Below are 121,896 nucleotides of genomic sequence, written 5' to 3' on the forward strand. Positions count from 1 at the left end.
GCAAGTTTTTTCTAGAAAATCTATTACAAGATCTGATAGTTAAAAGACAGGGTGAACTTTCGCAAATAGATCTTGGAAGACCAATGACTATTTGGTTGAAGTATTTTTCATAAATTTCAGGAAAGACCATAAAAGCTAAAAGACCGTTTGGTAATGTGATGAAAATATGTGTAATATATATATATGAATGTCTTGTGTGTGGGCCAATAAACCTTTCATTTAACACGTGGGACTGACATACATTTTCTAAGGTGGGCTCCATATACCATTGGTGGACATGTATGTGGGTCCCACATACATTTTACAAGGTGGGCCCGACATACCATTGGTGGGCATGCATGTGGGGTCCATGTGTGGAAATGTATGTGGGGCCTACATGCATTTTTCTAGGTGGGCCCCACACACTATTAGTGGACATGTATGTGGGGCCCACGTACATTTTACAAGGTAGGCCCAACATACCATTGGTGGACATGCATATGGAGTCTATGTGTAGACATGTATGTGGGGCCCACGTACCATTAGTGGACATGTAGGTGAGCCCCACATATCATTGGTGGACATGTATGTGGGGTCCATGAGTGGGTATGTGGGGCCCATGTACAGTTTACAAGGTGGGCTCGACATACCATTAGTGGACATGCATGTGGGGTCCATGTGTGGACACGTATGTGGGACCCACATACATTTTTCAAGGTAGGCTCCACATTCCATTGGTGGACATGCTTGTGGGTCCATGTGTGGACATGTATGTGGGCCCCACATACATTTTCCAAGGTGGGCCCCACATGCCCTTGGTGGACATGCATGTGAGCCCATGTGTGTGGACATGTATGTGGGCCCTACATACATTTTTTAAGGTGGGCTCCACATACTTCCCACTTACACATTCAAATATTTTTTTTTTGTGAAAAGATAACCCATTTTCTCCCAAGTGTGTGCATCATGGCACACGTTCTAAGAAGACGGGCCGCTAAAAGATTGTAAAAGTTTCATTTGAATCTTCTTGGAAAAGCCCAAATTCGAGTTGTTGGCATTTTTTATGAGTGGGAGCTTTTCCCCAATAGACCTTTCCATTGCCAAACGGGAAAAACTCAGAATCCAGGCTTCCGGACTTCTAAATAACCTGAAGCCCACACGAAAAGACTTGCCAAACGTGGCCTAAATTTTTGGTTATTTTAGACTTATGTAAGCTCTTTAAGACATAGGTCCCTTAATGTTTTTCATTTTTCAACACAGAAAAACTTTGTTTTTTTGGTAGGAACGCAGAAAAACCTTGAAAGACCGGAAAAACCACAAAAAAAAACTTGCTACGATAAAATTTTCTTTTTTACTTTATTTTGTGTAATTATAAAATTATACATTAAAGGGTGGGGACAGATCCAGATGTAAGTGTGCAGTACATGTGAGGTTCACTGACCTTTACCACAGGAGAGCATGCAATTAGACGAATTTGATTCCATGCATCCATATATAAAGTGCTGACGTGGTCATATCAGCATACGTAGATGATTTGAACTTTAAGTAATTCCGTCGCCATTTTATATCGATATGCAGGAGGGATGTTAACAAAGAGGAAGCAATGGAACCTTCGGCCGTACAAGCTTGACAATTACTTCAGCCTAAGGTCTAACTTTCTTATCACCATCCAAAAGATTTAGAAATCCTGTGATTTTTGCGTGACTATAGAAGAAATAAATGTACAATATTGATATGATATCTATCTTTATCTTTATTTAATGATTAAAGTATTGGTATCGGATATCATATCGGATAAATTGGATAGGGATACAAATATGTTTTGAAAACATATGGACACTACGAGAAAAATTGTCTAAATCGGCAGTTTGATACGCTTTAAAAACATATGAATATGAATGAAAGATATAAAAACGCTTGGATGTGCTAGTGAAATGCATACAAACCACATAAATACATTAATAATATTAAACCAAAAGCTGGATTATCTATGAATAAGATATAAAGACATGAAAAAAGCATACGTCAATAGGTTAAATGAAGAAAAATATTACAATAAATAATACTAGGACTCTAGAACATTCAAACATTGTACAATAATTATCATTCTTTCAATTCTATAATTATAATTTTCAATTTTTATTAATTTTTGAGAATATTTTTTAGTTTAATATTTTATTTAAATAACAACTATTTTTTAAATAGTAAATATGTTTTTCTTTTTAACATATAATATTTTTATTTTACACATAATTGTAAAATAAAACAAATAAATCATTTAAGGTAGATAAAATAAATTATATTTAATTTTCAGTTTTTATTAAATCTTTTGGGAAAATTAAATCTTAAATTATTTGTTTCAATTTTTATAATTATATTTTTTTATTTTCCATTAATTTTGTTGGGAAAAATCTATTTATTTAGTATTTTTTATATAATAACTATGTTTTCATTTCTAACATAATTATGTCTAAAATAAAATATATAAATCATCTAAGGAAGATGAAATATATTATTTTTATAATTTTTAGCTTTATTAATTCTTTTCAAAAAATTAAATCTTAAATTATTTATTTCATTTTTCATAATACTATTTTTAGCTTGTACTAAAGACGAAAAACAATCTAAAAGTACTTAATATACAATTTTATCAAAGTAGGCACGTATATACCTCCATATCGGTGTACTGATACGTACGAATCATGGGATACATATACAGTCATAGCATATCTTATATCTATGATCATGGATACGAATACGATACACCCTATATTGGGAATATTGTATTGATACCTTAATCCTTATCTTTACTTAATTGTATTTAATTGTTTTATTATATAAACGCTCAATTTTCTTCGTTTCTGAGATGATGAATTCAATTGTCTAATGAATTTAGACGTTCGGTCTTCATTGCCTAAAACTTGCCGTACCTTCGTTCTACCTTTACGTGGAATTCGGCTTTCGCAGGGTAAATCCATTCCAACAACCTTTACAGTTTTGCATGGAGAATATCTCGTTATGTACTTTATTTTATGGAGAGACATTCTCAATACCAAATTGCAAAAGGCTGTTGGAACGTTGTGGCCTGTTCCAACGAAAGTTGATCGCTGATCTGCTACGTACAGTGGTTTGCCGATCTGTATCAATGTTTTAAAAATTGATTCGAATTTGAAACCGCTTTGGCCACCGGTATTCAAGTTAGTGGTTTAATCGTCCGGTCTAAATCGATAATTCATTATAATGTATAAGAAAAAATGGCCAATATTCAAGTCGAATGAATTAACGATGGCTGGAAAACCATGCTTTGCATCTTTCATTCAATCTGCAATTTCAACTTTTTAGGTTTCTTGAACATCTAAGGTTTAATGTAAAATTCAGGTAATCTGCTGAACGTCGTGGTAACTTGTCTATGAAGTTGTTTCTCTAAATCCCTAAATTTGGCAGCATTTTGGCCATGAACTTAAATCTGTTGAACCTTGTTGCCAAACAGAACACACGGCCATGAAGGAAGATAGATGTTTTTGTTATCGTTCCAACCTTCAAGACTAAAGATAGTTCTTTTTTTTTTGTAATTTGATTAAAAATCCACCTAATTCAACTTTCAGCTGGGGTATAATTGTCTTTTTCACTCATAAATTAAATAATACATCTGACAAGAGAGGTCATTTTTTAAAAGAGAGGGGAGGTTTAAGTAATTTAGAATTATAGTACTTTTTATCCATATAGTATTCACATGTGCGTGCTCTTCCCAAGTCGGTGACTTTTACTTTTTTTCTTTTTTATAAAAAAGTGGATGCCTAACTAAGTTAGGTAAGAGGTTTCAATCAATACAACAAAGGATAGAAACCTCTTTTATCTGTGGTGTAGCTTCATTCTAATAAGCTCATCCTCTTATCTACTTCCTTATCTTCAATCTTGTCGTGATGCGATAATCATGACTAGCATAGGGGCATGTTTTACGGAGAATAAGAAATTGTATATGTGTAGTTAGTTAATGCTTGGAAGTACTGACTTGGAATTTCAAAAAAAAAATGTAAAATTCCTATAAGGACTATAGAAATAAGAGTGCAACATTAACATAAAAAACAGTTGTCAATGTCAAATAGTGAATAATGTTAAAATAGATTAATGTAGGAAGGTAAATTGTGTTAAAGTCCAAGCTAAGTTACTAAGATGCAGTTGTGTTTTGTATCATTTTCACTTCCATTTGCAGCATTTTATGTTGGTTAATACAAATTTTTAAGAAATTGTCTTGTCACATCACACCATGACCATATAACTACTTCCACTAAAAAATTATAAGCTTTGGATTGAGTGTTGTCATTTATAATAAAACCACTCAATTTGATGTTTGATGAAGAAACAATAATGGTACCAAATATGGTATTGATAAATCAAAGTATTTGTGGTAGAAAAAAATATATATTTTCATAAAATTTGTATTGACCAACCAAAAATGTTGCAAGTAGAAATGGCACTAGTACCAAACGCAACCTCATTTGTTGTGAAGTTGCTTTCACAATGGAGGAGAGATTTTATAGTACATACGCAGAAAAAGTTGTGTTTAAATTTAGGTTTGAGATTGTAACATATATAGCTATGTTGTGAATATGTTGATACCTTGATTTGATTCTTCTTTTGACAAGATAGGCAAATTGGTAGTGATGTAGGCACATGTGGCAAGCCTCGGATTGCGACACATGGCATCGACTGAATGAGATCCTGGCCGTCCATCTCTAACTGCCTCCAACCACTCCATGGCAAGGTCAGTTATAAAAGGGGGTGCCTAGCTCAACGTAAATCCATCTTGCTCACTCTTGCTCTCTTGCATTCAATACCTCAAGAGACCTCTTCTGAGCTCTTAAGGGCTAAGCTCTGAGCCTTTATCTAAAGCCTGGTCCGACACCTCTTAAGCACCTGACTAATTTGACCATCGGAGTCTCCACCCTGGGATCACACCCAGGGCATCTAACGTGTGCTCTTCTCCTGCTCACAGGTTGGACCCATTGGTTTCGGACATCAGTGAAGTTACCTTGTTGCCCTCTGCCCCATCTTTGGTAGCAATAATTGGTGTCGTCTATTGGAACGTTTCTTAAGGCTTCCCTCTAAGAAAAAACTTAATCAACTAAGCTTTTGACATAGTTGATAAAAAACAAGACAACAATCAAAACGCTTAGAACGTGGTCACTATGGAACAATTTAAGTTGGTCCTCGACAGGCTAGACAACAAAGCCCAAAGACTGGACAAGGTGGGGAACTCAACAAGAGGCCGCCCGCATGATGGTCACCCCGTTGAAAGACAAGGGAAATACAGTGGGTGCTCCACTCACAAGCTGCTGGCCCAATGCCCGATTGGCCTCGGAAAGGTCGAACCCTCAACGTCCAATAGCAGCAACCGACGAGCCAAAAATCCCACGTTGAAGACCTCTTGCTTCCCAGCTGAAGGGGTGATCCAGTAGGGTCCCACGACAATCGTCGAGACCACAACCGCCACCACCACGCAGAGAGCAATCAGGACGATGGCGGGCGCTCTGGCCACTACAGTCCTTCTCTTACGGCTGGAGGCCAACGCTGTGCCTCTCCCCCACAAGTATCAGATCTCTACGATCTCCTCAACAATCATCGATCCCGTAAGGGTTAGGATGTACTAGAATCTGAGCACACAAGGAACAGGGTCAACCCATTCCATGTAAGAGAGAACCAAGACGAGGCCCAAGCCCTCATCGACCAACACCATGGCGATCTCCAGGCGCAGATAAGCACCATCCAAGACCAAATCCGACAGGTAAAGGAGGGCCGAGGTGATGTCTCCACCAGTTAGAACCACTTGTTCACCTGGATGGACACCTTCACTGACTCCATCACCTCAAAACCGCTCTTGCCTCACTTCAAGGCTCCCACTCTGGAGACTTATTGTGGGAGTACTAATCTAGACGACCACATGGAGAGCTTCAGGGCACTCATGCTCCTCTATAGGTACTCCAATGCCCTGATGTGTCGAGCTTTCCAAGCCACCTTTAAGGGAGCAACGCACAGATGGTTCTCAATGCTCCCTCCTCGGTCCATCAACACCTGGGACTAGTTTGCCAACCTCTTCCTCGCCCACTTCATCAGTAGCCGATGGTTCTAGAAGATCATTATGTCTCTTATGTCGATTAAGAAGAAGCATGGAGAAAGCCTTCGAGCTTACATCAATTGATTCAAGCGGGAAGAGTTCGAATTCAGAGACCTCAACCTCCTGCTCGGACCCCTCAAATGGTCCATCTCCCAGACCTCACCCAAGAACAAGCAAGAGTTCTTGAAGAAGGCACAAAAGTACAATGTTGTCAAAGAAGCCAAGGCCAGTGAGACCTTTCATGAGCCAGAAGCAGACCTCATTCAAAGGGTAACTAACAATAAGAGGAAGGAAAGGGAAGGTTGCAACCACAACCATACCAACAAAGACAATGAAAACAAACCACTGGCCCCTTCCTTCGATGACTACACTCCACCGAGCTTCACCCAAACGCACATACTTATGCAAGTAGAAAAGGAGGAATACATGAAGTGATTGGCCAAGACGAATAGGAATCCCAAGAGGGGAAACACAAAGAAGTACTGCAAGTACCACCACGACACTGAGGGCTGCTACGAACTCCAAGATGAGATCAAATCCCTCATCCGCTATGGGTACCTAAAAGACTACGTCAGGGGCGACGTCGCCACCTCGCCTTCGTAGCAGCCGCAACAAGCCAGCCCCCAGGCTCATCACCCCTTAGTTAGAGTAATTGACATTATCGCTCGGGGCTCAACCTCAACCCAGAAGGCATATACTAGGCAGTTCAACATCCAATGCCTAACACCAAAGAAACTAAGGCCAGAAGACACCATCACCTTCATCAATGACAACTTTCTAGAGGTCTCATTGCCCCATGACGACGCGTTGGTAATATCTTTCATCATCGCTAACCATGTGGTAAAGAGAGTCCTTGTAGACAATGGCTCCTTAGTCAACATCTTGTTTTATGGCGCTTATGAGAAGATGCAACTAATGTCGGATTGGCTCCAACCTGCAGACATGCCACTAGTTGGATTCTCCGAAACAGTCACCAAGCCCGAGGGGAAGATATCCCTACCTGTCACTATAAGGCAAAGCCTTGGAAAATCACCAAGATGACCGAGCTCTTGGTCATGAAGAAAGACTTCCCATATAATGCAATGATAGGGAGGTCGACCCTTCATGCACTCAAGGCAGCCATCTCGTCCTATCACCTTGTCATAAAGTTCCCCTCCGAGCATGGCATTGGAATAGTCAGGGAAGGCCAACAAGTCGGTAGATAGTTCTATGCCACAACGCTAGAAAGTAGGAAGTGAGGAGCCTTACAACAGACTCACTGCTCGAAGACATCTGCGGCCCTCCTCGTCCTTGTGAATAGAAGCCTCGGCCTTCTTACATTTTGCTTATGAATAGAAGACCTATGCCTTGCACCGAAAGCTCCAATGACATCTGAATGTATAGTCAAATATGTAAATATGTCTAGTGGAAATTTTGTGAATAAAGTGTGCAAGTTCTTCTCCCCTCGGCTCGAATCTTTGGGGTATACATTCTCGTCTCGACCGAATGACCATCCACAACACACAACCTTCCCCAAGGTTATACGCTCAGACTAGACGTCGGCCCAAGGCACATAACCCTCGAAGGTCAATAGGTCATACGCCTAGTCGTCAGGTCCCCTTGGCCGAACGACTAGCCATAGTACACAACCTTCACCAAGGTTATACACTCAGACTAGACGTTAGCCCAAGGCACACAACCCTTAGAAGGTCAAACGCCTATTCGCCATTTCTAGCTAAGGCAAGAGCTTACAGGACCTCGACCACTGTTAATGAAGTGGCCTTTGACATCGGCCTTGGCCTAAAAGACCCTCAAAAGAAGTGAGTCCCTATGTAAGACAAATAGCTGACATCAACCCATCACTTAACACAAATCACGATGAACAAACACACTAAACAAATGCTACCTCGCTAAGGAAAAGGCACTCTGCGACCTCGGTCGTGCACCATTTGTTGGGCCTCCGCTACGCGCGAGTCTGTTCTCTAAGTCCCTAAGGAAGAATAATCCAGGCAGGCTAAGGCAATCGCCTCCCTTCCCTTCTCGCTAAGGAGGGGGACCCCGAGACCTCAGGGGCAAAGGTCGGCCTCAACTTAACTACATTAACAGGAAAGCCTTCGCAAGTAGCTAAGTAAAAGATACAAAGTTTTTTTGCAACTCATGCCTCTTCAAAGGGGACCATTGGCCCCTTGCACAAAAAGAAAAAGAGGAAAAGGACAAAGAAAAAGAAAGAATGCATGAATTTTGCAAAAACTTGGTGTATTTTCCATTAAGATTTCTTTGCCCTTTGCACATTACAAAAAATCAGCCTCTGACGAGGGAGGCTGATCCCCTTACAAAAAGATTAAAAAAAAAATGAGTTGTACGAAGAGAAGAAAAGACAAAAGGCTATACAAAGGAAGCCCTGGCCCTACACGAGCGACTTCACACCTCGATGTCCATGCGCTCGTCAGCTGCCCCTAGCTGGGCAGGCTACTCGCCACTGACTTGGCCCTCGGCTAGCTCCACTACCTCAGTAGGTCCCGTCGCCTCGGTCGCCTGATTGCTCAAAGGTTGGATCCCTAGCTGGCTGACGTCAAAGTTCAGAAGAAGCGCCTACACTTGAGCCTTAGTATCTTCGATGCCCTCCAAGTATGAAGTGACACTGAATTGGGTCATCTCATCCTTGTAGGCCTCAGAGGCCTTGAATTCCTCTACAACTCGAATTGAGGCCTCCTGTGCTTTCTACTCTACCACCTTGAGCTTCTCCTCCACCTATTCTAGGGAGACTCTAGCAGCCCTCAACTGCTCCCTCTTCACCGAGAACTTGGCCTCTAGCCTCTTTTGGCAGTCATGCTCCTCACGAGCCGCCTCGACAAAGGCCACTTGGCTGGCCTATGCCTCAGCCAACTAACTCTTCAATTGCTCGACCACCTCCTAAGAAGTCCAAAGCTGCTGAAGGAGTACCTCCACCTTGTCGCATAGGGCGATAGTGCAAGAAGATGTTTGCAAAGAACAAACCTCCATCAGATAAGAAAACAAAGTAAAGAAGAGAAAATGCCAAGTACAAGGAAGGACTCTTACCTTGGCCAAATGGTCTAGCAAGGTGTCCCGAACCCCCTGGACAGACACTTAGGTCCAAGATTGTTGATCCCTCGACGGGAGCATTCTCGCCACTAGAGTTCGGTCGGTGCCAGGGTTGTTAAGGGTGTCGCCCTCTCTGATGCTCCAGTTCGGGCAAAAGACTCTATGAGTCAATAACGGCATGTTGTCACGGGGGTCGGACGAGTGAGGCCCAAACTGTCGCAAGCGTCCAATAGTTTCCTATGCCAGACGGTCCCTCACTACCAGCCTCTTGGTCCTCTAAGCTTTAGGGGCCTCGGCTGGTCATATGGGTGTGGCCTCCCTCCTCCTCTCGGCCTTGGTTTCCGCCTTCAACCGAGGAATGGCCTCTTCTATGGCCCCTTAGCCGAGACCTTCTTGGTTGACTACACCAGTTGCATGAGTCGGTCCTTCATGCCACCGTCCATTTCTGCAACAAACAAGGAACTCGTCAGAAGATAGACAAAACAAGCAGAGAAGACGACATAACTAGCCAATAGTAGGAGTGCCCATGGGCGGGGCTGAGACCAGCCCACACCAAGGCTTCCTTCGCTACTAGGGGCTCGACGTGAATTATCCATGTCATCTGTATCTAGGCCATCGCAGTTGACTCCTCATTATTGTATGGCCAAATCCTCTCAGCCAAAGAATCAGGCTTCCCCCAATCAAACTTGAAGGACCATCCCTTCGGATAAGAGACGAAGAAATACTTCTTCTTCTAGTTGTGAATGGACGATGGGTTGTCCACTACCCTACCCCTCGGCCCTAGAAGTACCACAAGCTGGTCCTAGTGGGATGCCTCCTCAAGGCGAACAGACCCCGAAAGATGTTCAAGGTCACAGACACCCATTAGAGGCGAGACATTATCAACACAGCAACTATGGTCCTGACCAAATTCAGAGCTAGTTGACTAAGGGAGATATTGTAATAATTAAGGATTCCTGGGATGAGAGGATGTAAAGGGAAACAGAGGCCGAAGTGGAGGTAGTGCTCGCTCACACACACCTCCCCCTTGGCTGGCTGCCATGGCTTATCGCCAACACTGGGGACTCTAACCCTATAGTCCTTGAGTATATGGTACATCTAGGAAAGAGCGTTCACTTGTTCCTTACCAAGCTCACTATCCAGATCGGAGCGTGGGAAACATATCAGCGCCACACCTCTGCCTTCGGCCTCGGCAAGCTCCTCAGGAGTAGGATCTCTAGCTTCCTCCGGTTCCACCACTTCGGTATGCGCTAAGGCATTCCCCACAGTGTCGCCCCTGAGCCTCATGGAGCCAGTACTTTCATCGAGAGATTCCCTGCCCCGTTGGTCGCACTTGGTGCCTCTAGGGTCGGTCCTTTCCCTCAATACTTGAACACCAAGTGCCCGAGGGGAGCTCTCGGATTCACTTCAAGTACTTCCACTGTTGGACGACGTGGAAGAAGGACTACTAGTGTCACTCATGTCAGGAAGATTGCAACACTTAGGTCTAGAGTCTGAATACGACATGGTTCGAGGAAAAGTCCTTTACCTAATGCCTGAGTGTGAAGAACAAGATTAAGGGATCAGTTGGATTAGTGGTCGATGTCTTTGGGATCACAAGAAGAAGCGAGCGAATGGTGGGAACCACCTCAACCAATGCCCTTTTTAAAGGAAAATGTATGGCTCAGATCGCTTTGATCCAATGGCTATAGAGTTGCCAACCTAACAGCCCAAACCAACGCATCACACGTGGCATCAACCTCGGGAAGACGAAACGATGCCAATCAAATAAGCAAGTTCACATGCAAACTCCGGGTCAGGAGAAATCCACAATACCATCTCACGTGTGGCCACAACCGATCAACATCGGCGCCTATCCCGCACACGAATTCACAATGACACCCATATGGAGCACGACTGATGAACACGAACACCTCACACTCATACCAGACATGGTTCTGCACTCTCGGCCCACCATGATCACCAAGAAGTAAACAAGGAAGCAGTCGCCACACAATCACCAAGAAGAGCTCTTAGCAACCAAGGTCGACACCTCCATGCCACTATATGACGCTTTCTTCAACCGAAGACAAGACCTCTGCCCAGCACGCCATCCAACGCCTCAAAAAAGCAATATAATACTCTCTCCGGCCGATGCCGAGGTCTCCACTCAACACGCCACTCGACCTTAGTCACTATGGCCTCGAGAGCGGGGGGGCAAGTGATTTAGGCACATGTGGCAGGCCTTAGATTGTGCCACGTGGCATCGGCCGGATGGGATTCTGGCCATCCATCTCTAACTGCCTCCAACCACTCCATGGCAAGGTCATCTATAAAAGGGGGTGCCCAGCTCAAGGTAAATCCATCTTTCTCACTCTTGACCTCTTGCATACAATACCTCGAGATACCTCTTCTAAGCTCTTAAGGACTAAGCTCTAAGCCCTCATCTCAAGCCTGGTCCGACCTCTCTTAAGCACCTAATTAACTTGACCGTCAGAGTCTCCACCCCTAGGATAACACCCGGGGCCTCTAACGTGTGCTCTTCTCCTGCTCATAGGTTGGACCCATTGACCTCAGACATTAGTGAAGTTACCTTGTTGCCCTCTGCCCCATCTTTGGCAGCAATAGGTAGTATTCATCTAAATTTTTTTTTGGCTCCATTATGAACTTTCCCTCAATTGGAAAGTGCACCCTTCATAATGTAACTATAAAGTAATGGACAATAAAATAATGAATGGGGAATTATGCAATGGTAAAGTCACAATCCTAAATATCTTGGTTCCTTCAACACAATATTCTTTCTTTGCCATTATTAAATTCAATGATTCACCTATATAATAATAAAATAATAAGTGAATATGATGTCCTTAACAAGGTTCAAAGTATCAAAAATGAAATTCTAATAGACGTATTGAGATACACTTTTGATACGCATGAATATGGTTGAAAAATTAAGATATGCATGGATACATTAGAAGCCTCAAATAAATCCTAAAAATATATTAATAACAAGAAATATGAGTTTTATATGACTATAAATAAGTTATTTAAACATACAAAACTACACTAATGGTTATATAAAGTGTGAGTTATTGAGATATAATTGGTAAACATTGAAAAATGATGGAAAAACTACAATGCATAATTATATATACCTTAACTTTTAGAAAATAAATATATTTTGTTTGTGTTAATATTTATTAATTTATAAATTTATAAATTTATAAATTTTAATAATCAGTTTTAATTAGCATTTATTGACAACCATTCATTAAGAGGAGAAAAGTTACTTAAGAATCAAAATGTGTATTATTATGATAATAAATTATGGTATGGCATAGTGGTTAACTTATGGTCATTATAAGGTAATGACTAGGGTTAGAACCGTATTACCCTTTTATTTGTGATTTTAAATTGCTATTTTAGTGGCATGACAAATTCAAATATTGCTTTATTGGTTATAGAGAGAGGGGTAGGGACATAAAATTTGAATTTAAAAGTATAAAAAATCAAATTGTAGTAGTTGATACATACATTGTATCAAGCCTGTATCAACAGGTACATACCCAATATAGGCCAATACGAGCCCATATCGACCTAATACAAAGTCATTTCTACAAGTTCCATGCATTGGGTCCCCACAAAAACAATACATATTGGCCGATACGGCTTGATACATTACGAAATTTTAAACCTTGGTCCTCAATATAGCAGAATTTAGGCTAGATTTATAAGGCTAAGAGTTCTTCTACCTCATTTCAACCTTCAATTGGTAGCATTGGGAAGTCCAATTGTGTGTCTATAAAGTGAAAAGAAAAAAATAAATGGACTATGATCAACTATTACACATATATAAATAAATTATTGCATAAAAAATGAGGTTTAAAACAAAAGGAAGAAAGAAAGAACAAAATGATTTTGCCATTTGATTACCCAAGCATGCATTATTTGATGTTACTAGTTGGTTGTTATATTAAAGAAATAATTATAACTATTACTATGAATATACATTGATAATTGTATGAGTAATTAAGTTAATGTCTATAGAGATTGATTATTTCACACATGATGTGGTTGGCACTTATTCAACTTCAACTGATAACTTGGAACTTTCTTCTTGCCATTAAATATTTGTTATAAAGACAATTATTGGAGAATATTGTCTCGAATGCTTGACAACAACTGTGTAAGGTCTCCAAACAATGAACTAATTAATTCATTTAGTTTCTTACTAGAAGATTCCTATGAACATATACATTATTTTTTTAAATAAATAAAAGAAGTCCTTGTTTTTTTGTAGTAGAAGGTCAATAAAGAATATTCATGTAGTAAATATCTCAAAAAGAATTCACTTACATTTGAAAGGGTCTTCCCATGTAGGTATTATGGTTGCCTAACTAAAGTAGTGAATGTTCTTCTGGCATTTGCATCCTAAAACTACGGATATCTTGTACCAATGGTCTATATTAAAAATCAATATTGTTATATAGGAATCTAAATTGATGAGCATCACCTTGGTATAAGAGGAGCAACTTGCAATCTACAATATGGGCAAGCAAAGCTATTTTCGAGTGGAACTGCTTTTCTCTTGCAAGTTGAGCAGGCTTCATACCAAAGCCCTTGATCAATGTTGGATTTTAATCTCATTGGAGATTAAATCTATAGAGATATGAAGTAGTAGCTATTAATGATGTGGTCCCACTTTATGTTATCTTTATTTTTATGTTATTTGTGGTAGTTATGTTAGTTATGATAGCTCAGATTTTTACTTTTCTTTTCTTATGTAGCCGACAAGGATAGTTATGGAACTACACCTGTATTTTAAATTACAAACTTATAAATAGATGAGTGAAGTAGCAAGTCTAATCAAGCCAACACTCTTTACTATTTTCCTCCTCCTCCTTCTTCTTCTTCTTCTTATTGAATTTATATCAAAAGGTGGACTATTTATAGTCCTTATCAGTCAAGTTGGTGTCAAATCCAACCTAAGGTTGGTTAGGGTTCTCATGTGTGACTGATCTAGTTCGCATAAGAACTTCCAAAGGCTAGAAATTTAGTAGCACGCTTGATTCTTGAAGGTTATTGGAGAGTTTATTAAATTCCCAAGGGTTTGTAGAGCCTTGGAGTGCCTAGTGACTAAGAAGAATCGAAGAACAAGAAATCCAAGATTAGGGTTTAATTTAAGGATTGGAAGTGGCGGTCAAAATTTTTTGGGTGATTTTTCTCTTCCTTTGAGATCAACGGAGGTTAGAAACTATTTAGGCTTACCTGGAAGGAGCGGCTAATAGATCTTTGTTTTCTCAGAATTTCTTCTAGGGTATTCCTAACCCTACGATTTGTTTTTAGTTTCAACCCTAGTATTTTGACTAATAGAGAGTTCAGAATTGATTATTAATAATTTCTAGGTGGTTATTATACATATTTTAGCATAGGATTACTTATAAACACTTTTCAGATTACTACTAAATGGATATGCATAGAATTGAGTTAGACTTAAGGAGAAGGTATTTTGGGGACTGAAAACACTTTTTAGATTACTACTGTTAGATTTGATGATTTTAATTACTTGGAATGGGCTCAACAAACTATGATGCCATTAGGGTAGAGGAAAATTAGGGTATGTGACTACTAAATGGACATGCCTAGAATTGAGATAAAGACAAGGGGAAGGTATTTTGGGGACTGAAAACACTTTTCAAATTACTACTATTATTAGATTTGATGGTTCTAATTACTTAAAATGGGCTCAACAAACTATGATGCCATTAGGGTAGAGGAAAATTAGGGTATGTGACGAGGGATATAAAGAATGTAGCTAAGTAAAGCCTATCATATGCCAAATGGGTTCAGGAGAACTATTTAGTTATAACTTGGTTGTATAATTTTGTGCAACCTCACATTAGTCAAAATTATTTGTGGGTAAAAACAACTAAGGAAATTTGGGAAACTATGAAAGAAACCTACTCCTAGCCTCTTAATGTTGCTAGGGTCTATAAACTGAAGTAGGGAAAGAAACCGGTCTCAGTTTACTTTTCTACTTTGAAATCTCGATGGCATAAAATTGATCACCTAGAAACAAGTGGGAAAGTCAAAGGGATGCAACAACATATAGAAAATTGGTTGAAACCAATAGGGTTTTTGAATTCCTAACTGGTTTGAATTCAAAATATGATATTATGAGGCAACAACTTCTCACCAAAGAGATGTAACTTTGTCTCAATCCTATTAAATAGGAGAAAAGTTACATTACAATTTCAACCTATGGAATCAACTTTAACAGCAATAAAACCAAAGTTTAGGGGTGACAAGAAAAATGATACAAAGAAGGAATTTAAGAGGGAGATAGTTTATGATCATTGTAAGAAGTTGAAGCGTACTAGGGACACTTATTAGAAGTTATACCCTCATCTAATTCAAGTATGGCTAAAAAATAAAAAAGGGGATGCTAATGTGTCCTTTACTACTAATGGTACATTCTCAAGACTTAAATCCCTAGATACTTTAGTTGTTACCCCATCTACTCTCAATCAGGTACAAGGGCTTCAGTATATCAAGCTTTAGCCCTAGGTAACACTAGACCTTGTTAGGTTATAAAATCAAGTGCTTCTGACCACATGATTGGTTTATCTTCTTTGTTTACCACTTATTGTTTATCCTCTGTTAGGTACAAAGTGTCCATTATTGATGGCTTTGTTGTTCCTATTTCTAGCAAATGAGACATTATATTGTCTGATTCCATCTTCTTGTCCTTAGTTTTGCATGTTCTTAAACTTAGTGCTAACCTACTTTTAATTAGTAGTATTACTAAAAATTAAAATTATTCAGTGATTTTTTTTCCTGATCGGTATATTTTTCGAGATCTAGAGACAAGGAAGGTGATAATTGGTCATGAGACAAATAGAGTCTACCTACTTGGGCATCTAGATGAGAAGGATAAAAAAGTTGGAAAGTTGTTTGTTTCTCAATCTATGAGTCAGATTATGCTTTGGCATAACCAGTTAGGTCATTTATCTTTTAGGCCTTTGAAGAGTTTGTTTCTTAATTTGTTTGGTTCAATCCAAGTATCTAATTTAATATGTAAGAGTTCTGAGCTTGCAAAGCATTGTAGGTCAACCTATTGTTTAAGCAATAAAGAAGCATTGTTCCTTTTAAAATTGCGCATATTGATGTTTGGGAACTATATGACATTATTCATATGGGGCGATACAAATATATTTTGTTGTTTGTTGATGATTATACTTGTTTCTAATGAGTTTATCTTATGCATTCTCGATATGAGGTCCCTACCCTGACTCAAGCATTTCACTAAATGGTTTTAACCCAATTTGAAATTAGAATTAAAATTATCAAGTCCGATAATACCAAGGAGTATTTCACAAAACCCATGGCTTCATATTTCCTTAACTATGGTATCATCCATTAGAGTGCATATCCTTGTACACCTCAGTAAATTGGGATTGCTAAGAGAGAGAATAGGCATATTCTAGAGGTAACAAAAAGCACTATGCTAAACTCCAATGTTCCCATACGTTTCTATGGAATGGTATTCATATAACCATATATCTCATCAACAAAGTTGCTTCACGAATTTTGGGCTTGAAAACTCCCTTTAACCTACTATATCCCAATAAAGATTTATTTACTATTCCCCTTAAAACCTTTGCATGTACTTGTTTTTCTCAAATTCTTGGGCCTCATCACTTCAAATTTGATCCCAAAGTTGTCAAGTGTTTCTTGGATATGCACAAAATTAAAAGGTATATTGCTACTATGACCCTATTTCCGAGAAACAACTTGTGCCCATGGATGTTACTTTTTTAGGATGTACCTTACTATCATAGGGTTTCTTCCCAGGAGGAAAATAGTGAGATTGGTGGTTTAGCCTAAGAATTTTCATTGCCTATTCCAATCACTAGAGGTGAGTGTGGTGAAGAGGGTTGTTATGATCATCTCTCACCATCCTATAAGTCTTTTTTGGCATCCATTGCAGCTATCTCTATCCCTAGGACAATGCAATAAGCCTTGTTGGTACCTGAGTGGAAAGATGTAATGAAGGTAGAAATGGATTCTCTCATTAAAAATAATGCATGCAATCTAGTTGACCATCCTGAAGAGAAGAAATCAGTTGATGTAGATTGGTGTTTACAGTGAAACACAATGTCAATGGATCTATTCAAAGATATAAGGCCGGATTGGTTGTAAAGGGATTTACACAGACTTGTGGCATAGATTATTTGGAAAGTTTTACACTAGTAGCCAAGATTAACACTATCAGAGTCTTGTTGTCTATTATAATAAATTTCTCATGGCCATTGTTCCAGATGGATGTTAAGAATGCCTTCCTCAATGGTGATTTGCAAGAGGAGGTGTACATGGAATTACCTCTTGGATTCTATAGTACATAAGCAGGTAAGAAAGTTTGCCATCTGAAGAAGTCTTTATGTGGATTTAAACAATCTCCAAGAGCATGTTTCAACAGATTTAGACTGATTTTAGAAAATTTTGGCTATATGCAACCCCAATCAGATCACACTCTCTTCATTAAGAAAATTGACTCCTCCTTAACTCTTCTTGTTGTATATATTGACAATATTGTGGTGACAATGAGTGATACCAATGAGATTGACTCTCTTAAGTAACCATTTCAAAATGAATTTAAAGTGAATGACTTGAGAGAACTACATTATTTATTGGGTATTAAGGTAGTGCAATCTAAACATGGAATTTTTATCTCTCAAAGAAAATATGTCATTAACGTATTGAAAGAAATTCAGAAGCTAGGAGCCTCTTAAGGATACACCTATTAAACAGAGTCACAAGTATAGAAGATGGAGAGCCTCTTGAGGATAAAGTTATGTTTCAACAGTTGGTTGGGAAACTTCTTTATCTTGGCCTAACAGAACCAAATATTTCTCATGTTGTCAGGTTGTCAGTGCCATTAGCCAATATACGCATTCCCCTAAAACCACTAATCTTCTTGTAGTTGAGAGGATACTTGCAGATGTCTAGGTAGAGGTATTCTCCTCAGAAATAATGGTCACATGAAGATAGAAGTTTACATAGATGTTGATTGGGTAGGGTGTGTTTATGATCGGAGATCTACCTCTGGGTATTTGTGCTTTTGTAAGGGGAAACCTTGTTTCTTTAAGGAATAAGAAATAAAATGTTGTTGTTCCAATGATGAAGCGAAGTACAAATCCATGGCTAACGGTGTGGGTGAAATGTTATGGTTAAGATCCTTATTTAAGGAATTGGGTTTTGCATATAAGAAGCCTTTAATGTTGTATTGTGACAATTAAGCCACCATTAACATTGCCCATAATTCAATACAACATGACAAAACTAAATATATTGAAGTGGATCGACATTTTATCAGAGAGAGTTGCTTCTAAAGAAGTATGTATTCTATACATTGCCTCTAATATGCAGTTCGTTGACCTCTTCACTAAGGCAATTACAAATATCAAGTTGGAAATAGATTTATCGAGTTGGAAAACTTTAGGAGCGTAGAGATGTGGTAGTTATGTTAGTCCCACTTTATGTTATTTGTGGTAGTTATGTTAATTATGACAATTCAGATTTTTACTTTTCTTTTCTTATGTAGGCGGTAGGGGTAGTTATGGAACTATACCTATATTTTAAATGAGTGGGACGACAAGTCTAGCCAACCCAGCACTCTTTTCTATTCTCTTTCTCCTTCATTTCTTCTTCTTCTTATTGAATTCATGTTAGAAGGTGGACTGTTCACAGCCCTTGTCAGTCAAGCAAATCTGATGAGTGTTTGTTTGACCAATTACATAGTAGAGCACACCTACACATGCACATTGGTAAATGGTTTTAAAGTTCCCTTCAAAACCTTTGTTTTGTCTTGTTTTCTCTCTTTTAAGTCTTGTCCGGCCCACATTAGAAATTACAAAGCTATCTTTAGACTTTTAAGTAGGATGTGACTTATACTCCTTAAAAATATGAAAGGAAAGTATAGAGACTTGCTATCATGCAACGTGTATGTGCATGTGTGTGCATGTGCAGTACAATGAGGTGCTTTAGAGTTGCATTTTGCTCACATTCGTGTGGTTCTAGATAAAAGAGTTATATTTTAGTAGCATAGAGGTGCTGAAGCGACATGCAAAGATGTGTAATGTGATGACACATGGTACAATGAGATGCATAGCGCACAAAAATCAATAATCGTATTTGCAAAACCGAAAATTGCAATTTCAAGTTGCAAATCACAAATTGTGACATGCGATTCGCAAATAGAAATTCGTGAACATCGCATATAATCTGAACCACACATAAGGATGAGTTCAAACTTTTAGGAGGTTGAAGCATAATTGTTGATGTTTTACGTTAGTCCAACAGTCATAACTTGATTAGGTGTGATCAAGAGACACTATTCAAACATTAATAATCATTAACTATTAACTAACTGGGAATAATCACCGAATTTGAATTTGTTGTTGTATGAAGAGCCTCTTCAAATAAACATGCTCCTTTTCAATGTGACTTTCTAGAATCTATAAAAAGGTGTAAGTCAAGCTGGTTTTTTACACAAGTTTCGCTCAATTTTCACTACATAAACACTCTTGTCTCTCTCGATCAAAACTGTTGTTGTCTCACATCATCCATTGGTGGATTCCAAACCAACTTATACTTCACACTTGAAAACGATAAACCCTCATGAAAATATATAGTAGGGATGGCAATGGGGTGGATTTAGGGAAGGTTTTGTAAATTCCAAACCCTACCCTCCTCCCTAAACCAACCCATACATGCCTCAAAACCCATAGCGGGTTGGATTTTGAGAATCCAAGCCTCCCTAAACATGAAAATGCAAAACCCTCCATGACCTTACTCTCTCCGCATTCAAGGGTAGGGTGTGTTCGGTTTAGAACCCACGTCTAATTTTCTATTATTTATTGTTATATATAAGCAATAAATAAGTAAAATCACACAAACAACCAATAGCATTTCCAAGATTAAAACATGTAAAAAACACATAAACTATCAAATATGCTTCACATAAAATTGAAAATATTATTAAATTCAACACCTAATACATCAAGTTTATATGATTTTCAACAAAATGTTGGTCGGGATATGTGTGCATGCTGGGCCACATAGACCAAATACTCCACCGACTATGTGGTTATTCTTGTTGGCCTACGAATAGTCCTACACATCGAGGATGATATCAAGGGCCATAGGCCACCCGATCTAACAATAATTAGATGTCACAATCCGAAGATTATTTAATGAATAAACCCTTCATTATCATGCATCCTCACCTCCTCACTTGCTATCCCTACATTGATTTCAACCTTGTCTTTAATGCCCTCCTCAATGAAGCTAGAATTCTGTTTAACAACATCCACAGCTCCTCACCTATCCATTCAATACCACTGCTTTGTTGCAGATGTTTGCCCTCTGCATCTTTTTTCCCTACGAAATTGTTTCTTTAAATCCCTAAATTTGACAACATTTTGAGCTAATTAAAGTTCTAAGGGAGAGGTCCCTTCAACCCCAAGTGTTGAACCAAAATTTCGGAAAGCTTTTTGCCAAATAGAACACATGTGGCTACAAAGGACTACAAAAGAACATACTCAATTATTCAATATTAGTGTTTGGATAGAAGAAAAACACACCTTGAAGAGCTCCACCGATAGAGGTGAGCATTATTCGGTCGATTGATTCGGTTTTTGGAAATTTCGATTAATCGGAAAAACTGAATTAATCAAAATTCATTATATAATATGTAATATATAATATATACTATGCTATATATTTATATAGTAATATATTATATATAGCATATTATAATGAAATTCAGTTTCATAATATATATTAATATATATTATACATTATAATATACAATATTTTATGTATGTTAATGAAATTCGGTTTTAACTAAAATAACTGAACCAAACCGAAAATTTTGGTTTTGGTTCAGTTTATTTTTTTATTTCAATTTATTCGGTTTGATTTTTAACCGAATGCTCACCCCTATCCACCAGTGATATTTGGTTGTAGACGTGATATGAACAATGGAAAAACTTGTTATTGTTCCACTGAAGGCTAATATAAAATGATTTTTTCTGTAATTTGATTAAAAAGCCATCTAATTCAGCATTTAACTCATAAGAATATTGTCTTTCTCACTCGTATGTTACATCCCATTTGTTTTCAAGTCACTTATCTGGGTAAGCGAGATTTCTCGAGCCAAAGTTACCGGAATAAGTTTTGATGAGGGGTAATTTGGCCCTCCGATTATGGACTGCCACTGCCACATGGCAGGCACGAATCATTTTATGACATCTCAACGTCACATGTAGTCGGACCTCGTCTGAACAGATCAGTTTCTGCCACCCTCCTTGAATCCGACCTGCTTGACAGTAGACCAATAGGACGCTTAACGGCTGTTCGGAATACACCACCTCGGGGGTATGAGCCAAAGAGTCCGACGACCAACCTACCATTCCAACATGGGCAACTAATGACTAGCCGACCTCGGGGACACCGGCCTACGTAGCACGTCTTCCCTTATCTGCCTGCATCACTTAGCACCTCCGAAACGCACGGCGATACACCGCCCATCTGGCAGTGATAAGCCTAGTTCCCTCCAGTTCGCAGGGAACCAGATAAGGGTCAACAAAATGCTGTGTGGGCGCACTCCGCAAGTAACAGACAAATAAGGTCCACTAATCCCAAACGTGCCAGACACGCTTTGACCAGACTCCGCAAACCACAGTCTATATAAGGGAGATTCCTCGCCCTCCAACGATACATTGACACTCTCTAACTCTCTGTTCTGAATTCCTGCCTACCAGCTCTCAATCTTCTCACAGTTAGATATTAACTTGACCATCAGCGTCCCCTACCCCGGAAAGGGAGAGGCACGAGGGGATTAGCGTTTTTGGTGGGCGGGTCTAGAAGGGTACGGTGATTGATACTCTCCAAAAAAAATCTGATGTGAGACTCACTAAAACGGCATAAGAATGTGGGGATTGTGGTGAATTATTCAGTGGACCAACTTATCCCTCCCCCATCAGATAACAGGCCCAAAGTATTAATCATTTATATTTTTTAAAAAAAAAATTATCTATTTCATTTATCTATAACATATAAATAATGGTCATTTTTTTAAAAGAATGAGAGGAGAGGTTTTAGTATTTCTAAAAAACGTGGAGGTTTTTTTTCATCCATATGCCCTTCCACTAGTTATTTATAAATTTGATGCCTAAGCTTTATTTTTTTGATAAAAAAGAGGATGCCTAAGTTAGATAAGAGGTTTTATTACCAAAAAGACAAAGATAGGTAAGAGGTTTCAATCAATGCAGCAAAGGCAAAAAGAGAAATTAACTTCTTTTATTTGTAATGTAGCTCCATTCCAATAAGCTCATCTTCTTATCTCCTTAGGTATCTCCAATCTTGTCCTGATGCGATCATGATGACTTTGATGGAGCTTTTTTTTTTTTTTTGCAATAAAATTGAAGCTTCTTTTTTCTTTCTTTTGACACGGTGAATAACAAATATTGTTTTTATTAGTAAATGGTTAAACTAACACAGTAGAAAACAGTAGAAAGTTTATAAATATACTTTCTTGAAGCAGATTATAGGATAAGTACTTGTTACTAAAGTGCTTATCCTATCGAGTGCTTAAGTGTTTGGTGAAAAAAAAAAATGCTTCTTTTATATATTTGAGTTTATTTTTTGTGATTCAACATTCTTATATATTTGCTTCAGGACAATTGTTTCATATAGTTGTTCTTTGCGGCCTTAGTTTTTGATTTGTTAGCTTAGATAGTTTTCTTGCTTTCTTAGTATATGTTTGGCATCAATGCTGCAACACAGCATCATTTTCTCAGAAAATGTATTGCTGATGTGTGGGTTGGAAGCATCGTTTTCTGAGAAAATGGTGTCTTTTTTTTGTTTGGAATCGTTGCTACCAGGTAGGATGTTTTCTGGAGCAACAGCAACTTTTTTGTTTGGCACCAATACTCCAGAAAACTTTTTCAGCACTGGTACCTCACATCCCAGTTGATAGTAACGAGCTGTAGCTCCAGGAAATGCCAAATCCGGCGTTACTCCAGGCCATGCCTTCCTGATTTCCAAAGTGTGGCTTAGAACACTATTTTTTATGAAAAAATAATTCTAAACATTGAACACCATGGTGCTGATGTGGTGCCGTTTTCTATATAAGCCTTATCTCAATTATTTGAGGTCGGCTATCCATGACCATAACAGTTTGGCAACGTTTCAATCATTCAGTGTCAACTGCCAACTATATCAGGATCATTATCTACTGAATATAAGGCACACTAAAAACTATGAATCCTATAGTCTCTGCCCTCCTTTCATAGTAATATTTTACAAAGGGCTCCCTTATCATAATAGCAATGAGGTCTCCTCCTAATTAAGCTTCCATGCGTTAAAAGTTTAAAGATTGGGGCCCACCATTGGATAGGTCTCACTCTAGAAAACAATAACTAGAGAAAAAATCAGCACAATGATCAATTGATACATATATATTTCCAACTAAATTTGACAGTCATATAGCTTAAATGAGTGAGGGACCAAACAAACAAAAACAATACAAAGAACCATGTATCTAGCCCGATATTCTCACATGGGTAGGGGGCTGTTGTTGTCAAGGATGGGTCGAGGGTAACAATGTAATTGTACTTTCGTAGACGAGGGCAGGCTGAGTCTGAGGGCTGATAGAGCTGAGGGCTTCAAGGTCCAACCTATGAGCAAAGGAAAACATCAAGGCCCCTGGGTGTTATCCCAGGGGCGGAGACTCTAATGGTCAAGTTAGCAAGGGCATAGTGAGGGATCGGACGAGGCCTAAGTAGAAATAACTCAGACAAGGTCACCAGAGAGCTAAAAAGCTTAGAGCAGTAGAAGCCAAGAAAACCTACCTAGCGGACGCCAGGATGTGATCTGGCCCCTACCACATGTCGCCATCCTAGGCCTGTCATGTGCACCTATGTCATTGGGTTTGCCATGTGCACCTACATCAGGGGCCATTTCAGTTTTGGTTGGCTTTTAAGACAAAACCCTTGCATCATGGACCAGAAAGGGATGCAGACATCCTTTCCATGTGTGGCAGCAGAATGTGTGGTGCTGACACTGCAAGGGTTAGATAAGCAATCCAACTCAACAACTACCCAAGTTATTAAGGGAATATCTTGGATCTAGAAATACAGGGCCTAAGCTAGATGCATATTGGGCTGCCCCATGTGATTAGAAGCCAGATTCACCACCAAATGAATAGTATTATGAATTTGACAAGCCAAGAAAAGCCCAGTAGAACATATGAAGGCAATATTGATCTTTGTTAGAGTAATTATTTTGCTACATGTGATGGGACTTTGACCTCCACAGGGATGGGGTGTCATATGTTAGACCCAATTAGTGGGTAAGTGGGTTAATGGTGGCCAAGGTACATGTTCAAACCCATTAGCATTCACTACGTAAAGAGCATGCACATCATCTGTTGGTTTGAACTTCGCCTCCTCAAAGGGAGGGATGTTGAGTGACCATATGAACAACTGGGTCATTGCTCTTTGTAAGAGCACTTAGAATGATGACCAAAGGGGATTTACACCTGGCCCCATATAGTTGGAAACTTGGAAAAGGCTTTGTTGAATTGATCAGTAGTAAAGAAGTTCCTTAGGCCTCATTTATTTAAAGTTAGATGCAATTTTTTCACCAGATTCAAATTCACATGCCTTTGTTTGTAAAGTATGCATTTTTTTGCCTCATTTGCACCTATTGGTAGTACAAATTTTTCAAACTAATGAAAGATTTTAACCACATTCTCTCTCATATAAATTGGGTGCAATATCATTTTACTTTCCATATGACTCCTTAAAAAAAAACATTCCTCTTACTTTGATTTTATTTGAAACAAAGCCTGCCTTATCATATTACTTTCAATTTTGCCATTCCCTAACAAACGAAAAATGTAAAACCTGAGACAAAAGAAACTAGAATTTGTACTCAGCCTATTTGCACTACCATACATGATTTATATTGCATAGTTAATAATTAATATCTCCAAAATTGTGACCTCTAACTTGTTTTCTATTATTTTCTTATAAGTTGAATATTGTAAAGGAGGATACTTCACGTGTGGATGGAGACAAATTTGAAAAAAAAAAAATTACACATCAATTTTTTTTGTTGAATTGCATGTATTCAAGAACCTTGAATTTGTAACAGATTTTAAAGACATTGATGTATTAAAGCACCTTGAGCTATAATTCATTTTTTATTATATAATCTTTTAACAGAATGTTACATTCAAGTTCAATCTTGTATTATGAATGAAATAAGTTGTGTTTGTATTCGATACAGGAAAAAAAATGCTTAAAAAATAATGAAAAAAAATTCAAGATCTAGCTATAAACCAAATAGTATTTATAGGTTTTTTTTTACTTACAGTCAACTTAAACCGTAGTTATAGGTCACTTTTACTACTGACTACTTAAATCGTAGCTACAGGTTTCTTGTTTTTGTTACAAGTAACCTAAAGCTGTAATCATAGATTCATATTTTTAGCTACAAATATCTCAAGACTGTAGCTATAAATCCAAATTCTGTAACTACAGACATCTCAAAACTGTAGCTACAAAGTGAGATTTACCTATGGTTATAAAAAAGTCGTAGCTACAAAACCAAATTTGTAGCTATGGATAACTTAAAAATCGTATCACATATAATTATTACATTAGGGTTTAGCCACGGGCATAAACCTTAACAATAAGTTGGTTTTAGCTATGGATACTATCATCCATAGCGATTTCCTATAGCCGCCGCAACTGTATCTACTGTATATTTTTTTTGCATTTATAGCTATGATTTTCTTGTACTCTCTCTCTCCCCCCCTACCTAGTGAATTGTAGCAAAGACGGTAATAGCACACCTTGAATTCTCAGACCAACAACGACAAACCAAAGAAATAGCATTTCAGTCGCAAGGGTCATGGATAAATTCCATGACATGGTCAAAAACCAATTCTAAATTGAAACATAGTAATATCCAAGTTTCAATTCATCATGTATAAAATCTTTTTTTTGATTTTGATGAATTCTGAAATGCACTACACACAACGTGGGGTAGTACATACCCAAAAGTCAACAAAACAAATGAGGAGGAGGGAAGAGATGAGATGCTAAAATCTAGAATTGAAGAAGAGGAAGAAAGACCTCCACGAGCAAGCCATTGTGCCGCCTGATTTGCCTCTCTATAAACATGTTGATACTTGAGACCTCCTTTGATTAGATTTCTCCTTGAAGACAGCTAGAGATGATACTTTTCAGCTTCCAGAAACAACCACCTTTCTGTTGATGCAAGAGATGAATCTTCTTCAATGATAGGAGGCTCCCTAAAATTTGTAGCATGGACATGGGCTTCCCATGCGGCCCAACCTTTAGCTTAATTTATGGAACAGGTGCCAAGTTTATAGGCTTTAATCACAAGTACCCACCCAAGATGGTTACGGGCAATACTGGTCACATAACACTTCCCTTCGCTATTGCGTGATGCATCGAAATTTATTTTGATGTATCCGTGTACTTTGGAGCTGACCATACGATTACAAATTTTGTGAGTTGGGACATGGGTACTACTTTGATCTCCATCAATAGTTTCCAAGCACATACATGTTAAGAGTTGTTTTAATTTACTACTTTGATCTCAATTTACAAAAATAGTTGTTTTAAATTTTTAATGGTGTTTTTGACAAAATTTATTTCAACTCCTACAAAACTCTTCCACAACTAGAAGGAAAGAGAATAGTTTTGGCAAATAAAAACATTAAATTAATTAATAAAACCTGTGTGTAACCTTCAAGTTACTGTACAATCTGCTTAGAACCAAAAAACAAGATATTCCAATAGGGAAATCAACCAGATCATCTGTCAAAATTGAATTAACAGATCTTTCAAATTTTTACTCAAAAGTACAGAAGCTGATTAGATCCAAGAATCTGTCGTCAATGCGAGAGGGAAGCATTGAAAAGATATGCTTTTTTTTGTTTCTCAAATTTTTAGGTTAATTGTGATTTTATATAATAGAAATATTCAAAAAAATTTCCAAGACCAACAAGATTGTGATTCTGTATCGTGGAAGAAGCCACCAAGTTGCAGGTGATGTCTCAAGGTAGAAGATAATCCCGTTTCACGTTTCGACAAAAAGCAAGATTTTTTTTTTATCAAATTGTCAAAAATAATGGTGAGAATGTATATTTAAGTCTAATTAAAAAACTGAGGGTATGTTTAAGTCAATTTATTAAAACTTAAGGTATGTTTAAGTCTTTTACCCAAAATGTAATGAGCCATATAATTTTCCCACACAGGTGAGCTAGAGGAAGTCTGAATCTGCTCTCTCAGAGCACTCCTCACACCGATTTCACAGCATATTCTGACTGCATATGATAACATCTCCCATATTTATATTTATTATCATTCGAGATATTTTCAATACATGTATATAGTCTAGTTTTTTTCTTTTCTGTAAAATATTAGATGAATTAAATTCCACCCAATTGCCACAGGACAGTAATGGAAATCAAGTATACAAGATTCCGTAATGGTCATCTATCATGATATATTATATCATCAAAAAGGATTCAGTTACTCCCTAAAAAATACTCTTTTTGCCATACCTATTAAATTGGAGCCCAGGCCCAGATGGAGATTGGCTGGGCCAGAAAAATCAATATTAAAGTACGATCCAAATGTGGTTCTTTCGCCGCAAATATTTTGGACTATAGGAACCACAGCCATTTGATCATGCTGGTTTTTCATTTTTCTTTCTTGCGGGACCCATCCAGTGGAAGGTCTCCTGGTGTCCATTCAAAAGTGGGGCCTGCTACAGTGTTACATCTGCTCTGATTTTACATCTCATTAATAACGCTGTTCATCTTAAATTATTAATTAATTAGTGGGACCTGTGTAATATACGGGATTTTAAATGAAAGCTAAATAATAGAAACATATAAGAGTATATAATTTTTTTATATTATTTTAAATATTTAATAATTATTTATACTTTATATACTATTTTTAATCATTTTTTTACAATACAAAAATAATAATAATTAATTTCAGCTAGGGTTGCTTATCAAACTGATGAAATCGACCAAATCGATCAATTCAACCTGAGTTGATCGGTTTTCTATTATTTTCGGTTGGTTTTGGTTCAATAATTTTCTAATCGACCAAATTGGATCAATTTCGCTTTGGCCATTTGTAAACCAACTAAAACCAAATGACCCAACTGTAGATATATATTAATATTTTATATTTTAAATATATTTTTTAATACAGAAAAGTAGAAAAATTCCAATATTTCTTAGGCTAAAATAGTTTATATCATTAATTTAATTTTTAATAATGCCATTGTAATTTTTAAAAATTAAACTTAATGTTTAAATTTAAATTTTTAAGTTTATATCATTTGAACAAACCGACAAACCGAAAATTAACCCAAACCAATATAACCTGAGTGGCGAACCCCCCAACTTGACCAGGTCGATTTGGTTGGCCAAACAACTTACAACTAAACCAAACCAACCCATGAACAATAGTTTAATCTCCAATAATTATTAAAAATTTATAGTGATAATACACAATAAATTAAATTTAAAAAGATAAATAATAATAGTTTAAAATCCAATAATTATTGAAAATTTTCTATTAAATAAAAAAACAAAAATAGATTTATACATAATTATTGAAAATATATTTATCACAAAAAACAATAAATAATTACTGAAATATAATAAATATTAATTTTAGTATAAATAAATATATAATAAATAAAGATTAAGATTTTATAATTATTATTAATAAACAATATTTTTTTGAAATTTATTTTCTAGAATTATTATTTGGTATAAATGAAATTAGTTATTTACAATGTTATTTATTTATTGAAATAATATCATTATTTTAATTTTAAAATATTAAATACTTGTTGAATTTAATGACCCATAAAATTATATATAGTACTATTAATACATAATTTTATTATTTTAACTATTTAAAATCTAGTTATGTTAAACATTTTGTTATTTAAAATATTTAGTTATTTAACTAAGTATTTAAAATCTTAATCTATTTATTGTAATTGAAAGTTATTCAGTAACTATTTAAAATATATTATTAATTGATTTTAAGATATTAATTTTAATATTTTTTATTTAAGATATTTAGTTATTGAGATATTTAAATAATATTTCTTTTTAATGTTAGATTTTTATTATTTTAATAACATTTAGATTGAATAATCCAAAAAAATCTTAATTTATATTGTTTGAACATAATTTCTTGATGAATTTTGTAAAAGTATATAATTATTAGTAATACATTAATAATATGAATATTATTAAATTTATTATAATTATTTTTGTCTTTTTAATAAATATTTTATAGTTATTATATAATTTTGTTAGAATATTTAAATAATTATTAATTCTTTTTAATTCAAACTTTCTTTAGATAGATGTAGATAAAAAGTGGGGGGGAAGATAAGTAAGAATCACAGATAATTTAGGAGAAAAACTCTCTACTAAATTAGAGATAACTTAGGAGAAAGCTAGGGGAGGTTGTTTAGGATAAATTTTAGGATATTATATTATTTAGGTTATTAGAACGTGTGTTTCGAGAGAGAGAGAGAGAGAGAGAGAGAGAGAATTGGTAGAATTATAATTTAGGTTATTGAATCGTGATGCATTTTGTAAATATATAAAATTATTAATAATATGAATATTATTAAATCTATTAGAATTATTATTTTGTGTTTTTAATAAATATTTTAAAGTTATTATATAATTTTATTATAATATTTAAATAATTCTTGAATTTTGTAATTCAAAATTCCATTAAATAGATATATACATAAAAAGTGGGGGAGAGGATAAATAGGGATTAGAGATAATTTAGGAGAAAGTGGGGAATAGTTGAGGCAATAGTTTAGGAGAAATTTTAGGAGAGGAGATTATTTAGGTTATTTGGAATGTATGTATGTGTGTGTGTTGATAGAGAGAGAGAGAGATTTTAGATAATTTTTTATGGGAAAGGAGAGAGAGATTATTTAGGTTATTGGGAATGTGTGTGTGTGTGTGTGTGTTGATAGAGCATTTCATTGATTGTTTACAAAATGACAAGAAATTAAAAAAATAAAAAGTTCAAAAAAAGGAGAAAATTTTATCAGTGGACAGTTTCTAGACAGTTATAAGTGAATAGTTTCTAGACAGTTAAAAGATTAGCTGCATTGCAAATAATGTTCCATGTCAGTAATGAATTCATGGAGCCCACTGCATTTTTTATGGCATGGAACATTATCATTGGTTCACTGCCAACTAAACTGCCATTGCATTGAGCTAATCCGAATTCAGTCATGTTGATGTTGATATCAGCTTTTTAATCCAATATTAATGGAGTAACCAGTACTGATTGTTGAGGGTTGTGTAATTCAATCTATGAGACAACCTTTGTAATTTATATAAAATAAGAGTCTGTTTGCTTGACGATCAAGATCGTAATTAGAATTCGAATTGGATTTCTATTGTTATTGTTTGATTCATTTGGAATCAGAATTAGAATTGATCGAAAATTTTTAATTTATTATTAGTTTATTTATATTTTATTATTTTTTATATTATTGTTTGATTAGTATATAATAACCAACATCTTAGTATTTTATTATTAATTTATTAATATTTTATGGTTATATAATTATTATTTTATTAGCACTTTGTTATGATTTTATTACTATTTCATTAATAATTTATAATTTTATTATTATTTTCTTATTAGTTGATTAATACTTTATTTTTTATTATTTTGATATTAATTTACTATTATTTAATGGGTAAATCTCTTAAAACTACCCCTATTGTTCACAAAATTGACAAACCATGCTCTTACTGTTTATATATTGTCTTAAGCTACCCTTAAGTTTTTTTGACAATTGACATGTCGTTAAACACTAATGATAAAAAAATGAAACATCAAATTTGCCCTTCATTATTCATCAAATTTTCAAAATAAAACCCAACTGACCATGTAGACCAATTCATTTATGCATGAGTGCCAAAAATACTACCCAATCCATTTGAATCGTATTAAGCAGGAAATCCAGTTCCATCCTCGATCTCTTGATGTTTGAATTCCGGGTTCTGAGCTATGGTGTTCTCTCAAACCTAAGAGAAAGGTGAATAAATTAAGTGGATTATGGATAGAAAAAATACACCTATTCCTAGCTACCATCCATCTTCGACTCCCGATTCAATGCTAGGTCCCATCATACAACACAATTGGCTACAACCACCAAATTTGGTTCAATATCTGAAGATTTAAATATGTGATCCACATTGGGTCCGCGTTCTGTGCACCCATGGGTGCACTCGACGAGTGAACTCACCAATCGGATTCGACCACGTCGACCATTCAAATGTTAACAATCAAATGCGCTGTTAACTTGGATTCAACGGTTCAACTGGATACGAACTAGAGCCAAACCCATACTGCAAGATTTTTGAGTGATTTACCCTGGAGCTTTCCTCCTTCCACCGAAACCTTCAAGTGGCCGATGCAGTAAAGAGTAAACCCTGTTTGCTTTTCCCCTGTATTCTCTGGCAGCCATCGACGGCGACAAGGAGAACTCCGACGATTTTTGTTGTGCTCAATTCAGAGTTCAGACTCAAATGATACTCTTCCTGTCCCTCACACAGCGCTCCTTTGTGAGAATCTGATCTGGACTCCTCCCTGAGACCCTGACCATGCCTTCGTCTCTTTTTATCACCTCAAATCAAATTCCAAAGCAAGTATTTGATTTGGTACCGTGATACCCTGATCATCTCTATTAAATATTCACCGAAGCCCCCAGCTCTTCACAGTTCTTTGGCCCATTTATTTGCTCGTCCATTGATAATTCTTCGGTTCTGTTCTTCAAATTCTGATAAAGCATCAGAGGCGGCGATGGGATGAACTCGAATCCACCACCAAAAACCGACTTATTCATTGGCAACAACACGGGTTCAACATCTTTTTGAATCTTCCGCTTAGTTCCACGGGTTCAAGTGCTCTTCTGATTCTCCTTTGCATAGTCCAAAATCAGGATACCTTCCATCTCTTCTTTGCATGTTCAATCATCTTGAATCTTTCAAAATATTTTATTATCTCTAACCAAGTGACCAAACTATTTATTAGAGACCTGAACTCAAAGAACTCCAGTTGAATTGATTCGGTGTTGTGTATATGGCAAAAGCTAAACTCAAGCCCGGCCATGAAGAGGTCTACTGTCAATATAAATAAATGCGCACTCAAAACCAGAGTATCTGATGAAGAAGAAGAGAAGAAGAGGAAGAGAGAAGCGGACCATTGGAGCTCTCGCCATTGCCGGCGTCGGCCACTGTTCGAGTCACAGTGTGGGTAGGGTTCTGTCTCCGGGGGAAAAATATAAAGGGAAAAGTCAAAAATGAGGCTTGTCATGGTTTTGATCTCTATGTTGTCATTTTGCGGCTGGTTGGACCGCTAAACCCGACTAACGGCACTTGAAACGTTAACGGTATGTGTTCTTTTTCCTGGTTGACGTGGAGGACTCTGATTGGCGGGTTCACTCGTCGAATGCACCCATGGGTGCACAAAACGCGGGCTCGTCCACATTAGCTTTGGGGCCGCCTGATCAGCACATAGTTGTTATGCCATGTGTCACTATCGATGATGCATGCTTACCATCCAGAGGGTCCCACATAATGTCCTAAATAAACCTTTGTATGCAAAACAAACGTTTCATTCTCTGTGACTCATTTTAAGATTGGCCCACTGAATCTGAATTATTCCTCTAACTCCAGCGGTAACATGAAGTGGAGCTCATCGGAACTAAAGTTGGAGGAGTTTTTGAGGCGGATAATGGCGCTAAAGACCGGCGAGAACGAGAACAGGAGCACGACAGAGGAGAGAGCTGGAGAAGTTAACATCCCGAAAGCGAGAAAATCTGGCAAAACCGACGGCTTCTCCAAAGCCATGCTCTCCATGCCAGAAGCGATAGAGACAGGGAGTGATCGTTGTGCTGGAAGCGACAGAAACAGGGCTGTGCGGGCTGAGCCCGTTACCAGTTTGGGAGGCTCAGCTTCCCACCAAACTTTTGCCATTAGGAAGTTGGAGCAGCCGCCGTCGCTTGCGACAAGGATACCAAAATCACCGCGATGCTGCTGCAATAGCGTAATGTAATGACACATGTGAACGGAGTGTGACGGAAAATTAATATTAATGGAGGTTTTAGACAATCGTCAGTAGGTTAAAGACAATATGTAAACAGTAAGGATACAGGTTGTCAATTTCGTAAAGAGTAGGGGTAGTTTAAAAGATTTACCCTTATTTAATCATTAATATCTTTATTTTTATTATAATACTATTATTTTATTAGTATATAATTATAAATATATTATTGTTTTATTATAATTTTAATAATATTTTATTACTTAATTATTAATTATTATTAGTTTTAAGAATAGTTTATTAATATCGTATTACTATTATTATTATTTAATAATTAATATCTTTGTTTGTTATTATTAATAATTAATATTTTGTTATCATATTATTATCTTATTACTATTTTACTAATATTTTATTAATAGTTTAGTAATATCTTATTACTAAACTATTAATAAAATATTAGTAAAATAGTAATATCTTATTAATAATAAAATATTTTATTATTATTATCTTATTACTAATTTAATAATATCTTATTATTATTCTTGATGGACTCTAAAATGGGAATCCCATTCCTAGGGGGGGGGGGGGGGGGTGGAATGGCTATTCCTCTATACGAGGGAATCCCACTCCACAAAGAATAGGAATTGGAATCCCATTTCGACCAAACAAATGGTTGGAATTAGAATGGCCCAATTTTGATTTCAAACATCTATTCCTAGGAACCAAATAGACCATAAGATGATCAAGCATAAATAACACTTCAAGGATGTGAGCAATGGTTTTTTAGAACATTAGGAGGTGTGATATTTAAGATCACCTTTGTCATTCTCGAATTCAAAGTGTGATAAACTCTATGCTTATCGCACTTTGAATAATGACATTCTAAGAATGGTGGCATAGGTTCTTAGGTGGCGTTTGTGTTGGACAGTTTTGTATGCCCTTAGCTTCAATCATTTTGATGTACTTTTGTTATTTAGTGGAAATAAATAAAGTGCATGTTTGATTCATGTTGTTTGGTTTAATTCTGTGTAAAACCCTAAAACTGGACATTTGTAGAGACTCATGTTAGTTTTAAATGTTCACAGCCGTTGGATAAGTCTGGGGAGATTTATCCTGTCAAGGCTGATACTGGTGTGCCACCAAGTGTTGGGATGGCCTGTCTCAGCCATCAGGGTAAGACCCGAGGCACATACAGCATGGGATTACTTGAATCCTTGAACCGGACCAGATTTCCAGTCTTGCCCTGGACCTTGGAGATAGATGGGCAAAACTGGAAAGTTACACCTGACCCCTAGACTCGATTATGACACTTCACTAGGTGCTGGATCAGGCTGCCTTTGATATGCCAATCAGTGAGATCCTTAGTGGGGATCAAAACCTGGGTATGTTGGGGCAGTTTGAGAATTCATCTGAGTGGGTGGTCATAGTGACAGAATCAGCCACTTTGTCGGACAAAGGGTAATGATCGGGAATGCACTCTCTCTGATGGAAACCAAACTGCCGGCAGTTGATTTCAATCGTTGGAATTTTGTTTTTGCAAAATTAATATATTTACATATATATGTACGGTTTCAAAATGTTTGCAAATGGTTTTAATTCCCGGGATCCATGTGAGAGGAGAGTGCGGCACTGTTCCTTGCAGCCGAGGGAGAGGTCCTCTCTTGTCGGGCAGTGCTTGATCATTAAGGGCTGAGAGGTTAAGTGTAAGACCATTTAGGATAATACCTGATGGGCTAATCTTGCACCTGCCCACAGTCCTTGGGTTTTTATAAGATGGCTTGGCCTAGGGACCACTTAATGTAAGTGTTGGGCCCATAGGGTTCATACGATGGACTCAAGGGGTTCATTGAGATTTTCAGTGAATTTGGCTGGGCCTTGTATTAAAGGCTGGGCCGAACCCATGTGGCTGGTGTGTAGATCAATGCTTGGGTCCCACGCCATACAAAGAAGCCCAACTGGGCAGCAGATTGGAAACTAATTAAACACTGAATACTTAATGGGCCAAAAGCCCATTTCGAAGTGGGCTGATATGATCACCCATCAATGGGGCGAATTTGAGATTGCAGTTAGCAAAAAGGATTGGGCTCTTAGCCTTATCCACTCTTAGAGACCAAATTCAAATCAGATTTGAATCTGGTAACCTCCTGATAAGATCAGGAGTAAGCTAACTCTATCTGGGAAAGGGATTAAGATTATCCCCTATCCAAATACTGATTTGGATTGGGATAACTCCTAATTAGGAGATTTTCTTAATCAAGAAGAAAAGAGAGGAGATTTCGAATTAACCAAGAGAGGGAAATCAGATTTCTATCAAAGAGGTTCTGGTAAGCAAGAAAGGTTCCTGCGAATTGAGATTAGATCTCATTCTCTCCAGAAAAGAAAACAGTTCAGCTTTTTTCGTTTCTGGAAATCTCCTCCTGCCGCCCCCATCTGCATTGTTGCAAGATTTGATCTTTGCAGAAAAGAAAGTCAAGAAACCAGTTCTTGACATCAGTCTTGCAAGAAAGACTGAAAGAATTCAGTGTTTAGTACATCCAGGGGATTCTTGTGAAGGATCCAGTGTGTAGGACGCACCCTGCTGGTTCTGTTCCATCTACAGCTGTGTCATCTTCAGCAGGGACAGATCTTGGAGCATTCTTTGGGCGTGAACACCAACTTTGGGAGATACTGCTTCTCCGGATCAGGTATAATCCTCCCATTTATCTTTTGGTACAGATCTGGTTTGATTAGGGTTCAAGTAGATCCTTGAATATTGTATTCTAAATTCAGGGAATATGATTCCCAGTTGGGAGAAGGTAGGAAATTTTTGAAATTCGCCCCACCCATTCCGCAACCTTTATGGCGTCCATTAGATGGATCCTACCATTCTTTCAGTGGTATCAGAGCCACAGGTTCGAATCTTGAACCAAAAGAAAATCAGATCTGACCCTGCGCAGATGGATAGAAGGTGTTCTTTCAAGATTTGCGCAGATTGTTTTCCTTTTTTCAAGAAACTGTTTCTTGTTAAGGGCGATTGATCTGAAATTAATTTCTATTAAATCCAAAATTTATTTGGAATTGTTCTTTATTTATTTTGATTTAATGGACTGTTCAAACCTGGAGATCGCAGTGCAGTTTTAGCGCAGATGGTCTGCGCACCCTTTTTCTTTTCTATTTATTTCATTCAATTCGGTCTGTAAATAATTTTTTTTATTTTTTAGACTGAATGTATAGGATTTGATCAAGAATGTAATTAATAGAAATAGGATTTCTGTTATTTTTCTTGATTAAAGAAGATGGAAGAAGATGGCGGCGCAGGAGATTTGCAGATGGAGAAATCGTATTCTGCGATTTGCAGTTTATGAAACTGCAACCCTTGTGATTAACCTCTGTTTTGCAGGTGGTGCGAACAGTCCATAATTGTTTTGTGTTTGCTAGAAATCAAAACTATTAATTTCAGATCATTCAATAATTAATTCTTGAATTGAAAATCAGTTTTGGACCATTTCGGACTAGATTGGACCAAAACTGTTTGGACCGAATCTAGGTTTCGAAAGGGGCTGTTCTCAGTCCAATTGTCTCACACTTTCGTTCCAAATCTGATGTTCAATTACAGGGATTAATTCGGCCCACCTGTAAAGCCCAGTTTTAAAGGGTTAAAACTGCAAAAGCCCATTATTGTGAGATAAGCTGTATGGGCCGAACTGCTATCTGCGATTCAGCCCATACACCTAGTGGACATTAATCGTTAATGACTTGGTTTTTAAATGGGCCGTTGAATGGGCTTTACAGCAATTAATTGATTGGATCAATTCCTCCTTTACATGTGATGTTTGGATGTTTGATGTGCTGCGACCATGGGCCATAAGTACTTGGCCCGTGATGACTCGTTAGTGGCTCTTGCGCACACCATGGCTGAATGCACATCATTGCCATGGTGTCCCTGAAGGTCATTGGATGACCCCCTCTTTGCCTGGTGGGCCCCACAACCCTGAAAAGGGATGCGTACGGAACCCCTAGCCGATTAAGGCCCACCAGAAATCTGACTTTATGAAAGTCAGTGGGAGCCACTTTGGTTTGACCTAAATTAGAACTAGGCCGTGATTTTGTTCCCTCCAGCAAATATGAATGCAAGTGATAGGGAGATCCATATGATGGACTCTCTAAAGGCCTTCCGTCATTAGCACAATGATGGGTCCATCAGTAATGAGGAAACGCACCATAAAATTGGGCTATCCATTTGCTGTTGGATCTGTTAGAGTGTTTCATAAGATGATAGGGGCGTCATAGACCGATGTGGGAGAGGCTTCACCAGAAAATGGGAACTCTCTCACGGTACCTTGGCGTAACCTGAATATGATGGGTGTGCACTCACTGACAGAAGGGTTTACCTGAAAACGGCTCTGAACCTTGTCTGACAGAGGCCAAAGGGAAACTCATTTGATGAGTGGATATGATCCGTCACAGAAAGGTGGTGGGGTTATGCAGCTGAAACAGTTGGCTTCACGCACCCCATGTGATTTCCCACATTTCCAGAGACATTTCGTCGTCTCCGTCACTGAGATAGGAGGGAAATCTCAGAGATGAACAAATGGGAATGGAACATAGATTAAAAGCCATATCTATGTAGGTAAACATGAATCAAACTAAGGTTGTGGACTAATGATTTTGCTGTTTTATCAGAAAATGGCAAACGGTCAATTTGCAAAGCTTCTAGACGATAACAAGCTTAAGGGCCCAAACTATGCCGACTGGTACAGAAATCTTATGCTGGTCCTAACTTCTGAAAAGTTAGACAAGGTAGTGAAAAATCCTGCCCCGGAACGTCCGGGTGATAGGGCTTCTGAGGCCCGTAGGAGGGACTACCAAGATTGGGAGGATAAGAACTCCCTAGCCCGCTGCTTTGTCATTGCCTCATTAGACAACTCAATACAGAGGCAGTTCGATCAGATCGAACTTGCCAAGGACATATTGGACAGTCTAAGGACAATGTATGAGGAGCAGAACCGTTCTACTCGACAGAAGGTCCTGAAATTGTTCATGACCGCGCAGATGACCAAAGGGCAGAAAGTTCATGACCATTGTCTTCGGATGATGGGATACATCAACGAACTTGAAGCTCTTGGATCCGGGCTAGATCTTGGCACGCAAGTGGATGCCATCCTAAATTCTTTGCCCTCTTCCTTCAATGCGTTCACTATGAACTACAATATGAATAAGCTGAATGTCAGCGTCCAGGAACTCAGCAATATGTTGCAGAGGGCCGAGGATTTACTCAAGAAGGATGAGCCTGTGGTTATGCTTGCTGAAGCTAACAAATCGGGCAAGAGAAAGAGAAAGGCAAAGAAGCCCCAGAAGAAGACTACCAAACCCAAGAAGCAGAAGAAGAACAAGGCATCTGATGTCTGTCACTTCTGCAAGCAGACCGGCCATTGGAAGAGGAACTGTCCTACCTACCTGGAATCTAAGAAAGGTAATATCGAAACTTGTGTCATAGAAACTAATATGTTAGTTACTTCTGTGTCCTGGTGTGTTGACTCCGGGGCTTCAACTCATGCGTGTAACTCACTGCAGGGGTTCAAAGTTAGCAGAAGGCTGAGTGAAGGTGAAGTGACACTGTTCTTGGGAACAACTGCAAGTGTTGCAGCTGCGGCAATAGGAACCGTAGAATTAGTTTTTAAAGAAGGAGTCCTTGTACTTAAAGATTGTCTTTATGTACAGAACTTGAGAAGGAATTTAATTTCTGTTTCAAAATTGTGTGCTGATGGATATACTGTTTACTTTAGTAATATGATTACTGTTAAACGGAATAATAAATTCATCGCATGCGGGGAGCTAGAGAACGGTCTCTATGTTCTGCATCCTTCTTTGGAAACTAACTTAACCGAAACTACGTCGGTCGAAAATCCCAAGAAAAGGACTCGTGATACAGTAAATCTCACGTGCCTCTGGCATTACCGACTTGGCCACATCGGTGTCGACCGAATCACAAGACTGGTAAAGGATGGTCCTTTGGATTTTCTAACCGTAGAAAATCTTCCCACTTGTGAACCTTGCCTCCAAGGTAAGATGACTAAGCGGCCATTTGACGGTAAGCCTGAAAGATGTGCAGGCACACTTGACCTAATACATACTGATGTATGTGGTCCCCTGAGTGTTAGGACACGGAATCAACACGTGTACTTCATCACCTTTACAGATGATTTTTCACGATATGGTTACGTGTACCTAATGAGACATAAGTCTGAATCATTTGAAAAGTTCAAAGAGTTCAGACAGGAAGTCGAGAAACAGTTAGGGAGAGAAATTAAGGCCCTTCGATCAGATCGAGGTGGCGAGTATCTCTCTGACGAATTCAGGGACTACTTAAAGGCCAATGGGATAGTGTCACAACTAGCTCCTCCTGCTACACCTCAACTCAACGGTGTTTCAGAGAGGAGAAATAGGACCTTGTTGGACATGGTCCGGTCACTTCTCGTACGCTCAGAATTACCCACATCCTTTTGGGGATACGCATTAGAGACTGCTATCTACGTGCTGAATAGGGTTCCAACCAAATCAGTTCCGAAAACTCCATATGAGCTTTGGACCGGAAGGAAGCCAAGTGTGAGACACTTGAAGATTTGGGGTTGTCCTGCACACGTTAAAAGAACAAGTGCGGACAAGTTGGAATCTAAAACCAGCCGTTGCCTGTTTATAGGCTACCCAAAGGATTCGGTGGGTTATCTATTCTATGACCCAAGTGAGCAGAAAGTGTTCTGCAGTCGAAACGCCCGATTCTTAGAATCCGATTACATCCTGGACACCCATCGTCAGGAAATAGTTCTTGATGAGGAGAGCTCAGGAGCAGTGGGAGATGACCCACAAGTTCCAGGTAATGACCAACCTAGAAGGTCCACCCGGGTATCCAGACCACCAATCCGATATGGTTATGACCAGGATAGTTACCTGGTGGAAGCCTTGACTAGTGAAGAGGATCCCGTGTCTTACGCGGAAGCTATGTTAGACATAGACTCCCAGAAGTGGGTGGAGGCCATGAGAGCCGAGATGGACTCAATGGAGACCAATGGAGTGTGGACTCTAGTGGATCCGCCCTCCGGGGTAAAAGCAATTGGTTGCAAATGGATCTACAAGAGGAAGAAGGGCCCCGATGGCAGGATTGAGACCTTTAAAGCTCGATTGGTGGCGAAAGGGTATACTCAGAAAGAAGGCATCGACTATGAGGAAACCTTTTCACCGGTGGCCATGATTAAATCCATTAGGATCCTGCTAGCTGTAGCAGCGTACCATGATTACGAGATTTGGCAAATGGATGTCAAAACAGCGTTCCTGAATGGAGATCTTAGTGAAGATATCTACATGCAGCAGCCGCAAGGCTTCATTGCTGCTGGTCAGGAACACATGGTATGTAAACTTAATAGATCCATATATGGACTTAAGCAGGCTTCTAGGAGTTGGAACATCCGTTTTGATTCTGCAGTCAAAACGTTTGACTTTGAGCAGAATCCGGATGAGCCCTGTGTTTACAGGAAATCCAGTGGGGATAAGATCACCTTTTTAGTCTTGTATGTGGACGATATCCTACTCATTGGGAATGATGTAGGAATGTTGACTTCGGTCAAGGTATGGCTATCACAGCAGTTCTCCATGAAAGATCTTGGAGAAGCTTCATACATACTGGGTCTTCGACTCTATAGAGATAGATCGAAGAGGATAATTGGATTATCCCAGGCTGCTTACATTGACAAAATTGTCAAAAGATACAGCATGGAAAACTCCAAGAAAGGAAACGTTCCTTTCAGGCACGGAGTCACTCTCTCCAAGAAGATGTCTCCCAAGACTTCTGAGGAGATTGAGAGCATGAGAGACGTTCCCTATGCCTTAGCTGTGGGGAGCATCATGTATGCCATGTTGTGCACTCGCCCGGACATAGCTCAGGCGGTGAGTGTGGTAAGCAGATTCCAGGCAAACCCAGGACAGGAGCATTGGACTGCTGTGAAGAACATACTCAAATACCTTCGAAGGACGAAAGAGTTTTGTCTGGTATTCGATGGTAGTTCACTGCAAGTTCTAGGGTATACCGATGCCGATTTCCAGTCGGATCCAGATGATAGAAAGTCTACATCTGGGTATGTTTTCACGATAGGATCGTGTGCTGTTTGCTGGAAAAGCAGCAAATAGGGGTCCACTGCAGACTCCACAACCGAGGCCGAGTACATTGCCGCAAGTGAAGCTGCCAAGGAAGCCGTGTGGATGAAGAAATTCATACACGAATTGGGAGCGATTCCATCCAGCACATCACCCATCCCGTTGTTGTGTGACAACAATGGAGCGATCGCCCAGGCTAAAGAGCCTCGGGCCCACTCGAAGTCAAAGCACATCGAGAGGAAGTACCATGTACTGCGGGAGATCGTTGGTAGAGGGGACGTCCTAATTCAAAAGGTAGCATCAGCGGATAATGTGGCAGACCCATTGACTAAGCCACTGACACAGAAGGTGTTTGAGAAACACGTGGAAAGTATGGGACTCCGGCTTGTACCAGATTGGACCTAAGTGCAAGTGGGAGCTGTTGGACAGTTTTGTATGCCCTTAGCTTCAATCATTTTGATGTACTTTTGTTATTTAGTGGAAATAAATAAAGTGCATGTTTGATTCATGTTGTTTGGTTTAATTCTGTGTAAAACCCTAAAACTGGACATTTGTAGAGACTCATGTTAGTTTTAAATGTTCACAGCCGTTGGATAAGTCTGGGGAGATTTATCCTGTCAAGGCTGATACTGGTGTGCCACCAAGTGTTGGGATGGCCTGTCTCAGCCATCAGGGTAAGACCCGAGGCACATACAGCATGGGATTACTTGAATCCTTGAACCGGACCAGATTTCCAGTCTTGCCCTGGACCTTGGAGATAGATGGGCAAAACTGGAAAGTTACACCTGACCCCTAGACTCGATTATGACACTTCACTAGGTGCTGGATCAGGCTGCCTTTGATATGCCAATCAGTGAGATCCTTAGTGGGGATCAAAACCTGGGTATGTTGGGGCAGTTTGAGAATTCATCTGAGTGGGTGGTCATAGTGACAGAATCAGCCACTTTGTCGGACAAAGGGTAATGATCGGGAATGCACTCTCTCTGATGGAAACCAAACTGCCGGCAGTTGATTTCAATCGTTGGAATTTTGTTTTTGCAAAATTAATATATTTACATATATATGTACGGTTTCAAAATGTTTGCAAATGGTTTTAATTCCCGGGATCTATGTGAGAGGAGAGTGCGGCACTGTTCCTTGCAGCCGAGGGAGAGGTCCTCTCTTGTCGGGCAGTGCTTGATCATTAAGGGCTGAGAGGTTAAGTGTAAGACCATTTAGGATAATACCTGATGGGCTAATCTTGCACCTGCCCACAGTCCCTGGGTTTTTATAAGATGGCTTGGCCTAGGGACCACTTAATGTAAGTGTTGGGCCCATAGGGTTCATACGATGGACTCAAGGGGTTCATTGAGATTTTCAGTGAATTTGGCTGGGCCTTGTATTAAAGGCTGGGCCGAACCCATGTGGCTGGTGTGTAGATCAATGCTTGGGTCCCACGCCATACAAAGAAGCCCAACTGGGCAGCAGATTGGAAACTAATTAAACACTGAATACTTAATGGGCCAAAAGCCCATTTCGAAGTGGGCTGATATGATCACCCATCAATGGGGCGAATTTGAGATTGCAGTTAGCAAAAAGGATTGGGCTCTTAGCCTTATCCACTCTTAGAGACCAAATTCAAATCAGATTTGAATCTGGTAACCTCCTGATAAGATCAGGAGTAAGCTAACTCTATCTGGGAAAGGGATTAAGATTATCCCCTATCCAAATACTGATTTGGATTGGGATAACTCCTAATTAGGAGATTTTCTTAATCAAGAAGAAAAGAGAGGAGATTTCGAATTAACCAAGAGAGGGAAATCAGATTTCTATCAAAGAGGTTCTGGTAAGCAAGAAAGGTTCCTGCGAATTGAGATTAGATCTCATTCTCTCCAGAAAAGAAAACAGTTCAGCTTTTTTCGTTTCTGGAAATCTCCTCCTGCCGCCCCCATCTGCATTGTTGCAAGATTTGATCTTTGCAGAAAAGAAAGTCAAGAAACCAGTTCTTGACATCAGTCTTGCAAGAAAGACTGAAAGAATTCAGTGTTTAGTACATCCAGGGGATTCTTGTGAAGGATCCAGTGTGTAGGACGCACCCTGCTGGTTCTGTTCCATCCACAGCTGTGTCATCTTCAGCAGGGACAGATCTTGGAGCATTCTTTGGGCGTGAACACCAACTTTGGGAGATACTGCTTCTCCGGATCAGGTATAATCCTCCCATTTATCTTTTGGTACAGATCTGGTTTGATTAGGGTTCAAGTAGATCCTTGAATATTGTATTCTAAATTCAGGGAATATGATTCCCAGTTGGGAGAAGGTAGGAAATTTTTGAAATTCGCCCCACCCATTCCGCAACCTTTATGGCGTCCATTAGATGGATCCTACCATTCTTTCAGTTTGATTGCACTTTTCAAATGTCTGAATCTGAAAAATTTGCTTTTCAGACGCCACCAAGCGTTTGGTATGCCCTCTTACTAGAGATCTGAAATTGGATTTCAGATCTTAATTTCTAAGAGATAGAACGGTTGCTTAATGGTTCAGATGTAAATTAGAGGTATATAAAAGACATAAATGCCCTTAAAAAATTAATATTACATGTTTTATCCTTCGTGTAACGAATCAAACCTGCACTCTCTCTGTCTCTCTCTCTCCCTCTCTCCTGCTCTCTCACTGCAAGTTTGCAACCTAACGAAGCTCCATCGCCTCTGCACTCTCTCTGTCTCTCTGTCTCTCTCTCTCCTGTATTCCCGCCACCACCGCTGCAAGTTGCAGCAGCGGCGGTTCCTTCTCTCTCACTCTCGCTCTCATTCTCTCTCTCCCCCTTGTCTTCCCGTCACCATCGCTGCAAGTTGCAGTGGCGACGGTTCCTTCTCTCTCGCTATCGCTTTCTCTCTCTCTACCTTGTCTTCCTGTCACCACCTGCTACAATTGCAATGACGACAGTTCATTGTCTCTCTCTCTCTCTCTCTCTCTCCTCTATTATTAAATTCCCTTTCTCTTGGTAACGTTCTCATCCCTAACTCGGTCTCTCCCGCTGATGCAACAAATTGCAGCAGTAGCCATCGCTTAGATCTGTACTTTTCTCAGTCTTCAGCGAAACCTACACCCAAAGGATTGTGTCTTATCTCTCAGCTCTCGGTTGCAATCGTTAAACACCATTGTCGCTCAAAGAAGTCATTCTCTGAACACAAATAATCAAAGCAGATTGAGCTCTTCCCTACAATAATGAATGAATGAATTTAGGCCTAAATCTCTTCAGAACGGTTGGAACCTAAGGGAGACAGAGAGCCGACAAAGCATCAACCAGCTTCTATGAATTCCCACCGTCAATCCATGTCTGTAAACATTTCTTTGTTGGTTATTTAGAAACCAAATAGGCCTTTCCTGGTTTTAACAATTGTCATCTTTCATGGTTTTCTTGATTTTACTATTCATTTTGTTTATTCTTTTTTATTGAAGTTTAAAATTAGTAGAATAGAAAGGTTAGAAAGTTTTGAATTCTCTGCATATCACTCTCCTTCTGTCAGAGAGCCTCCCGTTTGCGGGAGTTTGCCTACTATGAATGGTCTGATTACCGAGTTTGGATGAGGGGGCAAAGTGGTCCAATTAATAATTAATTATTTCATTAATTATTAATTATTTTAATATTTTTATAGTCATTAATTTTTTTATAATTTTAATCGTTTCATTTAATAATTAGTAATTTTTAATTATTAATTTATTATTTTTATTTGTATTATTTCAATATTATTTTGAGGTTGAAAAATATTTTTTACGAGATAATACAAATTGAATTCAACATTTTTAAATAGTATGTTTTAAGGGTAAAATAGTAAAATTAGTGAATTTCATATGGTAAAGGGTTGATTGAATACAAACAAACTTATAGATTCAGAGCCTCTAAAAAGTAGAAAAGCATCTACGCCTCTTTTCAGATTTCAGACACTTTTAATATTTTTTTAATTTTTCAGACTTCAGATTTCAAATTTATCAAACGCCACCTTAATTTGTGTACTACTCAATTTGTGATTTTCCTTAGACTACGTTTGGAAATGATGTAAATCTTGGTTCAATGCATTATTGCACCCTGGTCCATAATTGCATGCATTTGGAAAATGTTGTTAAAACACCCCTAAAATCGATGTAAAAATTGCAAACATGTTTGGATTTACATCGATCTTAGGGTGAAAAACTACTTCCATTTTTTCGGAGCAAAAAACCACGCTCTTCTTTCATCAAGGGAAATAAGCTAGGAATTTACCCTCATCCACCATAATGTTGCAGCAGGTGATTGTTGTAGTTGGCTATGCACAAGGAAGGAATCCTTCTTCTTTCTTATAAAAATGAGATGACTCCCTTGACTTCGCTAAGCACAAAAAGAAAACTTTCCTTCAAAATTGCCTCTGTATTTGTCTTAGTCCAGACTCATTAACCCTTAAATCAATGGCGCATAAACATCGTCGTCGTCTCTCTGCTTTGTTCTTACATTCTTAACTCTTTTAGTTCTCGCTCTGGTTGCAAGGTCGAGTGCCGATGGAATAGCCATCTGGCTATGTTTGGTTTAAAGGAAAAAGCAGGGAAAGAAAAGAAAAGGTAAGGAAACCTTTACAAACTTTGTATAAATTTTCATACATTTTCTTTCCTTTCCCTACCTTTTCCTTCAAACCAAACATAGCCTTATAGAAATGTGTATGACCGGTAGGTATGCGTACGTAAACATAGCTTTGCTCAACATATTTGGCAACGGCCAGACACCGGAGATCAACCTCACCTGTCACTACAACCCATCCATCCATTGGGGGTTGCAAAAGAGTCAGCAATGGCAGGCATCAAGGTGATGCTCTCTTTAGGCGATGGCATCGACAGCTACTCACTCTCCTTGTCAGACGACTCCAGAAAAGTAACAAAACTTGTGGAATAACTTCATACTGGGTCAATTGGCTTCCCATCCGCTCGGTGATGTTGTGTTCGATGGCATAGATTTCGACATCAAGGCCCTGTTCGATAATGCTGAACGCTTACCTCTTATCACTCACCGTACGCGTTCAGCGATTAAAGGCTTATTGCTGAAAGTTACAGGGCATTAAATACTGTGTACAATCCATACGGTCAGCGAATTCACTTGCCGTTTGACGATTTTGCCCTAACTTTAAAAGTGGATGAACGTTGGACCGTATAATTAATAATTAACAATAATGTTATATTTAAAAATTAATCATATTAGAAAATAATAAAAAATAATAATTCATTACTTAAATAAAAACAATAATACTAATAACTAATTCATAATAATATTAAAATTAATTAATACAAATATTAGTAATCTATATTCAATAATAAATAATTAAGAATAATAATAATAATTAATTAATGAATAATTAATACAAAATAATTCCAAAAAATAATTTTAGGATTAATTCATTAATGATTTTTCATTTAATCAATGTTATTAATATTATTAATAATTAATAATACTATTATACAGTTATTAATAATATTAATAATTAGTAAATCATAATTATTATTAGTGACAAACAATTACTAATAATATTACTTAATATTAATTATTTTAAATATAAATTAATAATAATCAATTATTCATTAATTGTAAGTATTTAATTATAATTGGAATAATTTATTAATAAAAATAATTAAGTAATGAATTAATTAATAGCAATAATATTATTAATTAATTAACAATGAATTAATAATTAATACTTAACATTTTTTAATTAGTATTAATCATTAATGAATAATGAATTATTAAGTAATACCTAATATTTAATTAAAAGTAATATGAATAATACTAATCATTGATCTTAATTAGTAATACTATTAATAATATTAATTATTATGTAATTCATAATTAATCATAATTATTAAGAATTAATAATATCAGTAATCAATGACGACGACGACGACGACGATGATGATAACAATAATAATAATAATATGTAATTAATAATAACTACCTAAGAATTATATTATTAATAACGCATAATAACAATATTAATATCAATTCAGTAATGACTAATTAGTACTTAATATTATTAACAATTAATAATCAATACTATTATATAGTTTAAATTAAAAATAATTGAAATTAATAAATAATAATAATAATTTATTAATAATAATTAAAATAATTAATTAATTAAGTAATAACAATGATACAAATATTTACTAACAATGATTTAATAATTCATAACAAATTGAATATGAATTAATAATAATTATTAATAAAAATTAATTAGTAATAATAACAATAATAGTTAATAAAATAATTACTAAATTCTAATTATTAATTATTAATTATTAATTACTAATTAGTAGTAGTAAGCAATAATAATAATTGTTACTTACGAATAATAGTAATAATAATGAATTAATAAGATGTATTATTATTAATTATTAATTAATTAGTAATTTTTAATTACTAATTAGTGATAATATTTAATATTAATTAATAATAATTCTTATTATTAATTAATAGTAATTAAAAATACTAATAATTACTAATAATAGTAATTATTAATAATATTAATTATTAATTAATAGTAATTATTAATATTAATAATTATTAGTGTATTTAATTACTATTACTTAATAATAATTACTATTATCACTAATTATTACTAATTAATAATTAATTATTATTATTAATTGTTATAATTAATAGTAATTATTAATTGTTAATAATTAGTAATAATAATGAAATAATAATAATAATTATTATTATTAATGATTAATTAGTGATAATGAATTATTAATAATAATCATTATTAATTATTAATTATTAATAATGAGTAATGATAATTATTTAATAATAATTAATTATTAAATGAATTACAAAAAAATATTAATGATTTATTAATAATTAATAATTATTATTTGTTAATTAATTATTAACTTATATTAATTATTAATTAATCTTATTAATTAGCAATAATTATTTATGAATAATTATTAGTCGTTATACTAATTTTTAATATTATTTTCATTGAATTACATAAAATACAAAAAGTTCTCAGATATATGGTTAAAATGGACATTTGACAATTTTCAGAGTTCAGAACAACGTTCTCAGTATTCAGAGTTAAGAGGAAAGCAAGGTTCACCAATACCAATATGCCTCTAAATGCAATTGTTGCACTTTCAGATGTCAAACTTCAGAGCAAACAAACAGGCCCCAAGAGAGGAAAGACTGAACACTGGGATGATCTGGCTAGGTACTAAATACCTATTTGTGTACAGTGATCAAGGGAGGAAGAAATATCTAACAACTATTCTCAGTGCAGTCCATGTGAGTAAATGGTCAAAACTCAAAAGGCACCTTAACCTGGTATGATAACTGTCAAAACACCTGAGCAACCGTTCAATACTTTTTTTACATTGATGTAAGTTTCCAAATGATAGCAAAAGTCCCCTAATCGATTTACATAGAGGTGTAAAACGGACCATGCCGGGCCGGCATGGCACAGCCTGCAGGCGGCTTGTGTAGGTTGTCTCGGGCCGTGCCGCCCTCCCCTAGGATAACTTGGGGGTTGGCCTAGCATGGCCCATGGCCCAAGCCTGTGCAGGCCCGTGCCGTGCTGTGTTGCGGGCCAGACTGACCCGTGGGCCAAGTCTTGGGCTAGGTCGGGTCGTGAATCGGGCCAAAGCTATTTATTTAAAAAAAAGTTGAAAAAAACTTAAAATTTTCATTTTATATGAATTTTGATGTATACAATTGCTTATATGTACAATAATTAAATAAATTAGTATAAAAAATTTGAAAATAATTGTTTATTTTATTAATATATTATATACTATATTATTATATAATTATAATTTATAAAATATTATATATATAAATAATATATATGGGCCATGCTGGGTCAGGCTACGAGCGGCACGGCTTGCTCGGTCATGGCGGAAGGGCCTGGCCCGCGGACCTAAAACCCTAGGCCCAGTATGGCCCACACGATTGTGTCAGGCTTAACACGGCCAGAGTGCCGTCGTGTCGTCATGCCGAGCCGGTTCAATGTTGGGTCGGGCTGTGCCAGGCCATGGGTAGCACGGCCCGATTTACACCTCTAGATTTATATCGTTGGTGTCAAACGATAAGAGAGTAAATCAAACATAAAAAATGAACCGATTTATATTTAATAAAACCAGCAGAATGTCAATTTACATTTATGTTGTTTTCAAACGTAGCCTTAGGCTCAATTTGGAAAGAGTAAAAATGCAAATATGTACAATACAAATTATATAAAATAATACAAAATACAAAGTTTTATATATATGATACAAATTCATACAAAATAATATAAAATATAAGGTTTTGCACTTTACATATTTGTATTTGTATTTCTTCCAAATTGAGCCTTAGAGATGATATTAGAGAGACTTGTTTAGAGGCCTAAGATATTCACATCCTAATACATATCTTGCTTATCTTCCACTAATTCAGATCACTTAAAGACCAAATAAACTAATGATGTCCCATAACATTTAAGGGTTTGTTTGGTTTGAGAGAATAGAACCTTGGAATCGGAATCGGAATGAGTCATTCCATTTCCAGATGTTTGGTCGACCAGAATGGGAATGAGTAGGCAGAATGCGACCCCCTCCCCCGGAATGGGAATCAGATTCCTATGATTACATAATAGAGGCTAAGATCCTGGGAGTTTGAATTTCGAACTTATGTCAATGCGATTTTGGTTTTTTTTTTTTGGGAGGGGGGGTGGTCACACTTGCGAATTCCTTAAAAATCAAGATTGCTCACTAGGGGTGAGCAAAAAAACCAAAAAAATGAACCGATCGAAAAAACCAATCAAAATCGAACCGAAAAATTGGTTAATCGAACCGGCCAGCTCAGTTTCAGTTCGATGTTTTTAAAAAACCAAAGGTACCGGTTTGGTTTCGATTAACCAATATAAAAAACCGACAGTTAACCGAACCAACCAGTATACATGTTTTTCTATATATTTTATATATTTATGTATATTATATATATTTTATATATTTATGTATATTATATATATTTTATATATTATAAATTAATAATTATGCATTATATATATAAATATATATATTTATAATATATTATTTATTATTTATTATTTAAAATATAATATTTTATATATACTTATAATTTTTTATTATATATTATAAAAACTAAAAAACCAAAAAACCAGTGAACCAAACTGAAAGTTAACCGATTGGTTTTGGTTCGGTTCCGGTTACCAATTTTCTAAAAACTGATACTACTGGTTCAGTTCAAAAAAGGCCCACGGTTCGGGTGAGCACCCCTATAATGCTCACCACCTAATGTGTACACATTGTATTTGACACACAGACCGATTCCAACCTCTTAATCAACCAATAACATCAATCGGAATCTGACAATTAACCGATTGGTTTTGGTTCAGTTCCGGTTACCGGTTTTCTAAAAACTGATACTACTAGTTTGGTTCAAAAAAAGGCCCACGGTTCGGTTACCCGAACCGTAAGCACTCCTACAATGCTCACCACCTAATGTGTACACATTGTATTTGACACAAACCGATTCCAACCTCTTAATCAACCAAACAACATCAATCGGAATCCGATTCCGATTCCTGTCTGAACCAAACAGATAGGGGGAATAGATCATTCTGATTCCGATTCCAAGAGATTCCCATTCCGATTCCGATCATGAACCTAACAGACCCTTAGTTCATTAGCTATTTTTCCAGATTCTTAACCTCAGAACTTTGGAATGGTCCAAACTTGGACTCTACATGGATCCAATGTTTGATAACGTAGAAGCTACTTGACTATAGATAGACAAAATCATTTCAACTGCAAAATTAATCACCAATTCTTCGGGATTTGCCTTTTGCCCAAAAATTCATTCCTCTCCTCCATGTGGCTCAAAGAACTACCAAAGGTAAAGCTACCTAACAGCCCCAAAGGGCTGGCTTCCTCTCTGTCCATCTGGCCTAAAGCATTGCCAAAGACAAAGTTACCTAACAGCCCCAAATTCACGGCTATCATCCTTTCATTTGTCAACTCTAAGGTGTTCTCTAATAACTTCCTAATTAATTACATTGTTTTTGGCTGATTAAATAAACACCAGAAAAAGAACCAAAGCATGCATGGAGCAAGAATTCGCTTATGACAGAAATTATAGTAAGCCATAAACCCTTGCAGTGAATACAAAGAAGAACAATGATTCAAATAACAAACAAAAACCAAGTATATACGAAACAAATAAATTACATGTTGGAAAAAAAAAAACTAGAATTAGACAAATTGATCAATACAAGAAAATAGAGAAGAAACACTAAAACTAGATTCTCGAATAAAAAATAAAGAGATGATACCAAAGAAAAGAGAATATCAACCCTGTGTGTGAATTGTAGTGACAAGTTGCTAACTTCTCAAAAGAAATGTGACCACCTTCTAACAGTAAGCTATGTTTAATTGAAGACATCTGTAAAATAAACTCTATAGTAAATATAACACATCAACACATAACTCTTAATTGAAAGCCAGACATCTATAATTTAAATTTAAGTGCAAGAAAATAAAATACCAACACAAATTAATTTGCTTTACAACAAGAAACGAAACACTTAATATTTCTATGAACCATATGCCATGTACCTTGACTGAAGAAAGGAGAAAAGAAAGAGAATCCCTAATAGAAATTCCACTTTGCATCTACTAAAGATAGACCAAACATTGCATTCACATGGCAATCTATATATACATTCTTGAAAGTGCATCCCTATTGGGATCTAGCTATTGATCCCGCCCAACAAATCTAGAGTGGTTTCATTGGAGATTGTAAGGAAATGTTGCGACCATGATCCAAGACAAGGCAAGAATTAGCAGGCAAACTTCTATCCAGAAAAATTGAAGAAAAGAGAAAAGAAAGAAAGAGTATGAAACACCAATTCAAGTTGGGTGATGACCCCATCCAACATAAGCAACTTGAGACCCATTTTTCTTTCGAGTTCAAATCAGCCCCCCACAACGTCCCACAACACATCCTCTCCATGTATTAGGAACATCTCCCGATGATAATCCCAAAAATGTTGATGTCATCATCGGGAGATGTTCCCAATACACGGCGGGGATGTCCTGTGGGACGTTGTGGGGGGCAATCTTGTGAGGGGCTAATTTGGTCTCTTTTCTTTCGTGAATATCTAAGGTTTACATGAACCAATAATGCATGCCTTGAGTAATAGAAGTCGAATCTTCCCCCATTTTAAAGTCTTCTTTCTTTTTTGGTCAATTCTCGTTCTCTCTCATTACTCTACAGATTCTATTCTCTTTTTCTCTTCATAATAATTGAGAAATGGAGGAATTGGTTCTTCTTTACTCATATGCATTTTAGGCAAGGTTTGGATATCTTGTTTTGTTTTGTTAAAACTAGCAGGAATGCATAGGGCTGAATAGAAATTTGGTTAGGTTTAGATTGACAAATGTAGGTTTTAATATCATTTTGGTTCCAAGCCAATGTCCATGTCCAAGGTTGGTCTAGGGTTAATAAAGGTGCAACTTAGGCAACCTTGGGTAGAACTTTCATAAAAATTTGAATGGGCCTAGCCCGAAGCAATGTAAAATGTTAACTTGGGCCATCTCGATTTACAACCCTAAGGGATGGCCCTTAACCCCACCCAATCCATTTAATTTACACCCATGTTTTGAATTTTCATTAGAGGATTTGGATTAGCTTAATGCCGCACGTTGTTGAGTGGGTTGTGGGGCATTTAGAAGAGAGGACATAAGTCCTACATGAGAAGAGCCATCCCCATGTGCGAGTGGGGGAGTAATGGGAGTGGGTTTTAATTTTTCCATTTTACTCTTCCTCTTTCCTTTCTCTCATGCCTCAATCCTTGCTCTCCCCACTAGTCACTATCAACTTTCACCACTAGTGGTCCCCTTCCTCTTTCTTAAAAGCTCTCACGTCATGAGTTACGATTCACAAATATAGGGTTTTTTTCTTTTTCTCTTTCTTCTTCTTAGGTAAACGTGTTCTTTAAAATTTTAATTTATTCCTTTGAGTTCAATCTGGGTTTTCTCTTGTTTATGTTATTAATGTCACTTTTTAACTCATTTTTGCCTTGTGCCTATCATGACCCAATCCAAAGTCCAAACCATGGCAACAGTTTTGAGGATTCATATCTCTAGGTTAAGCTTAGCTAGAGGTCCTTTTGGAACCTCATAATGAGAGTTGCCACAATTGTCGCCCCCAATGTATATTTAGTTCTTCTTATGAAATTTTTATTGACTTGGTTGCTTGGAATTCACAACACAATACCTTTCTTGTTTTTTAGGTGTATTGAATCAAAGTTTGTTTGGTTGTAATGGGTCACTTTGTAGGATTTATTCGATGCCATACATTGAAGTAAGGAGTCATTATTCCATTTGACTGAATTAACAACTACATAGATAGGTTGATTGATTCTTGAGGAAAACATAAAAGTTTCTGTTGGATTTTAATCTCATTTGAGATTAAATCCAATGGGGTTTGATTGATCAATTATATAAAAAAGACCTACACACATGTCTTGGAAAATAGTTTTTTCTCTTATTAAAACCAGTTTTAAACATGTCTCACATTGGGAAATTATAAAACTTCTTTTGAGTTTTTAAATAAAAGCTTATTTACACTCCTAAGAAATAAAGGGGAGAGTATGGAGACTTGCTACAGCGCAAAGTGTATGTGTACGGCGCAATGAGGCGCTTTAAAGGTGCGCACCCATTGATGTTTCAACAGTTGCGATTCGATCAAGTATGATCAAGAAGCATTATTCAAAGTTAACAGTCATTAATTGTTAACTACCTTTTTAACATTGTGACTGTTCAAGGAGCCTTTTCTGAACCAGCACATTCCTCTGTTCCATGACTCTTCATAAATAATTTAAGGAGCGTGAATTAAGCAAATGCACACACAATATTTTTGAAAATCACTCTTGTATCTATCTATTCGATCTACTACTGTCTCATAGAAGGTTTCTTTAGAGAGTCCTCAACTTTGCTGGTTGCAGACTCTCGCCCAAGGCTCTTTGTATCCTGGGAACGAATTTTCCTATAACCCAACAACAAACTCAATAAATCTAAGTAGGGGCAAATAGCATTCTAAAGATAGTGTCTTTAGGCACGCCTCAAAGCTTCTCCTCCAAGTTTTCATGACCCAATTTTTCCAACAATTTTAAAACGTTATTCTGCAATGGAGGCAGAAACAAGCATGACTTCGATCAAATGATGAATCAAGACCTTGTTCGACTTGACCAATTTGGTGGAGCAAATTTCAGTTGATGGCAAGACACGATGATCTTCTTTTTAACCACAATAAAACTATACTATCTCCAGGATCCGAATCTGTAACAACTTTCTGAACCCACCAGCAAAGACACTGAAAAGCTAAAGAAGAGAATAGAAAAACAAGAAGATGATTCACTTTTGTGTTGAGGACGTATACTGAATGACTTATTAGACTGACTCTACAACTTCTACAAGAAACTCTCATCTCCAAAAGAAATCTGAAAGGCTTTAGAATTCATATACAAGGTGCAAGAAGTAGGTACTAATAAGTATTTTATCGCAAAATACTTTGACTTCACCATGAACAACCATAAGTCCATATTGGAGCAAGTTCACAAACTACAGGTGATAATCAATAGAATTCGATCCCTTGATATCATCTTTCCTGAATCTTTCCAAGTGGAAGCAATAATTGCCAAACATCCACCATCTTGGAAGGATTATAAGAAGAAGCTTCTGCATAAGGCAGAAGAATTTACCTTGGAGCAAATTCAGCAACACATTCATATTGAAGAAGAGTCTCGAACTAGAGACAATAGGGATAAGACCCTGGACTGTATGCTAAATTCTAAGTTTAATTTTGTGGAAAACAGATCGAAGAAGACTGGCCATGCATTACAAGTAAAGAAGATGGACGAGAACTTCAAAAAGAGCAACAATAAGAAAAGATCCTGCTATATTTGTGGAAAGAAGGGGAACTATGCTCGAATCTGTCGACATCGGAAAGGCAGATTCAAGTCTACAAACATGGTGGAAGACAATATAGTGGCCATGATTACTGAAGTCAATATGACAGAATCATCTTCTGGATGGTGGTTTGATTCAGGCGCCACAATCCATGTTTGCAAGGACAAGTCCTTCTTCAAGACATATGAATAAGTGACTGATAACCAAGAGATATATATGAGAAACCAAACATGTGTCAAAGTTACTAGAAGAGGCAACATGAAATTGAACTCCACCTCCGAAAAGACACTAACTCTCTTGAATGTTCTCCATGTTCTTAATATTAGAAAGAACTTGATCTCAATAAATCTTACCTGTAAGAGGGGATTCAAAGTTGTCTTTGAATCCGACAAACTAATTCTGTCAAAAAATTTGATGTTTGTTGGAAAAGGAAATGATTGTAATAGTATGTTCAAATTGAGTATTAATGAAGGAAAATGTTCTACTTATATTGTTGATTGTTCTCTTTATGGCATGATAGATTAGCATACTTGAATTTTAATCCATAAAAAACATGAGTAAACGTGGTTTAATTGCTTATAGTAATGAATTAAATGAAAAATGTAAGATATGTGTAAAATCTAAAATGGCCAAGAAACATTTTCCAAGTGTTGAGAGAAATTCTTAACTTTTAGAACTAATTTATTCTAACATATGTGAATTCAATAGTGTATTAACTAAAGGATGTAAGAGATATTTCATAACCTTTATTAATGATTTTCCAAGATACACCTATGTCTACCTTATGAGAACTAAGGATGAAGCCTTTGACATATTTAAACTATACAAAACTGAAGTTAAAAATCAATTGAAAAAGAAAATTAAAATCCTTATAAGTGATAGGGGTGTTGAGTACTTTAAGAATGAATTTAATTATTCTTTTGAAGAATTTGGAATAGTACATCAAAATTATGATCCCTATACCTCTCAACAAAATGGCTTGACCGAAAGGAAAAACAAAACACTTACAGAAATGATAAACTATATGCTGATGAAAGCTAATGTACCCTTAAACCTGTGGGGGGAAGCACTCCTAATGGCCTACCATTTACATAAAATAATTGTTTCTAGAGTTAATAACAAGTGGCCATATGAATTATGGACAAGAAGAATGACTAACTTAGCATACCTAAAAATATGGGGGTGCTTAGCATATTATAGGGTTCCAGACCCTAAAAGAACCAAGTTAGGACTCAAAGCAAATTTTAGATATGCATAACATAGCAAGGTCTACAGGCTTCTAGATTTGAAGTCCAATAGAGTAATTGAAACTAGAGATGTTGAGTTCTTTGAAAATGAACTATATTCTGAATCCATTGAAAATGATAGAGACCCAAAAAGAGAAACTCAAATCTCAATACCTATTGGTAACAGTGAGACTAAAAAAAGAAATAACACAACTGTAACACCTACAGTAAAACCTAGAAGAAGTCAAAGATAAAAAACAAAGAAATACTTAGGTTCTGATTTTATCTCTACTTAGTCAATTGTATTCTTGGTTTAGGCTAATAGAGAAAAAATTTTAAATAAGATATTCATTGTACTAAACATTGAAAATGATCTTAAGACCAACGATGAGGTCGTGGCGTCTAGAGATGTTGTCTTTTGGAATGAAGCTATAAATGATGAAATGGATTCAGTAATGTCAAATAGCATATGGGTACTAGTGGACTTGCTTTCGAGATCAAAACCAATCAAATGTAAATAGATGTTCAGAACAAAATACAGTACTGATAGATATGTACAAACTTTTAAAACTAGATTGGTAACCAAAGGATTCAATCAAAAAGAAGGAATTGACTATTCTAACACCTATGCGCTAATGGCCAGAACAATTTATATTAGAACACTTATAGCACTAGTACCCATTTATCACTTATTTGTTCATCAAATGGATGTTAAATATGCTTTCTTAAATGATGACTTAAGTAAAGAGTTTGCATGGAACAACCAGAGGGATTTGTCCTTTTTAAAAATGAAAAAAAAGTTTATAAAATAATTAAGTCACTATATGGTTTAAAACAAGCTCCCAAGCTATGGCATGAGAAATTTGACTCTTCCATTCTACCTTTTGGTTTTAAACACAATAGTGTTAATAGATGCATTTACTTAAAGTTTACTGAAAACTAAATTGTGATTGTATGCCTTTATGTTGATGACATACTTATTGTAGGTACTAATATGGTTAGTTTAAATGAAACTAAAAACTACTTATCATCTATCTTCAAGATGAAAGATTTAGGAGAAGTAGATACCATCTTGGGAATAAAAGTTAAAAAGCATAGTAGGGGTTATGCATTAAGTCAATCATATTATATTGAGAGAATACTTGGAAAATTTAAGCATTTATGATTTAAAAAATATAGCACACCATATGACTTTAGTATAAAGCTAGTAGAAAATTCTACTAGAGTAATTGAACAATTTAAGTATGCTAATGCAGTAGGAAGTTTAATGTATGTTATGCTTTGTACTAAACCTGATATTGCATTTGTAGTAAGTAAACTTAGTCAGTTTACAAATAATCCTAGTGCAAAGCATTAGAATGCAATTGGGAGAGTTCTTAGGTACCTCAAAAAAACCTTCAAACTTGGCTTATTCTATTGTGATTATCCAACTATACTAGAAGGGTACACTGATGCAAGTTGGATTACCGATAATGGAGAAAACAAGTCCACTTCTTGATGGATTTTCGTCCTTGGTGAGGGTATGTGATCTCTTGGGCATCCAAAAGACAATTTGTATATCTCACTCAACCATGGAATTTAAATTCATAGCTTTGGTAGCTGTTGGAAAAGAGGCTAAATGGGTTAGAAATTTATTATTGGATATAAAACTTTGGCCTAGCCATATGCCTATAATTTCTATTTACTATGATAGTAAAACAACTCTGTCGAGAGCCTATAGTGGTACCTATAATGGTGATTCTAGACATATAAATTTAAGATATGAATTTGTTTGTTAATCAAGATGGAGTCATCACTATAACTTATGAGAGGTCAAGTAAAAATTTGATTAATCCTCTTACCAAAGGTTTGCCTAGAGAATTGGTAAGAACGACAACTAAAGAGATAAGATTAAAACCCTTCATTTAGTCATTAGTAATGGTAACCCGACCTCAACTGAAAATATCAGTATTGGACTTAACGTATAACAACAAGTTACTATGATGTGATTGTTAGCACTAACATTAAGAAATTTCCCATCGCAACTTAAATAGTGTTGTCCATTACAATGAGAGTTTGAGCTAAACTCTTAATGAATTTATGAAATTTGTCAAAACGGAACACATAGTTGAACTTTACCTATGAACATGGAAGTGGCATTGCGTCTCATGAGAGGTTGGGTTTACTCTCGGGATTGATCATGAAATTAGGAAAGAAGCACATGGTCATAACAGTGCTGAGCAAAATTTTGAAACTCTTGTAGAGACAGGACATTTTTATGTGTATGGGTATCACCGTTTTGTCTTGAGAATAATTGGTTTAAGGTCTTGTCACCAATAACTTTGACAAGACTCTAAGATATCAATACTAATAGAAGGTTTAAGTTATAAAACATTGTTTGTATGCATAACTATGTTATAGTAGTTTGAATCAAAAGAGACTTATGAAATTGATCAATCAAAGTGTGGGGTTGTTGGATTTTAATTTCATTAGATATTAAATCTAATGGGGTTTGATTAATCAATTATATAAAAAAAACATGCACACATGTCTTAGAAAATAGTTTTTTCTCTTATTAAAACCAATTTTCAACTTATCCCACATTGGAAAATTACAAAACTTGTTTTGAGTTTTTATATAGGAGCTTATTTATTCTCCTTAAAAATAAAGAAAAGAGTATGGAGGCTTGCTACTATGCAATGGGCACATATGTGTGTGTGCGACGCAATAAGGTGCTTTAGAGGTGTGCATCCACATGGCTCATGAAGGGCAGCTTTGACTTTTGGTGCTAAGCTAACCATTGATGTTTCAATAGTCATAATTCGATCAAGTATAATCAAGAGGCACTATTCAAAGTTAACGGTCATTAACTGTTAACTACTTTTTTAACAGTCACAATGTTTGAAATTGTAACTGTTCAATGAGTCTTTTCTAAATCAGCACCTTCCTCTGCTCTATGACTCTTCAGAAATTATTTAAGGAACATGAATCAAGCAAATGTGCACACAAGTTTTTCAAAAATCACTCTTATATTTCCCTATTCAATCTACTACTGTCTCACAGAAGGTTCCTTCGAAGAATCTTCAACTTTGCTAGTTGCAAACTCTCGCCCAAGGCTATGTTGTATCCTGTGAACAAATTTGTCTGTATCCCAACGACAAACTCAATAAATCTAAGTGGGGGCAAATAACATTCTAAAGACAATGTCTTTAGGCATGCCTCAAAGCTTCACCTCCAAGTTTCCGTGACCCCATTTTTCTAACCGCTTCTATCATTGAAAGGAGGAAGTGGGTTCATACTATGGAGGATGGTTGGCTTGGATTCAAAATGCCATTGTTGGATTTGCATCAACAACGTAGTAGCATATTCATGGCAGAATATGAATAGAACAAGGTAACGAAAGAGACCATCAATGGTGAAAGTTGACTACTAGTGGAGGAGTAGAGGGTGGAGACAAGAGAGAAAGAGGGTTGGGGCACCAAGAGAAAAATAAAATAAAACAAAACAAAACAGATTTTAAACCCATTACCATCCCTCTCCCCACTCATGCATGGAAAGGGTTATTATTCTCATGTAAAACTTACATGCACTCCTCTAATTGATCCCATAGCCTACTCAACAATGTGAAGCATTCAGCTAATCCGAACTCTTATTAGAGAGGATCAAAAAAATTTCAAAGATATTTAATAGAAAATAAGGGATTTAATAGGGAGAGGGGAGATGTTACAAGCACTGACTATTTAAGGGGGGGAGAGAGAGAGAGAAAGAATGAATAATGATTTTACTAGAGAAGAGTATTAATATATTTTAATATAGAAAACTAAGACATAAGAGGATTTTTATGAGGAGACGTGTTTGTATATTGATTTTATTTTTTTATAATTTACTAGACATTATGATAAGAGGTTAACATAATTATTTAAAATTTTTATTTTTAGATTGGTAAATTCTTTATTTTTAGGGCAAATTTCTTAAAGTACCCTTATGGTTTATGAAATTGACTAACTTTATACTTATTGTTTATGTATTATCTTAAAGTACCCTTAAGCTTTTTAACAATTGACTAATCCTTCGTTGTCATTAAAGTTTGTTAATAGAAATATGAAAAAGACTATTTTACCCTCCACTCTTCTTTAAATTTTCAAAAGTAATTCAAAGTCTTTAGACAACTATTTGAGAGGCTGGAATGTTCTACAGGAGAAGATGGAATAAATTACAATCACCAAACATTGGAATTCTAGACTGTATGACATCCCAACGAAAAGTTTAGTTCATGGATTTTGAGAACACTGAAAACTCATCCAGAAGAAACCCCAACTTCATAATCCAAAACCCTGTAGAGAGCGATAAAGTTTGGGTGCAGAATCCAAAACCCTAGTTTAGAATAGATTCTCCCGTAGAGTCTTTCTCTGTAGAATCCAAAACCCCCAATTCAAAATGGATTCTTCCATAGATTATCTCTGCAGAATCTAAAACCCTAGCTTCAAAAGAAACTCGACATCTTTCTATCTCAACATTGGAACTCACCTGAAAATGAAGCAAACGAAATAGGATGAAGGCTAATGTCGTTCCTCAACCCCTAGACAAAAAGATGATGAACCTCCACATGTAGAGGCCATCGGCTTAAGCACTCTCCACACCTCTCATCTCAAATCTAGTCGGTTGTTGTCCCTATAGTTGACTCAAACTTTAAGGCTACCATTGGGGAGATACTCATATACCAACAACCAAGCTTACAGGCATCCTCCAATGAGAGTGATAAAGCTTGGGTGCCTCAGTTTACTCCCAACCTCCATCCGAATCTAAACCAATTGACACGAAACAATTCCAAACAACAAGTTTTAAATCTGATAAATGAAAGGGTAGCTCACTATTCCTGATTCTTTAACTTCTTAAGGGTTGAACTAATCGAGATGAACAACCAAATAGGTAACCAAAAACAAGAACCAGTATAAGACGAGAGTAGAGGCAATTAAGAGGGTATTGCATTGGTTCTTCATGATCGACTTTTGGTGACAAAGATGCTCATTCAAAGCACAAGATGCACCCTCGCAAGTCAGTCAAGTCTCATACTTCTAGTAAATGTCCACTAACAGAAACAAGTAGAATGGAACCACCGCTAGGAACAACTTTAGTAGGTTCTAAGTCACCGTGGTGAGACCCTTCCAGAGTCATTCGAGACCTGGCAACATCAGTAACACCAAGATATTTGCTTCTACGCCCACGACATACCCAAGCATGCACAACCCATTCCAATGCCATTTTGCCACCTAAGAAAGCTACCAACAATAGATTTGAATTTGGTTTTTGATTCTCAATGCGAGAGAATGAGAAAAAGAAACCCATTCCAATGCCACTTTTGATTCAATTAATAGAAGGGAGAATTTCTTTCCAATGCCTCCTAAGAAACCCTACTACTGGTTCGACGATGACAAAGAAGACTGGAACCAAAGGAGAAGAAGAAGAAGAAGAAGAAAGAAAACATAGAGAGAGAAAACTTTCCAGAGAAGTGACTGGGGGAGGGAAGATTGTCGCTCTTCCACCATTGTGTCGAGATCATGGCAAACAAAGTGTGATAGAATTTTTAGGAAGATTGTCAAAGAATATAGTTTAGTAATTTTTAAAAATATATCAGTCAAGCGATATCACATGTGAACAAAGTGTGATGGAAAGTTAATGAAAAGGGAGGTTTTAGACAATTTTCAAAAACTTAAGGATACTTTAAGACAATATGTAAACAGTAAGGGTAAATTTAGTCAATTTCCTACACCATAGGGGTACTTTAAGAAATTTGCCCTTATTTTTAATATTTCACATGCATGAAGAACAAGAGAAGGGGAGATTACTTGTGACACATGTGGTGGGAGACACATGGCTTCCACATACTCCTCTTCATCCATCAGATCTCGCCGTTGTCATTTTTTCATGTGTTCCCGACTTCTCACCAAGTAAAACTTTCTTAGCTATGGAAGATCTTTTCTTATTCTTTTGGATTTTCACCATGTTTGTTTTTGATATGAGAGCACTTAATTCATATGCAGTAGGTCTTCCCTACTTCTTTTTTTTTTGTATTTTCTGAATTTCCAAGTTTTGTTCAAGTTTGCCTATTTGGGTATTTATTTGTTGGGAAGATTGCAAAGATTACAAACATTGTTTTTTCTTTTTCTCTTTTCAAGCATTGATTGATTTTTCTATGCTCTTACTCTTTTTTGTGTGGTTTGGGAATCATGTGTCACATAAATGGATTTCCGATCTACTTGTGACCTTTAGGCTCCGTTCGCTTTTCGATAAGTTACTTACTCAGGTAAATGCAATTAGCTGGGTAAGTTTTTCCTGGGAAATACTTACCCGAGTAAGTGCATTTACCCATGTTGGCACCCCCGGGTAAGTGATACCCAAGAATATAAACTTTCCCTGGTCCCCACATAAATATGCAAAAAGAACATGGTATTCTTGGTCAATGGGAACCAAATTCCCAATGACTAACTTCCCCCTCTCAAAATCCCAAAAAAGAACGCCCCCGTATGGTTTGAGGTGAAATTATGAACTCAAAATCATTTGATCTTGAATGTTGTGGAGAAGACCTAAAAACCCTTTCCTTGGTTACAATACACACACACACAGAGAATAAAAGGATGCAAATGGACGTTTCTCATTTTTTACTCTCAGACTTATTTTATTATAACCAGACAGTGTATAATGTTTCCAGCAATTAGCACCCATTTTGTAGGAGTTTTTCTAAGCTTAGTAGCGGAATTAGTTTATCTCGACTGGAACTGTTTGGACGCTCAAAGGTTGAACTTTGTATTGCCACCATTACCTATGGTCTGCGTGATCATCCAATCAAGTGCAATACAATAATTTTCTGCTTAATGAGACTGTCTTCCCAAAACAATTAATACTTGAAAAATGTTCTTGTGTTTGTTATATGCGACATATTTTTGAAGGTGCCAATGCAAGGCTAGGCGACAAGGCAGGCAATGATTTTTTTTAAGTAAAACACATATATCCTAGGGTAGTTCCCTAGGTTTCATAATCACATTTCCTCAATAATTATTCATAATTTTCATAAAAAAAGTATAATTTCATGTTAAAGTATAGAAAATCAGCATATTCATGAGAAGAAAAAAGAAGAAAGAAAAGAAAATTAAAAAAAATAGGGGCTGAATCCCATTTTTTTTGTTATGAAAAATTCAAAAAAAAAAGTGTTGATGATTAGACAAAATTTTAAGTTCTTCCCTAGTTATTGGTTCAAGTTTTGAAGTACTTGAGAGTTCAATATAGCATTTATGAATCTCCTTGGTGATTAAACCCTAACAAATAAGGAAGCAATAAGGCCCCATTCACTTTTTGGTAAGATACGTACCCGAGTAAATGCAATTACCTGGGAAAATTTTTCTTGGGAAACACTTACCCAAGCAAGTGCATTTACCCATGTTCTTTTATTTCCCAAATAAATAAGGCAATGACCATTTTAGCCATAGAAATCAATTATTAAAAGTGGCATTTTTGCCCCATTCAATTGTTGGCAACTTTCCCACTATGTGGGAAAGTTATTTACCCACCTAGGAGATGGGTATTACTTTCCTGGGTAAGTGATACCCAAGAAAATAAACTTTCCCTAGTCCCCACATAAAACTGAAAAAAGAACATTGGATTCTTGGTCAATGGGAACCAAAATCCCATTGACCAACTTTCCCCCCTCCAAATCCAAAAAAAGAATGCTCCCTAAAAAGAAATTAGTATATAAAGACACATAATCAATATTTTAGTTTAATAATGTTTGTTTTATAACTATAAAACTGCTTGGCAATTAAGCAAGCTGAGCCTTTAACCGTCTAGCGATGCCTTGTCACCTAGGTGTCGCCTTGAGAACTATGATATGTGATATTGCACAAAATAAGGTAGGGATGTCTTGTATGAAAGTAGAACTATATATATATATATATATAGTAGAATGATGCCACGTGATACCCATGAAGCCACTTCATCACTCCCTTCTCCCTCTCTCATAATGACACCTCATTATGCCTAGCCCACCCCTCTTTTCTCTATGTTTATCCCTTTGGATATCCCTTCCTAAAACTATTCCTAAAATATCTCTCTACCAAAATCTAATCTAATCTAGCCAAGTGGCACCACTATACCCCACTTTCTCCTAAATTATCTCTAATTTCTATTTATCCTCTCCCCGCTTTTTATCAATATCTATCAAAGGAAAGTTTAGATTAAAAAATTAAGAATTATTTAAATATTATAATGAAATTATGTAATAACTTTAAAATATTTATTAAAAACACAAAAAATTATCATAGGCTTAATAATATACGTGTTATTAATAATGTTATACTTTTATGAAATTGATAATGAAATTATGTATTAACAATAATTTTATGAATTATTCAACTTAAATATTATTCAAATAATAAATATTAAAAATTAAAAATATTATTTAAAATTTCAGTAACTAATTATTATAAATAACAAAATATTAAAAATAACTAAATATTACATACAAAATATTTGACAATATGTAATAACTTTAAAATAAATAAAATTTAAATAATTAAAATTTTTAAGTATTTTACATTTTATTTAAATAATTAAATAAATAAATGTTTTAAATAATGAAATATTTAACATAACTAAATTTTAACTAATTAAAATAACGAAATTATGTAATAAACTTAAAATTTTCATTAAAACTAGAAAATCATTATAATAGATTTCATATTATTTGAATTAATAATAATTTTATATTAAAATTAATAACAAAATTATGTAACAATAGTATAACTTATAATTTTATGTATTATGAAATTCAATAAATAAGTAATATTGAAATAACTAAATATGATATTATTTAAATAGATAAATAATATTGTAAATAAATAATTTTAAATATTAAAAAAATTAATAACTAAATTGTATTTTAAATATTATTTAAAAACAAATGAAATAGATTAAATAAAGAAATTATGTACTAACCTTAAAAATTTTATCAAAAACACAAAAATAATTATAATAGATTTAATAGTATTTGATAATAAGAATATAAAATATAAATAATTTAAAACTTTTTAAATATTATTGAAATAATGAAAATAGATTAAACAATTTAAAGGTATTGAAACTTTCAAATAACAAAAATAGGTAATAACTTTCAAAAATGTTTCTAATAGATATGAAAAAATATAATAATAATTGCAATTATTAATGTACTAATGATAACAACATTATTTCACTTATATCAATTAATAATTCTAGAAAATATCTTTCAGAAAATTGATATTTATTAATAATAATTTTAAAATCTTAATATATATTTATATATACTAAAATTTATATTTATTGTATTTTTGTGATAAATATATTTTCAATAATTATGTATAAATCTATTTTTGTTATGTTATTTAGTAGAAAGTTTTCAATAATTATTGGAGATTAAACTATTGTTATTTATTAGATATTAAACTATTAGTTTAGCTAAAATTAGGAGTGTTAATGGATTGATTCGGTTCAGTTGTAAGTTGTTTGGCCAACAAAATTGACTTGGCTGGGTTGGGGAGTTGGTCACCCGAAACCAACCAACCATTAGTGAAAACTAACCAACTTGGGTTATATTGGTTTGGGTCAATTTTTTGCTTGGTTGGTTGGTCCAAAAGATTTAAACTTAAATAATTAAATTAAAAAATTATAGTGGTAATATTACAAAATAAATTAAAAAAATTAAATTTATAATATAAATATTTTAGACTAAGGAATATGAGAATTTTTTCGCTTTTCCATATTAAAAATAATATAATATATATAATATATATGGTCGGGTTGGTTTGGTTTTTGTTGATTAACAAATGGCCAAACCAAAATTGACCCAACTTGGTAAGGTTGGGAAATTGCTGAATTGGAACCCACCAGAAATATTAGAAAACCAACCAACTCAAGTCGAGTTGGTCGGTTTCATCGGTTTATTGAACAACCTAGATGAAATTAATTATTGTTATTTTTGTATTGTAAAAAATTATTAAAATTATATATAAAATATAACTAATTATTAATTATTTAAAAGGTTAAAATATAAAACAATTGGCTACTCATATGTGCTTTTATTGCTTAGCTTTTACTTAATAATGCCCGTGCATCATACGAGTCCCTACTAGGTTTAACTTGAGTGGGTTGGGTTGGGTTAAGGCTCAATCCAATCTTAAGTCTCAAACCTCAAGCTCAAGATTGGTCCAATTCAAGGTTAAGAATGAGTTTACCAACCTATGCCTAACTCAACCTTAATTAAGCATCTCAGGCTTAGGGATGACAGGATGACAAGTTATACCCTACCCTGTGGGTATCCAATCCTACCCACCTCAACGGGGCATGTTTTTTGTTTAAAGGATGGGTTTTGGGGCAAGTTGGGTTTTGTAGCTCAATTTCCAAATAGAACAGGTTATAAAGAATATATATAATCAAGTCAATCAAAAAAGGAAAGGAAAGGAGCCAAGTGATACAAAAAGAACTCTATTCGATTTTTAAGTCTTATCTATAAGGGAGGATCATATAAAAAATGTAAATGATTCTTTTGTTTCCTTGGGTCATTGGCCGTCCTCTAGGAGTTTCGAGTTTAATACCAATATTTTAGCAACAAATCCAATAAATCTAAGTGTAGTTCTTGTTGTATTGATCTTGTTTGGAAAGGGACTGTGTAGGAGTTGTTTATTTCAAGAATAGGCTACACCTAACCAGTTGCACCACTTTCTTTTCTCTCTCTGCATATATATATATATATATATATATATATATATATATATATATATATATATATATATATATATATATATATATATATATATCCCAATCTGAGTTTAGTTTAGGCCCATTTTTTTTGGCTCAAACCCATCCTAAAGTTCAAAAAACTTAAACCCAACCTGTGTTAAAGCTTTGATTGAATTGGGTTGGGCTTGAATTGGGTACACCCAACTTGCACCCCTAGCTCTATTACCTGAAATTGTTTTAACAAAGCCCTTGCATCGCATGGGTCCATGCTAGTTTGATTTCTATTGTAATAAACATCGGCTTTTGCTGGTAAAAATGGAGTTCAGGCTCAAATTTCTTTAAATAGATATAAATAAAAAGTATGAGAGAGGATAAATGAAAATTAGAGATAATTTAAGAGATAAATAGGAATTAGAGATAATTTAGGGAAAGTGGGGGATAGTGGTACAACTTGACTAGACATTAGAAAAACAATCCCTCTTTTTTTATGTATTGGTAGTTAGAGATAATTTAGCCCATGTTGTTTCTTTATCAGTTTAATGGATAATTACATTGAATTAAAAAATAAAAAATTCATAAAAACAAGAAATAAAAAAAGGGGTTTAGAGCAATCAAAGGCATGCTAACTTAGACAACCTTGTTTTATACATAGGTAGAATAGATTATTAAAAAATAAATAATATGATTTAATTTTTTTTGGTAGAGAAATATCCTCACTCAATTTAAGGCCGGGAAGTAAAGTCAAATACAGAATCAGCATTATATACATATATATATTTGTAAAGATTGTTAATTGGTAATTACCATTTACCACAGTGGCGCTTAGTTAGAAATAATGCAAGGAGAAAATGAAAGTTACCATTTACAGCGCTTCGGATTTGAGGTGTTGCTTTTAAGTTTTAACAGAACTCTGTACGAATACGAACGATTTCTTCAACTCTTCCAAGTTCCTATGCAAGAAAGAAATAAAGAGCGGTAGGGATTCTGGATTCGGCATCACGTGCTTCTGAGTTTGAGAAAGGCCATTCAGGTTCAGGCCAATAAGAGTTGTGAGTACGAGCGCGAGCGCGTGCGCCAGCGGGAGAGAGAGAGAGAGGAGCGAGAGATGGTGAGAGTGAGGAGGGAAGTGGAAGATAGACCTCCAACTCCGGAAGAAGAAATTGTGTAGGGAGAAGCAGAGAACGATGCGTCGAGATTTTTCACGTTTCTTCCAGCCCCGATGCCTTATTTTCTTGGTCGTTGTCGCCGTTGTCGTTTTTCTAGCGTTCCCGACTTCTCACCAGGTAAAATTTTCTTAGCTATGGAACGATCTTTTCTTATTCTTTCGGATTTTCACCATGTTTGTTTTTTGTATGAGATCACTGAATTCGTATGCAGTAGGTCTTCCCTACATTTTTCTTGTAAGTTCAAAATTTATGAGTTTTGTTCAAGTTTCCCCTATTTGGGTATTTGTTTGTTGGGAAGCTTGCAAAGATTAGAGACATTGTTTTTTCTTTTTCTCTTTTCAAGCATTGATTGATTTTTCTATGCTCTTACTCTTTTTTGTGCGATTTGGAAATCGTGTGTCACGTAAATGGATTTCGATCTACTTGTGACCTTGATGGATTTAGGTGAAATTATGTACTCGAAGTCATTGGATCTTGAATGTTGTAGAGAAGACCTAAAGACCCTTTCTTTGGTTACGGAATAAAAGGATCTCTATAGTTTGTTTGCGTGTTGTTTCTCAAAATGAGTCTACGATGCGATTCGAAAGATGAATGTTTTTCCAACTCTTAATAAACATTATACCCAAGAATGCTTATTTGCTGATGGACGTTTCTCATTTTTGACTCTCAGACTTAGTTTATTATAACCAGACAGCGTATGATGCTTCTAGCAGTTAGCACCCATTTTGTAGGATTTTTTCTAAGCTCAGTGACTGAATTATTTTCTCTCGATTGGGACTGTTTGGACGCTCAAAGGTTGAGCTTTGTATTGCCACCATTACCTATGGTCTGCATGATCATCCAATCAAGTGCAACACAATAAATTTTTGTTTAATGAGACTGTCTTCCTAAAATAATTAGTACCTGAAAAGTGTTCTTTTGTTTGTTATATGTGTTTTTTTTTTAAGTAAAATACATATAAACTAGGGTAGTTCCCTAGGTTTCATAATCATATTTCCTTAATAATTATACGTAATTTTCATAAAAAAAGTATAAATTCATGTTAAAGTATAGAAAATCAACATATTCATGGGAAGAAAAAGAAGAAAGAAAAGAAAATTCAAAAAATATAGGGGCCTGAACCCCTATTTTTTGTTATGGAAAATTCAAAATTTTTGAAGTATTTGAGGGTTCAATACAACATTTATCAATGTCTATGTTGATTAAACCCTAAAAAATAAGAAAACAATAAAAAGAAATTAGTATATAAGCACACAAAATCAATATTTTAGTTTAATATTGTCTATTTTATAATTATAATCTCAAAAAATTAAGAATATAAAAGTATTTTATAACACAATGTACAAAACTGCTGGGCAATTAGGCGAGCTGAGCCTCTAACGACACCTTGTCACCTAGGTGTTGCCTTGACCACTATGATATGTGCTATTGCACAAAATAAGGTAAGGATGTCTTGCATGAAAATTTTGATTTCTATTGTAAAAGAATCGGCTTTTGCTGGTGAAAATGGAGCTCATGGTTCATTATTTTTCTGGGCACCTGTTGATCATCTCCATTCAATTCTATCATCCACTAATACTTGAACAATTTTTTTATGGTAAAATTTTCAAATGTGCATATAACATCAGGAGCCTTCATGCTTTTGTAAATACATGCATATATTTTTTTTTTCTTTATTAAGTTTTGAAATTAAAGTCAAAAGTACCCAAAATCCACTCTAGGACCAGAGTTTCATTTTTTTTTTACATTAAACATACACAAAAAGCAAGGTGTATTCTGGTTAAGTGGCAGGGTTTTGGGGTTGAAATTTGCCCACTAATAAATAAGAGTAAGAAGAAGTGAAGAACCTGTGGAGATATTTTGAGTCCCAAGCCAATTTGCCATATGAAAGATTCTTTGGTCATTCGACCTTCTTCACTAAATGATTCTATTAGTAAGCAGGCCTGCTAGTCAGTTCATTTAGTGAGCTTCCCTAAATGACCGTGTAATCTTCTTTGTTGCAATCTTGTTGGGAAACTAACATGGCCCCACACATTTGTTTTTATGGCTTCTATTCATGGCTAAATTCAGCCCCAGAAGAACTTGCCACATGTCAATAACCCTTCTTTTGAGCAAATTTTGTATTAAAAAAATATAATTCTTGAAGGCTAATATTTGTTGGAGGATTTGGACTCCTGAATCCAGAGGGCCCCCAACTCAACTAACAGTTCAAATCTGCCACATCATCCCTCCATGTGGCAGAAATAGGTAAGTTGCATGAGGAAGCTCTCTAATTTATCCAGTTAGAAAATATTTTTTTCAAAAAGTTAATTTTTTGCTCTCTACTAATTCTTAAGTTTTGAAACAAACTACAAAAGGTAACCAATAACCTGAGCCATTAGAATTTGGAAAACTTTCTGGCAACACTTCATACCATGTTGTTAAGTACGAGTGAGCATATACCATTGCAATTTTTCTGTCTTTTACATGACTTAATTTTAATTTAATTTGGGATGCCAAGTGCCATTTATATGAGTTCCCTCCTTTAGAAGCTTGAGGTTTGGTTCTCTTCTTATCATATGTCTGATCCCTACACTGTGTCGTTATGATATTTGTTGCTTGTATCTGTGTTGCTCAACTGTTAAAATCTTCATGATTGAAAAAAAAAAAAACAATTAGTCACTTTATGTTCATTCAAATTCTTCTTTGTATTTTAGGAGGAAGAGAAGTTGGAGGAGATCCCTGCAATTACTCACAGAGTATTCTTGGATGTTGATATTGATGATCAACGTATTGGTATGAAAATTCCATTTTGCTAGATAATATGTGCATAATGGCATTAATTTTCATTTAATTTTTCCTTTGTGAATGAACTGTGCTGTTTTCCTTATCTGTCTAGGCCAGCTTGTGCTCAAGTTAAGTGATTCAAAATTTATTCTCTTGGGGTTATTTTGTTAATATAATAAAAATTTACTGTTGGTACAGTGTTCATATCTTATTTCACCTCTTAAAAACCTTTTTAGCCTGTACTTTGGATACCTCAGAAAATATATCTCTTAACAACAGAGAAAAATAGGAAATAGATATCTATATGATTGATGAAGAAAAATATTTCCAGATGAATGTTCCTACATCTTTAACCATTTGCTGTTAGCCAGCTATTATGTCTATTACATTCCATGGTATTGTTCTGCAAATGTTTTAAAACATTTTCTTTGACTTTTAATGCGTCCAATTGCATCTGATTTAGCCAGATATTCCTTATCTGGTGAATTGGTTGCTAGGTTCCAAGAAGGATGCCTCAAAAACTACAAAATGCTACTGGGTATTTACTGTTGCTTGTTGCACAAATGTTGCTCATAACAATTGTAATACTTGGAAGTTACCAGCAGTTATTAAGATCCTCGTAGTGAAGAAAGGTCATTACCAATGCTAGTCTGAACCATCCAGGATTTTGAGTGGGATGGACTGGATATGGTCCTAACTCCTGGCACTTTTGCACAAAGTGGTTACTGTTGCACTTGAACCTATGTTCACACTATTACAGACATTATCTTCATCTTCAAACTCCTATTTTGTACATCTAGTATGAATTTTGTTATTGATAATAAAAAAACTTTGTTAAATAACAATGGATATGGCACTGAACAGAACATAATGGTGAAGCATGATTCATGTAGCTGACTCCATATAGTTGGGACAAGGCTTAGATGATGATGAATGAAAAAGTTTGTTAAATGAAATAGCAAAAATGCAGCTCATTTCTTTTAAAATAAAGGACCCATCCCCATGCCTTTAAGAAAATGCAGCCCAAAAATAAACAATACATCAAATATAGATGTCAGAAACCCCTAAACTTTATTGTAGCTTTGGGAATATCTAGAACCTAATAAAACTAACATCTGTGCAGACCATTTCTGGCTAAGTTAACTGAATTGTTTAATAGGAATTTGACATGATGTTTTATTCTCAGGATCTTGTTATGGTAAACAGCCATAATGACTTTGCTTTTGTGTTATCCAATTGATGTTGATCTGGCAAACAAGTGTTACTCATGTGAGGTTTTCTTTACTGAACTGGGGCCCATACATCATATAAATTTACTAACTTTATATCCATATTGCGAAAGCTGAAATAAAACCCTTTGTGAATCATCTGTTTAGAGCACTGGAAACTTGAATAATAATTTAAGTCCAGACAGCAATTGATAGAAATAATCAGTAATTTAGATTTTCTTTTTAAAATTCAGTCGTGGTTTAAGAATTTCATCCTATATGTCAACACCAATATGGTTATTTATCTGATAATGATACTATTATGGTCTGCAATCTCTTATGAAGCAGAATAAAAATAAAAAGAAAAGAAATGAATAGAAAGAGAGAAAGGATAGAAGAAAAGAGAGAAGAGGAGAAAGAAAACAAGAATTTGGCATGGAGAAGATAAGAGAAAATTAACTACCCTACCTGCCATGACCTTTGTATTTATAATAGGAGAGTAAATACATAGAATTAACCAAGCTAGCCTCTTTTAGTAGTTTTGAAGTAGAAGGAAAGAATTGACCTGTTGCCTACTATTCTGACATAGAATGTATTACTTCTGACGGGTACAAACGAGGAAAGAAAAAAATATTACATAAGTGAACCATCCTATGGAGTTGGTATTGGTCATGCTGGCAATTGGTACATTAGTGTGTTATGTGTTTTAGAATTTAGAGGATAAATCAACATTTGGATTTAATTTAGTTTTGCATGGGTTCTTAATGTGTTTTCCAAGTACTTTTGGTTTTTCCAGATTGCTTATCACTTTTGAGTATGTTGCCCTATCACCTTTATTCCTTTAGTATCTCATTTTGCACCCATATGGTTCTGCCATTGTCTTTTTGGTAGAGAAACAGTTGCATTATCTCAGAGCTCAGGTTCAAGAGAAACAATCAAATCTTTTCTTATTCTAATTTCTTAACATTTGCAGTGTTCTAATACTCCATTTTCTTAACTTGCTACTAACTTTCAGACTTAAACGTCAATCTTCTGCAGGCAGAATAGTTATTGGATTGTATGGCCAGGTTGTACCAAAAACTGTTGGTATGTCTTGATATTCTTCCCTTCTATTTCAATATTAGTTTCCAAAGTTTCTTTTCATATTGCTTTTACCCAAGAAAAAAAAGGAAAAAGAAAAAGACATGACTTGCTGTATGTAGGGGTGTCCATCGACTGGTTTTGGATTGGATCCAATTCGATCTAAACCTTATCAAATTGGATTTGGACAGTCCATTATAATTATTGGATTGGGCCAATCCAAAATAAATTAGCCCATATTCTTATTGGTCTGAATTGGACCTAAACCAAATTTCCAATAGTCCGATCATGAGGCCAAACCCTTGTCCAATTTGAAACCAATCAAAACTGAAGCCAGCATAAAATTACTTTTATAAAAGTACTTTTATGAAAACACTTTTACAAAAGCACTTTTATAAAAGTAATTTTATGAAAAGTACTTTTATGAACTTTTATGAATTGGACCTAAACCAAATTTCCAATAGTCCGATCATGAGGCCAAACCCTTGTCCAATTTGAAACCAATCAAAACTGAAGCCAGCATAAAATTACTTTTATGAAAGTACTTTTACGAAAACACTTTTACAAAAGCACTTTTATAAAAGTAATTTTATGAAAAGTACTTTTATGAACTTTTATGAATTGGACCTAAACCAAATTTCCAATAGTCCGATCATGAGGCCAAACCCTTGTCCAATTTGAAACCATTCAAAACTGAAGCCAGCATAAAATTACTTTTATGAAAGTACTTTTACGAAAACACTTTTACAAAAGCACTTTTATAAGAATAATTTTATGAAAAGTACTTTTATGAACTTTTACAAAAATACTTTTACGAAAGCACTTTTACAGAAGCAGTTTTATGAAAACACTTTTACAGAAGCAGTTTTATAAAAGCATTTTTACAAAAGTACTTTTACATGAAAGCACTTTTATGAAATCACTTTTACAAAAGAACTTTTAGGGAAGTACTTTTATAAATGCACTTTTATGGAAGTACTTTTTATAAAATCACTTTTCTAAAAGCAATTTTATGAAAGTACAAAAACACTTATGCGAGTACTTTTATAAAAGTACTTTTATGAAAGCATTTTTACAAAAGCACTTCTACGAAAGTACTTTTATAAAAGTACTACAAAAGCACTTTTATGAAAGCATTTTTACAAAAGCACTTCTACGGAAGTACTTTTATAAAAGTACTACAAAAGCATTTGTACAAAAGCACTTTTATGAAAGCACTTTTATAGAAGCACTATTACGAAAATAATTTTATAAAAGTACTTTTTACGAAGCATTTTTATAAAAGCACTTCTACGAGAGCACTTTTATAAAAGTACTTTTATAAACACACTTTAACAGAAGCATTTTTACGAAGTACTTTCATAAAAGTGCTTTTATGAAATGCACTTTTATGAAAGTAATTTATCAAAAACAACACTTTTATGAAAAAACTTTTACAAAAGTGCTTTTTCAATGCCAAAAGGGTATATTTTTGTAATTTTCAGATTTTCTTCATTTTAATATATATTTTTTAATTTTTATATGTTCTGTTTTTTTAATATATTTTTTTATATTTCATTCGGTTTGGATTGGATTGGATTTGGACTGGATTGGGTCCAGTCCATTTGTAAGTGGACTCACATTGGACTAGATCAGGTTGGATCAAATCCAGTCCAATTGACACCTCTAGCTGTATGTATTACTTACACTTATTGATGCTTGGAATATTTCTTTTGATAACTAAAATTTTTTATTAATTGTAAATAAGTGGAATCATAAGTACAAGAACCTTCCCGCAAAAAATTGAAAGAGGGTCAAGATACATTTGATGCACAAAGGAGCTAAAACATAATCCACATTTTATTTGCATTCAATATTTCAATTTTATTACCATCCAAATGCTATTTATGGATGATGTATTACTTTAGATCTGCAACTTAAATATCATTTAGGAACACTGTACAAAGAAAAACCTTTTAAATAATATGCACACTTGTACAAACTGGCAAGTATTTATCAAGTTCTTCAAGCATAATCCAACACTGCCTCAATATAGAAGGCTGGAGAAGGTGAGTCTCTCAGGGCTGAGATCCTGGCGGCTTTGGAAGAGGTTGAAAGAGCTAAAAAACTGAGTATTAGTAAGCTGGTAATAGAAGGAGATGGAGGTGGTACTGTGGTAGTGGATTGGTTAAAGGAAGACAAGAATGAGCTTTGGAACTATGGCAATGAAAAGAAATTTAAATGGCCGACAAAGGACATTGATGTAAAATATAGATGGGTGAAGAGAAGTGCAAATTCTTTTGTTGATGGGTTAGCCAAACAAGGGGTGAATAGGGAATCTTTATTCTAGGCTCATTTTCTTTTGGGTGGCCTTAAGTATCTCTTGGGGGAGTTAAGATAGTTTATCTCTTGTACTTAAGGCTTAATTTTAATGAAAGTTATTTGTTTTCGATCATTAAGAAAAAATAGAAGGTTGTGCAGTTGAGTTGATTAAGCTAATGGCTTGGCTGTGCCATATTGTCATTATCAAAAGAGAGTGTTGTGGGATTTCAGACACATGCTGGTTTAGGAGCTGGGCAAGTTTGGCAGCTAAGGAATGAATTCAGGTGCTTCAAACAGCTTTCTAGAGATATGCTCATCCAAATAAGATGGATTAGAAGATCTGCAAACAGCATGGCAGATGGCCTAGCTAAACAAGGAATTCAGAGACAATCCATGTGTTAGGAACCTGCCTAACTTAGGGCTCTTTGAGGGAGCCAACCTCCTGAATTCGTTGGAAGGAGAGAGAGAGAGAGAGAGAGAGAGAGGGAGATTAATGCCGAAAGAATTCCTGTCTTATTTCTCTTTGTGCTTCACTACTTATACTGTTTACAATCTTTGATTTCTTTCTGCTACAACTGTTGCAAGTGAATGTGGGAAAATTTGATTGCAGATCTAAGTAGGATTCCCAGGTTGCATCCTCTTCTGGGAGTTTAGACCAAACAACTAATGCTTCTGGTATGACTCTTCCACCACGGCGCACCCATCTGAAATCAATGATGCGGGTTGGCTCAGTCTGCACTTGTCCTTCATCTGAAAATGTGGGAAGGGTCGCACTTGTAATGACTCCTGGCTTTGACCCTTTCTTCAGTAAGGAGATATAGAATACAGGGTGCAGTTTTGATGTTGCCGGAAGGTCCAGCTTGTAGGCCACTGACCCTATTCTCTCAAGCATTTTAAATGGTCCAAAATAGTGCGGGCTGAGTTTGTTCCACTGTCGGCTTGCAACTGAAATCTGTCTGAAAGGTTGTAATTTGAGAAACACCCAATCACCGACTTCATATTGGACATTCTTGTGATGTTTATCATAGGTGTGCTTCACCCATTGCTGTGCCTGTAAGACATGATGTCTCAGTTCCTTTAACACCTCATCTCGTTGCGTCAGCTGTTCTTCTAAGGCCGCTACTGTGGTAGGCCCTTTTTCATAAGGAAGTAGAGGGGGAGGGTCCCGACCATATAGAGCTCTAAAGGGTGTCATCCCAGCGGCGCTATGGAAAGTGGCATTGTACCACCATTCAGCCCAGTGGATCCACTTCACCCATTGTCTTGGTCGATCTCCCGTGAAGCATATCGGATATGTTTCGAGACTCTTGTTAACTGCCTCTGTCTGTCCATTAGATTGGGGGTAGTAGCTAGTTGACTTGAAGAGTTTAACCCCGTGCAGGCGAAAAAGCTCAGCCAAAAAACGACTCATAAAAATTGGGCCCCTATCTGATACAATTGAGCTGGGTAGCCCGTGTAGGCGCACAATTTCCCAGAGGAACAATTCAGCCACTGTGACTGCTGTAAATGGGTGTGATAGAGGTAGGAAATGACTGTATTTCATCAATCTATCCACTACCACAAGGATAATTGTTTTGCTGGCAGAAACGAACAATCCCGTGATTAAATCCATTGATATTATCATCCCAGACTTGGGTTGGTATTGGGAGTGGTTGCAAGAGGCCTGCTGCTGTTGTAGTGGCTGACTTATTTTGTTGGCATACTGCACACCCGACTATAAAGTTCTGGATAGATGCACACATGGCTTTCCAATGGAATTGTGTGGCGATGCGTTTTTGTGTTCGTAGGATGCCAGAGTGGCCACCTGTGGGCGAGGCATGGAATAATTCCAGGAGCTTCCTGAGATGAGAAGAATCTGCTGGAATTTCTAGGCATCCTTTGAAGAAGAGTATATCATTCTTGATGGTATACCCAGGGTCTAGTGAGGGAGTTGCCAATACTTGGGCCTTCAACTGCTGTAACTCCCTATGTGACTGGGCTTCTTTTCGAAGTAGATCCAAGAATGGAGATGTTGGGGAAGATACTAGTAACTGAAATGATTGTGGGTGCCATGAGAGGGAGTCAGCCACTTGGTTAGCATCCCCTGCTTTGTACTCAATTATGTAGTCGTATCCTAGTAGCTTGGATATTCATCGTTGTTCCGGGGATAGGACTGATTGATCCAATAAGAACTTCAAACTTTGATGGTCGGTCCGAATTATGAACCGTTTACCGAGCAAGTAGGATCGCCAACGTTGGATTGCTAAGACCACTGCTATTAATTCTTGTTCATAAACTGATTTGGCCCACTTTTGTGATGTTAAGGCCTTGCTAAAAAAGGCTAGTGGTTGCCCCTCTTGCATGAGAACAGCCCCAACACTTTGACCAGAGGCATCACACTCAATGATGAAGTCTTTTGTGAAATCGGGCAATGCTAATGTTGGACGGCTCACAACTGCTTGTCTCAACTGCTTAAAAGCTTGTTGGGCCCGGGTTGACCAATGAAAAGCATCTCGTTTCAGCAATTGGGTCAACGGGGTAGCTATTAGGTTGTAGTTTTTTATGAAGTGGCGGTAGTACCCAGTCAAGCCCAAGAAGGCCCTCAACTCTTTCACACTTTTGGGTTGCAGCCAGCCCATTATACTGGAGATTTTATCTGGGTTGGCTGCTATAGTTTCGTTCTCTACAACATGTCCCAAGTAGTGAACTTGGTTTTGTCCAAAGGAGCACTTGGACTCTAGCGAACAACTGGTGGGCCTTAAGTGTTGCAAGGGTGACCTGTAGATGATTCAGATGTTCCTCCCAATTGGGGCTATAGACCAATATGTCATCAAAGAAAACAAGGATGAATTTACGTAAATATGGCTGGAATATGTCGTTCATTAATGCTTGAAATGTGGCTGGAGCGTTGGTCAGCCCAAATGGCATGACCAGGAACTCATAGTGGCCATCATGTGTCCTGAAAGCCGTTTTGTGAACATCCTCCCTATGTACCCTTATTTGATGATACCCAACTCGTAAATCTAGTTTTGAGAATATGGTGGCTTGACCGAGTTCATCAAACAGCTCATCAATGACTGGTATTGGAAATCGGTCTTTAATGGTGATATTGTTAAGGGCTCTGTAATCAATACAAAATCGCCACGTCCCATCCTTCTTTTTGACTAATAATACCGGTGAAGAGAATGGGCTGTGACTGGGTTGTATTATCCCTTGCTTAGGCATATCTTGAACTTGCTTCTCGATTTCAAATTTTTGAAAATAAGGGTATCGGTAAGGTCTTACATTGGTTGGGGCGGCTCCTGGCATGAGGGGGATGCAGTGGTCATGCTCCCAGTGTGGTGGAAGTTCTTGGGGTTCTTCAAACACGCTGCCATATTGCTAAAGGAGTTGTTGTAGGCGACTTTGGAAGTCTCCAGGCCCATTTGGGCTACTGTTAGCTAAAGATGGGCTGGTCCAATTTGAGTCCATGTGCATGAATATGGGCTGATCCAGATCTCCCATTTGCTTTGTTAATGTTGCAAGACTGATGGGCCTTAGACCCTTGCATGTTTGCCCTTGTAGATGGATTGTAGAGTTCCCTGATGTGAAGTCCATGGTGAGACATGCTCTGTCACAGATCATAGGCCCTAGCTGTCTTAACCATTGAATGCCTAGTACCACGTTTGCTCCACTGAGATGAAGAGGATATAGGTCCATAGAAAACTGGTGACCCTGAACCTTTAGTGGTAAGCCCATGCATATACTATTGCAGGATAGGCTATTACTATTGGCCACATGAATTGTAAAAGCCATTGTTGGTTGAATTGGGAGTCCCATTTTATCCACCAAGACTTGAGTTATGAAGTTAAGGGAACTGTCACTGTCTATGAGGATTGACACTTGGCGTCCCTGAATTAGCCCGACAACTCTCATTGTTTGAGGGGACGCAAGTCCCATAAGGGCTTGTAGAGATATTTCAGGTGTGCCATTGGGTTGTATTTCCCACCTTGGGTTAGATTCCCCGCAACCGGTGAGGTTGTCTTCCTCTTCGACATCTGTTTGGAGGAGAAATGCTTGTTGTTTCTTGCACCGATGGCCCGACCCGAATTTCTCTTCGCAATTGTAGCAAAGTCCTTTGTCTCTGTAGGCTTGCATCTTTGCCCAAGTAAGCCGTTTGAAAGGAACTAATGGGCCTGGGCCCAGTATTCCTTCCTCCTTGTCTCGTGCTGTCGTCCTGATTCCTGGACCTCATGGCCGTTGCACCTTTTTTGCTTGGGCGAACTTTTCATACAATCTTGCTAGTGCTGCCGCATTTATGATCGAAGTGGGCTGCATTGCCTTCACTTCCAGTCGCAGTTCTTCTTTCAGGCTGCCAACGAAGCTTCCCACCAGTGCCCTCTCCATCCACCCTTGGACTCTCATGGCCAGCTTTTCGAACTCCATCTGTTAATCTTTAACTGATCCCACCTGCCACAGCTTTGCCAGACTCTCATCGTGATCTTTGAACCCAGACGATCCAAAACAGATAGTCATGGCATTGGTGAAGTCTGCCCAAGTTTGACAAGGGTGCTCCTGTCGGTACCATTGAAACCAGAGGATAGCTTCCCCTTCAAGATGCGCAGAAGCCAGAGCTACCCTGTCTTGCCCAGGTGTTTCATGGTAATCAAAGTACCGTTCGGCTCTGAGAATCCAGGGAATTGGGTCGCCACTTGAGAAGATGGGGAAGTCGATTTTGGCTGCTCTCGTTGCCACCGACCCTATTCTGCGGTTGTTTTCATCGCTGCGCTCTTCTTGGCCTCCTCTATCGTTGTTCGTTGCCTAGCCGATTGAGAGAGCAGTGAAACTTTCCATCATTTCTTTGAGATCTGAAGACATTTGATGAATCTCTACCTCCATCTGATCCACTCGGGTGTCTCTAACGTGTTTCTTGTGTTGGTCATGCTGGCTCTGATACCAACTTGTTAGGAACCTGCCTAACTCAGGGCTCTTCGAGGGAGCCAACCTCCTGAATTCGTTGGAAGGAGAGAGAGAGGGAGATTAATGCTGAAAGAATTCCTGTCTTATTTCTCTTTGTGCTTCACTACTTATACTGTTTACAATCTTTGATTTCTTTCCGTTACAGCTGTTGCAAGTGGATGACTAGTTGTGCTGACATGGCCTCCTCTTGTAAAACTGATTGACTGCTTTCTGTTGGTCTGTTCCAGCAGTCTTTACACCATGTTTTGTGCTCTTTTGTAAACTTGGGTTGGCTTTTTGGGTTTGATGTTTTTCTTTTTCACAACCTCTTGTTGTATACTTCTACTCTAAATTAATGAATTAACCTTTTGTTGCTTATCGAAAAAAAAAAACAAGATTGATCTCAGGTTCTCAAGTACTACATGGATCGCTGCTTAAAAACTTGGGAAGGTTGAAAGGACTGATCTATTTTCTGAGAAAGCTGAACTTCCAATGTATCTGGCTAGGTCATTAGAATGGTGAGGGGACCATTTAGGATCTGTTTGGAAGTGCTTGCTTATATCCCATTCCCATATGGAATTTTGTTGGTTAATATGATAACTTACAACATTGAGTTTCAAATTGAAGTGGAATTTTCCAACTGTGTATATTGCAATAAAATTAGGGGTGCAAGTTGGGCCAGGTTAGGTCAGGTTGAGGTCCACCCTAACCCAACCCGAGTTGTTGAACCCCCCAACCCTAAAACTTTGGGTTGGGTTTGAATTCCTTGTTTAAATAGGCGCTAAGGGTGCATGTAAATTCTATAATAGCATTATTATGTGTAAAAGGAACATAGTTGTCATTGTTTTAGAATAAAAAGTTTGCCTTCAATATATATATGTGTGTGTGTGTGTATGTAGCTAGGTTTGGGTTAACCCAGCCCAAGTTGCTGCTCTAATAAATGTTTGAGTTTCTTTTTTTGTTTGATTTCATGCTATCTAGCTCCACCTTATGTAATTTTTTCTTTTTTTTTTTTACAGAAAATTTCAGGGCTTTATGCACAGGTACCCTCTTGAAATTATTTTCTTGTTATTTGTGTTTTGCCTTTACCATTGTTGGGATAAGATTTATTAAGATGATTTGTTATTTCAAGTATAGGTGAGAAAGGGAAAGGTGCCAATGGAAAAAATCTACACTACAAGGGAATACCATTTCATCGTATAATCTCTGGGTTCATGATCCAAGGTGGAGATATTGTTTATGGGGATGGGAGAGGAAGTGATTCTATTTATGGTGGAACATTTCCTGATGAGAATTTCAGGATAAAACACTCTCATGCAGGTCCCATAGCATCATCCCCTTTTCCTTGATTTTTCTTGAGATTCCTTTAATTCTCTGTCTGTGCATATCTTATAGTGGCTATACTTTCTCCTTTATTTTTCCATGTCTAAACTATACCTTTGGTTGTAGGTGTTGTATCCATGGTGAATTCTGGACCTGATTCCAATGGCTCACAGTTCTTCATAACTACAGTTAAAGCCAGCTGGTAAGCTACAAGTATCAATGTATCATCATCATCATAATAGCCTTATCTCCAACTACATGGAATCGCCTTAAAAAAAGTACATGGAGTCACATTCCATTCTTTTTGGTGCCATATCCATTGTTAAATTATAAGTGCTTAAATCGTCACTTACCACAACCCGTCTTTTTTGGTAATCTACAAGGCTCGGTACGGAAGGAGTACAAATATAAATATGTAGAGTGGAAAACCTTATATTTTGTATTATTTTGTATGTATTTGTACTCTTTCCAGACTGAGCCTAAGTTCTTATATTACCCAAAACTATGATCAAAATAAGATGATTCCATAAGACTTCTTAAAAGAGAATGCTGTATTGAATAAGCAGCCAGATGTCAGTGAACCCACATCTCCTGCGAGTAAAAACTGTGTACAGGGTATCCAATCACACATTGGGAATATCTCCTGTACATGTATGTTAATTCATAGGGAGATCAGAGATGTTCCCCATTATGCAGCTGGATGCCTATGCTTGCAGAGTTTTTGCTTGCAGGGGATCCTGTTGCCATGTTGGACTGCGGGAGAGGATGCATGAGTTCCTGTGTAATGTTTTTGGTATACTTCTCTAGGTTGGATGGGGAGCATGTCGTCTTTGGCAAGGTTATTCAAGGTATGGACACTGTATACGCAATAGAGGGGGGAGCTGGGACCTACAGCGGGAAACCCAGGAAGAAGGTTGTTATCGCAGACTCAGGTGAGATACCCATGAACAAATGGGATGAAGAAAGCTGACCAACTTCACCAAATGACCTCTGCCATTAAAACTGTCGTCCGTGTAACCTGACGACCCGTCATCCATTGGTTTATTTGGGTGTGCTCCCGAGATTGGTTTCATGTTTATTGCCAATGGAATTGCTCTATGCATGAATTTTTCCCAGGCGGTATCAGTTCTATGGTCATTAATATATTATTGCCAAAGAAGTTCATGGTCTGTTGTTTGTAACCCATTGACGCTTATTAATATATACATGTACTTGTTGCAATTGCCTTGACTCATGCGTGTTCAGTGTTGTATTATCGCCCTTTAACAAAAGGGTAGTTACTGTTGGTAAGCATACTAGCATATTATTTCGGCCACATTTAATAACATTTCAATGGACTTTTATTTTTTTTTTTTGAGTTCAAATCGTCTCCCCAAGGAGCGTCCCCACGCCTGCCCCATAATGCACATCTCAGTGTGCATTAAGAACATTTTCCGGATGTACAGTAGGACGCGTGTGGTGCATGCTCTATGGGAAGCTCATGCAGATTCGATTTCTTGGTGTTTCCAAATTGGAAAAAACAAATATTTTTTATCTGTGAATGCGAGGAAGGTGTCTGTTGGATCAATGGAGTCTCTTGGGTTGGATGCAAGGAATTATCAATGTGTATTGTATAATTAGCAATGTTTAGAAAATTGGACCGCATCGGCCGGTTGAACCAGTTGAATTGTGACTCAAGGCCCTGATGGATTTTGGTTATACCTCAATAACTCGGACTTGTTCAAAACCTGTTGAAAATCAGTTAATCGGCTAGTTGAATTGAAAAACCGATGAACTAGTCCTGGTTTCATGAAACTGTCTAGGTTTATACATAAGTGAAATTTTAAAATGTTAACTAGATTTGAACTCAAGACTTCTTATTTTCATAAATTATTTAATTACTACTAAGGATTAAAGTATTGGTATTGGGTATCGTATCAGGCAACTTGGATACAGATACACTTGGAAAACGCAGGGATATGAACGAAAAAACATTGAAATGTTTGGATACGCTAAGAAAATGCATACAAATTTCACAAGTATATTAATAACATTAAATTTAATGTCAAAACAAATATAAATAATATATAAATATCTAGGAATTGTATATTTAAATGATATATATATATTTATTTATTCCTATATATATATATGGATACGTTTTGGAAACGTATGGATACATTCATACAAATTTCACAAATATATTAATAACACTAAATTTAATGTCAAAATAATCACAAATAGTGTATAAATAAATAGGAAATATATATTTTTATGGGATATGTGAAAAAATACATTACAATTATTATACTATGATGCATAAATATCATACAACTTTATTGATAATACATTAATCAAGAGTTCTGTTGGAGTTCATTGCCAGCATTACACCATGGGAGCAAGGTACAACTTCACCTTGGAGAGTAGATATACACAAAAGATGCCCAAAGCTAATAGCTAATATCCTGCTCTCACTGTCTCTGATAACCACTCCAAAACCGGTATTACCATTTCCATTTAAAGAACCATCCACATTAATTTTCAGAGTTTCCAAAAAGATTGGTGATTGGTTTCTTCAGATACTTGAAAAGAATTTTGCTATATTTTCAGCAAAATCATCTTCCTCTCCCTCCAAGACCTGATAAAAGCCACAATAGAAGAGGAAGGGTTAGGAGGGGAGTCATTAAAAATACAATTATTTCTGCTTTTCCAGAAGATCCAAAGAAGAAGAGCATATTGGATTAAAAGCTCCTCCTTCCTTGATTTCTCTATAGAATAGAAATAAATCCACTGTTCCAGCTAATCAGCAAACTGAGAATAGTTTTGGACCATATCAGAATTATAGCTGAAGATAGACCCGAACCAAACTGCTTTAGCATGATCACAAAGGAAGAGTGCATGGAGCACAGTTTCAGGGGATTTACCACAGGTCTGACACAGATTGAAGTTGGTTAAACCTCTTTTTTCCAAATTAACTCTGATTGCAATTGCTTCCCAAATGCATTTCCAAATAAAATGTTTTATTTTTTGATTTATTTTCAGTTTCCATATCTCTTTCAAGATTAGACCTTTTGGTTGAGCTTTGCGATCAAGATTGGGGTTATTGGACTATCTCTGATCCAGCAAACTCCTCTTAGCCAGAAAATATGTAAATTTCACCTAGAAGTTTCCTGATGAAGATCCTTTCCACATCAGTCTATCCTCCCAGCTTCCAGTAGCTAGTTTGATGCTTAATATTTGGTTTGCAATTACATCAATAAACAAATTCCTGACTATTTTTGTCTTCCGGTGGATTCCCGGCATATTGAATCCTTGACCCAACAGATTTCAGTGTTCTGTGGTTTTAGCCCCATAATTTTTGAAGTGGTAAGTTTTGGAGCCAGGGGTCCTTTCAAATTCTTATTTCTACTGATTGCTTCCTAGTTTAACCAGGCAATTGTCTTGTCCTTTTTTTTTTCTTTTGTTAATCCTCACCAAAATTTCCTTTGAGATTTTACCATTTCAGTGCAAATTTGTTCGGGGATAAGAAAGCAATATATTGAATAGGTAGGAATTGCAGCTATGACTGACTTGAGTATCACCTCTTTTCCCCCTTGAGAGAGGAAGAGGTCATGCCACCCTTAGCTTTTAGCTTCTATTCTGTTAATTAAATGAGCAAACGATTGTTTTTTTGTTTTTTTTTGTTCTACCAAAGCCAGTTGGGGAGACCTAAACAAATAAAAGGGTTTTCAATTCTCCTCATTTTGAGGCTTCTTGCCAAAATTTTCTGGAGTTTGGGGGTGTAGGTTTCTACTAAAGTAAATTTCAGATTTTTCATAGTTTACCTATTGCCCTAAAGCCTTCTCATACAAGTGGATTGCTTCCAATAGAGTTTGGCCTTCAACTAGGTCAACTTTAGTAAAAAGAAAGCTATCATTGCAAAAAAGAGATGTGAGATCTTTGTACAATCTCTTGTCAGCTTTACTCTAGTAATACTTTTTGAACAACTAGATTTTGGACATTAGTTAACAAGGCTTCAGAACAAAAAACGAAAGAGGTAGGGAGATTTAGGGTATCCTTGTCTTAGACCTCTTTCAGGCCAGATAGTCTCAATAGGGGTTCCATTTATTAAGATTTGGTAAGAAATTGTTGTGATGCGGCCAGGGGTGGCCACGAGCTACTCGAGTTGCCAAGTCGAGCTCGAGCCCAATTTACAGGCTCATTTATTAATCGAGCCCGAGCTCAAGCCTAATAAAGCTCAACTCATAAGGCTTGCAAGTCGAGCTCAAATAGCTACATACATGCATACATACATACATACATACATACATACATACATACATACATACATACATACATACATACATACATACATACATACATACATACATACATACATACATACATACATACATATAATAATAATAATAATAATAATAATATAAAATAATATATATAATATTTTTATTTTTATTTTTATATATAATAATAACTAATATTATATCTTAATTTTTAAATATCAAATAAAAAATATTTTTATATAATTTTTTTTATTTTTATAAATCATTTTTCTCAAGTCGAGCTCGAGCTTACGGGCTTTTGACTCGAGTCGAGCTTGAGCCTCGTACTACCTTGGTGAGCCAAGCTTGAATAGCTAGCTATTCGGCTTGGATCAGCTCAAATCCACCCCTAGATGCAGCTCATAATCCAGTTAACCCACCTGGTCCCAAAACCTAGTTTTTCCAAAACTAATTTCACAAACTTTTATTCAACTCTATCATAAGCCATACTCATGTCTAGTTTTATGGCCATCCATTTGGTTTTATTTTTTGTTTTCTTCATGTGATCAATTACCTCATGGGCCACTAAGATATTATCCTGAATTAATTTACCCAGAGTGAAGGCACTTTGGTTTCACTTATTAGTTTGCTCAGGTAAGGCTTGACTCTATTGACCAGAATTTTTGTTACGATTTTATAAATTGTGTTGTAGGGGCTGATGGGTTTGTAACGGCTAGCTTTGGATGGGGCTTTGACTTTTGGGATTAAAGCTATAAATGTAGAATTAAATTATTTGAAGCTAAGACCCTCATTAAAGAAAGATAATATGGTTTTAGTGACATCTTGACCCACTATTCCCCAATATCTTTGGAAACATAAGTTTTAAAAGCTATTTGAGCCTAGGGATTTATTGGGTGTCATTTGAAACAATGCCTTTTTAACCTCCTCCTCTACAATGTCCCTCTCTAACTAGCTTCTTTCTTCTTCATTCAGTTTATGATTGATATTCTCTAGAACATCATCAATTCTGGAAGGATTGGTGGACTTGTATAGGTTTGCAAAGTGATGCAACAAGACACCTTCCACTTCCACTTCTTCTTTAGCCCAATCACCTTCCTTAGATTGCAATCTCACAATTCTATTTCGGCTTCTCCTTTTCATTATTACTTCATGAAAATATTTGGTGTTTTTATCACCATGCTGAAGGCAATTTATTCTTGGCTTCTGGATCCACAATTGTTCTTCTCTCGTTAACCATTTGCCCAATTCTTTCTCCAATTCTTTATAGTTTCCCTTATCAGACTCATTTTCCTCTATTTGCTACTCCTCGAAGGCTTTTTTTTTGTGGAAGTAATTTTCTTTTGAATATTTCCAAAGACTTCATAGTTCCACTTCTTAAGATCAACTTGAAGGGAACCTAGTTTTTCTGTTAGACACGTTTGGTTTAAGCTTGAGTTATTCCTCTTCCAACTTAGCTCCAGAGTATTTTGGAAGTCTTCATGATCACACCAAACCTCTTCCAATCGAAAAGGTATTCTCTTCCACTTGGTTCTTTTTTCATTGCTAATTAAAATAGGCATGTGATCAGAACCTAGAGAAAACAAAACTTGCATATGAGCCTCCACAAAAAAAAAAAAAAATCATCTTGGGTTGCAACAAGCTCTATCAAGTCTAGCTCTTATCCTCTCATCTTCCTCCCTCTCATTTGACCAGGCATAGAAGAGCATGTAGCTTGGAAGCTCTTGTAAATGACAAATTCTTAAAAGATTCCTATTCCTGACTAGGTAACTCTGACTACATCCTTCCCTCCTTCCTTTTCTTGTTGATACAAATCATATTTAGATCTCCACAACAGAGCCATAGACTTTTGACTAAAGAGGCTAAGGCTTTCCACTTTTCCTAAAAAAAAAATTCCTATTTTACTTTCTTGGTTCACCATAAATGAAAATACAGTGCCAAGGGCCAAAATGTTGTTCTTTCATTTTAACATGGATGAAATTATAATCAGCATGCAAAATTTTTTCTATTGTTCCATCTTTTCAAAAGAGGGCCAGACCCCCTTTTAGTCCAATAGAGTTGTTGCATCCCTAGCAATTCTAGTGCTTTAAGAAACCCAAGTTTTTCTTTCAAGTGAGAAGAGAATTCTTTGTCTCACAAAGATACAAGACATCCGTTTCTGAGCTGACTGTCTCTGAGAGCTCGAATTGTTAGGGAGACCCAATGCCTTGATAATTCCAACTTAATATCCTCATTTGTCTCTTGGGGTCTATTTCGGGACAGAACCCACAACCCACTTATTCCAAAGGAAATCAATCATTTTTTATTGTTCCATCTAGACCTTCCAACTTTCTCCAACTATTAAGGGAAAACAAAATCTCTTTTTTAAACTTTCCTACTTTTTTACTTCTATATGTCATTCCAAGATCTGTAAGATTTCTCTTATTTTTCCAATAACCAATTTTGACACTAAATTGAACATTTATTTCTTTTTGTCAGACTCTTGGATTTTCTTTTTTCCTTGCTTTCTTATACTTCAAGGAATGTTTTCTTATACTTTTTTCTTTCTTGTTGGAAGTAGAATATTTATTTACAACACTAACTAGTAATCCGAGAATTGAAAGTCTATAAATTGGATTAGAATCATAATCTAACTGAAGAAATAGAGAAAGTTCAAAACAAACCTTTTCTTCTTATGAGAGAGAATACCTATCATTTATTCTTTTCCAGGGCGATCTCTTCATTCTCAGGCTCATCCACTTCCATACCAGTTGAGTTCTTGTCCTCTTGATCATCATCAGAATTTTTGAGATTGACTTCCTCTCCTACTACACCTTTGTTTAGAATCCTTTCTAAGTCCATTGGTTCTTGGAACAAGTTAAATTCCGGTAATGGAGTCAAATTATGGGTTGTCATTACTTTTGCTCTTCTTCGAAAAAGGTTCTAGTCAAACCCATTTTTTCATATGGGTTAACTTCACCCATTTTGCCTCTGAACCCGACCCTTTAATTGCTTCATCTTCCTTTGATTCACGAATCACAATGTTAGACGCTTTCCTTTTCTCTTCCACAAAGAGTTCTATAGTCATATCAACAAAATTTTCTTGGGGTTTTTATTGTTCAATCCACCCCAACAAATCTTAGCCCCACATTTAGAGATTTTCCTTTCTCTAAATTTCCATGGAAGTCTAAATTTATTGCCATGTCATCCTCTACTCTCTCCTCAACCTGCTTTTGAGTTGACAATCCGCCATTTTGGTTCGTACTATTCCCATCAAAGGTCACATTGCAGTCCAGATTCAATGGACCCGTAGGTTCACGGGGCGTGTGAACCCTCCACTAGGAGGTGTGCACATCGACTCTTTTGTACTAACCTCAACATAATAGGCGTTTTCCATTAACTTCTATCCGTCCAGTTGAACCAGACACTAAAAGACAAAAATGAAAAAAAAAACTCATTTACAATTTAGAATTTCATTCAAACTTCAATAAGTGGAATGCCTCTTGTAGCTAGGGGATTCCTTTTAGCTCGAATTTGCCGAGGAGGTTGTTGTCCTTGGTCATTGGGCGCTCACCTTTGTAGATCTGAATTCTTGGTTGGAATGGTTGTGTTTCTGGGAATCAAAACGGTCATCACACCTCTGACAGTCTCGATACCGAGGCTGAGAGGAGTGACATCGAGCAGCAACAGGTCTTGGACCTTCTAGTCGCCTTCTCCGCTAAGAATTGTAGCTTGGACGGAAGCCCCATATGCACAGCCTCATCTGGGTTGATACTCTTGCAAAGTTCTTTCCCAATGAAGAAATCTTGCAAAAGTTGTTGCACCTTAGGAATCCTAATCGACCCACCAACAAGGACGATGCCATCGACCTGACTCTTGTCAATCTTGGAGTCCTAGAGGCACTTCTCGACAGGTTCCATGCACTTCCTAAACAGGTCCATGTTCAATTATTCAAACCGGGCACGAGTGATCGTTGCATAGAAGTTAATACCTTCGTACAGAGAATCAATTTTGATGGTTATCTGTGTGGTGTAAGACAGAGTTTGCTTTTCCCTCTCATAGGTCATCCTCAACCGCCGCAGAACCCTCTCATTGTTGCTAATGTCTTTCTTGTTCTTTCTCTTGAATTCAGCAACGAAGTGGTTGACAAGACGGTTGTCGAAGTCCTCACCCTCGAGATGGGTATCTTTGGCAGTGACCTTCACCTCAAAAATTCCTTCCTCGATGGTCAATAGTGAAACATCGAATGTTCCACCACCCAAATCAAAGATGAGAACATTCTTTTCACTAGACCTCAAAGCTTTCTTATCCAAACCATAAGCAATAGCAATTGTCGTGGGCTTATTGATAATCCTCGTCACTTTAGGCCTAGCAATGGCTCTGACATCCTTCGTCACCTGCCTCTGTGAATCGTTGAAATAGGCCGACATAGTGATGATAGCGTTCTTGATTGTTTGACCCAGATACGCCTTGGCAATAATCTCCCTCATCTTGGCAAGACCATGGGTGAAGCTTGTAGCCTTGAAATGGAAATGCACTAGATGGGCCCTACATGTTGGCAATAATCTCCCTCATCTTGGCAAGACCATGGATGAAGCTTGTAGCCTTGAAATGGAAATGCACTAGATGGGTTGCTTGTCTCTACTAAGGATCAACAGAGAAAGAGAGATTCAGAAGAAAACTACAAAAATTTATAGAGCACTTGTATTAACTTGATTTGAAGTTCTTGATTTCAGTCTGAGTTTGGTGAGAAACGTTGCAAGGAATTTATAAGCTTGTTGAGGAGATTGTGTCATTAATGTTGAATGTTCAAGAATTTTGTGGAAAAGGAGCAATTGTGCAGGGAAGGAGAGAAGAAGAAGAAGAAGAAAAAGGAGCTTACCACTAGTTGATTTTTTTTGTTGCTGATTGATTCCTCGCCATCTAATGTCGTTTGTGCAGGAAAATCGTTGGTGGTCTTCTCACTGGCCAGGGTTAGGCTCGGATATGGGAGAATAGGAGGGAGAGTTCAAATCATTCAAAACGAGAACCTAAGGGCCGACGTGCACATCTCCTATTGGAGGGTTCACGTGCCCCATGAACCTAAGGGTCCACTGAATCTGGATTCGCTCCTTTTGACCCTTTGCACAGAGAAATATTTTGCTAGAGTCAAAAGCCACATAACCCAAAAAGGCCATGCTAGCCTGAGCATCAAAACCTACACCATAGAAGACTACAGGAAACACAAAGGGGTTCTGTAGTAGTTGTTCTCTATCCCACTACCTATTCTCCGTTTGAAGTTCTACCATTGAGTATTCCCCAAGCACGACCAAAACTCCTCGACCAGGCTTATGCGCTCTTTGTGACAATATTTCCTTGGGTTTGGGCTGATCCCCTAGAAACACCACTCACAATGCGACTTCTAGATGTTCCAATATATTGTGGCTAATAGAGATATCCAGTACTGTAAGTTGTTTGGTATAAACCACAAACCAATCCATTCCAGCGTAGAATTTGCCGCTATTTCATCTGTTGCTGCCAAATATGAGGTGAGGGCAGCAAAGTGATTTCACTAGTGTCCAAGGCCGACAAGTCTAGTCTATAAACAAGAGAAGAGAACACATCATAGGTCTCGGGTGTTATACCAAGGGCAGAGACTCCGATAGTCAAGTTAGCCAAGTGCTTAAGAGGGGTCGTACCAGGCAAGAAACGAGAGCTCAGAGCTTAATCCTTAATAGCCAAGAGTCGTTCTCTGTGATTATGGATCCTTACCTTGAGGTGAATGCCCCCTTTTATAGCTAATCTTGCCTTAGGAGTGGTTGGAAGCAGTTTGTGATGTACGACCAAGATCTAATCTAGTCGATGCCATGTGGCATGATTTGAGGCCTACCAAGTATCCCTACACCATCATCTGATTTGAAGCTTTCTGGACATATAAACCAGACTACTCTAGCCAACTGATATTGAAGTAATAAGTGGGTGGATCACATCCTCTTGACTTTCTTGACAAAAGGGTAGGATGTGTCAATTTGCACACCCTTCTAATGCAATTCATTATAAACAACAATTGCATTCCAACTAATTCTCTAAATGAAGCTTTTAATCTTTTAGGGGGATCCTATACTCCAAATTGCCTTTGAAAAATGAGGTGGCATAACTTGCATATCATCATGATGCCTATCGTTATCTAACCTCTGCTTAGCAATAAAGTACTCTGGTTGGACAATGTAATCCCCCAGCTTGGACAGGGCCCAGATTAAAACATCTTCATGTTGAGATATTACTAAGAAGGATTGACTTGATTGAAATCGCTTCTCTATATGAAAATAGCTCATTGATTTGTTGAGTGTTCCAGCTTGTAGGGGAGGTATCTTGGATGGGATCCTTAACATAATCCCATTGACATTTCTCCAGCTTGGGTATTAGGACTTTGAGGTTTTGTAACGAGGGAATCCAAGGGTCACTCCAAATATTCCCTTGCTCCATTCCCAATTCTCCATACTACACATCTTTCGGGCTTAGTTTAGAAGGAATACAAATACAAATATTTAGAGTGCAAAACCTTATATTTTGTATTACTTTGTATGTATTTACACTGTATATATTTGAATTTGTACTCTTTCCAAACTAAGCCTTAGCAAGTCCATACCGAAACAAATGCTTTTCCATCCCCAATAATCTTACAGTTCACTTTATCTTCAAGGTTACGGAAAATTTCCGACTTGTTCCTTCCTATATCACTAAGGAGACCCAGATATTTAGAATACTCTCTCTGTGATTCAAGGATTCAAAGGATTTTGAACAGAAATCTCCGGAATTTAGGGGGGTATAAGCATTGAAGGTAATCTCTAAATTCTTTAAATTAATATACTGACCTGAGGCCATACTGTAGTTCTGGAGGATCTATTTCAGCTGGTAGCAATTCTGGATATCTACCTTTATGAAGAGTATGCAATCATCTACGAAGAATGGGGAGAAGGGGTCACCTTGCTGAATAGCCCTCATGGGCCGAATGTTACCTCTTCTAGTTCCATTAAGTACTCCATTGTTGAAATTTCACTTGTGGATGTGCTCGATCCAGTGATCGTTGAAACCTAGCTTTTTCAAGACATCCAGAAGAAATTTCCATTCCAGTCTGTGATACACTTTATTGATATCGAGCCTTATTGCCATGAACAATTCCCCACCCTTCATCTTAAACTTCAAGAAGTGGAGTGCTTTACGGGAGATAATCACATTATCTGAGATGAGCCTCCTCCCATGAACAAATTCACTTTGGGCAGAATCGATGACATCTGGGACCACCATCTTTAATCTGTTCACCTAACATTAGGGGTATTCATGAAAAACTGAACTGAATCGCAAAATGTGGTTAACCGAACTGATCGGTTTGATATTTTTGAAAAATCGAAAAATTGAATTGAATCACAAATGTGGTTAACCGAATTGATCGGTTTGATTTTGGTTTGGTATTTTTGAAAAACTGAAGGATCGGTTCGGTTTTCGATTAACCTACAAAAGAATCGGCGGTTAACCAAAGCGGCCAGTATATATATTTATATGTATATTTTATATATATTGTTAATATATGTCACATATTTTCTATATTATATATATATATATACATATATTATATTTATAATAATCTATTTATAAATATATTATATATTTTTAATAAAAAAAAACCAAAAAACTGAAGAACCCACTGGTCAAAATTCAAAACCAACGGACCAGTTAACCGATTGTACTGATTCGATTTTGATTCGGAGAAATAGAAAAACCGGTAGTACCAGTTTGGTTTACAAAAATTGCCCATGATTTGATTAACTGAACGATAGACACCCCTACCTAGCATTTTGCAAAAAAAAAACGATAATTACATTGTTTAAACTGATTGGTCTGAATTGGTTAATTTCTTGATATAGGGGCATTTAGGAATCAACACAATAAAAGTTATGTTCATAAAGAGGGGAATTTTGGCTTCAGAAAAACATTCCTGAAGCTTGTCGATAACATCTTGGCCAAAAGTGCTGAAATAAAGCTGTCGAGAATCCAACTGGCCTAGGTGCTTTGAAAGGTCCAAACAAAAAAATTGCTTATGTAATCTCCTCTGCTTCCAAGGGGCTTTCCAGCAAGTGCTTTTGATCATCCGTGAAGCCTACATTGATTGACTGGGTGAGCTGGCTGTTATCCATGGGGTTCTTTGCCTAAAACATCTTTTGGAAGTAGCTTAGGATTATTTCGAACAGTTTGTTCTTCTACTTGCTTCCAGCACCCAGATTCATCCTTGAGACTAAGGATTTGGTTATGTTGCCTTATTTGGATGATCGATTGATGAAAGAACCATGTATTTAAATCCCCAATCTTGAGCCATTGGATGAGGGATTTCTACATCCACAAGGTTTCTTCTCTCTTCAACTCCACATCCAACTTCTCCCTTAGCTATTTCTCCTACTCCCTGTAGTTTTGCATGTGGGGTTTGGATTGGACCTCTCTTAACTGTTCTGTTGTCGCACTAATCCTTTTTCTAATCTCCAAAGTAGGGCTGGCAATGTTAACCCTAACCCTTTTAACCCTCCCCGTATAAAAACCCACTCATTCCACCAGTGGGTCAACATGGGTAAAGTGACCCATCAGGGTCAAAAGAAGAGGGTCAGGTGGAGTTGGGTCGAAAATACCCATAGGGTCATAAAGATGAGGGTCGGTTGGGTCGAGTCTGTTCCACCAATCGCTAGGTCGAGGTCCTCGAAGAGATAACTTTAAACGTTGTTGTTTCTCACCGAACCACCACTCTCTCTCTCCCCCTCTGATCTCCGATCTCAAGGGTTTGAAGGTCTGAATCAACGTGTTTTCCACAAATCTCTTGGAGCTTGAAGGTTTCAGTTTAACTCCACTATCACACCACCACTTTGCCTTTCTCTGTAATCTGCACAGTCAGGAGCCAACGATTCAGATCTATCACTGGCAATATTAATGGCAGATTTCAAGGGTTGAAGGTGACAACAAAGGCTAGATCGTCGGAAACTCAAATCTAATCTATATAGGTAACCGACGACTCAGAGCCTCACATTTGGTGAATCTCCAAAAATTTCTGGTCACCTTCTTTATTCATTTCATGAGTCCAAGAGGCAAATACCGAAAGAAGCTTAACATCTAGTGATTGATTTGAAGTTCCATAACCAATCGAGGGGTCCACTCACTGGGATTATCATCGTTGTTGATTTAGTCCCAAAGGCATAAACAAGATAATCTTCACAGCCACCGGTGAAGTCATCGTCACTAATAGCAGCGCTACTGTATGGAAGTCCTTTAACTGGCCAGATGCTTGTAGATCTCTTCAAACCTCAGGATGGTGCCACCGGTGACGGAACCACCATTATTGTTGATTTTTTTTTTTTTTTGTGGTGGAAATAACTTTATTAAGTTGTTGTTTATCTATTAAAATCTAGAATTTTGGGGCATTCCACATGAAAAGATCGGAATCCATGATTGCTATGCTTCGTACTAAATTCAGAGTGGTTTCTTGCAGGAAAATCTTTGTTTCCATTAAATTAGATTTTTATTTTTAGTTGAAATATATATTTTTGAATTTTTTTATTTTATGTATGTTTTTGCAAATTTTATTTTATTGTAAAAATATATAATTTATTGAAAATTTTATCATTTTATGTATTTTTCTATTATTATTGTTTTTCGATTGAAATATATAATTTTTGAATTTTTAATCATTTTATGTATTTTCTGCTATTTTTCCTTTTTAGCTAAAATACATAATTTTTTGAATTTTTGTGCAATTATTGTTTTTAATTTTTATGATCTTATTTATTTTTCTAAAATTTCTGATTTTATAATATTATCATCTTATTTATTTTTTGTGCACTTTTTTTTTATATTTGTGGTGAATTATATAATATAAATATTGAGATGGGTCTGGGTCAAGGTGGGTTGTAACCCTCTAATACCCAATCATTATGGGTCATTACTGGGTTATGGGTAATTGATGAGCAACCCACACCCAACCTAGCCCAACCCATGCATTTACCTCCCCTACTACAAATTTTCTGGAATTTTCTACAATTTTCGTATTTTTTGGTATTTTCTACAATTTCTGCATTTTTTTTGTTATTATTTGGTATTTTCTACATCTTTGTTCTTTTGCAAATTTCTATAATCTTTTGCAACATTTTTGTGTTTTCTAACGTTTTTATTTAATTTCTGTGTTTTTTGCAATTTTCTTGTGTTTTTACAATTTTTGGACATACGGGTTGACCCTACCTATATTTGTCATGCAATAGTCATAGGTGCGAGAAGGTTCTCTTAAAATTGTTTTTGGATATACGACTTACCCGATCCATATCTGTCACGTGACAATCATAAGAGCAAGACAATTCTTTTAAAATTGTTTTTGGGTATACAAGTTAACCCAGCCCACATTTGTCACACAAAAGCCATGAGAACAATCTTTTTAAAGTTTTCGGGCGCATCCAAAATGTGGCAAACATGATAGTGGGGCGATCCTCTTAAAATTCCTTTTTCAAGTATACGGGTTGACCCAACCCACATATGTCAAACTGTCACATGAGAATCATGATAACAAGGCGATTCTCTTAAAATTGTTTTCTCAAATAAACGGGTTGAGCCAAATCGTATCTATCATGTCACAATTACGACCTAACCTGATTTTATATTTATAGATGAGGGTAAGTGAATCAGTACGAGTAAAGGTGGATAAGGGCCAATATGGGTGGGTGAGGGTTATCGAGGATCAAGGTGGGTTGTGACCCATTAACAAAGATTGATGATAGGATATGGTGGGTTGGTGGATCAATATGGGTGGATTGGTATTCAACCCTTACCCAACCTAACCCAATCCACCCATTTGCCACCCCTACTCCAAAGTCCTTATTCCACCTACTCAATTTGTTACAACACTAACCAATTTTCTTTTAAAGACAGTCAGCCTTGTCTAGAGGGGTTGTCACAATTGTCTCTAAACTTGCTTTACAATTTTTTGCACATACCAAATGAGAATTCCATACAATTTCTGTGAGTTCCGAGAAGCTCATGGCCGACTCAAAGAAATGGAGCCACTACTCATTTTTCAGAGGAAATGGGCCATCGTTTTCATATTTGAAATTTGATTTACTTGCTTTGATAATGATTTCGTTCTTTGCTAGGAAATGCACTAACCAAGAGTTTTAGATCCTAAAAATTGGGAGAGGGAGGTGTTAGGCATCCCTCTCTTCAAGTTGTTGTAGTAGTCCAATACGGGAGTTGTTTAGGCTCTATTTCTTACGAAAAACACAAAAATGGTTGTTGGGATTTCTAAAATTTAGAGAAACATGCTCTCAAGTTCTCCTAAGACCGATTTTGAAGTGATGTTATCGAGTCTGAGGTACTGATTTCTCTAAAGCCCTCGCCTCTCTACCTCTATTCTCAGTCTAGAAAAGGTCGAGAACAATAGTTCCCCAAGGTCTCAAAACTTCAAGCAACCCATAAATAGATTAACAGAGAAAGCCAAGTAAAAGACAATGAATAGTCTTTTAAAAGGTAGATTTTACATTTTCAAAAATTTTAAGTTACACATATCTTCACATGATCAGATAACTTATGGTCGATAAGGACTAACTTAACACTTTTTGAAAGTTTGAGTATTGCAGTGATATATTTGAAAATTCGAGTACTAACTTGACATTAGCCCCAAAGTTTAGGATATTAAAGTGGAATTTTCCCTTTTTTAAATCTAAGTAATCGTTGGTACCATAACTGCTTCTACTAAACAAACCAATATTTTTGAATCATCGTTGACCCAGACGATCAGACCGTTCGGCCCGGAAACCGTCTAAGAAACCGGCTCTGTTTCACCCCAACCCGTTCTTGGGTCAAAAACCGTTGACTTTGTTAGAAAACCGCTGACTCGGGCGGTTGAACCATTGACTTGTTTGACCCGGATAGCAGTTCGCGGTTTAAGAAAGATGTAGAGAAGGGAGAAACTAATAGTCTGAGACACGAACTCAGATCTGAAATCCAATACACAGAGAGAGAGAGAGAGAGAGAAAGAGAGAAGAAGAAGAAGAAGACTATAGATCTAAACGTTGCAAAGAAATCGATCTCGGATTTGAGATCCGAGAACTCAGATCTGCATTTGTTATCGCCGCCTCGCCACCGCCGTCATTATCGTCGCCGGAGAGCGTCGAATCCTCCTCCTCCTCCTCTTCCTTCTTCTTCCTTCCTTCCCTTCTTCCTTCCTTTTTTTCCTTTCTCTCTTTTTTTTTTTCTCCTTCCTTTCTTTCTTTCCTTCTTTTCTTCTTTCTTTTTTTCTTTCTCAGTCAACAGTCCTTTCTCCATTTCTCCTTTCTTATATAAATATTTTCCCTAATGCAAACTGTTCAAACCATTCAATCCAGACAGTCGAACCACTGGCCCGAAAACCGGTAGCTAGAACAATTCCATTTCTAGGTCAGTTTTTAAAACCTTGAAACAAACGGCCATGACAGAACCACCTGGGTGTTTTGAATTTAATCGTCAATTCTGTTTTGTTGAGAGTCTTTTGAGTTAAATCTATTTATATATGGATTCTTTTTACAAGGTTTCTGAACTTTTAATGTCAGAAATTGTCCATACTTTTGAAGTGGTCGTTGGGCAACAATATCAATTAAACGGTTATTCAACATGACAAAAACAGCTTCTGTCTATCATTGACAAGTATTTTGTTATTGCAACAAATTAACTTGAAAATTTGTCGCAAAATTTCACACATCCTGTGCGGAGTCATGGCTGACAAAGTGGGGAACATTCTGTCAAGTGTGCGAACATGACCTTGTCAAAGATACATACAGCAGACTCTGTCTAGAGAGCGAAGACCCTTCTTGTCATTGTTGCTAGAAGAATAGTTTATTCTAGATGACTGGATCTATTTGTGAAATATAGGTATAGATCAATTAGCTGTAGAGATGCAAATGAATCGGATTAGAATCATAGTATTTTTGAATCCAATTCGATATTTATAGTAGATTCAATCCGATCGAAAGATCTGATCAGATTTTACAAATAGGGGATTCAAATTTGAATTCGACAGGGAAGTCAGATATTCAAATATGATTCAATCCGATTTAATTTTTTTAAAAAATAATAAATTATTAAAAGAAAAATAAAATATAACAATTTAAATAAAAAAATACAAGTATCATTTTAACTATTTTTGTCATATACACATGTTTTTATAAAAATAAATAATATAACAAATTTATAAAAATGTAATATAAATAATATATTTATAAATAAATAACATATATATATATATATATATATATATATATATATATATATATATATATATATATCGGATTGGATCTTCTCAAATTGGATAGAGGGTGATCTGACTTTGAACCGATTTCTAATCGGATGCTATGATCTGATCTGGTTCAATTCAAAGATCCAAATTGGAGATATTCAAATCTGGAAAAAATGGGGTCAAACTTTGGATCAGATCATGATTTGATCCATTTGCACCCCTAATTAGCTGCAGTACATTGAGAATAAGGTGATTCTCAATTTTAAATTCTTGAGCTCTAAATTTTCATGCTTATGATGCAATAAACCCAGCGTCCGTACTTGGATATAATAACAATCCAAGTCCATTAAACTGAGATCTTATTTCAGTACTCACAAAATGGTGCTTACATCATTCTCACATCCACTTGTAGCTGTGAGTTAGGAATATCTCCCTATGAATAAAAGTATATAAGTATGGTGATATTCCTAATACCAAGGTTTAAAATATCGATACATTCGATATGCCGGTAGGGGTGTATCGGGTGAATCGGTACTGTTTTTTTTTTTTTACTTTTTTTTTCTAAAACTGATTCAGGGGGGGGGGGGCGGTTTGGGCCCCTCCACCCCATGAACCGGTCAAACCCTCGATACACCCACTATAGGGGCATATCAGAGGGGTCCCGAAACAATACATATCAGCCGATATGGGCCAATACGTATTGATACTTTGAACCTTGCCCAATACACAATTGCAAGTGACTGTGAGAACATATGAACACAAGACTGAATGAGTTCCATTAAATGTACAAGGTGCCAATCAACTAGTTGGTAAGGTCTCGTGGAGACTTGGGACCAAACCCTCCCACACCTGAGTTGGGTGATGGGTTACCTCTGTTGTATGGGAGCTCCTCATAAAGTGTGCTTCACACTGACCTCACAGCCACACCCCATCTTGTATTGAGAACATCTCCCCATGAATATATATATATATATATATACATCACATCACCATACCTCTCCTTGCTTCAAACCCCCTTCATAATTTTCTATTTTTTTTTGAATTTTTTATTTCTTTAGTTCCACATAATTACCCATTAAACCAATAAGTAAATCAGCATATTGCTTATCTATTTCTAACAACCAAAAAGAAAGAGGAATTTGTTTTTCTAATGTTTAGCCAAATAGCACCACTTTCCCCCACTTCCTCCTAAATTGTCTCTAATTCCTATTTATCTCCTAAATTATCTCTAACTCCTATCTATCTCTTAAATTATCTCTAATTTAGTAGAGAGATTCTCTCCTAAACTATCTCTAGTTATTATTTATCCTCTACCCCACATTTTATCTATATCTATCTAAAGAAAGTTTCAATTAAAAAAATTCAGAACTATTTAAATGTTATAACGAAATTATATACTAAATTTAAAATATTTATTCAAAACACAAAAAAAAATAATAGATTTAATAGTATTCATATTATTAATACTTCAATATTTTTACAAAATCCATTATGAAATTATGTAGTAACAATATAAATTATAATTTTATGAATTATTCAATTTAAATAATAAAAATTTAACATTAAAAAATAAAACATTATTTAATTATTTCAATAACTAAAAATCTTAAATAAAAAACATAAAAAATAGATAAATAATATAACAAAATGTTTAATATTACATAATAACATTAAAATAAATAAAATTCAAATAATGAAAAAATTTCAATCTATATATATATATATATTAAAATTGGTATGTCCACGTCACCATACCTCTCCTTTCTTCAAACCCCCTTCCTAGAGATTCTCTACTAAATTATCTTTAATTCCTATTTATCCTCTACCCCACTTTTTATCTATATTTATCTAAAGAAAGTTTCAATTTAAAAAATTCAAAACTATTTAAATGTTATAACAAAATTATATACTAAATTTAAAATTTTATTTAAAACACAATAAATTAATAGATTTGATAATATTCATATTATTAATAATTCAATATTTTTACAAAATCCATCATGAAATTATTTAGTAACAATATAAATTATAATTTTATGAACTATTCAATTTAAATGTTATTCAAATAATAAAATTAAAAATTAAAAATAACAAATTATTTAAATATTTCAATAACTAAAAATCTTAAATAACAAACATTAAAAATAGCTAAATAATATAACAAAATATTTAATATTATGTAATAACATTAAAATAAATAAAATTCAAATAATGAAAAATTTTAAATATTTAAATAACAAAATATTTAACATGACAAAATTTTCAATAGTCAAAATAATAAAATTATGTAATAAATTCAAAAAAAAATCTTCAAAGTAGAAAAATAATTATAATAGAATTCATAACATTCATATTAATAATAATTTAATATTTTACAAAATTAATAACGAATTATGTAATAATAGTACAATTATAATTTTATGGATTATTAAATTCAATAAATAATTAATATCTTAAGAATTTAAATAACAATATTGTTTCAATAACTAAATAATATTGCAAATAAATAATTTCACTTATATCAATTAAAAATTATAGAAAATAACAATCAACGAAATTATATTTATTAGTAATAATTTTACAATAATAGTGTATATTCATTATATATTTATATATACTATAATTAATATTTATTTTATTTTCAGTAATTATGTATTGTCTTTTTATAAATGTGCTTTCAATAATTATTTATAAATCTATTTTTATTTTTTTATTTAATAGAAATTTATCAATAATTATTGTAGATTAAACAACTATTATTTAACTTTTGAAATTTAATTTATCGTATTTTTTTATAAATTTAATTTTAGTAATTATATATATTTTTTTATAATTTATGGATCAATACTTATTAGAGATTAAACTATTATTTGAGATTACACTATTTATTAACTAATTTAGTATATTTTTAGTATTTATTATATTTTTATAATTATTGTTTTTTTATTACATATCTATTATATTTTCATTATAAAATTATTTTCAATGATTGTGTAAGTTTGCTATAAATTTTCAATAATTATTGGAGATTAAACTATTGTTATTTATTAGAAATTAGATTATAAATTTAGTTGAAATTAGGAGTGTTCAATGATTGGTTCAAATTCAGTTGTAGGTTGTTTCACCAAGCAAATTGATCTGGTCAATTCTACAGTTTGTCACTCGAAACCGATTGACCATTAGTGAAAACCCACCAACTCGGGTTGTATCAATTTGAGTCTATTTTTGGTTTAGTTTGTTTGTTCAAAAGATTTAAACTTAAAAAATAACTTTAAATTACAATGATATTATTAAAAAATAAATTACAAAAATTAAATCTATGATATAAAATATTTTAGACTAAGAAATATGGGAAATTTTCTACTTTCCCGTATTAAAAAATTAAATTTAAAATATAAAATATTAATATATATTTATTAAACCAAAGCCGATCTAAAATACTAGAAAACCGACCAACTCGGGTTGAGTTTGATCAGATTGTTTATTAAAAAGTTAAAATATAAAAGATTTATATACTCTTATGTATTTCTATTCTTTAACTTTCTCTTAACAAAGCCCTATCGCACGGGTTCCCGTCACCATGCCTCTCCTTGCTTCATTATCCCCACCTTGCATTCTCTTTAACTTTCTCTCCTCTCCCTTTCCCACCACTCCCATTAAGCCATGTCACCCAACTACCTAAAAATATTCCTACGATCTCTCTCCTAAGGTATCTAATTTAAACCAATAGGAAAGTATCATGTTGCCCCACTCCCTAATCAATTCCTAAACTGCATCCCCCCTAATCTATATCCACTCTCCCTCATTTAAAATATTCATATTAATTAATAAATAGTTAAATATGGTTAATATTTAATCCCATCCATATTCAATGAGTATTAAATAGTGTTATTACCAAAAGTTAATAAATATGGTTAGTAAATTACCAAAAATTAAATATTCTTATTAGTACGGTTAGTAAATTACCAAAAATTAAATATTCTTATTAGTATGGTTAGTAAATTACCAAAATTTAATAAATATTGTTATTAATTAACTCATTAACAAAAGTTTATAGAAATTGAAAACTCTTTAACTAATTTCTATAAAACTGAGAATTATATTTAACAATTATCAAAAAGTATAAAATTTTAGTTATTGTTATTATTATAATTAATAACCAAATACAAATGGGGGAACAAAATATTATAATATTAGAAAATGAAATTATTAATTAATTTATATTGAAAAATAAATGATAAACTAGTGTAATTTTGTTAGTAAACTACCAAATAAAAATATATATTTAATAATAGTTAAAAAATTTTCAATAAATCCCTATAGTTACACAAATGCAATAAAATTTTCATAAAATAACATTTTTGAAAATAAAAGATATAAAGTATTTGAAAGTTTATTTAAAATGCATTAAATAATTATAAAAAAATTATTAAAATATTTTGGAAATTTTAAGAAAATTTATTACATTTGATAGATTATGGAAAACCATTGAAAAATTATGCAATTTTCATTGAAAATGATTGAAAATTATTAAAGATAAATGACTATGGGAAATGGAAAACTATAATTTGAACAAATAATCACACAAATTATTAAGATAAATTAGTATAATATTGGAAAAAGAAAATTATTGGTTAGTTTATATTAGAAATTATAAGATAAATTAGTATAATTCTGTAAATAAACCATTTAAAAAGAAAATAAATTATTTAATAAAAATTTAAATAAATTTGAATAAATTTTCAAAATTACACAAGTACAATAAATTTTCATAAAATTACTTTTTTGAATATTAAAGACAATTTAGTGTACTCTTAGAAATTTACCATGTGGTTGATACTCAATATATCATTTTGATCATTTCTATCATTAAATTGAATATTGGGTTGACGGGGATAGTGTTTTTAAAATTGGATCAAACCAGATGGTTAGACCAGAAAAATTGGGAATAGGACACCGTTTCACCTCAAAACCACTTTTTGTCCAAAAACCGTTTATTTGGTTAGCAAACTACTGACCTGGGCGGTCGAACCGTCAACCTTGACAATAGTTTTTGGCCTTTTTTGTTTTTCTAATTTTTTTTATCAGAGGAGGTCATCCGTTCAAACCGACCAGTCAAACCGTTCGACCCCAAAGCGGTTCCCTATCCGGTCCAATTTAAAAAACCTTGGACGGGGAGTGGGTGCCTTACCTTGAGCTTGGCTTGGTGTGCGGCATGGCCTGGCCCAAGGCCCGGCCCATGGACCAGCCCGATCCACGGCACGGCACGAGCCCGTGCGGGTTCGGGCCATGGGTCATGCCAAACCGACCCCCAAATTATCCTAGAGAAGGGAGGCACGGCCCGAGACACCTCGTGAGCCAGCACGGCACGACTCGCACTTTGCGCGGGCCACATGCGGGTCGTGTCGTGCCGACCCAACACGACCCAATTTACACCTCTACTTGAACATGCCCAGTACTGGGGACAGGGCATGGAAATTCGAGGATTCTCCATCCTTGATGAGGAGTGGGATGTCTTTTCTCTAAACACACCCTACATTGAAGAGTGGTTACCTTGCCCTAAACCCGCATGACACTGGGGACAAGGCAGGGATGAAGTAGAGTGTGTTGATTATAGCGCAGGGAAAGGGATGAGATGCCTTGCCCTGAATCCACCCTATTGTCATTCCTATATAATTGTTAATTATTAATAGAATTAATAAAAATATTAACTTTTATAGTTATTTTTATTTGTTTAAAGCTAATCAAAATTTCATTTAAAAATAATAAAAATTATTAATAAGATTAAACTTATTAAAAATGTTTGTTTATATTTAATTAACAATAATTATTTTTTATTAATCAACATTGAATAAAAATAAAATTATTAAATAAAGCGCTCTCCCTGAAACAGATTCGGACTCCCGTTGATACCTCAGTATGCCCAGCTCACCACCACTTCTTCTTGGGTGTATGTATGAAAGCTATCCGGTGGGCTAGCTCATCTTCACGTGGAAATAACCGGTGGGCCAGTGGGGCCCGGTGTTGGATCAAAGCTATGCACCTTTAATAGGATTTGAACAACCAGTCAACCACTTGCCAGGTTCTGGTTTCTACTTCCAACGCGTTCGGACAAATTCCTACAGCGCGACCTCTCTGGACTCTGGCTCTTTCTTGAGTTCTAAATGGACCGTCCAGACCACAGGACAATTCCACCAATGTTTTTTCCCGAGTCCTGGCTACCGCCTACCGCAGTACCGCCAATCGGTTGGACATAATACCGCTGCTGCACGAGTGCATGCTGCGGCAAGCGATAAAGAGCATTGGAATTCATATCAAAAATAGAAAAGGACAAATTTTTTAAATTACCTTTAAGATTTTATATGGTGTTTGAAAGTGTGGCGCTTATGGAAATTGATTTTCAAGAAAAAATGTTCATGTTTTTATGACCAGTATTTATAAAAAAATGTTTGTCATATATTAGTGAACAATATTATGATAAGGTATTTTTATATACTAACAGGTAAATACCACGTAGAATATACATCAGTCAATCATTAAAAGAAATGATTCATCGATTGGTCCTAATTTTTTAGGCATATCCGATTTTTTAATAATTGATTGAACTAAATAATGAATTATATAGGTGTTTATTGAAGTGCATATATGAATCCCATGTGGCATCGTTTTTTTTTGAAAAACGTCTACCATTCGAAACATCCTTTAAGTTCTTTTAATAATTGTCAAAAACCTTTTTTAGTTAACGTCCGCTAAAGATAGATGAAAAGACTACTTTATCCATTACAGTTCTTCAAATTTTTAAAATAAAAGAGAAAAAAGGGAGGAGAGAGAGATTATAGATCGAAAAAGGAAGGGAGTGTGTATCAGAGGTGCAACCATCGCTGGTGGACGGTAGAACAGCTTCTTCCCTCCATTTTATTACTCTATATTTTCTCTCTCTTGTGCTTATTTGGAAACAGAGAAGACTGGTCTGATTTATATAGAGTGACAAGTGATGAGAAACAGTAATGGTGTTTTTTGTTTTATTATTTATTTTTCCAATTATTGCAGACTATAGTGTTTCTCTTGAACTTCCCCTCTTCCCTCTCCCTATAATTATGTTCCCCGGTGCCGTAGGAGAACCGCCGGAACTGTAGAGGTCGGATGCGTGGGCGAGGTCATCAAACTCGAACACCTTTTGACGACCGGTTCTTCCTCATTTGCAAAGGCCAGGAGTGACCTGTTCTTCCTCGTCTCGAATTCCATGATGGGTGTAGTAGCAGGGTTCGACAACAGAGGTCGAAACCTGAGGGGATGGGTACACCGAGAAGCTGAGCTTGGATTTCTTGCCATAATCAACTAAGAGTAGATGACAGTGGATTCAAGATTCAAGAACACAGCAGGGGAATGTGCTTCGCCGGCCTATCTCGCCGAAAAACGTGTTGAAGGCATCATCTCCCCCCAACGGTATATTCGACTTTCTCGCGAAGAGATGGAGCGGCTTCAGATCTGTTTTCGGTTGTGTTGGCTGAAATGGACCATCAAAGGTTGTGATCAAGGTAATGCCCAAGTGATCTTTGCGTTGATCAGGTCGGAACAGCTCTTGGCTTCCGCGGCGAATTCAAAATAAAACCCACAACAAGAATGAAAAGAAAAGGTGATTAACAAAAATAACCTTTCTTCACTCTTTCATATCGTCCGAAAATCACATCCCTCCCTCTCTATAAAAGCTTCTGAGTGCGAGGTTGTTTCATGGGGTTACCCAAGTACCCACTCCATGCCCCCGAACAGTGTTTTTCTTCCTGACCCTGTGATCAAAATCCTGGCTATAAAAGTCTAATACCCTTTCGACCTTTTCCCTCTTCATTGCTTCATTGCTTCATTGCTTTTCTGCCGTGTTCGTTACCAACATATTCTCGCCAGGAAAGCCACTATGTCCACTTTACGTGTCAATATAGTATGTTCCGACTCAACCATGGCCACCCGCGCGGCAACGGCACTGACATGTATTTTCTGACTCAACCAGGATCTGATTTCACTACCCATCGTTTTTTCCGAGATTACGGCATGTTTTTGTGCCATGTACGCATTTGTGCCCAGATTTAGTCCCCTTTTCATCGGAAGGTTTTAGGCAGGACCACCTGAGTTACGGTTCTGTTTCTTCGAGAATAAGGTGGATTCCGGTGGCGGGGAGGAAGACAGATATAGAGATGGAGTGGATTTAGATAAGAGGGTATTTTAAGAATTTTAAAAAAATATATATTAATTATGTGACATTAATGTGACGGAAAGAAGGGTATTCTAAGATAATTGTCAAAAAATTCAAAATATTTAAAAATAATATATAAACAGTAAAGTTAAAACTAGTTTATTAGCTAAACTATAAAGATAATTTAAAAAAAGGTAAATTTTTTTAAACTACTCTTATAATTTAGTTAACTGTTTAAAAATTGACTAATACTATCCTATTATTTCTTATTTCTGTTCTGACAATCTACCCGTTAGTATTTAGTCAAAACCTGTACACACGTGATACCACGTCACATTTAAATTTTTTTAAAATCCAATATTACCCTCATCCTCTTCCTCTCGACCTAACACCCCCTTCCCTCCTCCGACCTCTCTCTTCCCTTTATCTTCCTCCGACCATCTCCGTCAACACAAAATCGGTTCACAAATCAACATTCTTATCAAGATCAATCCTCCATTGAGCTCCCGAGCTAACAAACTCTCCCCTCTCTCTCTCTCTCTTTCTCTCTTTTCACCTCCTTCGCCCAACGAAGCCACCATCGCCATCTAGGGTTTTTGAACCTCACTAACCAGAGTCTTAAGGGCCAAAGAGCCACGGTTCGCCGTAGAACTGACAATAACGAAGACAGTCTTCCTGTGATTGTCATCACCATCCATTTCTAGGGTTTTCGCAGGGCTTCGTAGAGGATATTATTGTCAATTGAGTAGAAGGAAGAAGCCAAAGGGAACGCAGAACCCGAAGCGGGTCAAGACCAAGAAGACCAATTGCTAGGCAGCATTCTCTTGACCTTCCGATTTGCCTTCTTTAGCCAATTTCAGAAGGGGCACCACTCCACCTTCATCGATTATGAGCTTATATCTATCGTTGTCGCGGACGAGCGATACGAGAGAGGTGGCCGCATCAGATCTATCATCAAGAGATCCCGTATAGAGGGTAACGATCTGTTCCCAAATAAGTAGAGGATGGGATCGTTAGCAGCGATCGAAAGAAGGCCGAGATACTCGTCGTCACGGTCATCTGCGGAAGCAGAGATGTGGAGGAGCCAAGATACATCGTCAATGGAATTTTCGAGCTGAGAGGACATTTTCTTGAAGGCAGCAGCGGGAATAACGGTGAAGACGCACTTCATGAGCCCATTATGAGACGAGTGAGAGAGCAAGAGTTAGGGAGACGGAGAGCAGAAAAAGAGACGGATCTCTGGGTTTCGAATGGCTTCGAGGAACCAGAACAAACCCCCTCTACCCAACGCTACTCCTTGAAGTCCTTCTAATGTAAGGTTTTATTTGCCTCCCTCCGTGTAATTTTCCTTGTTCTCTCTCTCTCGTCCCCTGCCTCTTTGCATCAACGAACCGCCGCTGCAACTCTTAGCAGCGGTGGCATCTTTGGTTCTTACAAATTTTGGTTTTACTACACCTGGTCGAGCCGAAGTTCCGTTTGCTGGTTTGGACATCATTCTCCTATTCATATTCTCAATCGAACGGGCATGCATCACCGGCAGCTGCAGCGAGCAGAGATCGGTGGTCATTGGCGGCCACTCAGCCATGGTAAGTAAACCCGCACATAAGGAATAAAAAAGTAACTCTGCCCTTTGAGTTAAAGGGTAAAACGGACATTTTAAACTTTTTGTTCATGTTTAACGATACCGATCATACTTAGACAATTGTAAAAACAATAGGGATTGCGTCAGTCAAATTTCAAATAACAAAAGTATAGTTAATCAATTAACTAAACATAATTTAAAAAAATTATCTTTTAAAAATTCGTCCAACAGAAAAAGTTCAAATACCAACAGCACGAGGTGCCACTGCTTTCTCCATATGGTACAATCATAAGATTGCTTTCACATCAGATTACTATTTGATTTACGCAAGTTTGGGAGTACTTATTTAAAAAATAAGTGTTTATTCTAAAGCGGTGAAAAAATACTTATTTCAAATAGAGAGAATATTAGATATTTTCAAAATGATGTGGTGAATTAAGATAGGCGAAAAATGAAATAAACTCTTACTTTCTGAATGGATTTCTCAAATAAACTTCGAGAAGTAAGTAATTATTCGGATTTATTTTTCAAATACCAATAAATGATTATTGATGTGGTCTCGACTCAAAATAAATGATTATTGGAATATATACGAATTTTTAAACATTCCCAAATTTGGCACCTGCATTTTAGGCATTTAGCCCACCGTTTTATCTTTTGTTTTGTAAGAAACAGGAGAAGCTGAAGGCGGCTGAACACAGGAAATTAGGAAAATCTCTCCCTCGCTCGCTCGCTCCCGCCTACATAAATACCACGACACTGGTTAATTTCTAGCAATTAACCGTTCAATTCCATAATACGAAATGGGTATTTCTTGGATCATACTCTTCTTTGGGATTCTCTTCTTGGTTTGCAGCAGCTTCGCCGAGGTTGTAACCATCGATGTCCACGCGGCTAAGGATCTCCTCCGTTCTCGCCACCACCGCTATCTAGACGTCAGGTTGGTTGCTGGGAACGCCCTTTTCTCTTCTCGTCTTCCTTGACGAAGCTGTTCGATATTTCTACAGATTTTCTTTTTTTCTTTTCTGGTCTTTCTCCCTCTCTTTTTCAATGCTGAGGGTTTCGTTGTTCGTATTAACAGGACAACGGAAGAGTTCAACAATGGTCATGTGGATGTGGAGAATCCTTTGAACATTCCTTATATGTTATTCACCGCTGAAGGTACCTTTGTTTTGTTTTTCATGGTTAATTCTTTTTTTCCTGTTTTTCTTTGATCTTGTCTGAAAATGAATTTCATTTTATTTTGCTGATCCAAATGCAGGCAGAGTAAAAAATCCTCATTTTGTGGAGCAGGTTTTGGCAGCTTGCAGTAAGGATGATCATCTCGTTGTGGTAATCCCCTTTCTCTTTTATTGGTTTATATCTGGGATCAATTCCAAACTCTGTCTCATAATAATCCAGTGGAATCAATTCCAGACTCTGTCTCATAATAATCAAGTGTCTAATAAGCATCGGGGTCCAGTGATACTGAAATTTAGCAAATTTTCCAGTTTGGAATTAGAAAAGATACATTGAAACAAGAAAGTTTAAACCGCGAATTTGTTTTATAAAGCAAAGAGGAATGTAAAAAATTGTTAGACGAAATGGGAATTCCATTCTCATTTCTGCTGGAATGACATTTCCCAATTGAGGTAATGGTCATTCACTCCCCTTCCCTCTCATTTCAGCTTATTCCAATTCTGATTTCTATTTCTGAACCAAACACACTATAAAAATAGGCCATTGCGATCCAACTTCAAGGGACTGTGAATCAAACAGACCCATAGTTTATTATATAGTTTATTAATGGCATCATCCGGTTGAATCTGTGAAGGGATGTCTAAGTGGGGTGCGGTCACTTCATGCGTCAACTGAACTTATCAAAGCTGTAAGTTGATTATTTCTTTTCTTGTTGTTCTTGTGAACAAGTTTATTTTGTTTTTCCATACCAATGGGTGCATTTATTTACAATATTATAGAGATAGAAGAAATCATGTGCTCTGTCCAATACAGGATTTCAAGCATGTCAGCAACATGGGAGGGGGTTATACTGCATGGGTTGAGAAGGGGTTTGCTGTGAAAAAACCCAAAGAAGAGCTGTGACGATGGTATCAATAAGTTGCTACTTTCATTTTGTTCAGGCGGGTAGTCACAACTTAGAAGTCTTGTTGTTTTATGTACTAATCTACTGTTGGTGCAAACTCATTTGTATAGCGATAAATTCAACAAGAGAAAAGTTATTTAGCAAAATGCAGCTGCCATTTCTCAATTTTTCTTAGGTCCCTTTAGTAGTAAGTTACTTACCCTGTTAAATGCAATTATCTGGGTAAGTATTTCCTGGGAAACACTTATCCGTGTAAGTGTATTTATCATGTTCTTTTATTTTCCTGGTAAATAAGGCAATGATCATTTTAGCCATAAGAATACATTATTAGAAGGGGTAGTTTTTTCTCGATCAAGTATTGACAACTTTCCCCCCAAAGTGAGAAAGCTATTTACCCACATAAATATGAAAAAAGAAGATGAGATTCTTGGTCAATGGGAACCAAAATCTCATTGACCAACTTTCCCCCCTCTCAAAATCCCAAAAAAAATGCCCCATTGGTTACAATATACTATTTACAAGATACCACTTATGAATTCCTAGAACCATGCCTTTCTAAAACCCCATCTGATTTTCTAACTGAACAGGCCTTCCTTGATATGATAGAATTCTTTAGACCTAAAGTATATGGACATTCTTTAACATTGGCCCACCAGTTCTTAATAGTTAAAATTGCTCAGTTAGATGGTGGCCTTGAGCTTTAGCTTAGATGTGAAAATTTACAAAAGAAGGAATTAGCTTCTTATACAGCTGATTCTTTCTCGTCTTTTTCTTCTTCTTCTTTTTTTAAATTTGGTAAGGATAAAGCTGCTGCTTCTATGGTCACTGATAAAAAGAAAGAGAAAGCATCAAGAGAAAAAGAGTGTTGGAGCCTGGATGTGCATTTGCGTACACAAAGATGGCAATGGCTATTGGTTGATGTGATCAAACAATTGAGCCCCGCATATAGAGGGAACCTTATAGTCTTTGTTTTTTTTTGCCTCTCTCGCTCTAAGGATAACATTGATGGAAACATAATTTGATTCTTTTAGAAACAACCTTTAACACATGCATTTTTAAGGTCCGCCTATTTTAACCATAAATAATTAGTCTCAAATAACAATTGTATAATTTATATTGATAAATCCAAAACATTTTCAGATATAAAGCAATGATACCAAACACAATCTTAATTCTTGAAGGATGAGACAGGATTAACGAATCCATCACCATTGGCATTTTCTGTTTTCAATCCCCAGGTGCTGGGCCAGACAAGCCCAAACATAAATCAGTCTATGTCTAATTACATTTTATTATATTTTATATATCTATACTATCTATAAAAGAGTGAATTCCCCCTTTTTTCTGGAATTTTCATTAGACGTTTTCTACCCTTTTTTTTGTTTAAGCACACAGTGGGTATAAAAAGAGCATATATGTCCTTTACTCTCACTTTGGAAATTGCCCACTCATAACTGTTCAGAAACTACCCACTTACAAGTTATAACCGTTTAGAAACTGCCTATGAATTATGAATAGTTTTGTTTTAGAATTACTGCCACGTGCAAATGCACATAATCCAAGGTGTCACAAGGTGTTTTGAAATAGTGACCTTTTATCTTGGGATGAAATGCAGTAATCCAAGGTGTCACAAAATTGTGGACTTAAATAAATGCATACCTTTAATCATATTAAAAAAACTAGCGAAAAGTAGAGACAAATCCATTTCCAACAACGATCACCAAGATAATGTTTTAAACCGACGCCATTTTTCAAGTTGCCATTTTCTTGAGAAAATGATGTTGCATTGATATAGAAAACGACATTTTTTTTTGTTTGTGATCATTGCTACCATCTAGGCATTTTTCAATGCCACACACACCAATAAACCATTGCTAGCAATGGTATACAAATGAGATAACTCCAAAACTGCATTTTTCCTTATTTCCAAGATGTGGTTTAAAAAATATTTTTCAAAAAAACACCCAATCATGCAATGCTACACCTTATTGTTTTGGTTAGTATATTAGGTAGTATAAAAACAAAGGTTCATGTAGAACTTTTCAATGAATAACTTGATTGTGTAGGAGCAATTGATGGAATACACACTAGCAACATGTTCATTTGGTTTAAAATCTACTTATGCCTTGCCTAAATGGGAAAGTGTAGCATCAAATTCTTGTATGTTGAGGTCTGCTCTCACTAGAGAATACAAACTTGAGGTGCCTGAAGGTAGTAACCCAAATCAATTAGTTTTTACCATTTTTGTTATAGGCAATGTTGTTAAAAGAGTTTATCAATAGGTAAATTTTACCTTGTGGATGTAGGGTTCACATTGAAAGCTGGTTTCATTGCGCCATATAGAAACAACTGATATCATTTAAAAGAATGGGGTTCATGCCAACTTGAAACTGCTAAGGAGCTATTTAATCTTCATCATTCTTCATTAAAAAATGTGATTGGATGAATATTTGAGAGTGTTAAAGTAGCAGTTTCCTATCCTTGTGCTTATGCAACATTATTCATTTGAAACACAAGTTAAGATTGCACATGCTTGTTGTATCTTACACAACTACATGATGGGTGTGAATCCATATGACTTTATTATGAGGCAATATGATCAAGAAGCAGGAAATAGAGGATTAGAAGAAGTTAATGAAGATGGTGTTGAACCCGAGGAAGAGGATGATAAGAGACAATTAAGAAGACCTTCACATCGTTTAAGTATGAATGAGACAATGAGACAAGAAACTCGCTTGAGAGAAAAATACAAATAAAAATGTGGAGGATTACCAATTACAACACTCTCGAAGTAGGAGTTAATTTCATTTTCGTGATTTAAAAATGATATTATGTAAACAATGACAACTATCACATTATCTTTGTTAGAAAATCATTGTTTTGTCTATTGTATTATGTTTATTATATGTTTATTATGTCTTAGATATGGAAAGACGGGAATCAAGAAGTCAGAAGCCTAACATGATTTGGACCCTAGAAATGGACGATTGTCTAATTGAGGCACTTGTCCAACAAGTACATCTTGGGAACAAATTTGATAAGAGTTTCAAGGGCCCTGCTTATAAAGTTGAAAGTAGAGCAATTGGTTCTAAATTTGGGGTTGATTGTAGTGTTGATCATATTAAGAATCGCTGAAGACTATAAAAAAAGAAATTGCCACATTAAAAGTTATTCTTAATCAAAGTGGCTTTAGTTGGAATGATCAAACACGTACAATAGATGTTGAACCTAAAGTTTGGAATTCTTATGTTAAGGTATGTGATTTTAACTAATGCTTGGATTATGTTTCTTTTGTTATTATTGTATAATGTGATGAACTGACTTCTTTTTTCATAGTCTCATTTGGAGGCAAGATAGTATTGTAGGAAAAAAAAATTGATAACTACAATGATTTGGCACTTGTTTGTGGAAATGATTAAGTTACCGGGGGTGGAGCTTTTTCTACAATGGAATTGAACCGACGTGAAGCAACTTCAACCTCTATAACTCATGGTAGGGGTGAGTATTCGGTTTTTCGGTTCAAAACCAAACTGAAAAAACCAAAATTTCAAAAACCGATTTAGTTATAGAACAAACCGAATCGAAATCGAAATGCTTGAAAACCGAATAAACTGAACCGATTTTTTTTTTTTGTTATTTCAGTTAAAATTGAAATATTTTGTTTTGTTATTTAATAAACACCTTTCGATAAATATAGTATATGGGCAATTAAATGTGTCCTAGAAATCAAACAAAAATGATTAAAATATAGTTTCTGAAAAGATCTGGGTTTGGAATCTTTATTTTTATCAAGTATTAACCATTTTTTATGCTTAAAATGGAATCCATCCTCCTATAGTCCTACGAAAAATTATTCATCTGCTCTTTTAAGCAATCCAAATTACACACTTGTCAACCTGGACCCTATCCCTAAGTCCCTGATCAAGTGACCAATGTTAAATAGTAACAGAAGAACCATTTCAAATTACTAGGGTGCCCCACCAATCTCAAAAAAAGTGAGAGAAGATAGATACTGTCATACTGGATAGAGATGGATCTACTGTGATTTCTCTCTCTTTCTCTCTCTCTCTCTCTCTCTCTCTCTCTCTCTCTTTCTATATATATATATATATATATATATATATATATATATATTTTAAAGACTAGAGAACGTCGATTAAGCTTGAAACACAAGCAATTGTTGCACGGTGACATATACAAGAGAAGAGAATGGGAAAAGAATTAACATAAAAAGTGGGAGCAACTGAGAAAGGAAGTAGACCATTGGGGAGTGGGGACCAATCAACTCCACTCTGGACTCTAGAGTCTGTATTCTCTAATGGCAAGAGGAAAAGCATCTAATTTAACTTCTATAGACTATAGTAGGTTTTTTAAGATGCAGATGCACTATGAATGTTGTAAAAAGAAAGATCATAGAAAATGGAAATTGACAAGCTTCTTTTGTTTGGCAATCCAAAATGAAGAGGGTCCAATCCAACAAGCTTTTTTTTTTCTTGAAACTGTTAAAAGTAACACGAGAAGAATGCATTCACTCATTGTGAATGCAGATGCATAGAACGGCACCCCAATCCCCATATGCATTGCCATAAAAAATTTTGCCTTGTGAATTGTAATGCATCATGGGGTGAGAGATACAATTTTTCCACTTCCTTTGGAGTCCATCCAAGGTATTAATGACTTCATTGACAACTTCCCAACAGAAGAAACATACTTTCATACCTTCATACTTGTTGGCCATTATTCACTATGTTTCTCAATTTCTGATACTTTCATTGATTGCAACATATATGTACCATATGTGGGATAGTGTTTTTCATCTCCATGTGCCACACACTTTGCATACTATACTTCATTAAGAAGTAAGGAGAGGAATAAAGACTATATAAACTAATTTCACTACATCTAGCATTCTAATGTTTTGGTAACATGAAAAAAGAAGTATTTGTGGTAAGTTCAAGTGTTCAACAAAAAAAAGTTAAGAGAGCTTAAAATAACAACATAGTAGGTTTCCAAAACTTCAACCACTAGGTCCACTATAGTATTTCCAATTTTCCACAAAGACTTTGCCTCCCACCTGCTATATCTATTTGAAAGAAAAGCCACTTGTTAGAAAATTAAGGTGAGTAAATACAAAATAGTCCAACATACAATATAAGCATGGATATTAAAAACTTACCTAAGATGCCAAGAATAAGCATAGGAATGAATTTAATAATCAAATATCAACCACTATTCTTTGCTCTGATGCACTCTTTGGTAAATCCAGAAGGGAAGAAAAAAATGTATCAATTAATCATTTATGAAGACTAAACAAATATCAATTTATCATTAGAAATGACATATGAAACTTAAATAAAAAAAAGAGTATTACCATTTTCAAATTTGTTAATCTCTTCTAAATCTTCTTCAACATTAATTGCATGTATCGATGATCAAATCCAATTTCGAGTACATATAAGTGCTTCTGCTATCTTAAGTGTCAAAGAGCTCCTAGATGCATCAAGCACTCATCCTCTAGTGCTAAAAGTGAACTCAAAAGCAACTTTAGAAATGGGAACTGTTAATACACCACGAGCCATCTGTGAAAGTATAGGGAATTTGGGACTGTTAACTTTCCACCATCTTAAAAATATCAAAGTCATCATTACCTTGTCCATGTTTAGTATCTTCATTCAAATATTTATCCAACTCTGATTTAGCATCTCCCCCTCTACTTACTGACTTGTACTTCTTAAATTGAGACATCGTCAATATCTTTTTTGCTTGTGATTGTTGGGGTTGCTCACTCTCTATTTCACTTAAAATTGAACATTTGACATTTTCAATAGTTTGTCCACTTCCACTTTGAGGTGCAAACATACTCTTATATTCATTATACAACTCATACAAGGCTTCCCTGACTCTTTTTGCAAATTCATGACCCTTGGCACATTGATAAGTTTCATTAAGTACAAACTCCACATACTCTAATTTGTGCCGAGGGTCTAACACAATTGTAATATAGATCAATTTATTCATCTTTTCAATGTTTCCCCAATACTTATCGTACTTTCCTTTCATCCTCTTTGCCATCTCCCTTAAATTTTTGTCATCACTGTTTACCCATTTTTGCAAAAGGCACTTAACTACATTAATTTCATGGACAAAGTTGTTTGATGTGACATACAAGGAGCCTGAAACCCGTACTATGAGGTTATAAAAATATTGTAAAAATAGCACTAGCCTCCTAACATTCTCCCAATCAAAACAAGTAGGAATCCCATCCTCCATCTCAAATTCACTTCTAAACTGAGAATCATGATCCTCAAACCTCTCAAAGACTCTTTCAAACTTTTGAGCTGCATCTAACATTAGGTATGTTGAATTCCATCTAGTACTAACATTTAAATACAACAAACTCTTACTTTGAATCTTTTCAACCTTAACAAATTCTTTAAATTTTTGCAACCTAGCCGAAGATTGTCTCACATATCTCACAGCCTCCCGAGCACAACTAATAGATTTACCCATTTCTTTCAAGCCATCATTTACAACTAGATTTATAATGTGTGCAATGCACCTCATATGAAGCAATTTCACATCTAGAATATAAGTTTCCCAATTAGAAATTTTCCTTTTCAGGTATGTAATTGCAACGTTATTGGAACTTGCATTGTCAACTGTAATAGTAAAGACTTTATCAATCTCCCACTCAATCAAACATTTTTCCACCGCCTTACCAATGGCCTCTCCTCTATGACTAGAAATTGGACAAAAGTTAAGAACATTTTTATTCAATTTCCAATCATTATCAATAAAGTGGGCCATTAGACACATGTAGTTGATTTTTTGCAAAGAAGACCATGTGTCTGTAATAAGACAAATCCTTTGGCATGATTTTTTTAGGAATTTCTTTAACTCCAATTTCTCATCTAGGTACAATTAGTAATAATCTCTAGCAATAGTCCACCTAGATGGAATCCGAAACCTAGGACAAGAAAGTATCATAAACTTTTTAAAGCCCTCACCATCCACAAAGTTGAATGGAATCTCATCAACAATGAACATCTCAGCTAAGCCCTTTCTAATGGCCTATTGGTCAAACTTCCAACAACTAAGGGAATTCATCTTCTCAGTGTTTTCACCCTCCCCCTCCCTTGAGGTTGATTTCATATTTATCTGTGATTGTTTTGCCTCTAAGTTATAGGGGTTTTTCGTACGTATGTTCATGTGGTTCCTTAATGAGTCTGTCCCATTTCTCTAGTCATAACAAAATTCTCTATCAAAGTAGTTGCACTTACCTTTTACTTCACCATTATCTGAGATAAATTTTGAAAAGTGATCCCATACTTCTTATCTTGGCTTCATCGCTTTTCTTTTTCCTTTAGCAACTACATTCATCAAATCCATTTGGTCTCCAGTTTGTTGTGACATCTAAAATCACAATTCACAAAGGATAAGATATATCATATATGCTAAAACTAACAAATAAATGGAATAAAATACTTGAACATCTACAATCATAATTCACTTAAGAAACAAAAAGAGAATCCAATTCCCAATCCCTATCAAGATAAAAACAACAATTTAAAATGAAAACTATGTAGATTGCAGCCACAAAGTGGAAGAAATAGAAAAAATAATTTAAAAATGTAATAAAAATGAGAAGTTTTTTTCACTCTCTTTGATATCTTTTATTTTATTTTCTTGTGAAAAGGTGTAGAATGTACTCAAAGTAGATGAAAGAAATAGAGAAATCCAAATTAGATTTCCAACTAGGCAGTCATGCATGGCTGCAAATAGATGGAATCATGGAATATTGAAATTGAATTCAAATGGGTATAATTCATTAATTCAGAGAAATCCGAATTGGATTTCCAACATATACATAACAAAACATGGATTCAAATTTCAAATTCCATTTATTGTTTATGTATCCAAATTCATGTTTCTGAATTTTGATTCCATTAATTATTATTTGATTTAAAACTTAACAAATCTATATAAATCTACACAATTATTATTTGATTTAACTTAAACGAATCATGTTCAAATTTGAATAAGATTAAACTCCAATCCAAGTATCCAACCACTCATTTATTTGCTGGCAATGTACATGTACAACATAAATACAACAAACAGTAGCAGTGAAGGAAAACCTTGAAAAGAACAGTACAACAAACAATACAATTTGGAATCTAATTTGGCTTGATTTAAACCTCAATTACGTAATACTAATAGACCAGGCTGCTTCTTTCCTTTATTTTTCTTTGTGGTTTGAAAATTGGGTGGACCAATGCTCGACTAATTAATAAATAATAAGGTTGAGAAGTGATTTTATCCCAAACAACTATTATTTCATGGATTGTTAGGAACAACCGAACAAATTTGTCTTTGAAAACATCTTGCTTGATCCATGAACTTCCATTATTCTATGCAATAGGTACTGACCGGAAGGAGAGAAGGAAAAGTTATGCAATAGGTTGTGTCTTGGTTGTTTGTTTATTTTGGATAGTGTGGTCACTGTGGTGTAATAATGAGGAGTGAGGAAGATCCGAAGATGCACTGAAACTGATGCTGTGATGCAGAGCCTGGAGTGAGACAAGGAAAAGTCAAGGGCCCATTGCAAAGTGAAGACAAGGACTGAAGGAACTCAGGAAGTGCATAACCGAGCAAGTCTTCATGTCTTCTCAGACTCTCAGTCAGTCTGTGATTGTGTTCTATCAAAAACAGAGAAGAAGAAGAAGAAGAAGAAGAAGAAGAAGTCGAGACTTGAAGGAGGCTGGGACTGGGACTCTGGTCTCTCATCTCTGGACTTTTAAAGAAGAAGAAGAAGAAGAAGAAGAAATTAGTTTTGGAGTTACCTGGCACCCGCCGGAGAGCCGGTGAAAAAGAAGAACCGAACTGGTGAATGGTGATCTCTGATCTGGTCTTCTGTTCTGTGCCTGTGTAGTGTCTAGTGTCTAGTGTCTACTGTGGTCTCTACTAGACTGCTATGGAGTCTGGAGTCGAGTCTCTATAGTCTGTACTTTGCAAGCTGACTCTAGTGTTGTGGAAGGCAGAAGACGAAGAGTCAAAGGAAGTTTAGACTCTCAAGTCTTTCCTGTTTTAGTGTTTTGTTTTCCACTTTTCCAGTCCACTACTTTCGTAACTAATACAAAATCAATTATGATTGTTTAGAACTTTAGATTTTACTTTAGAAAGTAGAAACTTTTAAACTTCTAGTTTTAGTCTTTAAGTCTTTTACGTTAAGCCTTAATAAGGAAATTTGGATATAGCCAATTAGCTAAATACATGATACGTCTCAAGTCTTGCTCTTGTCGTATAAGTATAAATAATATTAGTAATATATAATTATAAAATTAATTCGGTTAATTCGGTTAACCGATTTAGTAAACATGCTAAATGAAACCGACCGAACAACCGAATAAACCAAACCGATTCAATCGAAACCGAAATTTCGGTTTGGTTTTTCGATTTTAACCAAATTGTGCTCACCCCTAACTCATAGTACTGATAGTCAGGTTTCCACACCCTCAGATGACATTGATGATGAAATTGGAGACTCCTCACTACGAGCAGGAGCAATAGATCTACCATTGCCATCAAAAGGAAATTGGAAATTAAAGAAAAACTTGGAGAGGTTGCAGAAAATTTGGTAAAACTTGCAAAGGCTGTTGAATGTGGATATGACTTGTTTGATAGAGATACTCTCTTCTGATATGTTATGAGCTTGGAGGGAATATCTACATCATTTTTGTTAAAGGCATTTGATTTTTTATCAAATGACCAGTTTCATGCCTTGACATTTTATGTGATTATGCTAGAATTGAGGAAGGATTGGTTGATCATGAAGTTAGGAGACCCACTTTGATGTTAGCATTCCATAATTGATATGGGCCTATCAATTATGGAATGCTAACCTTTTACCTCCATCACCGTTTTGATGTTAGCCTCTTTAGGTGATGGAGGGTTCCAACCTTTTACCTTGTAATTTGACATGATAATTTTGGTAAACCTTTTTTAATGGTTTGAACTATGTTTTATGGGCATTTTATTTGATTGACTAGGTATGACAATTTTGATATACTTCTATATAAATATTGATATGCATTTTCTTGTCCTTTTGGAATTGATATTAGTTGAATAAATGGCATATATTTCATGATTATTAATTTTTCATATATTTTCCTTGCCTCACCAAACAAGAAAAATTTAATTTTCCTTACCTTTTCCATTGGTTAACCAAACAATGGATAAGGAAAATTTTTATCTTCCCTTCCTTTCCTTTCCTTTCCCTTCCCTTCATTTCCTTCAAACCAAACACAGCCTTAAAGAGTGCCTTGTCGCAACCCTTTGAGTGTAGGTAGAACCTCG

At 36.0% G+C, this 121,896-nt stretch overlaps 3 protein-coding genes, 1 long non-coding RNA gene and 1 pseudogene across 8 annotated transcripts; 2 read left to right on the plus strand and 3 right to left on the minus strand.

The window, feature by feature from the left end:
* Positions 1-53,483: 53,483 nt before the first annotated feature.
* LOC104604228 (uncharacterized) lies at positions 53,484-61,913 on the minus strand (annotated as a pseudogene).
* A 6,425-nt stretch (positions 61,914-68,338) lies between these two features.
* On the plus strand, positions 68,339-83,506 carry LOC104604229 (Cyclophilin-like peptidyl-prolyl cis-trans isomerase family protein). The gene is made up of 7 exons (XM_010268498.3): positions 68,339-68,701; positions 71,281-71,359; positions 73,597-73,644; positions 81,876-81,899; positions 81,994-82,176; positions 82,306-82,381; positions 82,987-83,506. The coding sequence occupies exons 1-7, from the start codon at positions 68,603-68,605 to the stop codon at positions 83,147-83,149; spliced, it is 672 nt and encodes a 223-aa protein (XP_010266800.1). The 5' UTR covers positions 68,339-68,602; the 3' UTR covers positions 83,150-83,506.
* Positions 83,507-84,484: 978 nt separating this feature from the next.
* On the minus strand, positions 84,485-93,633 carry LOC148791097 (uncharacterized). Its single transcript, XR_016077270.1, has 2 exons — positions 93,269-93,633; positions 84,485-84,796 (listed from the first exon to the last, which is right to left on the minus strand). It is a non-coding gene; the product is annotated as an uncharacterized LOC148791097 (long non-coding RNA).
* Positions 93,634-106,526: 12,893 nt separating this feature from the next.
* LOC104604230 (thiosulfate sulfurtransferase 18-like) lies at positions 106,527-111,705 on the plus strand. 4 transcript variants are annotated; one of them, XM_088890825.1, is made up of 7 exons: positions 106,527-106,578; positions 106,804-109,461; positions 110,127-110,397; positions 110,539-110,618; positions 110,719-110,789; positions 111,271-111,324; positions 111,450-111,705. In XM_088890825.1, the coding sequence occupies exons 3-7, from the start codon at positions 110,261-110,263 to the stop codon at positions 111,537-111,539; spliced, it is 432 nt and encodes a 143-aa protein (XP_088746951.1). In that variant the 5' UTR covers positions 106,527-106,578; positions 106,804-109,461; positions 110,127-110,260; the 3' UTR covers positions 111,540-111,705. The 4 variants fall into 4 exon arrangements, with proteins under 4 accessions (XP_088746951.1, XP_010266802.1, XP_010266801.1 ...); XM_010268500.3 differs by lacking the exon at positions 106,527-106,578 and having other exon boundaries at positions 106,644-109,461; positions 110,133-110,397; XM_010268499.3 differs by lacking the exon at positions 106,527-106,578 and having other exon boundaries at positions 106,730-109,461.
* A 4,531-nt stretch (positions 111,706-116,236) lies between these two features.
* Positions 116,237-120,586, minus strand: LOC104604370 (zinc finger BED domain-containing protein RICESLEEPER 2-like). 2 transcript variants are annotated; one of them, XR_016077869.1, is made up of 3 exons: positions 120,384-120,578; positions 118,821-118,953; positions 116,237-116,623 (listed from the first exon to the last, which is right to left on the minus strand). XR_016077869.1 is itself a non-coding variant. In XM_010268670.2 (2 exons), exon 2 carries the CDS (start codon positions 118,354-118,356, stop codon positions 117,148-117,150), a length of 1,209 nt encoding a protein of 402 aa, XP_010266972.2. In that variant the 5' UTR covers positions 118,357-118,953; positions 120,384-120,586; the 3' UTR covers positions 116,237-117,147. The 2 variants fall into 2 exon arrangements, 1 of the variants encoding a protein (XP_010266972.2); XM_010268670.2 differs by having other exon boundaries at positions 116,237-118,953; positions 120,384-120,586.
* Positions 120,587-121,896: the final 1,310 nt, after the last annotated feature.

Source organism: Nelumbo nucifera, chromosome 6 (assembly GCF_055504915.1).
Source record: "Nelumbo nucifera cultivar China Antique chromosome 6, China Antique-T2T, whole genome shotgun sequence".
NCBI classification, from domain to species: Eukaryota; Viridiplantae; Streptophyta; class Magnoliopsida; order Proteales; family Nelumbonaceae; genus Nelumbo; species Nelumbo nucifera.

Coding starts and splice junctions, on each gene's coding strand:
- LOC104604229 (XM_010268498.3), top strand. CDS start 68,603: ATGCGTCGAGATTTTTCACGTTTCTTCCAGCCCCGATGCCTTATTTTC. Junction 68,702..71,280: donor CGTTCCCGACTTCTCACCAG/GTAAAATTTTCT, acceptor TTTGTATTTTAG/GAGGAAGAGAAGTTGGAGGA. Junction 82,177..82,305: donor GATAAAACACTCTCATGCAG/GTCCCATAGCAT, acceptor CTTTGGTTGTAG/GTGTTGTATCCATGGTGAAT.
- LOC104604230 (XM_088890825.1), top strand. CDS start 110,261: ATGGGTATTTCTTGGATCATACTCTTCTTTGGGATTCTCTTCTTGGTT. Junction 110,398..110,538: donor CACCGCTATCTAGACGTCAG/GTTGGTTGCTGG, acceptor TCGTATTAACAG/GACAACGGAAGAGTTCAACA. Junction 110,790..111,270: donor AGGATGATCATCTCGTTGTG/GTAATCCCCTTT, acceptor GAATCTGTGAAG/GGATGTCTAAGTGGGGTGCG.
- LOC104604370 (XM_010268670.2), bottom strand. CDS start 118,356: ATGTGTCTAATGGCCCACTTTATTGATAATGATTGGAAATTGAATAAA.